The 143,177-nt window shown below is 38.7% G+C and overlaps 1 protein-coding gene across 3 annotated transcripts; it reads right to left on the bottom strand.

The window, feature by feature from the left end:
• Positions 1 to 31,749: 31,749 nt before the first annotated feature.
• Positions 31,750 to 132,665, bottom strand: PRKG2 (protein kinase cGMP-dependent 2). Of its 3 annotated transcripts, XM_039220856.1 has the most exons (19): positions 132,622 to 132,665; positions 122,026 to 122,499; positions 100,920 to 101,086; positions 96,101 to 96,214; positions 94,377 to 94,482; positions 91,432 to 91,495; positions 83,045 to 83,122; positions 81,436 to 81,530; positions 77,429 to 77,497; positions 72,443 to 72,541; positions 70,893 to 71,046; positions 68,809 to 68,945; positions 66,346 to 66,435; positions 63,923 to 64,064; positions 47,108 to 47,271; positions 43,283 to 43,405; positions 42,273 to 42,335; positions 34,826 to 34,892; positions 31,750 to 32,005 (listed from the first exon to the last, which is right to left on the bottom strand). In XM_039220856.1, the coding sequence occupies exons 2-19, from the start codon at positions 122,484 to 122,486 to the stop codon at positions 31,910 to 31,912; spliced, it is 2,289 nt and encodes a 762-aa protein (XP_039076787.1). In that variant the 5' UTR covers positions 122,487 to 122,499; positions 132,622 to 132,665; the 3' UTR covers positions 31,750 to 31,909. The 3 variants fall into 3 exon arrangements, with proteins under 3 accessions (XP_039076787.1, XP_039076788.1, XP_039076789.1); XM_039220857.1 differs by lacking the exons at positions 122,026 to 122,499; positions 132,622 to 132,665 and adding an exon at positions 115,740 to 115,792; XM_039220858.1 differs by lacking the exons at positions 70,893 to 71,046; positions 72,443 to 72,541; positions 77,429 to 77,497; ... (6 more) ...; positions 122,026 to 122,499; positions 132,622 to 132,665 and adding an exon at positions 69,970 to 69,988.
• Positions 132,666 to 143,177: the final 10,512 nt, after the last annotated feature.

Here is a 143,177-nt window from a genome sequence, read left to right as displayed (position 1 = left end):
CCCCACCCCCACTCCTAGATGTGACACACACACACACACACACACAGTCACTTAAAAATGAACTTTCTCTTGAACTCAAATGCAGGGGCTGCTGATGTCAATATAGTATTTTCAAAGTATCTTATTGTAAGCTGTGTAGATAATATATACAATTTACAAGATTTGGTGTTGTGGAATGTAAACTGGAAGGTGAGAGTCCCCAGATCTCAGGACTATAATAGTCCAGATACATTTTTACATCCACCTAGCTATATATTAACTGATGATCATTTATTCACTTAAGATGAGATTTTTTTTATCTTATTTCTGAAAAAAGCTCTTTTTGCCTGTTTAATATTTTTATAGACAATCTTATGTGCATAATACAATTATCAGCCTGCCAGAATTTTTTCTATGATTACATTATTCAGTTTAGTCTTTCTCCTTTCACTTTTCTTTGTGTTAACAGGTAACTAATATCTGGATATTGACTTCTTGTTGAATCAAGGTAGCTGTGCACACCTGACATGTAAGACTAGGTATAAATTTAAATAAGAAATCCGGGATAAATCTGACTTCTCTGTATGGCTTTTTTTCCCCTTGAGAATCGTATTTTAATGTAGTTTATAGGCGATTAAATGCCCTCCACTTTTCTAAAACCCAAGCCTTCCTTTTGGCTTTTCACACTAGTTTCTGTAAATGTCTTAGTCCAGAATTTAATGCTTGTACAGTTAATGGCAATTAAAATATATATATATATATATATGGGAAAACTTTAAAGATGCTTTTAATTTATTTAATGACTGTTGCCTTTCTATAATGGTAATGTTCATCCTTAAATGGTGAGAAAAAAGTTCTTTTTACTATAGTTATTACATACAAAATGAAATTTGGTTCTTTAGTCAAATCCACTAAGGAACATATTGCAGTGAAACTGTGCAGGGCACTTCACTACTGATGTATAAGCTTTGCTGAATTTGTATCATTTTCCTCCAGTAATGAAGAACTTTTCGTTATACAGTATGAAAATAAAAATTGCTTAATTGAATGCTTCCCCATTCTTTTCTACTATAATTGGAAAAGACTGCATTTGTAAAACTTTTTCAACTGTGCTGCATTTGAAAAGAGGTTACAAAGGCCGGGCACGAAATTAAATATTTACAATCAGTGCCATGAATGGAGTGTCATAACCCATGATCAACAAAGCATGATTACAGTGTGGAACAACACAGAAACACACCTGGAAGGGGAAAACCCATCTTCCAACCTAGAGTAACTCAATTTGAATTCTTTGGTGTTTGGTTTTGTATTACTTGTTTAACCCCAAAGTCCCCATTTCCTCATTGGAGATATTTTTTTTCTGGGTGCCTCACCCCCTATTATTTCATCACTTAGTATCACCATGTTCTAGGTACATTTTAGGATGATAAGTATTTAAATTAATTAATCTGATCATCGAGCTATATTGCATTATTTTTGTTTATGCCCTACCTTTGTCTTTAAGAAAAAGAATGACCTGAGGTCAAGAAGTAAAATATATTTTCATATGTTTCACTCAATGTATATCAGATTTATTCAGACTGTGATGTTTAACTCAACTCTGTAGCATTTTGGAATTACAAGGCACTTTAGGGATCATGTTGAGCAATTTCTTAACCTATCTGTGCCCCATTTAACTTATCTATGGGTGACCCTGGTGGCTCAGTCAGTTAAGCCACCTTCAGTTAATCCAACTTCTGGTTAGGTCATGATCTCACGGTTTGTGTACTTGAGCCCCATGTTGGGCTGTCTGCTGTCAGTGCAGAGCTTGGTTCAGATCCTCTGCAGCCCAGTCTCTGCCCCAACCCCCCAAGGCTCATGCTCTCTCTCTTTCTCTCTTTCTTTTTCTCTCTCTCTCTCTCTCTCTCAAAAATAAATAAACTTTTAAAATGGGGCAATAAGCTTCCTGCCTCATAGGGTCGTTACAAGGTACAATAAAATATGATGTGTAAGTTACTTTGCCAAGTGCCTGAAATAGAATAAAGACTTAGTTACTATCAATTATTACTATTATTATTATCATCTAATCGAGTCTTCCTGTTTCCCAAATAGGCAAATATAGATATGCTCTAGTTTTTACCTATTTGGATGTCTACTGATTATGCCCTCCTCTAAAAACTGCCTCCCATCAACGGGGATGGGTTCCTTGACACATCACAAACACAGGCATTGGACAAAAGCTGGACCAATGTTGGTAAAGCTGGGAGGATATTTAGTAGCAAAGCAGCTGAAGAAGATTGTAACTCTTTTGCACCAGCATGAGAAAAAGTATACAACCCAGTGTTCAGAGAAAGAAAGAATTGGGCACAGATTAAGCATGGAGCTTCACAGAGTAAGGAGAGTAGCTGCCTTATTTCCTGAAGATATTATAGCTTCTGTTCTTATCTCTTATAAACTGTACTTCCTGTCCTTGGATTACATGAGATATCCCTACAAGCTCCATAAAACACTCATTCTTCTGAAGCAGAGCTGAGCCAGGGTCTTAAATTGCAATCAGAAAGAATTGTAAAGACAATATACTGAACTGTTTGAGAATGCCCAGGGCCATAAGACAAACTCCTGGGAAAACTGGTATTTAGAGTCCTTTGTAACATTATGGAGAGAATGTGGTCTTTGAGATCAAACTGTCTTCTGGTGTAATCCGGGCGCTGTTAGTTATTACCAGGGTGACAAATGCCTTTGAACAGTATTGACTGGGTCATCATACCATCAGGATGGTCAGTTCTGTGAGTCAGAGAGACTTCCAAAAAGTTGCTATTGTAAGAGGTTGACTCAATATTTATGCCAGAGGATTGCCTTGAAATACCTCGTACGATTGGTCTTTGTAGCTATTAGAAGATGCGGTGGCGATTGAGGTAGAGAATAAGAACTTTGAGCACAAATCCACATCATCCTAAAAATTATTTAGTATTACCAAGGATTAGCTCGCATTGCACAAAACTCTGTCAAAGTTGGTGGAGATGTGCTTGATGATATAGAGCATCAATATCTAAATTGTACACAGTCTCAGAACTGGAGATTGGCTATATGTAACTATTACCAAGTGAATATCGACCAATAAAACCAGGACATACAATAAGAAAAAGCACAATGCTACAGGGTCACACACTTACATCCACAACAGACAAAATTAAGAATTCATGAATCTTTTTTCTTCATGCTCTTTTGTATACACACACACACACACACACACACACACACACACACACACACACAAATAGATGTTCTCATAGAATGAGCCTTTAAATTTAATTTGGGTTCTAATATTTGTATTTTCCCAGTTGCATTTGCTGTAACCTTGGACTCTAGCCCTGGCAGTGCTAAGCTCTGGGATTGTGTGCTTTGCTGTGTGTCTTCACCTCCTGGTGGCCTCCGCTTTCTCTTAGGTGGTTCTTTAAATCACTTCTTGCTCTAATACACCAGATTCTAGGATCCAAATATCCTTACCTAATCACAACTCATAAGCATCTCAGTCCTGATCATGTCTTAGAAGAAAACAGCAACAAGAGCAACAATGAAAGGGGAGCTGAGGAAATAAGTCACCATCCCTCACCATGGAAGGAGGTCACAGATTCTCTCTCACTCTGTCATGTGATGGTGCCTGCCAGACGCTTGTACCTTTCATAACCATACATAAAGCATTCTCATTTTAACAGCATATCCTCATTTTAACAGCAAAAATAATTTTTAAACGCTGGAGTCATCTAAAAAACAAAGCAAACAAACACAGAAAAGGCAGAGTCAGACTTATGAATACAGAGAATAAACTGATGGTTGCCAGAAGGGAGGGGGGATGGACCAAATGAGTGAAGGGCAGTGGGAGACACAGGCTTCCAGTTATAGAATGAATAAGTCACAGGAAGGAAAGGTGCAGCACAGAGAATATAGTCAGTGGAGTTGTAATAGCATTGTGTGGTGACAGATGGCAGCCACACCGGTGGTGAGCATAGCATACATAATGTGTAGTCTCATCGAACCTTTATGATGTATACCCAAAAGCAGTGTGACATTGCGTGTCAACAGCACTCAAGTAAAACCAAAACACAAACAAAAACTAGATTTAGCTCACACTATATGTAAAGAGAATGGATCACAAGAGTTAGGAGCTCAGGCTTGGAGCCAGATTATTTGCATCAGAATCTCAACTCTGTCACTTACTAGCTGTGTGAACTTATCCAAGTTATAAAACCTCTCTATTCTCCTGTGACCCCATGTGTAAAATATGAATGAAACACAGAACCTATCTTGCAGAGTCAAAAGGATTACTTATTACATTTGAAACACTTATAAATATTCATAATGCAAAGTAAATGCTCTATAACATTAGCTTTTTGGTGTATTAAATGTACTTTATACATTTTCAGGAGTGAGTCCTCATTTGAACTGAGAAAGATGGTCTCAGGCATTATCCCCTGTTTATCCATCAAGAATAATTGATTTAACCAAGGTAAGAGCCGTGCTGGTGTCACAGCTGGGGTTCAAGCAGTACAAGTGAACTTGCTTGATGTCCTATTCTTTTCCACTTTCCTTCAGTTGCTCTTCCCAAAGAAAGTAAATATTCCCTGAGAGTTCTGAGAAATATTGAGGAAGTAGGCAAAGGTATCAGACAGGGAGCAAAATATAAGGTTTAATAAAGGCAATATTTGATTTGCATTTAGATCTGAGGCTGTTTGCCTCAGTTGAACTTCCTGCCCAATTGTAGGCCAGTCCCAGGGGGATGTGGTGACTGGTGAGCTAAGGTCCTGGAAGATGGAGCATGTGTGTTTTGAGTAGATAATTTTGAAAAAGGAAAAGTCAAATAGGGGCTGAACTGTTGCCATTTTTCTCCCCAGTTGCCGTATTTCCCATCATCAATTGGATAATTTGCCTGCCTTAAAAAGAAAGGCTGGAGACAGGAACCGAGAATATTGCTTCGATACTTTCCTAGAAGGGAGTACACAGGATTCTTGTTCCCTGTATGGGGAAACTGGAAGTCAGGTAGCACTAAAAGCTTCCTACTTTAACTCCTACAGTGCTATCATAATGGGAAACTATGCCCTTCCCTACATCCCTTTAAGTGCAAAGAGCCCAAAAGAACAAGACTATAACTTTGATTATAATCTTAAATCTTACCCCGGCCCCACTGAGAAATAGGGGCCAACTGATGGATGGCCAGCTTTCACTCATTCATGATTTGGATCAACTGCTTCCTTCCCATGGGGAAGAGCCCCCAGAGGAAGAAGGAGCGGGGCATGTCTTCTACCACTGTGCCCTCATAGCAAGCGGGATAGAAATGGAGCCCCATTATGGAAAGGTGAGGAATGGGGTAAAAGTGACTCCCTTAACATAAACTGTTATATGAACCATCTCCTATCACATTTTTAACTATAATGAGCATTTATCATATATCTAAAAGGAGCAAATATGGTATATTTGCTGATCATTTCAGTTAGCTATTGGGATGTGGTTTTGTAAGAATTCCTCTGTCCTATGTATTATTTCTGTTTCCTCCAGGACCATCAAAAGAGATGGAAGAAATAATCCAACTTTGGTCTGCCTTAAGTCCAAGGCTATAGTGGTCTGGGTACTTGAGCTGCAGCCTGTAGGAGAGAGAAGTCTATTCTGTGAAATGATGAGGGGCTGCTGTAATTAACAACATTAAAATATGAAGCACATTCCTCCCCCCACCTTAATGTTGTCCATTTTAGCTTGCAACAACTTGGTTTTCATTTTGTTCTCATTTCCTTCTGGGACACTGAAATGCTGCTCTGAGGGCAATAAGAAACCCAGTCCTAGAAGTTAAAATCCAAGAGTAGCAGGTGTTTTCCTCCCCCCACACTCCCTTCCAGCCCATACCCAATATCTCACACACATACTGGCTCCAGTGCAATGTCACTGAAGCGGGGAGCGAGGTATGGTTATGTTCCAACCCCTTGACTCAAAATATTAGCCAACTACATTTTCAGGCTCGAAACATGGGCAAACTGCCATCAGGTTACAGTCAAAACCAACCCCCACCTCATGAGGGCTCAGGCCAGATGTGAATGCAGCGGTCCAGAGGTGAGGCAATTATGTGCAAGAACCATGTGACAGAGCTTTTCTCAAAACGGAATTACTTAAGAGAAACATCTTGGTGTTTTTAGGACTTCAGCCCTGCTTTCTGGAGATTTTCCATCACTATAAACACTGATACACATGCTCATGAACATACATGGCCTTTAAAAATTGGGTCCAACATAGGTAATTTCATTAAATTATCTTGTTAGAAAATGGAGAAATTAATGACACAATATCAAAATTCTGCCAGTTGAGCCAGTCAGACGAACGCTGTGTGGAATCTGAAGTCTGCACTCTGGTGTCGGAAACATGAATCAGAAACCCCAGGGGTGCCTCGGTGGCTCAGTCGGTTAAGCATCCAACTTTGGCTGGGTTCTGATCTCACCGTTTGTGAGTTCTAGCCCCGCATTGGGCTCTGTGCTGACAGCTCAGAGCCTGGAGTCTGCTTCGGATTCTGTGTCTCCCTCTCTCTGCCCCTCTTCCTGCTCACACTTTGTGTATCTCTCTCAAACATGAGTAAACATTAAAAAAAATTTTTTTTAAAGAAATCCCAGAGCTGTTAGCAATGTTCGGATGATTTTATAATGCCAGAGTGGATGGCCTGCCTGCCTAGGGGAGCATCGCAAGAGATAACTGTCTCTTGGAGCTGTGCTCTCTACTGCCTTTAATTTGAAACTCACTTTATAATACTTCCAAGGGATAGCCACATGTTGCCAGGAGAAATTTCAGGTGTGATACATTGGCCTGAGAGCATTTTGAAGTTACAGTTACCTGTAATGTCATCAGCAGTTCCCATTTCCCCTAGCAGAGCATTTTAGAAGTCATATTAAAATCCTACCCATTCTGTCTAGTTAGGAAGCTGAGATCCCTAGCTCACTGTTAAGATGAGGTTTTTCTATCTAGTAGCAGGCAGACTCCTCTACTGAATTCTGCTTCGAATCATCTATGAGACATGTAAGAAAATGACCCAGTGAATTGAGAACAAGGGAGAAATCACATAAACATGAGTCTGCTGAGTTAAATTAAAATGTCATATTTTAAATTAAAAAGATCTCAGTGAATCTTAGACTTCACTATTATTCTTTCCCGGGTCTATTGCAGCTTTCAGGAATAAAGTCTGAATTTGTGAGAAGGTTGAATAGACTCTAGCTAGAGTGGTTATCAGGCACATACAGATGATGGAAAACACATCTGAATTAGGATACAAAAAAAAAATGAAATGATTAAATCTACACATTGAACATTTACTTACTGAAAAGGTCTTCTTTTAAGTTTATTGACTTCATGAAAAATGATAGAGCCAAATTCTGGATATTTACAACTGATGAAAAATAATTATCTTGATTGTAAAGCCACATAATCAAAAAAAAAAAAAAAAGATGAAAGGAAAGGAAAGAGAAAAGAAAATAAGAAAGATGTTTGTTTTGAACCCCTGGGAATCTGAAGACTGTTATCATGATTACCACTACAGACAAGAGGTCCTAGATGGTAACTTATTCATTAATCGACAGAAACACCAGTGGCTGCAAATGGAGGGAAACTAAATTCTTCAGTAGTTGGATGACAGGAAGCTTGAGTTTTAGTTTTGGCCAAGGCTTTAAAGGTCCGGTACCTGATAGCATTAAACCATTCAGAAAAAATCTCTCAGCAACAAAAGAGTTAAGAGAGCTTGAATCTAAAACTTCATGAATAGAGTTGCCATTAGCTTTATGTGGCTATTTAACTTTAAATTAATTAATATTGAATAAAAATAAAAATTCAGTTTCTCAGTCCAACATACCACATTTCAAGTGTTCAATAACCACAGATGCCCAGTGGCTATTTGACTGGACAAGGCAGATATAGGACATTTCCATCATCATAGAACCTTCTCCCAGACACTGCTGATCTAAAGGATAAACAGGAAGCAGTTTCAATGAGTTTTCAGGAAAATGTTGTCTGTTTTATGTCCCTTATCTGAACAAGATCAAAAAGGTAGCTGCTTGGCCAATATGTAGGCTCTGAAAATTGATAAAAGATGTGAGCGCCCTCATGACTAAGTAAAATTGAAAAGCTATTATAAAATGCAATTTATAATCCATACTTCTCTAAAATTATATGTTAATCACTCTCCGACCTACAAACTCCCTCAAGTCATTTGTCCTGGCATAAATTCTCACCTGCTATTTATAATACGGATGTTAATTACAATTCAAACCCAGCTGGGCTACCCTACCCGGCAGAACTCTCCTAACTTGCCTTTCTGTTGACTAAACAACATTAAATTTTTCCACAGTTATTCCTAACTCATTAAGTCCACTTTTGCATGAAATTGGTCTTTTGCCTTTTCTGAACATTTGGAATACATGCACGTAATAGATGCTGCTGCTGCTGCTGCTAGGTAGATAGATAAATGAAATTAAATACTGTTAAACCATTTTATCCTGTTTTTCATTAAGTTATTTCAATTCCTTTTTGACAATAACTCTGTTCAGTATGTTTTCTACAAGCAAATGACTTGACAAATGAAAGGCACTAATTAAAACCATGTAAATGTTCTAAAAAAAATTACAGTATTATTAAAATTATATGTTTGTATCTTATAAGAAGGTGACATGTTCCCCCAAATATATCACTGGTCCTCTTTTCTTTGAGATAGATTGCTATCAAAATAGGAAATAAACAGTTAAAAATAATTATGTCAGGAAGGCAGGCATTCTCAAGGCTATAAAAGAAAAGTTATGGGTATAAACTAGACAAAAGGCGTCAGTTTCAAAATCTCTTGTTGCTCTTCCATGTAATGTAGATTGTTTTTCCAGAGAGCCTCTATTCTAGAAGGGAAGACTTCGGTCTCTCTATAACCCAGACAGCATACTTGCTTCTTGTTTTCTGAGGCACTTGTTTTCTTCTAAAACCCTTTCTAAAAAGCATGTCTGAACTTTCCAGGGCACAAAAGTCTGCATCAAGAGACTGAAAGTGTTAATATTTCTGGACTGAGGATGAATGTGTGAAATACATCTTAGTTATGTTTTCAAAATGTGTACATAGCTCTAGGGTTTTTTTCTCAGCATCCCATCTCCAGAGATGAATGGATAAATGAAAATGAGTACTGAATTATTCATTCTTGCTTACAACCAGTTTTGAGTAAAAATTTAATAACTGAAGTAAGATTTTATAAATGGAAACTATGAGCAATGATTAAGTAATCAAGATGATAATATAATACCATGTGGATGTATAAAGTTTTAAGGTTCACAAGTCCTGATTGAGAAACTAGTAAGTAAGTGGACTTGCTAGTAAACAAAATAGACTTAGCAAATGAGAGACTTCTAAAGACCCGACAGTAAATAAGTCTAAGCACTTGCTTTGAAACTATTCCACGGCTCAGAATAAGTTCTTAAGATTCTTTGTCACAGTCTTTCATTGAACGAAGGAAGGGCTCTATTCTATTGCCTCATACGCATGGTGTGTAGAGAGAGATGTTTGTGGGTTCACACACACACACACACACACACACACACACACACACATTTACAGAAAATGTTTCTCTCAATATTCTCCCCCACCCAACAAATCTGCATTAAACTCTTTCCAGTCTCTCTGATGCACCTGCATTCTGATTTTCTGGCTAGGAAAGAGAGAGTGGAAACTTTTGGAAGCTATCAAACTCCTCTTAAATCAGCCAGGTAAATGAGTTACATATGGTTTTTAGCATCCATGGGAACTCCCAAATAATATGGTGAGGAATAATGCAATCCACAGTAATGCATGAAAACTTACCCACAGTTCATAGTTTATTCCAACATTATGAATCTTGTGGAAATATTTTGTGTACCATACAAGAACTTTCAGTATTTATTGGGTTTTATACATTGTATAGATTCATCCTCAATTCTCAATAATCCAGACCAAATAAACCTTCCTTGCTTACTAATTGTGAATAAGAATGTTAATACTTATTTTATAAACAAAAAATACTCTTTTATTTACAGACAATAGATATGTAGATAATAGAAACAAATTCATAAAATTCTAAGACCTTAAAGAAACCTTTGATATGAATGTTAATATTGGTAATAATATCTTTACTAAGCAATAGAAAATACTAATTTCTTCTTCACAACATCTAGCTTAATCTTGGGGTGCCTGGGTGGCTCAGTCGGTTAAAAGTCTGACTTTAGCTCAGGTCATGATCTCACAATTTGTGAGTTTGAGCCCTGTATGGGGCTTTCTGCTGTCAGCACAGAGCCCGCTTCAGATCCTCAGTCAGTCCCCCTCTTTGCCCCTCCCTCATGCACGCTTTGTCTTTCTCGCAAACATAAATGAACATTTTGAAAAATCTAGTTTAATCTTTACAGCAGTGGGAACTGAGAATTGGATAGGCTGAGTTAACGTTCAAACTCTATTTTCTGTATTTAAGGGTCTCTTGTGGTTTGCCTCCCTCCCTTTCTGTTTGCAACTATTTCCCCCTCTTTCCCTTTCCCCACAGTCTTATGTTAAGTTTCTCAAGTTCCACATAGGAGTGAAAACATATGATATCTGTGTTTCTCTGACAGACTTATTTCATTTAGCATAATACCCTCCAGTTCCGTCCACATTGCTGCAAATGGCATGATTTCATTCTTTGTCATTGCCAAGTACTATTCCATTGTATATATAAGCCATATCTTCTTTATCCATTCATCAGTTGATGGACATTTAGGCTCCTTCCAAAATTTGACTATTGTTGAATGGAGGGGGGGGGTTGGGGAGAGGGGGAATTGGGTGATGGGCACTGAGGAGGGCACTTGTTGGGATGAGAACTGAGTGTTGTATGTAATCAATGAATCACGGGAATCTACCTCCAAAACCAAGAGCACACAGTATATACTGTATTTTAGCTAACTCAACAATAAATTACATTTTAAAAAAATATTTGAACTCTAACAGTTAATAAAGGTAGAAAGATTCCATTTGAACTCTGATTCATCTGAATCCAGAGCTATTAGCATTGCCACTATGATTTACAGATTTATGCTATTAATATCAGTTACACCTAATACATTTTGGTGACAACTGCCATACCTGATGTCGCACTGTGACATATTTTTTTCTCACTGTGAGGGTTTCATTCCCATTCTGTAGATATTGGAAATGAGGCCCAAAATAGGAGAAATTTCCAAATATATAGGCAAATTACAGCGCTCTTTCCAATTTTTAATTTTCTGATTCTTTATTTCATGACTAATTATTACCATAATAATATGGTAATATAAGAGAGCGTGGTGTCCTCTTATAGAGCTGGGAATACAAGTATAAACAAGACAATCTTGCTGCTTGCTCTCAAAGGGCTCACAGTCTAATGGATTCAACAGGTGATTCAGCAGGTAAAGCAGGGACACAACAGAATGTCAAAGAATCCAAGTAGGGTCCTATCCTCCTCAGAAAGCCCCAATACATCAGAGGAGCAGCAGTCAGCCACCTTTATTCTTCACCCAACAGGTAGTAGAGATGATTGTTGCTGCCTCTGGCTGACCATTAAGGTGCAATTATCCAACTGCTAGGAAGCTGGGCTGACAGCCAGGAACCACCCGGATAGTGTAGGAGCTATTTCCTGGTATCTGAGACTAATAGTTCCAGGGCATCTGGTCATAAATTCAATCAACATTTATTGAGCATATACAATATGCTAGGCACTGGGGATGTGAAGTCACACAACACACCATGGGGACCCTGACATGCAAGCAAATAACAGTAATGCAATCTAAGTGCACCATAGATATGTGCTCAGGGCATCATCAGATTCTCCTGGCCCCCATCCCATAAGACACTCATTCACATTTATTGCTGATAATAATGCGCTAACCATCATGAATGTTGTACAGTTCGAGAGAATCAAATTAAGAACCAGAATGGCCATCTGTCTTAATTTGCCCAGGTCCACTCCCAGATCACATCTCGCATCAGCATCACTGAAGTACTCCCCCAGCCCCTTTCACTCTCAGAAATGACCTTGCTTATTCGATAAGACTGTATGGTCATCTAACTTATATCTAAGGGGGTTTAATATCTGCTTTACTTTAACGTACAGGAAGCGGCTTAATTTTCATTTCTAGAACCCTGGCTATGTGCCAAGCCTAGTGCTGGGTGCTATTGCCACCTCACTCTTCCCAAGAGTCAGATGTAATGGTATTATGCCTGCTCTAGATGTGGGAAAATTGAAGTTTTAGAGAGTTCAGTTATTTGCACAGGGATCCCAAACATATAAAATGGTAATGCTAGGAATCCAACTGTAGTACGTCTCGCTCCTTGCAGCAGCAGACGGAGTAAGTTTGACAACAATATTAAGGACCAGGAAAGACTGTCTTCAGAGAAGTTGTGGAAATCATACTACTCGATCAGGTCGGAGACAGAACCTGGACCTTAAGTACAGAGATAGGAGGCCTACGGAGGTCACTGAGCCCATGGAAAACCAGCATCCCTAGCCATCCCCAACTTCTCCTTGTCTAGGCTCAGCTGTCAATCACCATCTCTTGAGGTTGGACACCTGGATTCTGACCACAGCACATGCACCAGCGCATAGGCAGATGACTGCCCACAGGGGCTGTGTGTCCCAACCATGCAAGCTCTCTTTGTTGGTCTGCCTCCTTCAGAGACAGTCTTTGTGCCTTTTCAAGTTTCCCTTTTACCTCCTTCCATATGGAGACTTAATATAGTGCCTAAGGGATATGAGAAGAGAGAATTTTTCATCAGTGAAATGGAGCTTTATGGTCTGTGAAAGATACATCTCTTTTGTTAGTCCCTTTATTTACCTCTGCAGTACTATAAACCGAAGCAGGAAATTATACTTTCAGATTAGGAAACATCGTAGAAAGCACAGTTAGAGATTTTCATGGAAATTTGTCCCCGTTGCTCAGGCTTTATTCTCATCTTCAGTAAAAATTTCTTAATTGGTTTATCCGATAATAAAAGTAATCTATCATAATTGTGACTATAGAGAAAGGTATAAAAAGGAAGTGGAAAACATAATTTCACTATCAAGAGATAATCACTAGTAATGTTTTAATTTATATCTTTCTGGATATATCTCCATGCTAATTCATGTACATATGCAGTATTATTTATTATTTCAGTGCAGTATTTATTATTTCAATAAGATTGTGGCATACTGCACACATTTTTGTAAGCTATGTTCTCCTTAATATAAGTATTTTTTACAGTATAAATGTAGATTTATACAAATTTTCATTACAGTATAATAGTGTACTATGTGGCTATACCCCAATTATTTTTTATCACTCCTAAATAGCAAACTATTTAAGGGTAATTGGTTGGTATTTGCTGTGGGATTATTTTTTTGCTATTATAGAAAACCCTGTAATGAAGATTATTACAAATCCATTTCTGTGTAGTTGTCCATTCTTTTAGATACACTCCTAACAATTAAATCTTTTTATGTGGATTCACATTTCTAAGCTTTACTCAGATAGATCAATGATATGTATTTCCATCATCAGTGCATAAAAGCCTACTCTCCCCACAGCACATTCATTATTAGGGACTCTCAGCCATTTTAAACTTTGCTGCTCTAACAAGAAATTTTAATTTATTGGTATTAACAATTAGCTTTAGTTAATTGAATGATGAGCAATGCAAAATAATTTATTTATTTACTTTGAGAGTGAGAGACAGACAGCGCAAGCAGGGGAGGGGCAGAGAAAGAGGGAGACAGAAAATCCCATGCAGGCTCTGCACTGTTAGCACAGACTGATGCAGGGATCAGTCTCACAAACTGTGAGATCATGACCTGAGCTGAAACCAAGAGTCCAATGCCATTCCGGAGCCCCACTAATTTAATTATTTCAAAGGTAAACTAATCTATCTAATTGCTGGTAAATTTAAACATAATTTTCCTGGATGTTTTAAACACGTGTAGTTGTTTTTTGAGAGTGACCGGTCAATGTCGTTTGCTCATTTTGTCACTAAGGAGTTTGTTTTTTACGGTTTTTAATTTGTTAAACATGTTTGTTTATTTTTGAGACAGAGACAGAGTGCGAGTGGGGGAGGGGCAGAGAGAGAGGGAGACGCAGAATCTGAAGCAGGCTCCAGGCTCTGAGCTGTCAGCACAAAGCCCGATGCAGGGCTCAAGCCCATGAACTGTGAGATGGTGACCTGAGCCAAAGTCAAATGCTTAACCAACTGAGCCACCCAGGCGACCCAGGAGTTTGCTTTCTAAATGATTCATTTGTAAGAATTCTTTATACATGAGCAATATCAAATTTTTATCTACTGTGTATGTTCCAGATGTTTTTCCCAGGTGGTCATATGTCTTTTACTGATTGTGAAATTTTAAAATTGGCTTTTGCAAGTATGTATATATGTATATGTTTTATATGAAAGCTATATATGTGTATGTGTGTGTGTGTGTGTGTGTGTGTGTGTGTTTTATATGAAAGCACACAGACAGAATAGGTAATGGACATGGATATAGCCATGGACAGTCACAGACACAGGCATCATTCACATTCTCTGTCACACTCCTACCATCTATGAGGAGTTATCTGACCCTCACATTTCTGCATGGAACTCTCTTGTGTCTTCTGGTGTGGAATTTTGCATCTTCTACAATGTATTTTTGATGCATATGTTACACTTGTATCTATGTTCTTCAATGGTAAACTCCTTGAGACCCCAAAGCACCGGGCAGAGGACTGGCAGGTATTAAATCGATGAATGGAGGAAAGCTCTGCGTCTCCCCTTTCAGATACAAGGAAACTGTCCCACAGATGCACAGCTCCAGGGACCCACCCAAAAATCACATAGCAGAAACAATTCTCTGATACTCCACCCACTACTCTTTCTACCACCCTCCCTTATGTCACACGACAAGAAATGCATCTCACAAAACCATCAGAGTGAGCAAAACACTACCTGGCCCACTACAGGCTCCACCTATAAAAGGAAGTGTTAGAGTATCTGCTATCAGGACCTGGAGGCTCTGAGTTTTGCTGTTCTTTTTTTAGTCGTCTTAGACTCTCCGACAACAGCAGCAGTCAAATCTCATGAACAGCATCCATCTATCTGCTTTGGTTTAGTCTCTTTATGTAAGCAGCTAAATCCCAGTTTGTTACTCTGACCACTAGATGGAGTCCAGTTATTAGTCTGAAGACAGAGGATGCACGGGAAAGTGCATCCTAGCCTCCACGTGGACCCTGTGACCTTTGAGGTAAGCAGAACACGGCCCCGCCACTGTGCAGAAATGGCTCTTCGGTGGTCCTTGTTTCCAGTGGGGACAACTCTAGACAAGACTGGAGATCAAAGAAATTTGTCCGTCTCTTTTGTTGTGAACTAATTCTCCATTTGTGAGGCTCTTCAGTGAAAATTTGAAATTGCATTTTAGGTGATCCTGGACTCCCTTTTTCCTCTCCCCCCCTCTTATTCTCTCTCTCTCTCTTTCTTGCTCTCTCTCTTTATTATTTTTAAAGACAAAGAATATTCTCTGCATCTCTGTTCTCAGTCAGATAATTCTGCCCAAAGGAAACTGGGGGAAAAAATCAAGGAATAGGTTTTAACTCTTAATGTTATCTAAAAAATTCAATGCCAGATGGATTCAGAATGGAATTCTTCTTCATCTCCTGTTCAATTAAAGCCTTCTCAGGAAACAATATTCAGGGCCCTTTTGTCACATTTTTTATTTTTTCAGTCAGTTTTCATAGAGAACAGGGCAAAATTTGCAATTGCCATTCTTTGTTATGCTTTATGTTTTTAATACACAGTTTTCAGCAGTCACTTGCATTTCTCTGAGCCGTCAGATACAAACGCAAATGAGACACTGTTAAATGGAAGACAGAACAAGGAGTGGTGACTATAACCTGAGCACCCCCACTTTTTAACATTCAAGATCATTCGCTTCACTTGTACAAAACGAATCACCTCAGCTTCCCCAGGAGGCTTCCCATCAGTCAAGTTAACTTAATCCTCATCTAGAAACAGTGAAAATATCATCGCACAGATTTATACTAATCTGTCTAACTATTGCTCCCCTCTAAACAGCTCAAGTTCATACCAAATATGACAGCTCCCCTGCATCAACCCTTATATTATGAAGCTTGAGAATGATTGAGACATTTAAAGACAAACTTGGGAAAATAATCACTTCTTTAACTGGACAGCAAAGGAGTGCCTTATGCATGGCCTCCAAGACTAGGGAAAATTTCAGGTTAAAACAAAAGTCTCCTGGCATATTTTCAATACTTTAAAAAGTATGTAATATTGCCTGTCCCTGTAGATTTCTCTTTAATGTATACAGTTCTGGCTGAAAAATTACCTAACACATTTATTTTCTCTTTAGTTCCCTGATAAATAATAAGAGTCTTAGGCAAAATTGTACAAGGACAGGTTGGTGTGAAAGTCAGAATGTTGGATAACATTGAGAATTTCGTATAAAAATTTAAAGGTGACACTCCCTGAATTTTCTGCAAATTGTGGCATTTCTAGAGACCCTTTCTACATCTCATTGCATTCATAAAAATAGCGTTTTGTGCATCTATACAAGACTTGGTCGACTGTGCTCTTCTATTTAACATACTAATTTAAACATTCTTGGGTCTTTTTTAGGTTATAGCTTTGCTAAAAAAAAAAGCAATCAAATTCTTAAAAGGAATTATTTGGGAAGTGAACAGATTAAAGCTATACCCTAAATTCTTTGGTTCTTGTGTAAAAAAAACACTAAATCTATTCACTTGGAAATATTTAAAAGTAACAAACAACCAAAACAAATTCAAACTTAACTCCAAATGATGATATGGGTAGCATAGTGATAAAAGAGTATGTTGGAAAAACATATTGGATTAGAGAATGGAAGACGGAGGCTCTAATGAAGTCTTGCTACCATAGGAGAAGTTCTCTAATGATGCTGGGATCGGTTACCTCGTCTGGAACTCATACATTTATCTACAAAATTCTTCTTGAGAGTTCATATCTGCTCAGCACTGTTCTAGACACTGGGGATAGAGCAGTCTGTCTCTATCAAGGTTACATTGTACTAGAGGAAGTTAGAAAAATGGCAATGCATGTAAGGCAAATATATATAATATATATTATATTAGAGAGCAAGGAACTCTCTGGAATAAAGTAGCAAGGGGAAGAAGGATAAAGAAAACAAAGGCACTCGTAATTCTAAGCAGGGTCATCAAGAAAAATCACAGTGAGGAAGTGAGATTTGAGTTAACCAAAATCTAAAAAAGGTAAATGTATTAGGAAAAGGCAAGATGTATCAGAGGCAGGAGCCAGGGAAAAGACCTTAAGGTGGGAGTATAACCTCTGTACATGAGGAAGAGCAAGAAGGCCAATGTGGTTGGAAGAGAGCAAAAGAAATAAGTAGGGCAAGAAGTGAGGGAGTGGAGGTGGAGGTGAAGTGGGTTAGACTATGGGGAAGGAATAATGTTGGCTTTTTCTCTTAAAGAGATGGGAAGTTATCATAGAGATTTGTGGAGAGAAGTAATCTTTTTTAAAAAATTTTTTTAACATTTATTCATTTTTGAGAGACAAATTCAGAGCACAAGCAGGAGAGGGGGAGAGAGAGAGGGAGACACAGAATCTGAAGCAGGCTCCAAGCTCTGAGCTGTTAGCACAGAGCCCAACGCAGGGCTCGAGCTCATGAACTATGAGATCATGATCTGAGCTGAAGCCAGAGGCTTACCCGATTGAGCCACCCAGGTCCCCAAGAGAAGTAATCTTTCTTATATTTAACAGATAACTTGGGCTACTATATTGAGAATAGATGAATGGGGCCAGAAGTAGAAGCTGTGAGACTGGAGGCACGGATTTCAATAATCAACATAAAAGAAAATGGCGGCTTCATCTAAGAAGCAGCAGCGCGGGTCCCATCTACATTTCAAATCAAATTTAATAATTCAGATGAGAATGATTTGGAAGTTGTAAATTCTTCACAAATCTGAGATAACAGTAATGTTCTTATTTATAAAATTGTTTACTATTCTTTTGCATGTACTATTTCAGATCAACTTTAGAAACAGTTTTTGTTTCATTTGAAAGATACCTATCTTATTCTACAAAGAGATTTTTCCCAATTGGATCCTAAATTTTATCTTTTAAAACCTGCCTATCAATATGATTATATATTTTTCCATTAATCCACTTATCTTACAAATTCCATTAAAACATTTCCAAATAGTTAAGAGTTAAACTCAACCTGGTACATTGAATCTTGTAATACAGTTTGTGATTTGAATTATGATAACTTATTTAGGACTTTGCGTCCATTTTTACAAAGAAGATCAGTGCACGTTTTTGTTGTTATATACAAAAGAGTTGTATAGTTGGATATCATGGCTATAGAGAATGAATTCGGAAATTCTTTGTACAGAAAGAGTTCAATATCTTTGCAATTGTCTATTGAACACTATTAAATTATCTGAGATGATTGCCTTGTGGAGATAAGTGGTTACCATTTAATTTTGAACTATTCAAATATTCTACCTGTACAGAAATTGACTTTTCATAATTTACATGCACTTGGAAATTACCTTTGTAATTTATTTTCTCATTTATGTTAACCCAAATCTGTTGTTATTCCTGTTCTTAGTCCAGGCATCGTTATTTATGTTTTCTTTTTCCTCCTGGGTCAGTCTTACATATTTTTTTCTGTTATGATGATCTTTATATTATTGATTGATTGATTGATTTTTAATTATTTTTACTCCAACTCATGAACCAGGAGGTCACAACCTGAGCTGAAGTTGGAAGTCTAACTGACTGAGCCACTCATGTGCCCTGTTATGATGATATTTTTTTAATGTTTTTTTTTTTCTTTTCTGAGAGAGAGACAGCGTGAGCAAGTGAGGGTCAGAGAGAGAGGGACACACAGAATCTGAAACAGACTCAAGGCTCTAAGCTGGCTGTCAGCACAGAGCCTGACGCAGGGTTCAAACCCACAAACTGGAAGATCATGACCCGAGCCGAAGTCGGATGCTCAACCGACTGAGCCAGCCAGGTGCCTCGATATTTTTAACAAAATTAACTTTTGCCTGTGATGAAGATAAGGGTTTTTTTTCCCCCCTTGTGTTAAGTAATGCTTTAATCAATAAAATAGTTTCTTGTAATCTGTAGGATTTATTTTTTTTCTTTTTCTAGCATCATGAGGTGAATATGGAGTTCATTTATTTTTTAATTCTTACAGTGTTTTAATAAGTCCATGTAAGAATAATCATTTTTCTCTGGGTGCTAGTTAACTATATCCCACAGGTGTTTGAAATGTATTGCTCATGCTCTTATTAATTTCTACCATGAAACCTTATACATTTTTAAATGTTTATTTATTTATTTATTTTGAGAGAGAGTGAGCATGAGCAGGGGAGGGGGGAGAGAGAGAGAGAGAGAGAGAGAGAGAGAGAGAGAATCCCAAGCAGGCTCCATGCAGCCAGCAGAGAGCCCAATGTGGGGCTCCAATTCATGAACTACGAGATCATGACCTGAGCTGAAATCAAGAGTCAGATGCTTAACTGACTAAGCCACCCAGGTGCTCCCATGAAATCTTATAAAGTCACTCTTAAAACTATAGAGTCATTCTGAAAAAAAAAAAATCTTCCTTCTGAATAGTTGTTTGGGGGTTACTCTACGATTGGTTCTAGTTTTATTGCATTATGTGCTTAATTTTTTTTCTAATCTACTTTCGAACACAATAAGTACCTCTTCGATGACTCTCAAAACCCTTTATCTAAAATTCAATTTAACATAAAAGTTAGTTTTAATTTGGATGAAGCACATTTAAGCAAGATGAAATTAGACAAATTCAGACAAAACAAAAACACAAATGGTAAACAATAGAAATCTAGGCCAGAGACAAGAGGAACAATCCCAAGGAACTCAAATAATCTGGCAAGAGATGGGGTTAACCTGAACAGAGATGGAGATGCATGAGGACACATTCCGTTTTGAACGGAGTTTGTGGCTCCTAGAAAATGTAGGTGAGTACCATCGGAGCCTACTGGTCAGGAGCTCAGCAGGAAGGTCTGGTCTGAAGGTAGGGACTTGCAGTCACAGTGACACAGGTGATGTGTAACACCAAGTAAGAGGCAAAGTCATCTGTAAGAAGTGATGGGCCAAAGGAATTGAGTGCTCAAGGTTTGATTGTATACAGCACCTGTGAAGAATGATGGGAGATAGAATACTGGAGTCCTGAACGGAGTATGAAATTGGAAGTGCTAAACTGATAGTTGAATCTTTATACAAGCTAGTTGGCCTCTATAGCCATGGAGGCTGAGTGTAATAGCTCTTTGTCCCTTCCATAGGGAAATGACAAGAGAAGCAAGATTTGGAAGATGAGAGATCAAGACTAGTGTTTTAGACAAGTTTAGCAGAAAGTATCAAAGCTTCTGATAGAGTAGAAGTTGAACATATGAATGCCCAGAGTTTGATTAAAGAGTTGTAGGAGCAGGTCGCTTTAATTCAGGTAGGAAAAAAAAGATAAATAGAATATGGCAAGTGGAAGTGGAAGAGGAAAGTGTGAGACACGACCCAATATCTAGCAAGCATATTTGAATTTACTCTACTGGATGAATGCTGCCCTCAGTGCCTAAACTAATTTTAGGGGGAGATTACACACTCCAAAATTTTTGGCATCTCTCCCCATCCCCAGTCTACAGGAAAATAAACTTCTTCTCTTAATAGCAGTACATTATTTTGAACCAAAATACTATTGCTCGTCATTCCTTCTGGTCTGTATTTTCAGACTTGGCTTGTGTGGATTTCCTATTTGTTTCCATACATCCTGATATCCAATTTGTTTCCAAATATCCTTACGTTTCCCTTTTCATCTAGAGAGAATTTGGAGGAAAGGATGAACATGATTCTGTAAGCAACTTCCCTGAATAGTCAGCAATCTTCCGAATATATATTTACTATCATGAAAATAATTGTGTGCATTTATTTTCATATTTGCACACCATGACTGCAAGGAATAGAAGCAAAAAAAAAGTATCAATAAGTCCTAAGTGGAAATAGAAGATTAATTGTACAGCCCCATCGTGTTGGGGATACCCAGAAGTGAACTTGAGTTTGAAAACAGTGCAGAAAGGTTTGAAAAATGTATTGTAGACTCTTGTAGAAGAAAGATGTGATGTAACTAGCAACTGCAGATGATTATTAGAGTAGCTGCATAGAGGAGCTGGCATCCCCAGCTCTGCTTTGTTACAAGAAAGACTACAAAGGCAGCAAAAGTTGAACTTGATATGAAGAGAGATAAAAAAAAAAAAAAAAAACTAAATTTAAACATCCCTGCCCTGGTCACACTCCACCATCTAAAACCATAATGATACTATTTGTACACGATATATTTTAAGTGACTTTTACTGACACCCTATTGGTATAGTGTATGCTTACGAATATTTTTGGCCACAGGTGTCATATCTGATTCAAGTTAATGAATGAAAGGCCAGGTCTTTTGTTTTAACTAGTTTTGCACCAAGAAAATAGACCACACAACAAGGAGGATTTAAAATGTATTTTTCCAGTGAATGGTCCTAATGTCAGAGAATACGGTAATGAAGATACCCATTCTTACCCTCAACTATGAATATAACGTACACAGTAGGTCATTTAAAAATGTACATTGAATAAATGTTTGAAGTGTGTTAGTGTCTTTTCTCTCCAGGGAAAAGTTTCCTCATGTATATAATAGTAGAAACCATAACTTCATAAAGCCCAGGCATAAACTTCAAGTGAGATAACATACATCAAGTAGTTAGCACACCACCTTTCACGTAAGTGATTAAGATTTAATCCTTTCTTTCTGCCTTGAACAGTGTGGTCACTGATGTGTAGCAACCCTACCTAAAAACAATTGAGACCACAGTCTGCAAACTGTTCTTAGAAGAAAGGATATTTTTTGAAATTACATTCTATATCTAGGCACATATAAACCTACATGTACCTATACATATATGCACACATACATATACCTGTATACATATATTTACTCACCTAGAACCTTGAAAACCCCAAGAATCATCCTTCCTTGCTTCCTCTCTTGCTCTTATGCCTCACATCCAATCCTATCACCTCTCTCCAGACATACTCCGACCCTTTGCTCCTTGTACTTGACCCAGGTGACAATCTGGTCCAAGCTAACTTCCATTAGTTTTCCCTTGAATTAAATAATTCAGCCGCCTGCTCACTGGTCTGCCTCTTTCCTTTATTCCCCAGTCTACGCTCCATCAGGCCACAGCTACCATAGTGATCTTTTGAAAACATAAATCAGATCAAGTCTGAAACCCTGCTCCAAAAGAAAAAAAAATCAAATGGCTTCATATTTCATTTGGGATAAAAACCCAACTCTTTACTGTGGCCTATGAGGTTCTCACAGTATGGTCTTGCCTACCTCCCTGAGCACTCACTAAACTGGAAACTTACAAGATTTCTTTCTTTTCTCAACCATGCCTAATTCATTAATACCCCATGGCTTTTGCATTTGATTTTTCTGCCCGGAACACTTTTTCCTAGACTGTCTCAAGGCGGTTTCTTTTCACCATTCAAGTCTCAGCTCAAATGTCACCTACCCAGGGAAGCATTTCCTTACCACTTACTCAAAGCCGCAAAGCCGTTCTCACCTCTTCTCAGCCCTACTCTGTCAAATTAGCCCGTTTAATTATATTAATAGAGTTTATCACTGTCATGAAAGTCTCCTGTTTATTTTCGCAAAGGGAAAATAATTCTCCTTTTAAGTTATTAACGTGATACTGCTTTTGCCTTTCTGAGAATAACTCTCGGCCTTTTTCTGGAATCATGCACCTGCTGATTAGAATTAATGCCAGGTAGGGTTGCACTGAGAAAGTCTTAGGTAACATTAGCTTTTGAAATTCAAAAGCCACACTTTGGTCCTGAAAATGGATTATCTAAATTCTTCTATCTCTTTTAGCTTATAAAAGACCAGGTTTTTGTGGAAGAGATCAGAGAATTTTATGTATATAAGAGAAGTCCAGACAGAAGAGAAAGACTAAGAAGCCTGCCCTTTTCTATTCCCTGGGGACTGAGAAGAGAAAGCCGTTCCGTCCCACACTTGGGTCTCATCACAAGCTAAACACAGATGATAACCTTGGGGGATACAGCACAGTCCATAGTATGAGGCCCAGAACTATAGTTATCCTGAGATCCTATGCCTTCTGCAAGGGTCCCGTGTAAAAACAGGACCTGTAACTCTGAAGGTCTGGCCAGGAAAGCTTATCAGAGGGAATTACCCTAGTAAGAAGGTGGCTTTATAGTGAGTTCTGTAAAGCAGATCTTAGCTAGACATGGAAGGGATCATGGTCCAATCCCAAAAGCCTCTAGTCCTAGCAGTAACCAAGAGGAACCTGAGACCTCGAGGAAGAACTTAGGGCCTGTCTCAGCCCTAAGAGAGGACAGATGATAAGCTTCCTCTGCCTTAAACTTCAGCCCCAAACAACAAACAAACAACAACCAAGTAGTTATCTGGCCCTAGAGCTTTGATTCATCCTTCATTTTGGTTGGGGATAAAATGAGGAGAGAGGCTAAATGAGAGTCTGAGCATTTTAGTCTAAGAGAGACTGAGAATTTTATAGAGCAATGGTTCTCATAATTGGTGGTTGGTTTATCAGAACCATCTGAGGAGCTACTGAAACCCATAGGAGCCCAGGCTTCTGGAAGTGGAATGGAGCTTAGGCCTTGGTACTTGTATCATTTCCTATCACAATCTGATACCCACCACAATTTTAGAACCACTATCCTGGAGGGTCTGTTCACATTATTCCTTTGGATTCACTTTAAACTAGATGAGACTTTTAAAACGTCCCTCTTACTAACCAGTAGATGGGATCTCAAAGGAGATGAGATCAGCTACAGATACATTTTTTAGAAATTTACACTTTATCTATGCATATCCAAACTTTATGTTGAGCTCAATTATGTAAAGCACTCCATTTGTTTAATAATTTACCGCTACCCTCTTGTCATTAGAATACATGCTTCATGATGGACGCGATCCTGTCTATGTTGTTTATTGCTGAACACCAGTGTCTGGCAGAAGGTAGTCAGTCAAATATTTGCTGAGAATCAATCAGTTGATAAATTAACTGATTCATGCATAGGCATTTAACAGAGAGAATTTGGTGTCAGGAGACTGTCTATGGACAAGGGAGAAAGTAGAGAAACAAGGCAAAACTAAGTAGTAAAACCTTCATTTGTGAGTATAACTTGTTCTGGAAACATGCTTGTAATCCAAAGCACTCATATATCAAAGTGAATTTCAGGAACCATTGGCCCGGTTGTGACCATGTGACATTTGGCATCAAGTTCTACTCGTATTGCAAGCCACGATTCATTTGTCATGTTAAAATGTATTAGAAATGTTTGCTCATCTTGAGGAACACTTGCAGAACAAGTTACTCGCAATCCAAGGTTTTACTGTATTTTTAAAAATACAGCTGAAAACATTGAACGAAGTAAATTACCTGCCCTTATCAATCGGAAGGCTTGCTTTGCATCCTGACCTGTGGAAATACATCAGAATTGAGAGGTAAGGAACAAAGAGAGTCTGTAAAAATTTGACTCCGGTTTAAGTAAATAGGTGTTTCATGCTGGAGAGGCCTGACATGGGATGTCAGTCAGCTACCTGGAAAGTGATGTGATACAGTGAAATGTGTAGTTGGTATTCAGCAGTCCTTTTGTTTCAATGACCTTTCTTTTTTTTTTTAATTTTTTTTAATGTTTTATTTATTTCTAGGAAAGAGAGAGAGACAGCGTGAGCAGGGGAGGATCAGAGAGAGAGCGAGTCACAGACTCTGAAACAGGCTCCAGGCTCTGAGCTGGCTATCAGCACAGAGCCTGATGCGGGGCTCGAACCCACAAACCGCGAGATCATGACCTAAGCGAAAGTCAGACGCTTAACTGACTAAGCCACCCAGGCGCCCCATCAATGACCTTTCTGATATCTAGCTTATCTGATTCAAATTTATTTTTTAAAGTAAGTTTTGTTCCTTACTATAAAATATAAATCTAATGTATAACAGTTAGAAAATATAGAAGAAAAATATCCATGATCATACCACCCTAGAGATCATCACTGTTAACCTAATTATCTAGTAAGTAGACTTTATATTAGGACTGTGATTTTTGTCTCTGCTATATCCTCAGCATCTATGAATGTCTGGAACAGTACTCAATAAATATTTGCTGAACGAGTCAATTAAGATACATATGAAATATCTGTCTTCACAGTCACTATCCCTTAGAAAAAGGGAATCCACCTTACTCCCTTTGATCCTATGGGCCCTCAAAAAGAAAAATATACATTTATCCATTTTTATTAGTCTTTCTTTACTTTCTTTGGCCTTAACTCATGGATCGAATTTTTGAATATTTCTAGGCATACTTTAATTTTTTGACTTTCTTCCTAAATGTGAAACTGAGCACAGACTTTAAAAGAGACAGGCCAAGCAGAATACAGAAAAGGGCAGCTTTCCAGATCTTACATTTTATGATCCATTTAGCAATCTGAGCATCCTCCTGACTTTTAAATAGCAGGGTTGGAGAGTTGACTCATAGTCAGCTTGTCTTCTAGTGTGACACCTGGCTTTCTCCCTTCCCCCTTGAGAAAAGCCCCATTTGCTCTACGTGGTTTCCATGATTGACGCATTGCTGGTGTTTTTCCTCTATCACATCATATTTTCTTTTGCTGTTTTTTTTCTTCTTCTCAATGTATATCTACTTCCTCACTAAGGAGGTTTATATTTATCAAAACAAATTCATGTTACTTTTCATTATGCCATTTTTAATGTAGTCACCAACAATTAAAAAAAAATCTTGGTTTTAAATCTTCTGAATTGAAAATAGCTCTTCTTCAATTTAGAACTTCCCTATAAATCACCTGAGACAACTTGTTTTTGCTGGTTTCTGTACTTTGGTAACTGTTGGATAGAATGAGAGGAAGAAAATCTCATTACTTAAAAATTCAAGCTAAATATATCCTATAATAATAATTATGTGTGATATATTTTACTGGGTTTGAAAGTGAGTGACTTGGTACTGTGTCAAGATAGCTAAGCCAGAAAGAAAGTGTTTCCCAGGATTTCCCTCTCTGTATGGTTCTGAGTTAGGCTTTGCCACAGAAGAAATCTGCATAAGATCTGAAATGCAGAGGTGAGTAGCAGCCGTATTTATGCTCTGGAGGTCATGCAACAAGCCGCTTTGGCAGCTGCTGCTGATGTGCCTGTCACCTACTCCTGAAGGGCAGCAGCCAGTCTCTGGTTCCTCCAGCTCCAGCCAGATTGCGCCTGCGGCATCTGCAAATCCCAAGCCAGGTATATGCAAAGGCTGCAGCTTATCCTGCAGGTCACCCATGTGAGCAACCATGAAAGACAGACATGGGTTCCAGATTGTCCTCGTGAGTTCTGTTCTGTCATCACAAGTTGTAGTTTTTCCTCAGAGACCTCAGTGTGTCTTCTTATGTCCACGTAGTTCTTGTTTCCCCCACTTTAGGACCATTTTTCCTTCCCAATTTAGCAGTTTAAAGCAATAAACACTGGGGCCCCTGGGTGGCTCAGTAGGTTAAGAATCCAGCTATTGTTTTTTGTTTAGGTCATGATCTTACAGTTTGTGGGTTTGAGCCCTGAATTGGGCTCTGAGCTGACAGCATAGAGCTTGCTTGGGATTCTCTCTCTTTGCCCCTCCCCTCACTCATGTTTGCTCTTGCTATCTCTCTCTCTCTCAAAATAAGGAAATAGAATATTAATAACAACAACAACAACAACAACAACAGCAAACATTTCTTAACTCACAGTTTCTGTGAGTTAGGAATATGGGAGTTGTTTATCTGACTACTCTGACTCATGGACTCTCACTAGGCTACCCTCAAGATGTAGGCCAAGGTTGCATTCTCGTCTGGAAGAGAATGTGCTTCCAATTTCACTCTTGTGGTCTTTGGCAGGATTCAGTTCATCACAGGTTGTGGGGCTGAGGGCCTCATTTCCTCATAGGCTGTTGGCCACATGGGCCTTTCCATAAAGAAGCTCAAGTCATGGCAGCTGGTTTCTATTAGAGTGAGCAAATGGGAGAGCAAGAGGGGTGAACAACATAGAAGTAGAGTCACTTTGTAATCTAATTTTAGAAGTGACATGTCATTATTTTGATTATATTCTGTTTGTTAGAAGGAAGTCAGAAGGCTCAGTTAATACTCAAGAGGCAAGGACTATAAAAAGATATGAATGGCATAGTGGTGATCACTAAAAGCCATCTTTGAATTTATCTACCAGACCCTTTCAAACAGATCAAAAAGCCTTCTGAGTATATTAAGTATATGCTGTGCACACCCCCTTTTAAAAAAGAACTTTTGAGAATTATTTTCCCTGTAGTATCTTCACAAGAAAGATTTGTGAATATAGTCTTTGTCTAATGGAGTGAATCAAAGATTTATGCATAGGAAACTCACAAAGTTTTAAAAGGAAACATATCAGCTTGGAATAAAAAGACAGAGACAGACAAATTGAAAAAAAGAGTCATGTCTACCACCAAACAGTTGCAGGCAAGAAGCAAGCAATATTTTATACAAAGGAAGGATGACTCAAAAGGCAGAACCAGGAATCTATAAAATAAGGCCAAGAGCTATGGAGAAGAACTCACCAGGAGTATTGACTGAGCCCTAAGCAGAGAAAAGGTACTATGTGTCAGACCAGATTTGAGAATTTGATGGACCAGTAACTGCTTTGTGCCTCCCGTCTTCTCTTGAATGTAAGTATCTGTTGGGTTATCCCTTGATGGTCCTTGGCATTCAACGTTGGAAGTGTGCTGATAGATGGCTTGTTTACTTAGTTCACAGGCTTGTTGACCTAAGAGAATATATCCAAGGAATTACACCAGAGGAGGCTTATCCATACCGGAATGGATTTAGATGACAAGATCCTAGATCTTAAGCCTGAGCCCGATGCTGTAATGAAATTATGTTTTTAGGGAGGCTCTGGAGAGGAAATGTGTTTATTTTGTGTATATAATAATATAATTCAGGGGCGCCTGGCTAGCTCAGTCGGTTGGGCAGCCGACTTCGGCTCAGGTCATGATCTCACGGTCCATGGGTTCAAGCCCCACGTCAGGCTCTGTGCTGTCAGTTTGGAGCCTGGAGCCTGCTTCAGATTCTGTGATTCCTTCTCTCTCCGCCCCTACCCCGCTCAAGCTCTGTCTCTCTGTCTCAAAAATAAAATAAACAGTAAAAGTTTTAAAATATATATATAACTCAGCTGGGACCAGAAAGTGGATTGTGGCAAGTTTTAAAATTGCTTGGAAATTCTTTAAAACTCTCTTCATTAAGAAGTGGAGTCTATGTTCCCTCTCCTCAAATCTGAGTGGGCTCTGAGTGTTTCCACCAACAGAATATGTGACTCCAGGGATGGTTTGTAAAGAAATATAGAGCTTCGCCCTTGTTTCCTGAAATGCTTGCTCTTGAAACCCAAAGCTTCCATGAAAGGAGTGTGACTAGTTTAAGAACACCACAATGTGAGGAATCCAAGCTGTGGAAAGGTCATGTGTAGGTACTCTGGTCGGAAGTCCTAATCTTGAGTGTTCTCAGCCTGGGCTCCAGAGAGTGAGTGACAAGGCTTTGGTGATTCTAGCTTCCAGCTATTGAGTCACCCCAGTCTATGAGTCTTTCCACCTGATGTCTCAGATACTGTGGTGCAGAGATCAGTCATCTTCACCTTGTGTCTAAATTCCTGACCCACAGGATCTAAGGATAATAATAAGATGGTTGTTCTGAGCAACTACATTATAGTTATTTGTTATATAGTCATAGTAACTGGGACTAAGCTATGAAAAACCACAGCACTGAAATTGTGAATGAAATGCATATGGAAGCCAATGTCTAGCTTTGAGGGCAATCAACAATCAGTACGTTTATGATTACTTTAGAATCTTGTGTGAATGAGATAAAATATGCGAATACCCCTAGCACAATGCCTAGCAATAAAGAACAAGGGTTTATTATCATACCAAAAGAAATATATGTATACATTTATTTCCAAATGGTTATTATCAATGACCTACAAGTATTAATATTCTGGCCCAATGCTCCAAAGCCTTACATGTACATCTCTGAGTTACAGATGAATAAAGTTGTGGCTTGTTGTTCACACAAATCTGGGCAGAGCTAGAATTCAAACCCAGATCTTTTTAACTTCAAATCCCTTACTTTTCATCATTACATTCTTCTCCCTCCAGACATTTTCATATTTAGAGAAAAGATTCAGAAACCATTATGGAAAGTTCGCCCTACAGAGAAGAGGCTCAAGACTGAAAACTTAACTCTGCACTTGGAAAAGAGAGAACAAGAATGATTTAATGATTAGGAATACGATGGGTTCTGTATTTTCTAGGAATATATATATACTTAGAATATATTCTAAGAATATATGTATATATATATATACACACACATATATGTCCTTAATTCATAAAAATTAGAATCTAAAAATGTAAGTGAGCTGTTAATAAAGCACTTCATTATGGTGAGGATTAATTCTTCATCTTACGTACTATAGTACTATATTTTGATCAAACATCTTTACTTCATGATTTAAAAGAAAAAGATAAATATTGGACTTAATGGGGACAACTGTAGATACAGATATCAATGATACCTAGGTTCAAGACTAAATGGTTATTAAGTCCCCTTTCATTCTAACAGAGACAGTAACAGTAGCTCCCACTTATGCAGCATTGATTATTTCACAGATATCAGCAAAGGGCTCTTTGCGTGTCTTCCTTAATCCCTGAAACAGGCATCTAAAGTAGGTACCACTTTACTATTCCTTCTTCTACCGGTGAGAATGCTAGTGCTCTACTCAAAGAAGTGAACTCAGTTTCCCAAGGTCACTCAGCTAGGAAACAGTGGAATTGGGATTATATGATGGTTCATTTCTTCATCTTTATAAAGTACTCTAAAGGAAACAAAATAAAATCAAATGTGGACATTACATACTGATACGGCCAATCACAAGCAAAATAAAACTGTAGTACTCTAAGATGGTTTTTATTGTATATATGTAAGTCTTTTTTGAATTACAACTATTGATCTCCTTCGAGAATATTAATTATAACTGTATAATTCTAATGTCCATCCAATGCATAAATTTTCTACATTTATAGGTGGGTTGTTTAAAAATATATACATGAAAAAACATACAATGCTTACAAACCAAATGCAAATAAAAATCTTTTAAAAATCTTAGAAATTCATTAAGCTGGTTATGTTGATCCTATTAAAAATGGCTCGTCTATGTACAATACATAATCTTTAAAAATACTACTCCAGAAACAAAAATTCTTTGGTTCAGCAAAAAGATTCTCTAAATGTGGAAATTCAATTTGTTAAGGATGCACCTTCTTGGGTTGGGCCTCACTTAACTAGTTTGACTTTTCAGGAAGCATATAGCTGACTCTTTCTGAATGCTGAAAATATGGGTGGAGAGTGGGTAGAGGTTGCTTTTCCCATAGAACATTAGCATGTGAAAATATAACCAGCAGCTTGAATAATGCAGGAACTTAGATGTTATTTTTACTCTGCTAGATCAAGAAGATACAGAGAAAGTCTGCTTCCCATCCATTTGGTGAGATTTTGGTCGATACATAAAAACATTCTCCAGTAAACTTCTTAGGCACTGGCATCCAATGCCATTGAAACCAGTCTGTTCATCATCTGGAACGCTGTGAGGACACAGAAGGGCACATACTGGATGTCCCTTTTACTTAAGTCCTGTGACTTCCTGAGCCGCTTGCCTACCTTAAAGAGGTAATTATATAAACACGTCCATGACTCAAATCTCTTTAAAAACAGTTATTGATACAACAGTGATTACAGTGCATCGACATGAGCCAGTGGGACTTTCATTAAAAATTAACTGTGGTTATTCTATACTCTTGATTGATTAACAGCAACAATCACAGAACTGGCCAAAATATCTCAGGGTTTCAGAGTCAGCAACCTGACCTATTAGAAATTATTCTCTTCTATATTTAATGAGAAGGAAAAGCTTCCACGATTTTGCGCCTGCACGTTTTCTACTTTGATTGGGAAAATATTTAGCATATAAGACAAAACCTTTCCAAAGTCCCATCACTTGGTCATACATTATAACTCCCTTTAACAAGGCTTTTGAAAGGTCGCTGAGATGTCACAGCCGGTCACAGGAGAATGAAAAATATTTTTTGCTTTACTGTTTTCAAGTTCCCCAGTGGAATATAATTACTGGTTGGGTGAATTAACTCATTTATGTTAGGAAGTGGTACCACTGACTAATAGTTAAACTTGCCTTTCCCCAGACCAGCACCAGAAACACACTAACATGTTTTTAGGTGGAAATCAAGAGCTTGTATGAACTACAAAGATTTCTGCAAACCACGACTTTGAAATGCCGTAAGGCTTACATGGAGTTGTTGAGAGCAGGGGGGGTCTTCCAAAGCTCACCCCTGTTCTTCCTTCCATCTGCATGACCTAGTTGCTCAAAGACGAGACACTCTGTCACGCCTTATTAGGACGCAAAGAAGACAAGTACGATGGGATGGAGCAATAGACTGCAGAGAAAATGATGCCCCACCAGCAAAAATGGTTCTGACTGTGGAGAGGGGAAGAGGATAGCTTTCAACGATGGAGAAAAGTGAAGAATAGAATACGTGAATAATTCACAGCATCTAAATGAGACAATGTAATTCAGAACCACTTTCACAATCACATCTGCCACCCAGCTCATGGTCAGGGATTCCTCTTCCCTAATGGTCTTCCAACAAATATTATAATACTTCAAAGAGAGAAATGATCACTACTGGGTTATCGGTCCTTATAGTCTTTTGTATGCAGAGGCAGGAATCGTCTTTTCTTCAGTCAGAAGTCTTTATCCCAGCCTGACAGCTCATCTGGAGGCACACCCTTTTCAGGGGGATACTTGTCAAAATAGCTGTGGTCTGTGGGTCCACTCAGCTAAGAAGGAAGAATCAAACCATGGGTGAGGATAACGTTGACTGAGCAAGCTATTATATACAGATACTGCTTTTTATACTGAACACTGATTTTATACCATAACCACTGGTAAGTTACATGTGAGGAAAAGATGACCAATTATCATTTTTGAGCTTCAATGGATCTGGTCACTGCATTACATTCAACAGAAGCTTCCTGGCCTGAGGAGGCATCTCCAAAAGAAAGAGAGATAGTAGAGCGCCTGGGTGGCTCAGTCGGTTAAGGGTCCGACTTCAGCTCAGGCCATGATCTCGCGGTTCGTGAGTCTGAGCCCCATGTCAGGCTCTGTGCTGACAGCTTGGAGCCTGGAGCCTGCTTCGGATTCTGTGTCTCCCTCTCTCTCTCTCTGCCCCTCCCCCACTCACACTCTGTCTCTCTCAAAAATAAACATTAGAAATTTTTTAAAAAGAGTGATAGAAATTGTATCTTTTTTCAGATTGAAAAACATTTTAACAGCAAATATTTTAAAAACTCAAAATCTGCCACTTTTAAATCCTTTGTCCATTTTATAGAAGTTTCTCACTAACTGAATTTTTATATGGTTAATTGACCCATCTAAAGTTTCCAGAATGCCAAAGGGTCAACTTAAAATATTACTGACCCTGTTGAAAGTGTGAAATGATTCTGGAATGCAACTATTTTGCAAATCAGATTGTTTATAATTATTTGCTTTCAACCAAAATTTAAAATTCTCAGCTGATAGATCAGTAAAAATACTACTTATGAAAGGTCATACTGTGTTTTTTGGGGAGGTTTGGAGATCACTCATAAGGCATTCAAAGTGAAATTGCTATTATACAATGCTCCATTCCCACTTACTTATCTCTGTGAACACAACTCAGCATTTACAACCATATAATTTTATTTTTTTAAGATTTTTTAAGGTTTATTTTTGAGAGAGAGGGAGAGCGCGCACACAAGCAGGGAAGGGGCAGAAAGAGAGGGAGACACAGAATCTGAGGCAGACTCCAGGCTCTGAGCTGTCAGTGCAGAGCCCGTCGCGGGGCTCGAATCCATGAGCAGTGAGATCATGTCCTGAGCTGCAGTCGGACATTTAACGCACTGAGCCACCCAATATAATTTTAAAATGGAACAGAATTGATGTGAAGCCTGAACCCATTCCCATTCTTTTATTATTATTGTTATTGTTATTGTTGTTGCTGTTGTTGTTATTTTATTTCAGAGATAGAGAGCACGAGTGAGGAGAGGGGCAGAGAGAGAGGGAGAGAGAGAGAGAGAGAATCTTGAGCCCAGTGAGCCCAATCCAGCACTTGATTCCATGACTCTGGACCAAAATCAAGAGTTGGACACTCAACCCACTGAGCCACGTAGGCACCCCCTCATCCCATTCTTTTAACGGGTAACATTTCTCTCTTTTCAGGAAATATTTGTTAAATACTTATTTTAAAATTTTGTAACATATTTCTGTTGTTTGATGCTCATAGCTATAAAAATGTAATTATAACTGAATCCAGAAGAAATATTTATGTTGTCACAGGAATTTAAAAATTTAGACAACTACAGTTCAAAGGCATTTAAAGAATAATCAATTAAATATTGGCAAGTATAGGGAATACTTTTACATAAATTATTTTAGGGAAAATGGGATGGGAATATAAAAATATAAATTCAGGGAGAAAAAGGAATTGTATAATATTGATGTCTGTATTTTTTATTTTTTTAAGTTTATTTATTTATTCTGAGAGACAGAGATGGGGGTGGGGAGGGGCAGAGAAAGAGAAAATCTCAAGCAGGTTCTGAGCTGTCAGTGCAGAGCCTAAGGCGGGGCTCCATCTCATGATCCATGAGATCAAGACCTGAGCCAAAATCAAGAGTCAGATGTTTAACTGACTGAGCCACCCAGGCGTCCCACTGCCTGTATTTTTTAAATGGCTGATGGGCATCAAACCTCACTGGTATTTAGATTACATCGCATATATTTAAAGGAGGAATGTTTTACTTTAAAATGTCAATATTTACTATAAGCTAGAAATCACATTCTTCACAGCAATTTAAGCATGTGATGAAAACACTGAGATGTCAATCTAAAAATGTACAAGGGGAGACACAGACCTTTAAAATTCCAGTAACGAGAACATAGCATCGAATCTGTAGGGTGCTGATTATTCCTGAGTCATTCTTTCCCTGCAAGTTAGCAGATGATCTGCTTTATCTAGAGCTGGGCTGTCCAACCAGCAACAGGTGGTGATTGAGCATGTGAAAGGTGGCTAAACCAAAGTGAGATTGCTGTAAGTGTAAAATCCACTTGGGATTTCAAAAACAGTATGGAAAAGGAGGGCACTTGTTGGGATGAGCACTGGGTGTTACTTGACAATAAACTATGAAAAAAAAACCAGTATGGAAAAATAAATGTGACATCTCATTAACATTTTATGTGGATGATACATCAAAACACCAAGTTTTTGATACACTGTAATAATTAAAATTAATTTCATTTGTTTCATTTTCCTATGACTAAGTAGGAAAGTTTAATTAACATGTATGATTCATATTATATACTTCTAGAGCCGTTTGTCAGCCTGACCAACACTGACGACCTGGGGACTTAGATTTTTATGTAATTGGTTCCTGAGAATTGAGCTAACCGCCATCAAATAAGAAATACTATTTTGTCCCATAATCACAACTAATGTGACATTTTCACTGAATTTTAAAACCCGATTAAAAATCTAAAATGTGGCACACATGAAGACACCCTTATTCTGTTTATAAAAACAGAAACTAGAACAAATCAAGAAAGTAGTAGAGTAGATACCATACCTCTCTCTGTAAAGGTGATGGAAGGTTCCGCGCTTTCAGTCCCTCCCAATTAAAACCATTTAACCACCTGAGAAGTAAAAACAGTACAGAGGAAAATTACTCGCCTGATCAACTCTTAGCACATCAAGTTATCTGTCAGTCCATTCTGTTGCCCTCTCCCAGCCCACAACAGGGCAGCTGCAAGTGGGCGGGAAGAAAATGCATGTCCCCACTGGTCGTCTGCTCTCACATTAAATCTATGCCCACTAACCTCAAGGGGGCAGTTAATATTGCCCAGCAATTGTTCTAGATTTCCCTGTTGTCCCACTCATTGCCTCACTCCCTTAGCCTCCTAATTCATACTTGGTCCTCCCTCCTCAAACTTCCAGAAACCTTCCCCACCTCCAGCCTCACTCCCAAATGGTGACCTGGCTTCCTATTTCACTGAAAAAAGCTGAGCTGCCACAATTCTCCACCAGCATGTCTGCCTGCCTGTCTACATCAGTGTGCTTCCATTCCTCGTGCACTAGGGTCAACTAGGTAAGGTCAGCTCAGCTCCTGCACTGTGTACTTGACCCTGGACACATTTCTATTTCAGAGGCATCTTTCCGCCATTCTCCTCACTCTTGAATTTTTAATTTCAACCTGATAGATCACTCCCATCAGTGTGGGAGCATTTTATTTCTTCCAACCACAAACCACCCTGTTTTTTAAAAAAAAAGTTTATTTATTTATTTTGAGAGAGAGAGAGAGCACAGGAGGGGCAGAGAGAGAGAGAGAGAGAGAGAGAGAGAGAGAGAATCCCAAGCAGGCTCTGCTCTGTCAGCACAGAGCCCAATGGGGGGCTCAAACTCAGAAATCATGAAATCATGACGTGAGCCAATATCAAGAGTCAGACGCTTAACCAACTGAGCCACCCAGGCACCCCCAAAATACCCTCCCTCGACTTGAGTGCCATCCAACTTTCACTTTATTTTTCTCCTCCCACTGGAAGAAAGCTCCTTGGAAGAATTATCTAATCCCTCTACTTACCCATTTTCTCCTGACCACACTGCAATCAGCATTCATTCCCTCCTCCATTCCTGTGAATCTACTCAATTCTCAGTTTTCGTCTTACTTATTAACCTATGAGCATTTGCCATAGGTTTCTGAAATACTTTTTCACTTGGCTTCCAGGACATGTTATTCTCCTACCTTCTTGGGTGCTGTCCCTCCTTTCCCACTGCTATTTCCATAGGAAGTTGGTGTGCTCCACGGCTCAGTCCTTGAACCTTCTTTTTTCAACTACCCTCATTTCCTGAGTAATCTCATTCAGTCTTATGGCTTAGATAGCATTTACATAATGGTTACTATTTCTATTTCCAATCAAGAGCTCTCCATTGCTTCCCGGGCTAATAGCTACAGCTGCGATTCCTCATCTCCCAAGTGGGTGTCTAACCTGCATCTAGCGCATAATGGGCCCAGGCTGGAGCTCCAAATGTTCCCCCAAGGAGCTGGCCTCAACTCCTCCAGTTGCTCCAAACAAAGACTTTGGAGTTATCCTTTCTCTATCCATTCTCTACCACAGTCAGTACACAAATCTTGTCAGTGTTACCTTCAAAATATATCTGAATTCAGAATGTGAAAAGTTCTCATCACCTTCACTCACTCTACCAACATGGGCCAAGTCACTACAATTCCTTACCTGTGTTGTTGCAATAACTTCCTAAGAGTTCTTCCTGCTTTTATCCACGGGAAATAACTGAGCAGCAGGTGTGATCATTTAAAACATAAGTCAGATCATGTCAGACCTTTGTTCAACCCTCCTCTCCAATGCTTCCCATTTTGCTCAGTGTGAAAGGCCAAGCCTTTACTATAAACCCTAAGGCTTTGCACACCACCCTTTCCACCACCACCCGTCCTCCACCTCGCCACCTACTTTCCTTCCTCACTTCTCCCTCCCTCTCTTCTTCCTCGTTCTTCTAACAAACTAGAGATGCTTCCACTTTCAGACCTTTGCACTCAAAGCTAGATGGTTCTTTCCCCAGATTTGCATGTGGTTTGCTCCCTCAACAGCTTCAGGTCTTTTCTCAAAGATCCTTTTCTTAGTGAGGCCTTCTCTGGCCATCCAGTGGAACATTTCACTTCCATACCCACCCCACTTCCTATCCTCCCTCCCGCTTTAGTTTTCTGCTATCTGATGTGTCTGCCATATACTCTACTTAGTTATCCTGTTCATTCTGTCTTCTCCACTAGAATGCCAGCTTCCTGAGAGCAATAATTTTGGTCTGTTTCCTTTCCTTCCGTGTCCCTGACACTTGGAGCAAGACTTGTCACCAAACCAGGCTCAATGAATGTTTGTTGAATACCTGAATGACTCTGCAAGAGAACACACTTGCGCAGAACCTCTTCCTATCATGTCTTAGAACATCACGCCACCTTCGTGGTGTGCTCCCAGTGATTTGTATACAAAAAGCTCCAAGGTAAAAAGGTATTTTACAGTAATCTGTAATGAGGTTAAGCTGATAGCCAGATGAAGTTTTCTTTTCATTTACTGCTTCCACATCATTAATCTAAAAAAAAAAAAAATGATCTGGGGGCACCTGGGTGGCTCAGTTGGTTAAGTGTCCAACTTTGGCTCAGGTCATGATCTTATGGCTCATGAGTTAGAGCCCTGCATCAGGCTCTGTGCTGACAGTGCAGAGCCCACTTCAGATCTTCTGCCTCCCTCTCACTCTTCCCCTCCCCTGCTGGTGCTCTCTCCCTTTCTCCCAAAAGTAAATAAAAACATTAAAAAGAAGAAGCAGCAAAATAAATAAAATAGATGATCTGGCTTTTAGGACACACATCAAACTTGATGGGCTGGAAATGCAACAGTAGAAATAAGGAGGCCTTGCTTCTCTTGGATGTAAATAATGTATTCTGTCTCTCGGAATCTTATAAGGAACATTGAATAATACTGTTCTATACCTGCCGATCTTTTCTGTTGGATCAGTGAGGTCAAGTTAGCTGACGAGCAAAAGTCACAGAAAGTCAGTTTCGTCCCAGGCATCAAATAAAACACAAAGACTCTGCTTTTAGGATATTTATATTTGGTGGGAGGTTACAAACAAACAGAAAAAAAAAACAAGTAAACAATACTAATACTTAATTTCAGATACTAGTAAGGACTAGGAAGATAAAAGAGAATAACGTGGTGGCGGGTGACTGGGAGGGGAGGGGTTAGGGCTGGCTAGAATGAAGAGGGGGAGACTCATGAGAAGACCGTGGCAAGGACCTAAATGAAAGGAAATGATAGAAATGAGCTGAGGTGTGGTGAATGGAGAGGAAACTAGAAAAAAAAATTACATACCTGAGAACTGGCCAGGGGCCAGGCCACATAGGCCTTATAGAACTTAGTATGGAATCAGGATTTTATGCTAAGTGGGAAGCCATGAGAAAGGAAGGGGTGCCTGAGTGGTTCAGTCGGTTAAGTGTCTGACTCTTGATCTTGGCTCAAGTCATGATCACACGGTTCGTGAGTTCCAGCCCCGCATCAGGCTCCATGCACTGACAGTGCAGAGCCTGCTTGGGATTCTCTCTCTTCCTCTCTCTCTGCTCCTGATCCCCACTTGCTCTCTCTCTCTCAAAACAAATTAAAAAAAGAAAACAACAACTTAATAAATTAAAATAAAATGTCTTGAATCTAAGTAGGAAGAGGAAACAAGTCACTGTCAGGGACTTCACACTGTCAGTGCAAAGCCTGCTTGAGATTCTCTTGCTCCCTCCCTCTATGTCACTCTCCTGCTCGTGCCTTTATCTCAGAATAAGTAAGCTTAAAAAAGAAAGAAAGAAGAAAAAAGAAAGTTCGAAGGATGTGATGGAATCTAAGCACACTTTCAAAAGATAATTCTGGGTGCTATGTGGAGCATGACCACAGGGGGCGGTGATGAGGCAGGGCCTCGGCAGGGGTGTGAGGCAGAAGGCTGGGTGATCTGGGGAGGCTGTCACACTCTTGTCTGTGAGCCCCGCCAGATGTTATGCTGTTTCGTCTTTTTTTTTTTTTTTTTTTTTTTACTAGTTATTTATTTATTTTTGAGTGAGAGAGAATATGAACTGGGGAGGGGCAGAGAGAGAGGGAGACAGAGAATCCCAAGCCGACTTCACTGACAGCACAGAGCCTGACACGGGGCTGGAACTCACGAACCGTGAGATCATGACCTGAGCCAAGATCAAGAGTGGGATGCTTAACTGACTGAGCCAGCCAGCCGCCCCTATGCTCTTCCATCTTTTCTAATCTCTTCTCACCCCTGGCGTTGGTTTTTATTCAGTCTGACTGGCTTTCCCATTCCAAGCCCAAGTTTAGCAAGACAAAAAATACTGTAAACAGAGGGAAGGCTCTAGTACATTCCATTTCAGATGCCGTTCTTAACCGAAAGTGCCATTTTAGGGTAAGCTGTTGAGACACTATTCAAAGAGTGAAAGTCAGACAGCGACCCCAACTGTCTGGTTTTCTCTGTTCTTGCTACAAAACCACGGAAGTTCTCTTCTTGATCCGCCCATGAGCTCCTTTGCATAGACTGAGGCTCTGTTTTTAGGGATTTCTAGGTGTATAGTTAGGTGGATTCTTTTCTTTTGCCACCAAATATTGCCACAATCTAATGTATTTTATAGTGCTCTCTACCCAGAAGCTACCCCATAAACATTAATAAAAATCACTGCTGTTACTCTACCGAATCAAAGAGCCTATACATTTTTCGCTGAGTACTTGTTACAGTTTGACTTACGCCAATATTTACTTAGCATGAGTGGCCATTCACTTAACACTTGGCCTTTTGACACCAACCACATTTTAAGTAATGCAAGTGCTAGCATGCATGCACGTGTGAAAAATATTCACCAAAGAAATATTAGTGGCCATGGCACATAAATGGCCTCTTCATTTTTAGAAGACCCATAGAAGCTATTCTTGAAAGTAATTTTGGCAGCTAGAAATATTAAAGATAACATTAAGACACTTGAAATAAATTATTCCTCTGTCTAGCAGGAAAGGTTTAATTGCACCCTACAAATATGTTATCCCTCTTTTCAGATAGGTGTTGGGAGATGTGAGCGGTGCCTAGTTTATAAGTTAGCTCAGAAACAGGGGAGGGAGGCGTTCTAATTATTTTTAGTTCGGGTGATTTAACCCTGAATGGACAAACACAGCAATATGCCATGTTAAATCATATTGTTTTTAAATACAAACTTAAAATGAATGGTTCGCTAAGAAAAGAGCGTACGTTTTACTTTAGAGAAGAGTGGGAAAATCTGATGGCAAATTTCAGAAAGATACTCTTTTTAAGGCTAAGAATATACTGAGTACAGAAGTTAGAAGCTCTGGAGACGTATGGAAGGTTTTCGAACTCTCCTACTTGAAGGCAGGGAGAGATCTACTTTTCAGGTCCCCCCTGCCTCAGCTTTATATCTTAAGACGCACTATGAAAATCAGAGGAAATAATGTCTTTGAGCTCCCTGGGCTCACTGAAAGACACTGTGTAAATTCAGTACATCTCATTACTGAACTCTACGTCATGTGCTGCACTCTGACTACACCCTAACGTGGCACAGATGATCCTGCTTGTGAAGAAGAGTGGGTAAATTAATCCCCACAGGGAAGGAAATTCAAAATTCTTCATTACCGTGCTGACGTGAGAAAATCCTTCCGTATCAATTTGCATGCGCATCCAATCACAATTTGACAGCTACATTTAAATGAGCCTCAGATAAATAAGAAATAAAAGATAAAACCAGAGCCTGTTAACCCAAGCACCCCGGAGCAAAATGTGAAGATGCTTCTTTCACAAGAAAAAGGAGGAAAATGTATTGGAAGAATGACTTTAATTGACAGGACCCTTGTTGGCCCAATATGAATAGCGTGCTTATGTGTCATTTTATAATGAGAACAGAAATTGTGATAACAGCATGGAGAAAGAAAGATAAATTGGAATCTAAGACAAATAATGAGCTTGACACGGAGGGCGATCCAAAGGATGACAAAGAACAATAAAAAAATACCGAAAGCACTTTGATGTTTCTAAAATGTGCAGATGAGTCTCTATCACCCTCCCTCTCTCCTAACACACCCTAAGGCAAAGCCCAATATGAATTTACAATGTTGAATACATGGCTCTATTTCAAGTAAGTTCATGAATAGATAGAGCAGGGTTGGCAGCCTGGCAACTTTTTTTTTTTTTTTTTTTTGAAGCTGCACCACTACTGTGAAAGCAAAATGAATAGTGTTTCTATTCAGAAGCTTCTCTCCCTTTATTTCCACACTGTGTTATGTGCCTCTACTTCTTCAGTTAAAAAAAAAAAAAAATCTAGATAGGAATGAAATACTGAGAGGTGTTTTCATTTCTGAACAGAAAACACTTTAGTGGGTTCACATGTTTTCAATGATGAAATTCTTAAATTTAGTTTTTCTGTTATCAATGGTACTGTCAACAGGTAATATTTATTATCTGTGTATCATGAGCAAAATTAAAACATCTTGAAGACTGCAGGATTTAGCTAGGTATCAATTAAAAAAAAAATCTGGGGGCACCTGGGTGGCTCAATCAGTTGAGCATCTGACTCTTAATTTTAGTTCACGTCATGATCTCAGGGTCATGGAATCGAGCCCTGAATGGGGCCCCGTGCTAGGCATGGAGGCTGTTTAGAACTGTCTCTTTTCTCTCTCTCCCTCTGCCCTCTCCCCTGCTTGCATTCTCTCTCAAAAAAAAAAAAAAAACAAAAACCACTGAAAGGCTTTAACTCCACACATGCAACCAAATCAAAGAGGGTAACTCATGGAAGCTACCAATGGTTCTGAAGGCCAGCTTTAGAGATCCACAGAACTGAACAGATGCATATTAGATTATCGTATAAGGCTAAAACAATGTTTGAGGTTTTGTGGAAATCAATGTACTTTACCCCAAAAGTAAAATATGCTAGGCTTCAAAATTTGGAGAGCTAAGCAGAGGAAAATTATATTTGAAATAAATATATATTAGGTGCCTGGTTAGCGCAGTAGGTAGTGTGTCAGTCTCATAAAATAAATATATATTAGTAACTAAAACACTATTTAACAGTTGATTTCTCTTTGATATTGACAACAGTGACAATATTGTAATTTAATCACAAATCAAAAGTCAAAATTAAAACTTAATTCCTCTATAGAATCCAAGTTGATATTAAAAAAAATAAATAGTAGTGTATAAAAAGCTAAGTCGCTGTAACTTAATGATGTGATTTTGTCACTTGTTTTAGAACTTCACCCATTCTTCATGTGAATTTCCAGCAGTAAAGAAATCACTTTAAGACTGATTATTCTAACTGCACCTAGTAAAACATAAATTAAAAATAAAACCCAAAGGAAAAATGGAGCATCTGTAAAGGGACTCTTATGACGTACTGAGAGAAGCTTCAATTTTTTTTTTTCCTATAAATTTCATTTTTTTTTTTTCTGGGCAGAGAATTAGCTATGTACCTGTGTCTCTTAATGTCATTGATTCCATTCTTCAGATTTCCAAGTCTTTCCGTTGGATTTTGCCTAAGATAAAAAATTTAACAGGCAATTTATAGTAATTATGCCACAGTGAATTTTAAATTAAAATCTAACATTTTTTTTCTACATGTATTTATTCATTCATGATTCAACAATATCCACAGACCAGGCAGCTGAGCATATAGGAAGACGAAAGCCACCTGTCCCTCTCTGGCATGTGTATGTGTATATAGATATACGTACCCCGGAACTTTAAATGAGCTGTGAATAAATGCTTAAGAAAACAGGGGGATGCTATCCTACCAACTCTGCTAAAAAAACCAGGGAAGGGAAAGCTTTCGAGAATCATTTACATCTGAGCTGGAATCTCAGAAACATGCAGAAATTTCTCTAGGCAGCCCGCAGTTAGGTTTCATGTTCCAAATTTACCCAATGTTAATGATTTAAAAAAAAAAAGTTCAAATACGCCAAAAAATAAGGAAAGGAAACAGTGACAAAGTAAAGTTTAAGCACAAATTCCAGAAGTCTTCTGTTCTCCAATAAATAATTTTTAAGGATAAACAGAAATTTAGAATAATTTAAAGTAAGGCCAGAGGAGTACTGTGTTTTAAAGTAAAGGCTGAGAGGGATTTTAGTAACACTTTATCATCACCACTGATTTCCTCTTAAAATAACAAGGTGGTAAGTTGATGATCCTTTATTAAACTAAGGTTCATTTTGCCCTATAACAGATAAAGGTCATTCTCAAAGATAAGCTGAAAAATGTGGATCTCTTTTAAACTCTAAGTAGGTACTGTGATTCTGAAGCATGAAGTAAACTCAAATTCCCAGTTGACGACTACAAAACAGAAAATGACTTTCTTTAAATATAAGTTAACTACATAGAAAAGTACAAAAGGTAAACATACACCTAATTTTAAAATGCATGGAAACAGAAATGAGAACACTTCACACATTCCCCAGGAACTAGGGCTTTTAATTTTCATTCTCACCTGCAAAGCCTGCGAATCAAATCCTCAGGCCGTCTTGTTATCTTTCTTGGAAAATCCATTTTTTCAATTCCTTTGAGAATCAAATTGTAGGTCATCATTTGGTCAATCCCAGAAAAGGGGGGGCTGCAGAAAAGCCAAAATGGGACACTAGGACTGACGTCTCACATCCATTTACAACTGAGTTTTTTTTCTTTTCCTCCTTCCCACTCTCCCTCCTTCCTTCTCCTTTGACGATGTATTACAAGTATCTGGATATATGCTAGAAAGTAATTCCATTAGTTTCATATCACTTCACAGATTACACACATACACAACAGGTAATTTGTCAGGTGGTGATGATAATCAGTAGAAAGAAAAATAAAGGAGGAGACAAAGTGAGAGAGAGAGAGTTGTGGTTTTCTTAGACCTGGTAGATTGGAAAAGCCCCTTTTATGAGATGACAATTCAGTGGTGGTATCAGTGAAGAGAGGGAGGGAATGAGCCACACTTGTTATCTGCAGGCAAAACCCTCAAGACAACAAGTACAAAGGTCGTGAGTTAGGAACGGCCTGGGTTGTGGGAACAGTGAAGGCAGGATTGCTGGAAGCAGGATGGGAGTAGAAGAGATGAGGGTCATATCACGTGAAGCTAGTGGATGATGGTAAGGGCCAAGGGATACGTTCTGAGTCAGGTGATGGAGTTTACAGCAGTCAGAGTAAGCTTTTTATAAAAAATGTGTCAAAACTGACCCGCGACCATGCTAGTGGTGGGGGAAGGAAGGCCCGGTGGCCTGAAGTAGGATGGTAGAAGTGAAGGTGGTGAGATGTGGTTGCATTCTGGATCTATTTGGACTGTAAAGCCAACAAGCTTTGCTAATGGGATGAATGTGGTATGTGGGAGAAAAAAAAAGGATTCAAGAATGATGCTAGTGTTTTGACCTATGGAATGGAGCTAGCATTTACTAAGAGAAGAAAGGCTGGAAGGGGGGCTGAGGTGGGGGTGCTGGGGTACAGAGCAGGTTATGAAATACCCAAATAGAGTTGTGTTTTAAATGTTCAAATAGAGGGGCTAAGCTGGCAGGTAAATTTATGAGCCTGACATTCAGGAAACAGGTCAAAGCTGGAGGTCTGGTTCTGGGGCATCATCAGACAGTATTTACGGTTTGATGATATCAATCGAGGAGTGAGTAGCCAGAAAAGAGATCAAGGATGTAAAGTGGCCCAATGTTGAGAGGTCAGGAGGATAAGAAGGGCCCAGCAATGAAGACTGAGATAGAGGTACCAGTGTGGGAAAAGAAATGAGAGAAAGGGAGGTCTTAGAAGCCATGTGAAGAGTATTTCAAGGAAAGTGTTCTGACGGTAAGAAAGCATTGGGAATTGACCGCTGAATTTGGATAACATTTTAACTCATATGCTCTGCTTTTTAAAAAACACTTTATTCTACTGTGTTGTTTAATTTTTGAAAAGTGAAGATGGCTTTCATGAACTACCCTGCTTTATCTTGGCCATGCTAGGGACCTTTTGATACTGAGAGTTCCCACTGAACGGAAATAAGGTTGGCGAACCAAGTCTGCAACAGTCTATGTTGTGCTTATGTAACAAAAGGCATTGCTATATTTTCAATACCTACATATTTGCAACTATGTAATGCTTGTTGTATTTTGGCTTGTTTTAGTTCCTTTCTCATTTTCATTTACCTCCTGGTTCTAGAGTTCAGGTCATTTAAAATCAACATTTCTCTTGCCCTACCCTGAAAACCTTCATGAAAATAATTTCTCAACTTCTTGACAGCTCAAAGCCACTTTAGCAACTCCGCATTATCCGGGTTCCTCTCTTCCTTATTCTCTCCCTTATTTCCATACGCCTTGTAGCGATTTATTGCAGCTGACAAGAACTGAGGTGTATATTCTTTAGTTAAGCCTGCAGGAACCATATGTATCTCTTAGAAACGCAGTGGACAAACTTCCCAGGGGTAAGGAACAAATTCTTGAAACAGAACTCCTTGCGTCCCAAGAATTTAAGCAACTTTCTCTCTGAATGACATTCTGGACAATTTTCTCTTCTCTTCGTCAAAACCTTAAGCAATGAATACAGATAATATAAAATAATCTTTCATATCTGTTTGCTTAATGCATATAGACAGGGAAGTAGAATTTAGCCACGGGTAATCTAACATTGGAATCTGTAGGGTAAAAGTTCAAGATTTTGTGAAACCTTTTTTATTAATGTTTACTTATTTTTGAGAGAGAGGCAGACAGAGTGTGAGGGAGGGACAGGCAGAAGATATGGAGACACAGAATCTGAAGCAGGCGCCAGGCTCTGAGCTGTCAGTGCAGAGCCCAATGCAGAACTCAAATCCACGAACTGTGAGATCATGACCTAAGCTGAAGTAGGACGCTTAACCTACTGAGCCACCCAGGCACCCCTATGAATGTGTAGAGACTTGAATCCCACTCCATATGCAAATCCTCCCTGAATATAAGACTGAGAATATTTGTTCATGAAAGTTTACAGGGATGATCAAATCAGAAACAGAAGTAGAAAACTGAACTAAATCTTGTGTGTTAAGTCCATGCATTACATTAAAAATATATATGAGGGTGCCTGGGTGGCTCAGTCCATTAAATGTCTAACTTCAGGTCAGGTCAGGATCTCACCATTCGGTGGTGAGTTCGAGACCCGCATCAGGCTGCTTGCTGTCAGCACAGGCCCACTTCAGATCCTCTGCCCCCACCCTTCTCTCTGCCCCTTCCCCACCCCATGCATGTGCTTGTTCTTTCTCTCTCAAAAATAAATAGACATTTAAAAAAATAATAAAAACACATGCATGGGCATGTAATGGAAAGTGTGTCACATTAGAGTTAGAAGATCTGGGAGCAAACCCCTGATATTAAGCAGGCAGCTGTCTGTCCTGGCTTTCTAATCCATAAAATTTAAATCATAAAATAATCATAATAAAAATTTAAATTATAAAGTAATAAAAATTTAAATCATAAAATAATCATAATAAAAAATTAAATTATAAAGTAATAAAAATTCTTTCTTTAATTTCCACATAGATTTATCAAAGCAAAACTAGATAATACATATGGAAGTGCTTTGTAAACTGTAAAGTGTTTCACAACGTCAAGTAATATTACATAGAGCCTACTATGTGTGTGTGCACGTGTGGGTATAAATGCATGTGCACGTATGTGTATGCGTGCATGTGTGTTGAATATTTGGGGTCTTGGATTCATTAACATAGCCCTTTAATCTCTGCAGGAATGATAATTCAATTTTCACTGCTAAGCCCCCTGCTGTGTCTTCTGGTCTCTGTTCATTAGCACCTCTAGAAAGCAGATGACAAAGAGATTAAAATTTAAATCCAGCCATGTTCTTTTCTCTTAGCTTCTCTCATTAATGATTTATTGGGAATATGGAAGAACATGGCTAAATGTAGTTTCATTCTTTAATAGGTTTAATTGAAATATGATTACTATTTTCTCAATTACAAAAATATATATATAAGAGGAGATAATAAAAGCCCACAACTTCAACTCCTTTTCCTATTCTTAAAACAGGATTACCAAAATCTTCACCCCCTTGGCACGTTATCTATAATAAGAGGCCTTGCCATTTTAGGAAAACCATAGAAACTCCGTATTCCTTTCTCATACCTTCCTCAATGTGTTCTCCATGTTACAAACTAGGAAGCATGTTATATGTAAAATATACACATGGGAAAAGTCATCACATTGATGACTTTCAGAAATCAGAACTATTTCTAAAATGTTAAACTCTTAAATTATATATGTTTATCATTAGTAAATTATTTTGGCACTTCTGTGAACTTGAATGTACTTACTTGCCAGTTAGGAGCTCATACACTAGAATTCCCAGGGACCAAAAGTCCACACTGAAGTCATGTCCTTTGTTGAGAATGACTTCAGGAGCTACATACTCTGGAGTTCCACAGAATGTCCACGTTTTCTGTCCAGATCCTATTTTCTTAGCAAATCCAAAGTCAACCTGCAAAAGAATGCCAAGGATATTTTCAGAGACCATAAAACTCATGTTCTTCTTTAAGTCTCCCTCGGACTTCTATCTTCTGTCTATACCTCCATCCTCCCCTTCACACACACACACACACACCACATCACTGACACTCTCATGTCTTCTTTTGCAGGCCCAGGCATGAATCTAGTTACACTGGACAAAGTTCCATGCATATACCTCTATGCCCTACACCCCCAGAGGATAAAAGGAATGGCTGGCAAGGGCAGACCATTTCAACAAATGTGAAGCTCAGAGGAAGCAGACAAATAATTTTCCAATCAGTGGTTGTATTCATCGGGAAAAGGAGAGAAAGGGGAAGGGATTGGCCCTGCTGCACTTCAAGCTTCATCGTAAAAAGAAAAATAACAGCATAATTGAGAGTTTGGGAAAGGGATCATTTTTGGAAATTAAAAAAAGGAGTCTTAAAATTCCGCTCAATCTTTAAAAACCATTATGAACAACGTCTGTGCCCTTTACATTTTGGAATTCCAAAGAAAAGCTAGGATCATCTCATCTCAACTTTGGCCAACCTGTGTACCCTTTCAGTCCTCAGGGAGGTCAGTGGTGAATAACACCTGCATGAACTTACCTGTTCTGGAAAGACACAGTCAGCATCCACTGTCGGCCAGACTCTGTGCTAGGCTTAGAGACAGAGAGCTGACTAGGAGAAACTCGGAGTACTGGGAATATTTATACATATGTGATTGATATTACTTTATGTAATACATGATACAGTAGAAAATTGTGCAGAGGGACAAATACGTATACTTCTGGAACATTAGGGAGAAGGCTACTCGGGAAGATATCATTAGAAGGTTATATCTGAGCCTGGCCCTGACTGAGGATCAGAAACTCTCCTAGGGTAATGAATTGTTGCTACCCTCATCCGTCTTTTCAGAATAAGGCTCTCCACTGCTCTGAGACTCTATTCAACGAACTAACTCTGTGCACAGAATAGAGACAGGAAAGAAGGCCGGATCAACAGAAGGCTCTCTCACTGAATGGGGGCAGTGTACATGACTGAAATCCTGCCCTGCAAAACAAACAGTTGGTTTCTGTCCACAGGGGTTATTTAGCATGTATTTTCATCTCTAATACATACAGATATTATTTCAATAAAACCATCCTCCACCACCCTGAAGTAAACAGAGACACAAATTATTCCTGGGCCTCAACATGCACATTTTAATGTTTCATTATGCACAGACTATCTCAATATGGCAAGACTATTGGCTAAAAGAAAATAAGGTTAATATAACCAAAGAGGCCCTCACCTAAAAGAGTATGTCAATGACCTAGAAAATCCAGTCCTTGTTTATTTATTTGACTATTAATACTTAAAGTCTTTGTTTCATCTTGAATAAATCTCTTAGAAATTTCGCTTTTTACTCATGCTTTTTAGTACTTATCATACAACAGCAAGGATTTCCTTATTAGAAAAAGAGAATTTAAACAGCCTAATCTGAAGTGGACTTTTACTGTTTCCTTTTATCTATATAAAATGACTCATAAAGATTATATCTAAGGGATGATTGGGGATATTATGAAATTAAAATTTGTAACCAGCTGAGATTAGCTTATTTACTTATTCCTCAGAGGAAGAACCGATATGAAAATCTTAGCTAATTTTATAAAGACTGAAATTTAAGAGACAAGAAAGCAATGCTTATAATTGCATTTGTGTGCATGCACATATGGAAATATTACATTTTGATGTTTCATAATCACCTTTCAACTCATTTTTTTTTTCATGGTATTTAAGTTTTCCATTTCAAAATGACTGGAAATTCATTAGATGTTTAGGAAACTTTTCCAGCCCTGGAAATGGTGAATTTTCATTCGGATAGCTGGCTTTGCCTTTGTAATATCTGAATATTGGCCCACAGAGATGGCAATAATTATATTAAGATTTTAAGATTTATGAAATATTACCACTTTTCTCTTTTGATCTTATCAACTTTATTTTAATCTATTTGGTCAGAGGAAATTCACACTCAGACCCATTTGAAGTCACATGCCTATTAAAGAAGGCCCCAGATCTTCTGACATCAAATTCTGTGCATTCTCTACAGACATTCATACCACCTCTGTCTTGCACCACTCTGGACTCCACCAGGAAGGCTCAGTCTTTTCTAACACTATCTCTTCGAGGAACAGAAACCCAAGTTCCTTCCTTCATTCAGTCAATGCATATCTATTGAATACCAGTATGTACCAAGCACTGGGATACAAAGCCCATTCCTCCCAGAGATTATATTCAAAAGAAAGAGGAGAATATGCATAAAAACAGAAGATCATACATAATAATGCCAGATAGTGACATATCCTATGAAGAAACATCGGGTAGAGTTAGGTATGGAGATCAATAGGAGTTTTACTTCAAATAGCATGACTACAAAAAGGCTCTTTGAAGATGTAGCATTTGAGCAGATTTCAGCAGAAATCTGTGTGAAATTAGAAAAAGGGCTCTATAAAAAATCTAAGCCAGAGTAATTCTGACAGAGAAAGAACAGTGCAAAGGCCCCAGCATTTGGGAACATCCGTGGTAAGTTCAAGGATAAGCAGGTAGGCCAGTGTGGCTGGGTCAGGGTGTGAGGGGAAGAGAGAGACAGTGAATGAGGGCAGATTATGTATCTGTCTGATAAACCCCAGGCAGAGCTTCAGACTTTTTGTTTTTGTCTAAGAGACCTACTGGAGGATAAAGAAGGGTGATGCGGGTCCTACTGTCTTCAACAATCATTCTAGAAGGCAAGAAAATAGACCCCCACTTTTTAAAAGAGAAAATTCTAACAAAACTGGGCTTTCTAGAAGAATATCTAGAGAAACTACACAAAGGTTTTCTCTTGTCTCTACTAAATTTCTATTATTAAAAACAGCTTACATTATGCTGAGAATTTAAAAACATTAAGTCTCCAAAGATTTTAATGAACTAGAAGCCTTTAAGATGCTTCTAAACCTGTAGCAGTGATTGCATCATTCAGAAATAGAAAAATTAGCATTGTGGCTTGTCGGAGCCTGCGTCCAGTAAGTGTTAGCTTTTTTCCCAGAAGTTTCTTTCTGGGTCAGTAAATTTGTCAGATATTGGTTCTCTTGGTTACATAAAAAGTGGATACAAAATGACCAGTCTAATTACACCAAATGATTCATGGGGACATAACATTCCAAAAAAATATTTATGTGGAATTTTCAGGTCACTTACTTTGCCCAAGTCTAGACAAGGGTAAAATGGAATCTGTTTATCCTGCCTGCAATAACCAAAGACGATTTCACATCCTTATGATACTAACATCCATCCACTAAAACAGGCAACATTTGATGGCTTCCACTGTATGGAAGTGGGAGGGAGGGAGGCAGTGGATGGCTTCCACTGTATGGAGGTGGGGATGAGGGAGGCTAGGGTATGGGATGGATGAGTCTTTCATGGCAATGGTCCATTTCTATGGGGGTGTGGTGACTCACCTGAAATACTTAGAGCATTTACTAGGAAGTGGGCAAGATCAAGAGGAGCCCTGCGTGGATGAGCACAAACTGAAAAAAAAATTTTTTTGAGGCTCATCTTATACGCCACCACCTCTTTGAAGCTTTCCTTGCGTTTACAGAACTAATTATTTTCTCCTATGAAGCTCTTTAATATTGTTAATATTCCACAGTTACATCCCTTATGCAGCATCATCTAGTTGTGTGTGAATAAATCTAGCTCCTTGAGGAGAAGCATTATATCCTATTCATTTTGTAGCCCCTACAGCATTTGTAACACAGCAGATGTTCAACACCTGTTTGGTGAAAAAAGCTGCATGAAGAGATAACTGTTAACATCGGTTTCAATAAGATATGTAAATGTATATGCATATGTATATGTATGATCTTTACAACAGCTTTAGGAGCTAGTGACTATTACCCCAATGTTAGAGATGAAAAAATTAAAGTGTTAGAAGGTCACAGATACTTGAGGTGAGACTTGAACCAGGTTCCAAAGGGAATTTTCCAGTTAACATAAATTGATGAGAAAGTAGACAATATTTAAGGGCAAAGAAGCAGCATATATTAAGCACATTCGTGGGGAAAAGCTGAGTTGTTACTTAATAAATACAGCTAATAATGGTCTGGGAAAAGGAATCTAGCTGAACCTGATGACTCCTTTTATTTTTCAAGTTAGGAAAAACTCAATACCTGTAAAATATGTAACAAACATGCAGGTTATAAAGCATGGGCATAAAGGCACCCCTGTGCCCACCACTAGGTTAACAAAGCAGATGCTCAGCATCCCTCCTCATCAGGGAAATACAAATCAAAACCACACTGAGATACCACCTCACGCCAGTCAGAGTGGCTAAAATGAGCACATCAGAGAACTCTAGATGCTGGCGAGGATGTGGAGAAACGGGCACCCTCCTACACTGTTGGTGGGAATGTAAACTGGTACAGCCTCTCTGGAAAACAGTGTGGAGGTTCCTCAGGAAACTAACAATAGAACTCCACTATGACCCAGCAATAGCACTGCTAGGAATTTACCCAAGGGATACAGAAATGCTGAGGCATAGGAGCACATGGACCCCAATGTTCATAGCAGCACTCTCCACAATAGCTAAAACATGGAAAGAGCCTAAGTGTCCATCAACAGATGAATGGATCAAGAAGATGTGGTTTATCTATACCATGGAATACTACATGGCAATGAGAAACAATGAAATCTGGCCATGTGTAGCAACATGGATGGACCTTGAGGGTGTTATGCTGAGCGAAATAAGTCAGGCAGAGAAGGACAAATATCATATGTTTGCACGTATAGGAGGATTAGGAGGAACTTGACGGAGGAACAAGGGGGAGAAGAAGGGCGGAAATGGTGGGGGAAAGGGAGAGAGGCAAACCATGAGAGACTCTTGAATGCTGACAAAAACTGAGGACTGATGGATATTGGGGGGAGGAGGGATGGGCATGGAGGAGGGCACTTGTGAGGATGAGCACTGAGTGTTATGTGGAAACTAATTTGACAATAAACTATTTGTAAAACAACAACAACAACAACAACAAAGCAGAGCCAATGCAGAAGCCCTGTGTGCTCCCCCGACGGTGTCCTGCGTGTTCCCAAGAGGTCACCACTATCTTGACGTTTGTGTTTGTCAGAGACTCGTATTCATTCCTAATTTTGCCACATAGTAAAAATCCTTAAGTAAAATAAATTCATCTTTAAAATATTTAGATAAATCTTTTATTTATTTTGCACAAATTGCCCATTTTCATTTAAAATTATGCTTGTGAATTTAATTGATACTGGAGTACATTTATTTTCACTGCTGTATCATACACCACTGAATTAACATGCAGTGATTTTGTTGTCTATTACACTGTTAATGGGCATTTGTCTTATATCTAATTGTGTGCTATTATAGAAACGCTTCTAATACCATCATCTTCCATGTTACCTAGCAGATGCAGATGACAAATGGGAGATATGACAAGATCAAAGATGCGGTGTCTTCAATCTTACTACATATTGTCAAATTACTTTCCTTAGGGATCCTACCATCTTACCATTCCCTTCACTAACAGCATGTACAGCATTCCTGGTCCTCACCGTCCTTGCCATCCTTTAGTGATATCGACTTTAATTTTTGCCATTTTTAAGCATCAAATCACTGTGGTTTCAATTTACATTGCCCCCACATTAATAATTAGTTTGAACTATAACATTATAATTAGTTCTGATATCTGAGAGAGTTTTTATTTGTCTTATTTGTCTTCAGAAATGTACTGGCTATTCTTGGCCCTTGGTTATTCTATATAAATGTTAGAATCAGTTTGCCAAACTTCATGGGACGCTTTGCTGGAATTCCACTGGAAGGGTATCTAATTTCTAGATCACTTTGGAGACTATTCATCTCTTTGTGATGCTGAGTCTTGCTATTTTTAAACCTAGTATCTCTTTCTGAATTACAGTAATTAATGCTATAGCTACTGTAGCAAACATATCTAAAAAGTACAAAAGCTTAAAGCTCTACATTAATTTACTCCTCTTTTCATAATGAGTTTTCTTGAGCAGTAGGGGGATCTCCAAGCAGTGGGACAGGGACACAGGCTCTTACCATGTTATGGCTCTGCCCACTTCAAATCTCAGTATTTGTTGGCTGCAAGTCATAAAGACTGCAACAAGATGATGTGTAGGGATCGCTATCAGCCGGGGTCTGATAATGGTACATAGCATGTCAGTTCACACTTCACTAGATGGAAATGTGCCCCAGGGCCAGACTTGGCCACAAGGAAGGATGGGGCATCTTGTCTAGCTTTGTGCCCAGAAGAAAGGGAATGAGCCTATTAATTCACAAATTTGAATGTCTTTCTATAAATTCATCTAAGTTTCTCAATAAAGATCTTACACATTTTTGTTAGACTTAGCCCTAGACTTATATTTTCATTTCTATTATGTATATATATGTATACAAATATATATATTTGTATGCTTTTTAAAAATCGTATTTTTAAATACCTTTCTTCAACTATGATAAATATGACTTTATCAATTAAAAACTATAATTTATCAATTAAAAATACACTTAGTTCTTATGTTACTAATCTTATATCAGCATCATACTAAACTCTTAATTTTAAGGATTTATTGTTACATTCTGGATTTCTACATAATCCTATCACATAAGAAAATGGGCTTTGTTGTTTATGTCTCAATCTTTCCATTTTATTTATATCTCCCTGCCTTGAGTTAGAACCTCCAGCAAAATATAGAAGTGCTTATTTCACTGACTTTTAAAAGCATACTTCTGGTGTTTCACCATTATGTACAGTGTTTGCTCCAAATTTTTGTCACATATCTTTCATTGGGTTAATACAATTTATTTCTATTCCTAGTGGCTAAGATTTTATCATAGGTGAATGTAGAAACATACCAAAATTTTCTCTGCATCTATTGAGGTGATTATACCACCGTTTTTCTTTTTTAATCTATTAAAATGGTGATTTGGTTTAACAGAATTTAAAAAAAATTTTAATGTTTTCTTGTTTTTGAGAGATGGCGGGGCAGGGAAGGGGCAGAGAGAGAGGGAGAGACAAAATCCAAAGCACCAAGCTCTGAGCTGTCAGCACAGACCCCAATGCAGGACTCGAACTCACGAACCATGAGATCATGACCTGAGCCAGAGTTGGATACTTAACCAACTGAGCCACCAAGTGCCCCTTTGGTAAAATTTTTAAATGTTAAACTATGCTTGAATTCCTGAGATATATCCAATTTCTTTATGATGTCTTGTTATAGTTTGTATGCAGTTTGTTAATATTTTACTTATGATTTTTACACTAAATTTATGAGCTAGAAGCCTAGATGGGACATTAATTTGCCTTCCCTATGAGCTTCCTTTGGAGAACCAAGTTTACACTAGCCTCACAGAATAAGACAGAAATTATCTCTTACTGATTTCTGAAAGAATTCACATATGATCAGAATTATAAGTCCTTGAATGAATTCTCTGCATGTGGAGTGCTATAAACTGAATGTCTGGGTCTCTAAAAAACTCCTATGTAGAAGCTCTAATCCCCAGTATAATGATATTTGGAGGTGGGGCTTTTGGGAGGTAATTACGGGACAAATTAAACCAGTCATTATGAATGGGATTAGTGCCCTAATGAAAACAGACATAAGAAAGATGGTCTCTCTCTCTGCCATGTGAGGACACAGTGAGAAGACAGCCATCTGCAAGCCAGAAAGAACTCTCACCAGAACCCAACTATTCACACATATACCGCATTTACATAAATAAGTACATACTTCATATATAGTAGTAAAGTTGCCCAAATACTTTCTAAATCACATAAATCTGTGCTTTAACTGAAATTATGTTCATTCCTACTGGTATTTTTCTTTACCTCTTCTGTTTTCTTTTGATCAATACTTCCAGTTTGTTAATTTTATTAGTCTTTTCAAAACATCATCCTTGGTTCTGTATCCCTTTTATTTCATATTTTATTAATTCATATGCTTAACTTTATTTTTTTCCTTTTTTCCTTTGGCTTTTTTTTTTTTTTTTTNTTTTTTCCTTTGGCTTTTTTTTTTTTTTTTTTGGTTTTTCTCATTTCCATCTTCTTAAGTTGAATGCTGAGCTCATTAATTTTTAGCCTTTCTTGTTTCCTAGTTGGAACATTTAAGACTATAAATATAACTCTATCATTTTAGTTGCAACCCACATGCGTTGATATGTAGTATCTATTGTGCAACTCTGTTTTATAATATTCATTAAAATGTCATCTTCACTGATCCTTGAGTTGTTTTGAAATATCCTTAAAATTTCAGTGAGATGAATTATGATTTTTTTTGGTGGTTTCTTCCTGGTTTTTGTTTGTTTTTAATTTCTACCTTAAATACATTGACATGAGTGAACAAACACCTTTATGCTCCTATTTTGGGATCTTTCATTCATTCCTATATGCCAAGCAATGTGCTAAGTCTGGCAGTCGGCACCAGAGCACAAGTTTCTGTCCTCATGGGCTCTTAGCATAGAGGGGAAGATAGGTCATAAAGAAGGCAATAATATCAACATGTAATATGCTCTACATTGTATTTTTCTATATAATACTCACTAGAAGATTAAGTGGCTCTATTACCACATGAGAAGTATTACCGACATGAGTTAACAGCACAATCATATATAACATTTATTGATGAGTGATGAGTTAATAACATGAGTTAATAACACGACTTAATAACATGACCATATAGAATGTTTAAGGATTACTACCAAGTTTTCTCCTGAGCAAACCCAAGAAGGATGACTGCCACATTCATTCCGCTTGGGCTGAGAACAAGGTAGGTTTTTCTTTAAATTCTTGATTCATTCACAATAACCAGAAAAAAGACCCTTAACCATATTGCCTTCATCAGCTTTCCTTGGCCTTGAAAGTAGAGAAAGATTCAGGAAATTATTGGATGGATGGGTCAGAGATGGTGATGTGAGAGTCTTCATGTTCTTTCAGTAATATCTGCTAATCCATAATCTCCTCTCAGTGTTTTTACTGAGAGGCAGCTTGGGGACCAGGTAGGATTCATTTGGGAACAAATCTGGCTGGCAATCTCAGGTGGAAGCCCGTCTCTTCTTCTTGAAGAAGAGTAGAATGAAGTCTTCATCCCTCACATCCTACAAATTCATCCTCTGCAGTCAATCACAGAAAGGCACATCTCTACATCCTCTAGAGAGACTTCCGAAACCCAGACCTTTCTCTTACCTGGGTCTTTTTTTCCAGGCTTTCACTGGTTGTGCTTTGCTGGAAAAAAATAAGAGACCATTCTTTCCTTGCTGTCCTTAGCCAGCTGATCCCTTACAGATATTGCCAAGAAATGATGTAGGAAGATGAAAAACACCATTTAGAATGAGCCCAAGGTCAGCCTTACAATGAGTATTTGATGTCCAAGGCTAGACTGCCTAGTATCCATCACCGAGATGTGCATTCTTGCTGTGCTGTCACCAGGCACGTCAACCACCCCCACCTCTACTGCAATCCCCTCAGGAACCCTCAGTGAAACAGCTCAGCTGGGCTGCCAGCTGACAACCTAATTTCTATTTTTCATATTTGCTCAAACTTGCTGAATGGCCTAGTGCATAATCAAATTTCGTTAATTCATATTCTTCAACTCTTGGGAACAATATCCTATAAGCCTCTTATATCAAGTTTATTAATTGTGCTGTGCACATCTTCTAAAGCTTTAATGATTTTTGGTCTGAATGTTCCATCAGTTTCTGAGAGGTATATTAAAATTTCCTACAGTTGTTCAATTCTGTTTATCAGTTCTTTCAAATTCTGTTTATTTTTGAAGCATTTTAGTGGGCAAATAAAAGATCAAGATTTTCATATCATCTTGGCAAAATGAACCTTTTGCCATCAAAGGGTAACTCTTTTTATCTCTAGGACTACTTCTTTCCTAATAGTGAAACCTGCATTTAAATTTGTTGACTATTTTCCAGACATAATTTCTCTATCCTTTTAACTTCCAGCTTTCTATATCCTCATTTTTCAGGTCTGTCTCCTGTAAACATCATGGAACGGATTTTTATTTTTTAAATCTATTTGACAATCTTTATTTTTTATCTGGAGAGCTGGCTACACATATTAGATTTCTTTCTACTCTCAGTTTTTGTGCTTTCTCTTGGATTATTTCCTGGGTTTCCTGTTTCTCTCTTACTGCCTTCTTTTAAAATGACTGACATTTTCTCCTACTTTAATTCCAATTACACCTACACTCAGTTTTCATGCTGCTGTTGTTCAGTTATTTAGCATTTCCTCATTTTCAATAGTTTATAGCAGAATGAGAAGTATTACTCTACACCATAATTTTAAAAGATTTAACATATTTACCATCTTTCTAAGGTGACATCTCAGACCCTTTAACAGGGATCACTTTTCATTTCCCTTAATCACATCCTTTGTATGAAGATGGTAAACACCCTTCATCTTTGATTGAAAATGCCCTTATTTCACCCTTTTGAAAGATAGTTTCCCTGGACTTACAATTCGAGTTTATCAGTTATTTTCTGTCAGAAGTTTGAATACTATTCCACTATGTCCTGGATTCTCTTGTTGTCATTGTCAACAGAAACCCTAATTTTTACTACTTTATATGTAAACTGTCTTTTCTGATAGCTTTTAATACTTTCTCTTTGTTTTTGTTGTCCCCTCCCACAATAAATCTCACAGTTAATGAGGGCTGGCCCAGTGGGACCAACAGAATATAGTGGAAGTGCCAAGATGCGATTCTGAGAGTAAGTCTTAAAAAGCATGGTCGCTTTTCCTTGGATGACTCATTCTGAAGGAAGCCAGCTGCCATACCATGAAGACAGCCAACCTATAAAGAAGCCCCACTGGCCCCAACTAACAGCCAGCCTCAATTTCCCAGCCATATTTCCCAGCCATATGAGTCAGTCACCTTGGATTTGGATGCCCTGGTCAAGCTCTACACAAGCTTCCAGCTGACTGAAGCCCCAGCCACCATTTGACTGAAAACTCATGAGACCTCAGGTCAGAACCACCCACCTGAACCACTCTCCAAATTCTGACCCATACAACCTATGAGAGATGATAAATGATTCTTGTGATTTTAAGCCATCACATTTTGGAGTGTTTTGTTACACAAAGATAGGAGCTACAGCAAATACAATTTGTCCCAAATGGGATTTGTTGGGGTGCCTTTACCCGATGATTACTGTTTTTTATAATTTCTGACAAGTTCTCAGCCATTGTTTCTTTAAATACTGCTTTCCCTCACTTTCTATATTTATCTTGGACTCCAGTTTAAAATTTTAAGAACTTCTCATTGTGTTCTCTTATTTTTCATCTTTTTTGTGTCTCTATGTCACATTCTGTGTAAATTATTTAAATTTATCTTTCAGTGAACTCGTTTTCTCTTTATTTGTTAATCATCTGATATTAACCTGTTACATTTTTCAAATTAATGTATAATTTACAAACAATAATATGCATAGATTTTTGGCATAAGTTCATTGAATTTTGATGTATATTACACATGTTACCACAACTACCATACAGTCAAGATATAGACATCCATTAGGTCAGAAAGATGCCCCTTTCCAGCCAAATGCCTCTCCCAGAAGCAACCATTGTATTTATTTCTACCATCTATTCTAGAATATCAATAAATGTAATCATACAGAAGATATTCTTTTGTATCTGACTTCCTTAGGTCAACATAGTTTTTAAAATTCATTCACAATGTTGCTTACTGTAATTCATTCCTTTATATTGCTGAGCCGCAGTCCATTGCTGAATGGTTTATACATTTAATTGGTTACAGACACTTTGGCTGTTTCTGACTTGGGGACTCCTAGAAACAAAGCTGTTAGCAACATTCTTGCCCAAGATTTTTGAAGACTTGATTTTAGTTTTCTTAGATAAATACCAAGGAGTGAAGGCTCTACCCAGAAGTCAAATTTTTTGTCAGAGATAAGGTGTATGTTTGACTCTGTATAAAACTGACAAATTATTATTCAGTTTACAATTCTTTCTCCACTAGAAATTTGAGAGAAAGTTCTCACCAACACTTGTGTCAATCTTTTAAATTATAGTCATTTTAGCACATATGAAATGGTTCTTCTTTTTGGTTTTAATTTGCATTTCCATGTCTTCTGACGTAATTTTTCAAGATCTTCGACCTTTTTTTTTTTTTAAATTAGGTTGTCTCAGGGCACCTGGGTGGCTTGGTCGGTTATGCAATGGACTCTTGATTTCAGCTCAGGTCATAGATCTCACAGTTTGTGAGTTCAAGCCCCATTTCAGGCTCTGTGCTGATGGTGTAGAGCCTTCTTGGGATTCTCTCCTCTCTCTCTCTCTCTCTCTCTCTCTCTCTCTCTCTCTTCCTCTCTCTCTCTCTCAAAAATAAGTAAACATGTTTTAAATTGGGTTGTCTTTTTATTTCTTAGCTATAGGATTTATTTATGCATTTCCCAATATAATCAAGTCCTCTGTCATATAAATATGTATTGCATATATTTTCTTGCAGTGTACGTCATGCCTACTCATTTTTTAGTGTCTTTTAATTATGAGAAGATTTTAATTTTGATGAAATCCAATTATTAGACTGCATGTTTGTGTCTCCCCAAAATGTGCATTTTGAAACCCTAATCTCCAATATGGTGGTATTTGGAGGTAAGGCCTTTAGGAGGTAATCAAGTCATGAGGGTCAAACCTTCATGATGCAATTAGGGCCCTTATAAGAAGAGAGCCACCCACCCCTGTGACCTGTTTGTGTGCGTCTCCCCCTCTCTCTTTCTCTCTTTCATTGAAGGAATGAGAAGTCAGCTTTCTATCAGTCTAGAAGGGGTCCCTGACCAGTCAGATATCAAATCTGCCAGCACTTTGATCTTGGACTTCCCAACCTTTAAAACTATGAGAAATAAATGCCTGTTATTTAAGTCATCCAGTCTATGAATTTTTATTATAGCAGCCTGAAATTTTTAAGACTATTATTATTTGTAGTCTAAGAAACCTGTGTCACCCCATGTTGTGAAGATATTATTGTATGCTTACTTTTGGATGCTTTATAGGTCTCTGATCTATTTTGAATTAATTTTTCTACATTGTGTGAAGTGGAAGTCAGGTTCATTTTTATTTTGCACATATCCAGTTGTTTCAGCATTGTCTGTTGAGAAGCCTGGCTTTTCCCTTTTTGCTAAAAATCAGCTGACTATATATGTTTATTTCTGGGCTTTATTCTGTTAGATGAGGCTATCTGTCTATCTTATATTATGACACTGCCTTGATTACTGTAGCTTTATAGTATCAGATATTATAAATTCTTCAATTTTGTTCTTTTTTCAAAGTGGTTATTAATTTTTCTAAACTCTGTGTTTCTATGTAAAGTTTAAAGTAAATACCTCAGTTTCTAAAAACACACCGACTCCAATTTATATTACAATGGCTTTGAATTTGTAATCAATTTGGAGAGAATGGACATCTTTTTAAATATTGAATTATCCAATATATGAACATAGTATACCTTACCATTTAGTTATATTTTTTCTCTCAGCAATAGTTAGTAGTTTTCAATGTGGAGGTCTTACACGTTTTTATACGTTAAATGTATTCAATTTTATAATTTTTATGTTATTATAAGTTGTATTTGTATTTCATTTAAAAATTTTGAAGTTAGTATATTAGAGTTTTTATTTATATAATTGACTTAATATATTGACTTAATTGACTTAAATTTTATTTATCTATTGACTTTGTACTGGTAATCATGCTTAATATTTCTAGTACTTTTTTGGTAGATTCTTTAGGCTTTTCCACATAAAATCATGTTGTCTGAAAATAAAGATGGGCAATTTCTTCCTTACTCATCTTTGGCCTTTCATTTCTTTTTCTTGGTTTATGACATTTACTAAGACCTCTGTTATAATGTTGTAAAAAAGTGTAAGAGAAATATTCTTACCTTGTTCATAATCTAATGGAAAACTGTTCACTATTTCACTGTTAGGAATGATGCTAACTAAAGGTTCATCTCTCATGCCTTATACAAGGAAGTGTGTCTTGAAATGAACAGCTATAAACAGGTGTAGCAAAGTGGATTTTTTCAGCCAGCATAGCTCCCTTTTTTCAAGGTCTGAATGTTTGCTTTTTGTTGCTGTCCTCCACACATTTTTACACATATATTATAATTAATCTCAGCAAGAAAATCAGTCCAATGCAAGCAACTCCACCATTAATGAAACTTCCCTGAATATGTAATTTTAATTATTATATTCTTAAATCCATAATAGTTTATTAGTTTTTTTATAAACCTGTTAGATTTATTTCTCTGCTCCTTACTCACTTGCCATTCTCTCTCTCATGTTTTAAAAGGCATTAGATGCATTAATTTTAAATTCTGTGTCTGATTACTCCAATATACAAGGCACTTATATGTCTGTCAAAGAATGCTCATGGTACTTTTTTCCCTCATATATATTTTTTGTTTTATGTATTTATTTATTTTTTAATGTGAGCTCATGTTCTCTGGGACTTTATCTCTGGGAATTCTTTGTATCCTGAGTTAAGATTCCATTCATCTGGAAAGAATGTCCACAGATTCTTAAAAAGCTACCAACATGAATCCATTTTCAAATTCTTGCACAGATTTTTCCATCTTTGAATACTGAGCACCCAACCTCCATTAAGATGAGCCTATAGCCAAGAATTCTTAAAGGGGACTCTTCTGTTCCTCTATCAAATGCTCAATAATGAGAAAAACAAGTTTTCCTGCATGTACTCTGTCTTTATAAATTAAATCTTTAGTTTTCTTGTTTTCGATTTTTCTGAGAGTGTAATCTGTGTGATTCCTGGCTCTTACAAATGTTCTCTGATTCAACTTCCCACACTGCCCAAGTCCAAAACCTGGCCTGCCGTTCTCGAAAACTGCAGTTACTGAAGTCAAATCTCTAGGTCATCTCGGACTGCTGGGGGCCCACAAGACAGCAGCTTCCTTGTTTGTGTTCTATGCTATACTCCTGCTCAAGCTTGGTTCCCACCTCAGGGGAACCCAGTGCTGTCTTATGAAGTCAGCCATGCACGTAGTACTGCTTTTCATGTTTTATCCACTATTTTGAGACATTTGGTAGTAAGAGAATTTCAGTACATCCAGTTTGATATATAGCCAGAAATGAAAATATTGAAAATTTAATCACTAAAGGCTTTAGTTATCATTCTTCATTTTACTAGTTGGCAAATGAGTTAACTAGATGGATAATGGTTAACAGAAGAAATATTTATTGACCTCCATGTCTGTGAATAACTAATATGCTACCCAATTTAAAAAAAAAAAAACAGCTATGAAAAAAAAAAGGAATGAATCAAATGGATAGTCTGCACAATTCATGATGGCTTTAGTTCTAGAATATTCCAAAAGGTATCCCTAAATAGCTGTAAGAGGTATAGCCAATGAAGGAATTGTGAGGAAAGAGGAGTGATTGAGGCCTGTGTTAGTACCTCACCAGTTCTCAAAGCTGTCTTTCACAGATAAAATAAAGCTTGAGTGGATCAAAACGTTTCTTGGAAATTTACCAGATTTCACATGAAAGGACTTATTTTACTCCTTTACTATGGAGAGAAATCACTTAGTAATTACACCTAATAAATTTAATTCCTAAGGCTAAACAGGAATAGGCTAAATCACATTACTCTATGTAACACGTGGGTGATAAAACCTATCTCATCAATTGTTAAATATATTAATGGCAAAATGTTTAGCACAGTTCATTAAACATAACATACTAAATTGCTTATAAAATGGTAGCTACTGTTTCGATATATAAAAGTTCTGATGTGAGAAACTTCTAATACCTTTGTAAATGTTACATTCAGAGATGGTTTCATGTTCCCGACAAACTGACAAAATAAACTCAGGAAAACTCAGCCTGGGCTCCCCATCCTGACCGGGTCCCCTCCTGAGGTCTGCAGTGCCTTGGTTTCTCCTCACTTAGGACTGCCCAGTTCTCTTACAGTTTCCACCGAAAGCAGCTTATGTGATTGGTAGCATTTTTTTTTTTTTTTTTGTAGTATGACCTGCCAGGGGATTCATGTTAGTTAGACATTAGAAAATTATAAAGATGGATATCAAGGAAAGTCTCTGTTCCTAAGGAGCCTAGAGTCTAGTGTCATGATTTTCAGCCCTGGTTGTACTTTAGAATCACCTAGAAAGATTAAAAAAAAAAGGCTCACCAACATTCATATGTGTATCTTTTCTCCCTATACAGATAGTGGCTATCTTGGGACAGAAGAAAAAGACAATCATTCTCTTGCTTTATTCCTTATAGCCAGTCCTTATATGTAGCAGGAATGTATTAAAACCTACTTAAATTTATTAAACAAAAATATGAACAAAATCCAACTCACAGGCATTCTATTAAGTGAATCCTTAGTAACAATCACAAATAACGGTTGAAGTATTAAGTTCCTAAGCCAAAAAGAATGTGCTCGTAACACCTCTCCCTGTGTTAACTGTGCCAATGTCACAGGGCACATCCCCCAAGGTAAAAATAACCGGCGTATCCAAGTCAAAAGAAATTTGCAATTACGACACAACTTTGTGTTTAGAAAATATCTCTTACTAGGCTGTAAGTTACAGAATTTGTCTTACCAATTTGAGATAACCCTCAGCATCTAGAATTAAGTTTTCTGGTTTCAGGTCTCTGTAGATAATACCTAGTCGGTGCAGGTAATCAAATGCCTCTGTCACACAAGCCACGCAGAACTTGGAGGTGGGTTCATCAAAGCTGCCTCTGTAACGACATCATTTTCCTTCTTAATACTCGAGACACACATATTTATTGTCTATTCTACATGTCAATTGTTGCTTTGGTAAATGTATACAATATAAATGTTTTGTAGAGCATCAACACTAAACAGCATTTTGTACTGCCAGTGAATGAGGCTAAAGAAATTTAGGGGGATCCTCAGTGTAAGTGAGAAGTAGTACTTTGTTAAAATGAAAATGTCTGCAACCAAACAACCATTTCTGGTAATCATATATGAATATAAATAATAAAAACATAAGGAAAATTAGCCTTTTTTAGACATTTATGGCAAACTCTGGAGAAAATGCAACCTACTTTAATGGGCAGCTTAAAGTAGACTTCTGTAATTTATTGCTTGACTTAAAAATGACTCAAGTGATCATTTTCATTTCCTATTGGTATAGCATGTAACAATAACCCATGTAGAAATGGGGCCATAACTCTTTCCTGTTTCGTGTACCTCAGTGATATTAGAGTTGCCCCATGTCAGCACTGTATGTGGGTTTACACACTGAGTTATTAAAATGTGGCAGTGATTTGCCGCAGGCAGTAAAAGAAGGGTGTGGCTTTGGAATAAGAGAAACTGGCTTTGACTCCAGCTTCCGCCATCACCGTGTCCACCGGCAATTTGTGTGACTGTTCTAGCCTCAGATCCCGATCTGTCAAATGGGTTTACTATTCACTCAACAAGGTCTGTTTTGAGAATCAGACACAATGCCTAACAGATAGCAGCCACCGTCATTTCTAAACAGATTGGCTGTGGAAGCAGAAATGGAGGATGCAAATGCTTTTGTAGGTATCATGCACAAGTCTTCGCATGCTTCTGGGTTCCATCCAAAAATACTTTCCTAACAGAAACACATCTATCTCTTCTCAGATACTCAAAGGTCTCCTATTACCTAGGTCTATAATGCTCTACCACGAATGCACATTGGGATTGCCTGAGAAGCAGTTAGAAATCATTTCCTGGACCCCATCCAAAATGAAGCAAATCATAACGTCTGGCAATAAGGCCCAGCATTTTGACTTTGTAAAGCTCTCCACCTGATTGTAAGAAGAATCCAGGGTTGAGACCCACCGGCCCAGGCAATACTGTCCAAATGTGTGGCCTGGCATTAACCTCCACAACCTCATGCAAACTGCTTTCCCGTCCCCTGTGCTGGCCTCGCCTCCTACTCCAATTCTGCTGTGAATTATCCACAAAGAGACATAATTCTATTTCAACCTTCCTATCGTACCTTACATTGGTTTACCTTCCCCACTACCTTTCCAGATTTCGTTCATCTTTAGAATTTAGTTCCAGTCTTTCCTCTGTCATCACATTTTTATCTTTCTTCTCTGAGCTTATAATCTACACCACTCATATGGCATTTAATTACAAACTGCCAATTTCTCTGTAATATTTAGTTTACACATTAAATAATAAAATGTTTTGGGGCACTTGGGTGGCTCAGTCAGTTAAGCATCAGACTTTCAATCTCGGCTCAGGTCCTGATCTTGCATTTCAAGAGATGGAGGCCCACGTCGGGCTCAGTGCAGAACCTGCTTGGGATTTTCTCTCTCCCTCTCTCTCTGCCCTTCTCCCACTTGTGCATTTACATGTGCTCGCTCGCTCGCTCTCTCTTTCTCTCAAAATTAATAAACTTAAAAAAATAGTGGAATGTTGTAAAACTGCATGTTATATTATCTCTCCAAATAAAATCTAAACCTTATCAGAGGAAATGTTTATACTTTTTACCCTTTTGGTTACAGAAGTTTACATTGTCTAGAAAACATCCACACTGTCCACGATGAAGCCTTGCCCCGTTGGCAGTGCTCAACAAATATCTGTGGTTTCGATTATGTAGGAGTCACCCCTTTCGTAAAACTGAACCTTCACAGAGGTCTCATTCTGCTTTTCAGTGGGGGCTTCACACTCCCCACCACCTTTCTTCATGTCTCCGGGAGAGATTCGGAATCAATAACGTTTTGGTTTATAGCTACTCTGCCTCACACTAACCATGTGATCATGGAGAGCTCACACTCTGTGGAAGCCTGGGATTCTTTGATCCCTAATCTGGAAATGACAGTGACTGCCTTATAGGCTGTCTATTGCACAATTATAATGTCAGCCATGAAAATATCCTTATTTCTATTTTATCAAGTCATAATATTTTCTGAGAACGATTTTGTAATGACTTTATATCTCTTTAAATGAACATGAATAAGCCATCCCTTAGGTCAGATGTGAGAACACAGGTTACTGTTTATAATCCTTTTCCATTACCTGTCCCTTAATATACTCCACAGCTCCCCTCCTAAGCAGGCCTCCAGAAGCATGTACACATACTTATTGTCCTTGAAAGTGCGATACAATCTGTGAAGACACATAAAAACATGGTTATCATTAAAAATCTAGTTTGGAACGTTTTGTATACTTACTTAAGAACATCACCAATAACATTTGGGACACTGGTGCTCATCTCATTCCAACAATCCTACAGCCTCATGGGACTTCTTCCCAAATCCTCCTTGATCTTCTTCCCTGTCTTGTTTTGCACATGTTAACCCCTTTCTTTCGACTGCCCTTCTTCACATAGTTTTATTGGATTATATATTAAATAAGATATAATTAACTTATAATCAAATGAATATATATATATATATTCATCGGACTTTTATGATATGAGGTAAATGTAATGGTTGTCCTCAAGAGCAATAAGAAAACTGGGTCGCATAGCTAATAAATGGCAGATGAGGGATTCACACCGAGGCATCTTGCATCCAGGGCCCACACAGAACCACTTTATTAGACTGCCTCTGCCGTCTACACATGATCTGGGCAGTCGGTTTTCACCTACTACTGAAATATGGTATCCCGCCCAGGATCCATGCGGGGTCCACACAGACTGACCTTCTTTGTCTCAGTTTCACTGCAATAGTGCTATCCCTTCCTCAAGACCAAGCGCATCATTTCACCTCCCAAATACAGCCTTTCTTTCCTCCAGAAGCCCAGAGACCTCTGCATGTGTCTCCTTTACGAGCTGCCTTCATGCCCATGTCTTATGTCTCTTATGTCCTCTGGTTGGTCTCAAACACTAAACTGTGTGACAGAAACCTATAAGCAGTAAGGTTAGTGGGAAGTGTACTTGGAAACAACATCCATTGGGGACGAGTAAGACACACTGGGGCAGCAGGAGAGCTGGGCTATTCTAGTTTCTAGTTTCAACAAAAGCCTCAGCCTCAAAGAGTTCTGTCATTATTGGATGCAGGATGTACTTGGAGACAGAGTGCGGTCTTGGGCAAGGTGGTTTTCTCTACCTTAGAACAATGGCCAGGAAAGGACTGAGCTAGAATTCTCCGTTGGCAACACTCCCAGAAGGTGAAGGAATGACAGCCCTAATCTTGATGTGGGTCCTGGGTGGGGTACCATATTTCAACAGTAGGTGAAAGCAGAGCGCCCAGATCATGTGCAGACAACAGAGGCAGTCTAATAAAGTGGTTCGGTGTGGGCTCTGGATGCAAGATGCCTCGGTGTGAATCCCTGATTGGCCATTTATTAGCTATGCGACCCAGTTTTCTTATTCCTCTTGAGGACAACCATTACATTTACCTCACATCATAAAGGTCAGATGAATATATACATTCATTTGATTATAAATTAAATGAAATATTATTTAACATATGCTATATATCTGCATACATAAATAAAATAAAAATAAAAAATATTTTAAATATATATTACACATATTTTATATATATATAAAACATATACAGTTTGCTAAGAAGAGTGGAACATGTTAATTTCTCAATAAATGTCATTAATATTTATTATTATATTATTATTGCCTTATTATATGCCAGGCATTCTGCAAAGAGCTGGAAATGAGAAAAGGAATAAAATCCAATCCATGCCCTAAAGCTGCTCATGATAGTTTATTAGTGAATTATTGATGAAAGGGGGAGTGCATTCTGGGAACATAGTTAACTTAAAAAATAATTGGATGACTCTATTGCCAGCATCTCCTGGGTTCAAACTCTTTAATCTTGAAAAAAAATGGGGGTGAGGATATGGGTAGGCAGGAAGATTTTCCCAAGACATTTGATCAGAAAACATAAATTCCGTTCATTATAGGGGCCCTTTACATCACCCAGGAATCACTAAAGCTACACTCTGAGGCCAGAACCTGTAAGAAAATATGTCTTGAGTGGCCTACACCACTAACTCATGAATCACAAGTAAAGAGAGCTGTGGCCTAGAATAACATGTCTCTCCCCAAACTCTGGGCATAACTACAGAAAGAACAGTGACTATTAGGAGATGGATCTTTCCGCATCTAGGCACTGCTAGGACCACGCTCCATAGCTCCTTGGCAGCCTGCATGTGCCCAAATGCCACTCCTTGCAGAAATTCAACAGCAGTTTGTCCCCTGAGGGTTTCAAATGAATTCTTTGCTTCCTAAATTCTGCACTAGGTATGCAGAATAAATAATCAGTTCAAATTATTCCACAATAATTTTATATTTACACACACACACACACACACACACACACACACACTTTCCTGAGATTTACTCAAGAATAAAATATATCTAAACTTTTGACTCCAAACCTCAAAGCTCTAACGTTTTATGTGTTGTGGCTGTGACAGGGATGGAGAATTCAGAGTGGGTTTTTTTTTCTTCCTCTTCTGTTCTCTTGCATGAAAACATTCAAAAGAGCCTACCTACAGTCCTAAATTCTCACTTACTTCACAATGAAGGGAGAACACAACTCCTCTAGAATTCTCTTTTCTGAATAAACGTGCTCCTGTTGCTTAGTGTCAACGATGTGCTTCTTCCTTATACACTTCATAGCAAAAGCCACATTCTCATTCTTCACTTTAACCTATGTAAGAAGAGAAAGATCCCTCAAAACTAACTTAGTAGGAAATATTTGTAACATCTATATAAAACATGGTAACCAGTGAGAGTTAAAATTCTTTCATATTTAAATAGAATGTGACCCTTCAACTACTCATCCCTCGGGAACTAAGTTTTATTTTAGTCAGGTATACACCCTTCCCTTTCATTGTAATTACATTGTAATTTCCAAAAGAGATTACATATCTGGAACATGGTCCTAAAATCTTTGCATTAACACAAGAAAAAAAAAACTCTACTTAGATTTAAGGTTTAGAAATCTATTCACTTTTGAGTGTGTGACCTAAAAAAACGTTGACCAGAACTGCCAAAAATTGTTCTTTCTTAAGATCCACTTCTTCCATTTTTAAAACAAAACATATTAAATCAAAACCCGTATCTGTGCTATCCAATACGACAGCAAGTAGTCACATGAGGTTATTTAATGTAAAATAATTAAAATTAAAAATTTAGTTCCTTAGTTGCACTAGCCACATTTCAAAGGCTTGCCAGCCACAACCAGCAAGTAACTACCCTCCGGATGGCAGGGGGATAGAACATTTCCATCAGTGCAGAAAGTTCTTTTGGTGTATGCGCTTTAGATGGACAAACAAAATTTTCCCTTGAAAGGAAATAAGAAAAATTAATATAGATGTTTATCCAGATAGGCTTAAAATTCCATAAGCAGACTATATTTGACAAGTAATGAAACTGCACAGAAATGGCTGCACTCCATACTTGGCTCACATTTGCCGCTAGTGCTGCTTAGGACTATTAAACCAGTGGTGGAATTATTGTTTCAATTACTATCATCTCACTACGTTAAAAAAAATATATAGATCTCAGCATTGTTAATTCAATTCCTTTGCCAGGATCTTTGGTGAAAAACACCACTGCAGATGGATATTGCCCTTGTCTCTCCATATGGCATTAAAAAAAAAAAATGACAAATGCTCATTGGCTTATTAAGAAATTGTTTCTTTCCCCCTCACCCATCAGAGAGGAAGTACCGACTGGGTGTGAGGTGCTCTATCCAGGTCTCCTGGCAGCATTTCAGATCTGCTCATGTCTAGGGCCATCCAGCAGATGAAGGTGTCAGCCTGGTATCCGGAGGTTAATGTACAGTGAATCGTGACAAATCTGCTGGGCAAAGAAGGGCTTGGTAATTGCCAAGGGTTCAGAGCCATCTGTACCCAGTAAGGTCACAGACCTCCATTCTACAGTTTCCTCAGAGCACTTGATCTGACAGTACCACTCTGTTACTCCTTGGAAGCGAGTTATAAAGCTCAGAGAGGTGGTGATGTGGAAAATACAGCCCAGATCAGGCCATAAGTCCCCAGCTGTCCTGATCAACACTGCAGAAGGATGCACTTTAAATATTCCTTTATATTCATCTTCTTTTCTTCTTTTCTGATGGAATATCTTGAGCAACCCCAAAACAGGATGATGAAAGCCAAGTATAGACATGGCAGTGGAGTTGTGTAAACTATAATATTAAAGATTTTATTTCTACAGCATTTCCCCTGGACACATTCTTCTTTTCTTTAGTATATAGTTAATGTGTCATAAGTGTGTGTGTGTATACATTTTGCTGTTAGAAAATACATTCTTGAAAATACATTCTTAGTGTTTTATAGCCTCTGGGAATACTTACTTGGTACATTCTCCAAAAATTATAATCAAGAAAAAAAAATCACAAAAGGATTTGATGCAAGAAGCTTGAAATAAGAGCTATATTATTATTACAAGTTACTTATTAGCACAGACATGCTACTATACAACACACAGAGTGAAAAATTACTTTCTCAATTTCAGCTCAAAGCAACATTTAAGATAGTGACAACAATTCATATATTCCTCCAAGATATTCTGGAATATAAAACAAAAAAAGTCAAAAAGCTTCTCTCAGATGCTTGAAACGTAAACCCCTTACAAGCTCAACTCTTCCGAACCCACCAACGCCCAGTGTTGCGATAATCTCAAGGTTCTGGAATGGGGATGATGAGGAAAATCTGGCCACCTTCTCCTTCAGCTGAATCATCTCCAGAGAGAGTGCTTTGGACAGCTTCCAGTTAGACATGGATCTCCTGCACAAGAAAAGTGAAACTTTGCATAGGCTCCCTTAGCAGGCCAGGGTCAGGCCACATCTAAATCCCACTCTTAACAACAGTATCATTTCTGCCAGTAATTACTGCCCATGGTTGCTACCAAGGCTGGCTCAACTTCTATAGGATCGGATTCAGTTATGTCTGTAGAGAAAAACAATAGACTATACAAACAAAACACACACACAGACACACACACACACACATTAATAGACAAATGTCAAACTAAATCAATGAGAGGTAAAAAGAGTTGAATTGCATAGTAATTTAAAGTATATCTCAATAAATCTGTTGGGTTTTTTTTTTGTTGTTGAAGAGTCAATGAGAGGAAATAAAACCAATGAGCCATCCCTTTGCTACACATACAGGAGAATGCCACACTGAGAATCTTTGCTGGGTTTTGCTATTTTTGTCAGGTTTCTAAGTGTTCCATGGCTGAACCAGAATAACTGCTTAGTGAAAGCTGAAAAATACATTCTCTACTTTATAGCTAAGTATCATTATTTGGAAATACTCATTTTTCTCTTTTAAGGTTTACTGCTCTGGGTTATATATTCATAAATTGTTCTTATTACAAAAGGCCTTTGCCATGAAAACTGCAAATATATTCCTTGCCAGAAAAAGAAAACAAAATGAAAACAAAAACAAACAAATAAAAACACTCAAAAGCAAAAAACTTCTGAGGTTCTGACTGAATGCTCCAATGTACTTTAAATGTCAGTTGTCTAGAACTTTTGACTCCAGCTTCATTAGTACTACCTGGTAAATATGTGCTTACGTATTTACTCTGTAAAATGTAAAGGATTTTCAAATAATTCTAATTTTACAAAGTAGTTTTTCTATTAAGCACAAAATTCTTCATCAATATTACCATGTTATTATTGTTATTATTACCCAACGTCTTCCTACACACACACACACACACACACACACACACACACACACCCTTGAGCAATAACTCCCTTATATTTTGAAATAATTCTGACCCTACTCCAGCTGTCTACCTGAAATCAGAATGCATGGCTTACTCTAGTCCGTTGGCACTCTTGTTCAATTTCCGTTTCCATTTCTGAATTAATCTCCTTTTGAGCTAAGTCATCAGACATAGAATCCCTTTCCCAAGGCCACCTATCAGGAAATGTCTCCCTGACATTATTACTCATCACCCAAAAAAAGAAGCTGACTACTTACAGACTAAAATAATATCCATACTAGTGGTAAGTGGCATCCTCTTTGGAGAAGATCAATTTAAAAGACTTCCCCCCAAATTTTCTAGTGACAGCACACAGAAAGTTAGCACATGGTGAATCATATTCCTGTGCTCTTTCATCTACTGCTGGAAGTCCTATGCGGCTTAGGAAAACATTCATCCACTTACTTTGCATGTCTTTTCTCATCATCACGGTTTAGGTTTGCCACATACCCTTCGAGGTATTTTTGGAGTTCTTCAAAAGTCCCGACTGTTTGGTTGAATGTCCTAAGTGAATAAAATAAATTTCTCAGGCTCATAAAAGACCATTTGTATGGTTATTCATGGCTTTGTAAATGGTTTTTCAATAATTTATGTTACATTAAAGTTGCCATAAAATGTAGACTAGCCATTAGAAGTTATAGAATTAATCCTGTGAGTTTATGAAAACAAAGCAAAGAGAAAACATTTCTGTAGTTTTCTGTCTTGTGGTTCAGGTTTACCAGAATTTTTTTTTTTTTTTTTCAGAAGACAGGGGACAGGAAATAGTCTACATAATGTGTTTACTGAATCAACAGGTTACATGGATGGCAGATTTTCTTAACTTCACTTCCTCAAATGAGGCTATTTATTTTAAAAATCAAGGATAAAATTTATCTTTTCTTTCCCTCCATAATGCTCCTCATTTCGCATTCCTTCATAATCAAATCTAAATGTTTTACATTATCTTAGTAGTTTTCTGAGGCTCAGCCAGTATCTTCCCTTGGCCTCTTGCCCCACAGATCAGACTTCATCTACTTTCCCCACCCCCGCTACAGTGTCTGTGGAAACTCATACCAAGCACTGCCCATGAGAAATAAAGAATCCCCTTCCTCACCAGTGAAATATATTTTCTCGATTATCTTTTCAATGCTTCCCCACCCTACACTTGACAATCTATCTTGATTTGTGGTTTTTTAAGGTAGTTCTCTTCTCTACTGCAAGTACTATCCTTCTAGAAACTATGCTTTAATCTTCTTGGTAAATCTTAAGCACCTGGGCATAGAAGAATGAAAGGAATGAAAATTTACCTCAAAACACCTAAAACTAATAAACCAGAGACATCTCATTACTGTACTGTTGTCATTTATTGCCTTCCTAGCCCTGATGAGCTCTCCCCACATTGAATTCACCCTAATCTACATTCACATTATTAAGCATATCTTATATACTGTGCTGGGTCTTTTCCAATTTTCTCTTCAGATCTACTCTCCACTCTTTTCTATTCTGCTCTATGGACTGGTAGAATAGTGAGAAACAAAAAGCATTGCCAAGAAATTTCAAATATCCAGTGGTTGAAATGATCAAGTAAAAAGGAAATACTTCTTGTACTTTGTTTTTCTTTAAAAAAAATTGTTTTTAATGTTTATTTATTCTGGAGAGAGACAGAGACAGAGACAGAGACAGAGCATGAGTGGGGAAGGGGCAGAGAGAGGGAGATGCAGAATCTGAAACAGGCTCCAGGCTCTAAGCTGTCAGCACAGAGCCTGATGTGGGGCTCGAGTTCATGAAGCACGAGATCACAACCTGAGCCAAAGTCAGACACTTAACTGATTGAGCCACCCAGGCGCCCCACTTTGTTTTGTTTTTATTTATTCTATATATCACCCTTATTTTGCTTACTGTTAAACTAATTAAAGTATTGTAAACAAATCTCATGTTTTAAATGTAGGTGATACTGGTGTCACAGGATCCTAGAAATTCTCCACATCCCAGAGCTAAAGTAAATGTAAACAGCTACAACATTCTAGCTGTGACAAAGAGCCTGTAATCATTTTGATGGTACAGACGGCACATTCTGACATAATCAGCTCCTTTGAGATCTGTCTCAACAACCAAACAATGATGGAGATGTCACAAATCACACTTTCCATGTATTTAGAGATACTGCCATTTCGCACACTTCATTAGACCTAAAAATAGGAAAACTTGAACTCTCCTTGCAATGTATTCATTCTAAGCATTTTTTTGAAAGAATGCATTAGGAAAGAAGAAATAAAGAGCCAAAGGTTTTCAGTCGCTATATTTCATTGCAAGGATGGTGCCCTTTATTCAGCCAACATGTGGAGCACTTCCCGTCTGCCAAGGACGATGTCATTTGCTGGCACTGCAACAGCAGTGAACAAGTCAGTGTTTCTGGACTCATGAAGCTTACAGAAGAGTGGGAAGACAGATGTTACATAAAGCAATGAGATACAATGAGAATAATGATGTAAGTGTAGATAAGGTACTGTGGGAGAATTATCATGGCATCTTAACCTAGTCTATTAGTCATGGCTACGAGGATCCTATCATTTTTCCATCCAAACTGAGTACTTTTCAGAGTGAAAGGTGGTGCCAATAACAAAGATGCTGAGCCAACCAGAACTGTTCAGGAAATCCAGGATCTAGGTCAACCTAGTTACATCTGATATTCAGCCTTTCTCATCCATAGAAGAAATTCATATAACTATTTTCTAATTTTTTCAAATGTTTACTCATTTTTGAGAGGGAGAGAAATGGAGTGTGAGCAAGGGAGGGGCAGAGACAGAGGGAGACACAGAACCCGAAGCAGCCTCCAGGCTCTGGGCTGTCAGTACAGAGCCCGACGTGGAGCTTGAACTCACAAACTGTGAGAACGTGACCTGAGCTGAAGTCAGAAGCTTAACCAACTGAGCCACCCAGACGCCCCAATTCATGTAACTTTTTAAGTCTCTTCGAGCTTAACACAATACTTTGTATACTAAAGAATCTTACACATGTAAATTGAACATTTTAAAATTATAATCTTCCGAATAATATGTTAACTCTATAAAATGACTGCAACCCTTTCAGGGATTATGAATATATGAGGCATTGTATAAATATTTGCTTGTGTGATTACAATGCAGAAAAAGGAAAGGAATTCTTCCTCTCTCTCATATTTTTAGTCCTAGCATTTCAGAGCAACTTACAAGATTCTACCACACAGTCAATGCTATTCAGTGCATGCATATATTTTTAATGAACTCCTATTCGAAACAATGCATTATCAGGACAATACTGTACCAATGCATTTTCCATTTGTGAGCTGGCATCCAAAGATTACTTTTGTCTGAACCTATTCTGCACTTTCTAGCCCTCTGCCTTCATTTTTAAGTCATGCTTCTCCTGGAGTGACTTCTGCATTTCCTATTTGCCTGAAGAATTCCTATTAATTTTTAAGCCCCATGTCCACACTTAACAAAATAAAGCCTTGCCCACTTTATTACATTAGGATTGATCCTCTTTCTGAAGACATGCCACGGGAGCCAAAGGCCACAGTGGGCAGAACTCTGCAAGAAAGATGCTCAGGACACCCGGGCAGGACCTCCTGCTGCATCACAGGACGGCATCGCTGCGGCAACCCTTTACTGATCTGGGACTTCTTTTCTTATCCATAAGACAGAGATTAAAGTAATTCAAAGTGATATTAAGGAGTATTGTTCTATGTGTGGTGATGGATGTTAACTAGACTTATTGTGGTGGTCATTTTGCAATATATACATATATCGAATCACTATGTTGTAAACCCAAAAATAATTTCATGTTGTGTCGATTATGCCTCGGTTGAAAATAATAAATAAAAAAGGATTATTGCTAAATTTTTAGGTATGTTAACCTTATTGTGGTCATGCCTTTAAATGACATTTACCCTCCAGAAATTCTACTAAAATTTATAGATGAAATCATTTTATGTTCGCAATTTGTTCGAAAAGAGCATGGAGAAGGCAGAGAGGGGGTGGCGAAGGGATCTGGATAAGACATTAATTGATAATTTCTGGACTTACATTATGGGATTCATAATATCATCCTGTCTGCTTTTTAATGTGTGAAATTCTCCACAATGAAAATATATTTTTGGGGGGCACTTGGGTGGCTCAGTCGGCTGAGCGTCCGACTTCAGCTCAGGTCATGATCTCACAGTGTGTGAGTTCGAGCCCCACATCAGGCTCGCTGCTGGCAGCCTGTCAGTGGAGAGCCCGCTTCCGATGCTCTGTCCCCCTCTCTCTGCCCCTCCCCCACGTGCACTCTTTCAAAACTAAATAAATATATTAAATATATATATATATTATATATATATATATTTTAAAGTTCTAAAGTTCTGGGGCACCTGGGTGTCTGAGTTGGTTAAGCATCCACTTCAGCTCAGGTCATTGTCTCATGGTTCGTGAGTTCGAGCCCTGCATCAGGCTCTTGGCTGTCAGTGCAGGGCCCGCTTAGGATCCTCCAACCTCCCTCTCTCTCTGCCCCTCTCCTGCTCATGCTTGCTCCCTCTCTCTCAAAAATAAACATTTTTAAAAATGTTCTAAAGTTTATTCCAGCTCTAAATCTCTGGTTCTATGTTCAATGAATGTTAATCTCAATTAGTAATCAACTACATACTTACTCTCTTGTTATTCTTCATTTTACTATTTTTTGCTAATATTTCATGAGTATACCCTATTTCTTTCAATTCACTGTGAGTTTTCTTAGACAATGGCCTAGCTTTGGTATATCTAAATTCCCTTTTCTGATATCTAGCTAATCGATCAATATTCAACTGATTAGTGAGAGATCCAAAGGGCCGGGTTCAAATATGATCTGAAGTGAGTGAAGGACACAAGGACTTTTTCCTGAAAATTAACCTGAGACATTTAGAGATTAATATTAACACACATCACTTGCAAGTTACTACAAATGTTAAATTAAACCTTCTCTGGAAATATATATATATATATAGCTAATAATGAGTATTTTATAACATATCTGATACAGAGGTTTTGTTCAAAAAAAATTTTGACTGTTTACAGCATTTTAGAAATAAATTATATTGTGTGGGGGGAATCCATAAGAGTACTAATAAGCTTATTTCTCTGGAAGATGCAGAATTTATATCGGTCTATTGCTGATATTTATGTACAAACTTTGCACACAAAATATTTAGCCTGCCAGCATCTGCCACTGCCACAGACACATTCAGATTAGAAGGCCCAGTTCCTCCCCATGAATTTTAATAGAATGTATTTGCAGCTGACAATTGGCCAGCATTTCTAAGTGGTGATGAATGAGAAGACAGATGGGCCTTCGGAGTAACAGAAGGCCAAGTCTTCAAAGGGGGCAATAGCCTGCCTTCTCCGACAGGATCCGCATACTCACTCTCGATCTATAACTAGGCATGCGACATCATTTTCCTCGGCAATGATGTTAGCTGATCTGACATCCTCGCTGCAGACAAAAACAGGAAAGTCAATTTTCTACAGTTAGAAATTACACATCCATTTTTATTAGAGGACCTGCTGCTTTTTTTATGAAATGCCATCACTTAAACCTTCCAAAGACTGCTTTTTTTAAAAATCATAACATATTCTACCCGTTTCCAAAAAAGCATTTGAAATGTGTCCCAATAAAGGTTATCTCAATAAGGAATTCAGAGAGGACGGTAAATTACACTGGGAATAGAGAGGAATTACAACTGCGTAAGGAATCTCATTCTGTGCTTTGTGTCAGCAAAATAAAAGAACTCTCCCCTGATCAAATGGGAATTGTTAATTAATAAGCAGCCCAAACTGAAATTAACAAATCAAACACATTTATTGGGAAAAACATTCAAGTAATTAACATATAATAAAAAGCCAATCAAGAATAAAACCCAGGGATAACTGGTGGCTCAGTCAGTTGAGTCTCCAACTCTTGATTTCGGCTCAGGTCATGATCTCAGGGCTCATGATTTCCAGCCCCACATCAGAAGCCTCGATGGGAGCCTGCTTGAGAGTCTCACTCTCTGCCCCTCCCCCAGATCACTCACTCTTTGTCACCCTCTCTCAAAACAAATAAAACAAAAGAATAAAACCTAAAGAAACTGGTGTTAGTGCCATATCACTCAATGATTAAATAAACACTAAAATACTTGAATTGCATAAAGCCTAAGATGTACATTTTTCCCTAGAATCTCTGAAATCAGTGTGTGTCCTACAATTGACGATGAGTCATAATATAATCAATAGCATTGTCTCTCTTTCTCAGAGGCACATTATATAATGGTGACTTTCAAAACTGATACCCTAGATTCAATGAATTATGGCATATGATCTAATGATGGCAAATTTAATTACCTAATGAATATCAACAGACCAAGCATTATGTAAAGTATTTCTTTAGAGACCTTTATTTATATGTTTCCTGCCTCTATTCGTTACAAACTAAAGACCCCGAAAAACGGTACACCCATATGGTACCCAGTGCTGTGAGACTCATTTAAGGTAACTGAGAGGAACAAGCATATTGATCCTGCACTAAGTGACCTGGTCAAAAACGGCAAACACAAAGTATATATCTAGTTCCTTCACCTTTCTTCAGTAATGGGACAGGAAAACTTTGGTGGGCCATCTCTCATTCCAAAGAAGTCCCCTATCCACATAGTTGACATCGAGAATCCTTCTGACATAACACACAGCTCCTTCCAAGTATACCGGGTCCTTGCCAGAAAACATCAGCAAAAACACTGCAGGCTGATGAGCTTTTGAGTTGGGAGCTGGGCAGTCTCTACTCAACTTGCATGTGTGTTGACATCTATAGCTATATGTAGATATAGATATGCATATACTTATACATATGATCTTGGATATGAGCCAATTTGATTTGTGAGCTCAAAAAAATGAATGATGTGGCCATTGTTTCACTTGTCACTGTCAAGACTGACTAGGAATATTCTCTGCAAACACTTTATAAATATTAGGTGTTTATAAAACACGTTTCTTTCATAATAACTGTGTAAGTGCCATGGATTTATTTTTGCACATAAAATGCTGAAAGAACTCCTGGGACTATTTAATGTCAAGTCATAGAAAGATACAGAATATATGGAATATCGAGTCACAGTTAGTGGCCCTAAAAAGTGATAGCATAAAAATGCACAAAAATGTAAAAGTATTTGTATACAATGCTCCTTTTCATCGATTTTAGATTTATGCTTTCAAATGCCTGGGGAGCTGGGTATCTACACTGAATATAAATTCCTATGTTTCTCAATGGAAAACACTGTAATTGGCTAGCCGTGACATACAGAGTAAATTATTTCAGATCCAGCAAAATCAGACAATATATTTCCTTTCAAGAGCTATTTTGACTATATAGTACATTTATACAGTTCGCTGCACTTTCAAACTTTAGTTATTTTGCTTGAAGGTATGAAGCAAGAAATCTAGTAATGTTAAAAACAAATACACTGAAGGTTTGAATAACAAAATTACATAATTATATTACATGAATGTATTCATATTCAGTCACAAACAAAAAAATAAAAAAGGACAATTTCCCTGTTATTGAAACAAGTTAATTACTAGCTAGAATTACTAGAAAATGAGAAAGAAAAATTAAACTTGCCTTTAAATTCCATTTTTAAATTGTTTAAAAAATAGCCATAATTTAACTTGCTAAGTTTAAGTAGTTTTCCTTTAAAAAAAAAAGAGCTTAAAATTTTTAAATAATCAAATTTGTTTTCCAGTAATTTATAAACACATTTTCTTTGCTCTGTACTTAATGTTATCATGACATACAAATCAGCAGAACTAGGGCTTCATGACAAAAGCTAAAAAGGAAAAAATGACCTTGGACAGTTTCTTAACTTCTTTGCATTTAATTTTTCTGAACTGTAAATGAGGATAATTATTGTGTCTAACATAGTGATTTTTATAAAGTTAAAGTAATAGCTTAACTAATTTCAAGTATTCATTTAAAAACATATGTAACTCCAAAAAAAGTATTGCTCAAAACTCTAATTTGGGGCGCCTGGGTGGCTCAGTCAGCTGAACGTCCGACTTCGGCTCAGTTCATGATCTCACGGTTCGTGGGTTCGAGTCCCGCGTTGGGCTCTGTGCTGACAGCTCAGAGCCTGGAGCCTGCTTCAGATTCTGTGTCTCCCTCTCTCTCTGACCCTCCCCTGCTTCATGCTGTCTCTCTCTCTCAGAAATAAATAAAACATTAAAAAAAATTAAAAAAAAAAACAAAACTCTAATTTGATCTTTTATAAAGTTATTTACATTTTTTAAAATGCAGTTTTTTGTTTTTGTTTTGTTTTGTTTTTAGGCTTGAGGTTTTAGGCTTGAAGTTGTTTTCTGAAGTTGTTTAGGCTTTAGTGTCTCCTGAGACATTTGATTGATCTTTATGAATATTTCTTCCATAAGTTAGATCAACAGTAGATAAACTCATACTTCAAAAGACCCAAGGTTCTGGTAGAAGTTTCCTATACACTATTTTGAGTTGTTTCTAAACTTTGCAACATGAGCTGATAAGAATCCTTAAGAAAATATTACTTTTAGCATAATGATTTAAAAGCACACAAAACATGGGAAGTTATTATTGGATAATTTTTTTAAGAAGGGGAAATGGCAATATTTCAAACCTTGGAAATATAAAAACTCATTCTTAAAGAAAATATCTTTAATCTCTTTCTCTGACTATATATATTTTTTTTAATGTTTATTTTTGAGAGAGAGAGAGAAAGAGTGTGAGCAGGGTAAGGGCACCGAGAGACAGAGACACAGAATCTGAAGCAGGCTGTCAGCACAGACCCCAATGCGGGGCTCAAACTCACAAACCATGAGATCATGACCTAAGCCTAAGTCAGATGCTTAACCCACTGAGCCACCCAGGCACCCCTCTCTGACTCTCTTTTAAACTAAAGATTCTAACAGGACACCAATTTTATTTTGACTAGCAAATTTAAGCATTTCCCATTTCTTTTTTTTTAATTTTTTAATGTTTATTTATTTTTGAGAGAGAGAAAGACAGACCACAAGCTGGGGTGGGACAGAAAGAGAGGGAGACACAGAATTCCGAAGCAGGCTCCAGGCTTCGAGCCGTCAGCACAGAGTCTGACGCGGGGCTCAAACTCATGAACCGTGAGATCATGACCTGAGCTGAAGTTGGATGATTAACCGACTGAGCCACCCAGGTGTTCCTCCCATTTCTTTTCTGTGCAATTAGTGTACTTATTTCCTGCATGACAATGAATTTTTTTAGAGTTCAGTTTAAAATTTTTTCTTAATTCCTGGATATTTGCTGACATTAATTTGGTAGCTCAATTTGACAACTCTAAATGAGTAGTTGCACATACAAAATAACCAAGGAATTATTTAAGTATGGTATAGACTTCATGGGCTCACCTGATAAGAGCTTTTTCTCCAAAGTATTCTCCTTTCTGCAGTGTCTTTATCAGTTGTGGTTGATCATGGCCCTCTGTGCTCTGGGTGACTTTTACCTAAATGATGTTAAACAATTAAGAAGAGAGAGAAAGAGAAGGAGGAAAAAATGAGAATCTGAACACATATTCATTCAACCAGACCCTCTAGTATATAAACTTGACTGAAAGAAGGAAATAGAAGAGCCTTTGCTTTCACTTTGTGGTAGTTAGGACAATCTAACTACAGTCAATTCATTCGGAGGGACTGAGAAATCCTGTGATTTAACATGACCAAATGACTCCCAATTTGTAAGAGGAAGGTTTGAAGGTTCTCCATTCAAATCCCACCTCCCAAAGTTAAAAAATTTTATGTGAATCCAGCGATTCCTTCCTAGGGATATTCAAAGCAAATACTAATGTTCTTGTGGGAACTTCTATTACTGCAAAAAGCCAGAGAGTTGACCAATTAATCAAGAATAAGGGTAAGTGTCAGGAGTTCTGAATCGGGTATCCATGACTGTTGAATCCTCTGTTTTACCCTCTAAACCTGGATGAAAAACGTGGGTATGGAGAAGGGCCATAACTTCATGGGTGTCTCAGTGTGACCCACAGCCCAGGAAGGTTTAAGAAGTCTCACAGCAGAACCAAACAAAAACTTCAATATTCCTTGTTTATGGCTAGACTTACACCAATTCAACATGATAACAAGGCTTGCTTAGTGTTGATTAGAAATTCTGAAAACACGGAGTCCAGGTAGGAGAGAAATGATAAAAAAAAAAAGTGTTTCTGAGGTTTGAAACTATTTTGTTACTTTTTTTTCCTTCATTGGGGGCCCATTTCAAGGTTCGACAACAAACCAGTTTACAAAGGGCAATGGCTGAATCTCTGATGATAAACCCTTCCATGGAAGAGAGAATATTTGTAAAAACTGGACAGGTTATGGATGTAGGTGCTCAAGATTTCACTCTTTCTTTCAATATTTCACAAAGGCCTTTTATCTCTGAACAACACTGTAAAGAGTCAACACAGGAACAATTGGCAACATGTTATCCACTCACAATTTAAGTAAAGAAAAAGATCTACTGCATATAAGAGCATAAAACTTCCATCAGCATCCAAACCAACTTGAGCTATGGTATATGAAGTGAAGTTCTGAGTCCCATCTTTCTACAGCTTTATGCCCACCCACTGCTGTCCTCAACTGCTGAGTTCATTCTCCTCCACCGGCTGCTTGTCACACCTGCTGGATGGAAAAAATTTACAGCCCTGTTCCTGGACCATTGGTGTGATTGAGAATCAGGGATAAAAGGGATCGTAGAAAGAATCTAGTCATTTTATACACAATGAAAAGAGATTCAAAGAAAGTCAAGAGACCCGCCTAAGGTCACTAAGAAGTTACTGTCTCAGCCAGAACCCATGACAGCTCTCCTGTGCCCCCAAACCCAATGCTAAGACCAAACCCCAAGAAATTCTTCTGAGCAGAGGCGCCTTTACCTGTTCAATGCAGAGACCTTCCAGTGCTGCGGTGCAGAGCAAACTAATGTGAAAAGACTTCACGTTTTACTTTTAAGTAAGCTTTAATTCGTATTTACCTTTCCTTTTGCTAAAATGAAGAATGTACTTCCTTCCTCGCCCTCTCTAATAATATAATCTCCTTTGTCATAGTATTCCTATTGGGATGAGAGAAAAAGAAAAGGTTAAATTCAGTGGAGACATCCTGATGAAGGCATAAATGTAACAGAACTCTTTGTGCCTCTGAAATGAGCATCCCACGCCTGTTGCTTTTATTTGTTGTTTATTGTCACTGTAGTCTTCTTAAGCATCACAGTCATAAACAGTAGAAAATAAAGAGGCTTTTGCTTTATTACCTGTATTTCTGTTTGTCTTTCACAGAAAAAAAAATCACCTGGAAGACTGATTTTCAGGCACGGAGACTAAAGAACATGCAGAGAAACGAGAAAAGCAATAATCCCTGACATACATGTGGGCTTTCATGGAAAGAATCAAAATACAAACTGTTCAGTGATCTGTAACAGCCTGAAACCAGGCCTCAAGTTTAGAAAAAGAATATCTAAGAAACTGAAAATATTATCCCCAGCAAACATTAGGAATATCAGCCTCAACTTCTAATTCCTTGAAGGGCAAAGGCTGGGAAAATTTGCAGACACCAGAAGTAGCTCTTTCATACGGATTCTTTTCAAAGATGTATCATCATAAAAGATCGACCTTAGAATTTTTCACATGTAAATTCTCTTCTTCAAGGTAGGTTTGTCCTCATGAAATCTCAAATTGTCACATATTTCTTTGGTTCCCTCATATATGTGTATGTGAGTAATCAGAGAATACTTGGGCAGAGAAAAGCCATTCATCCATATGTCAGCCCGACAGAGCAATTCAGTCTCTCAGAAAATAAAAGATGGATTAGACTGTCCACCTCTACTCCACTTAAACATTGTCTCAAAGTCATAGAACCAAAATGGAGCTCTTAATTATTTCTACAAGCAAAAATGGGCTTTTCATTTACTTAAAAAGGCATAATTAACAATGCCATAGCTCTCTCTTATTTTCCTTTTAGATTTGAAAGCAAAATCCAGACAAAGCTACTTTTATGTCTGCTGTATTTCAATATCTATTTTGGTCATTGACTCGTAAAACCTACTTACATTTTTTAAATAAATGTCACTCCTAATATGACTAAACCTACCTTTTATTTACATAGCACGACATACATTTTACAAGATATTTCAACATATGGAATGAAGCATAATATCTTAGGGAAAAAGGTACTTTGAAACCAAACAGGTCTAGATTCAAATCCCAGTTCTGTTTTGAATTTCAAATAAGAACACTTACCTTTAAAGATTTAGAGAAGCATATTAGTTTTCTATTGCCGCTGTTACAAATAACCACACATTTCTTAGTGGCTTAAAAAACCACTCATTGTTATCTCACGGTTTCTGTGGGTAAAGGAGCCCAGGCACAGCATGACTCACCTGGATTTTTCTGTCAAGGGTCTCTCAAGACTGAACTCAAATTGTCAGGCTGTGTTCCTTTCTGGAAGCTCTGAGGGAAAATCCCCTTTCAAGCTTAATCAGGTTGTTGGCAGAACTCAGTTTTTTGAGGTTATAAGATAAGTTCTCACTTCCATGCTGGCTCTTAGCCTCTTAGTTCCTAGAGATCTCTGTTAGGTCCATGCACAGAGCCCCCTGGGTTTCATAACCAGCAATGGCTCATCAAATTCTTCTCAGACTCGAAATCTCTCTTCCACTTAGGCTGCATCTCTCTCACTCCAGCCAGAGACAATTCTCTGCTTTTAAGGGCTCATGTAATTATATTCTTCCCATCTAGATAATCCAGAATAATCTCCTTATTTTAAGGTCCTGAACCTTAATTACATCTGCCCAGTCACTTTTTCCAGGTAACATAACACATTCACAGGTTCCAGAGATTGAGCTCTGGGAGATTTGGGGGAGGGAGAGTCCATTCTGCCTACAAAAATAAGCCAATTAAACACAATGTTTTGGTGCATTAAAAGCACCTGAAACATAGTAAAACTAACTGCCATGTTGAGGAGGAGGATGATAACAGTTTGCTTAGCTGTAACTTAAACTTTCTGAACCTCAGTTTACTTTGCTATAAATTTAAAACCATATGACCCACCACACCTAACTTTGAGATCGTGTTCCTAAGCACCTGATAGCATATTTTGTCCATACTAGGCACCTGGTGACTGTGAGTCTCTGTGAAAGAGCCTGTGAGCCCATCATCAAAGCCTTCCACACTACACATGGCTGACCAGGTAAAATGCCTCCCTGTTAGCTGTGGCTATGTGATTCACTTCGAGCTAAGAGAACCTGCACAGAAGTGATGTGTGCCACATCTGTGCCAGGTCAGTGAGCCATATCAGGCAGGTGTCTTCACAGAGAGATCTTGGGAGAGGCTCATGGAGCCCTCGGCTTGAGTTCTGAACAGCTCTGTGCAGCCAACTGGGACTATCCTCCCTGGATGGTAATGTGAGCAAGAGACAAAGCTCTACTTTATTTGGAAAATGGTATTTTGAGTGTTTTGCATCACAGTTTGCTTACTCCAACTCTTTATTCTTTCTCAGTTTAGCTTTATCACACACGTTCACCACCTACAAGCTCAGTTTTGCCGTTGAAAAGCCCATAGGCCTTGGTGTCTGAGTGAGAAGAGAGACCACCACGCCACTGCAGGTCAGCATCTCCCTTATGCAGCTAATGTTCAGGCCTCTTCCCTAGGAAGGCTGGTGTCCTGTCAGATGTCTGTTTCAGAGAGTCTGCTCTATAGTCTCTCCTATTCCCATCCGAAGCTCAGTCCCCACTACCCACATGGAACAGAAGGAACATGGAGAATTTCTTTATTTTCTTTTTCTTTTTCTTTTTTTTTTTTAATATTTTATTTATTTCTAGGAGAGAGAGAGAGACAGCGTGAGTAGGGGAGGGTCAGAGAGAGAGTGTGATTCATATTCTGAAACAGGCTCCAGGCTCTGAGCTGGCAGTCAGCACAGAGCCCAACGCGGGGCTCGAACCCACGAACCGCGAGATCATGACCTAAGCGAAAGTCGGACGCTTAACCGACTAAGCCACCCAGGCGCCCCATATTTTCTTTTTATTTTTCAATTGTTTATTTATTTTTGAGAAAGAGAGACAGAGTGCAAGCGGAGGAGGGGCAGAGACAGAGGGAGACAGAACCGGAAGCAGTCTCCAGACTCTGAGCTAGCTGTCAGCACAGAGCCCTACGGGGGGCTCGAACTCATGAGCCGTGAGATCATGACCTGAGTCCAAGTCAGAGGCTTAACTGACTTAGCTACCCAGGAGCCACAAGAACATAGAGAATTTCTAAAGTGCTGTTAGGCTGTTCTTCAGTTATTATTATTTTTTAATCTTTATTTTTTTAATGTTTTTATTTATTTCTGAGAGAGAGAGAGAAAGAGAGACAGCATGAACAGGGGAGGGTCAGAGAGAGAGTGAGACACAGAATCTGAAGCAGGCTCCAGGCTCTGAGCTAGCTGTCAGCACAGAGCCTGACATGGGGCTTGAACCCACGAACCATGAGATCATGACCTGAGCCAAAGTTGGATGCTTAACTGACTGAGCCACCCAGGCACCCCTGTTCTTCAGTTATTATAAAGCGTTTGGTGTGTGCAGATGTGTGGCTTTAATTCCTGTCAGAGAAGCTAAGGGGAAGCTTAAAAGGGATCACTGAGAAAGAGCTTTACTGTTTCTTAAGGGGCAAACTTCCTAGCGGTATTTTTCCTTGGGAAGATTCTTTGTCACCCAAAACCATGGGAGGAAGATAAATAATACCTCCCAGTGTGTTGACAGTAACTTCATAGATCAGAAAAGGCTGTGGATGTAGGTCAGACCAAAAATACATAGTGGTAAGCATTGGCTCTGATGCTAGACTGGCCAGTGTTTGTCCACTGGGGAGTGCAGGCAGTCTAGCCAGGGTGGTCACCAAGACCAAAAAGAGAAATGCAAACAGTGTGGTTACTGTCCTGTGGTTACACTGCAAAGGGGTCCCTCATAGGACCAAGAAGCCATAGATCCTATCTGGTGGAACAGCAATGATTTTCAAGCATTTTTGACCATGACCTACAGTAGGAAATACATTTTATCTGCACACCCAAATACACGTATGGGAGTATGCACACGTATAGACATTTATATAAAATCAAAACATTCAAATAATACTAATACGTACTACTCTGATAGTTTTTAAAAAAAGTTCCCACAAATTAATTTCATGATCTACTAATGAGTTGTGACCCAGAGTCGGAAAAAGATGTTTAATTTTTTTAATGTTTATTTATTTATTTTTGAGAGAGAGAAAGCATGAGCGGGAAAGGGGTAGAGGGAGAGGGAAAGGGAGAGAGAGAGAGAGAGAGAGGGAATATCCCAAGCAAGTTCCTTTTTGTCAGCACAGAGCCAGGCTTGGGCCCGATCCCACAAACCGTAAGATCATGCATGACCTGAGCTGAAATCAAGAGTCAGAGCCTTAACCGACTAAGCCATCCAGGAACCCCTGAAAAAGATGTTTCTTAAAAAAGATGGAAACCCCTAAGAGTAGTTACGGAGTGTACAGCAAGAGGGAAAAATAAGGAAGTCAATACCAGGGCAGACTAAGAGGTAAAGGTCAGAATAAAACTAAAGAAAAAGCAATAGTTAATGATGCAAAGAGGTTTTCACTGTAAAGAAAATGCTCATTCTGTGATATCTAGAAAATGGTAGAACTTGAATGCCTATAAATACTATCTAGAAAACCAGAAGAAAAACCAAAGGTGAAGGAGAACAAAGACCGAAAAGCAAGCCTAAGGCTTCCTTAGAGTCTTTAGTGTGTGGCAAGAAATCTTCATTACAAAGAAGTATTGATGATCCACAATCAGAAGTATCTCCCTCTCCCTCTCTCTCTCTCTCTCTCTCTCTCTCTCTCTCTCTCTCTCTCTCTCTCTCTCTCTCTCTCTCTCTCTCACACACACACACACACACACACATTCCCTGCATCATATGACTATGAACACATGTTGGTTGTTTAAAAAACTGTATAGTTATTTGGGTTGTTACCGATATTTTCTTTTGTTTGCTCAAGTATGACAGATAAAACATCTTAGAAATTTTAAAGCAAATACACCTGGATCAGGTGGACCCTCATCAACCACTCATGCAAAATTTAGTAGCTGACTGCTGATTTCCAAGGAACTAGAGCCTACAAAATGAAAATGAACAGAACTTCCTCTAACTTGGGTGAGCCAACTGTTTAGCCAATCTGTAACTGAAATATTCAAAGAGCCCATAGAGAAATGGTCTATTTGCCCTTATTTTGTAGATGAGAAAACCCTTATGCTTATCATAATTAATTGATAGCGATTAGTGAAAGAAGCTTGACCATAAACATTAATCTCCAGACTTTGGACTACTGAACTTTCTTTTGTACCTAACTGCCCCACCTCTAGCCAACTGGTCCATAAACAGGCAAAATCCACAATTATCTCAAGTTTCTTTATGACTCCAGATGTAATCATTAAAATGAGAAAACCTCTGGTTTTGTAGGTATTAACAGGAACTATAAGAAAGAAAACTAGATTTTTTTAAATTACAAAAAACGGAAAATTCCTGAATGAAGAAGACAGACTATGGGCAAGGCTCTAAATATACATATTCTAGTCATAACTTTAAACTAGTGGTTCTCAAACTTTAAGAAGCATAAGAATTACAGACGTATTCAGTGTGCATTTCTGGGCCAATATCCCAGAGTTTCTGATTCAGTAAGTGCGGGATGGTACCTAGAAATATGCCTCTGAAGCAGCGCCACAGGTGATGTGAGTAAGGAAAGGCAACAACATTCCATACAACCCCACCCCTACCCCGCTTCTATGACACCCCCAGTTTCATGAAAGATGGTACGTCAGAGGCACAGTACAGAGGGTCACTGAGTCACATACCAAAGCTCTGCAACAAAGGGTGAGGTGATATTTCAATCAACCACAGACAAATCCCATGCTTCCTGTGTGTGTGAACAGAGACTCGGACTACTTTTGCGCTCCATACTGCATAACTGGCAGGTGCAGAATTCACATTATCATTTTCATTACCATTAACACTTGTATTGCATTCAGAATCTGTATCATGCTTTATGATGTTCATTAGTTAACTCTCGAATATGTTGGTACTATTTTCCCATCAGAACACAAGAGGAGGCTTCAAGGGGATGTCTGCCGTGAGAATTGAAAGGACTGGGTGATTTAAGCTAAAGCAAGAAATGTAATTGGAGCACTGAACAATTGGAACCATTGGTCTAGATGTTCAATGGTCAAAGTCTTAACAAACACTTCAGGTCAACTGCTTGGTAGTGGGAAATTCCGATACCCCTTTCCTGCCCCCACATAAAAATTAAAAACCTTACAAATCAATCCCTAAACAGCAGGCCAGATTCAGCCTGTTTTTCTCAAAGATCACGGAGCCAGTTTGCAGGACAGCTGGTCTTGGAACTCAGCAGGCGCTCCGGTATAACTCCAATGCATTAGTGATTAGCTGTTGTCAGGACCCTGTTGATGGGTCATTAGTCCAAGCTCTGCTGGTAAATTATGTGCTTTTTCTTAGTGTTAAATAGATCCCATTACTCCCTTGCTAATCACTTTTGCATTTGAGAATTTTCACACGCTATAGAGACACATTTGTTTGCCAGGGACGCATAAAGAGCCCTTTATAAACCGTGCTGCTGTCTGCAAATGTGGAGATATAATAAAGCCTTTCCAGGGTGCTTTAAAAGATGAGAACTTTCAAACTCAAATTGTATGTTAATTAATACTGGACTTGTGCCCCATCTATATATTCTGTAGCTATTGCCTGTGGCTGCTATAAATATGTCTAATTTACCATTTATTTTTAATGATACTAAATTTTAATATTTGCTGTCAGCATGGAATTCCCCTCTGGTGAATCTACTCTATTAGTATTATATTAAAAACAGATTTTCTCCGTTAACAACAAAAGAAAATATATAGGGCTTCTCCAGCTTTACAAAAACACATACACCCTCCCAGAAATTAGGATGAATTATTAATTTGTAACATCTGTGATTGGGTAATGTTACATTGGGAAAATCCCAAGAGATCCAGGGAAAGCAGTCCTCCTGAAATGACTTCATTTCTGAACACTCTGGGGACACAAGGCCAGGCACTGTGTCATCATGGCCTGTCCTTGATAAACTGCTGGACAGCTTCCATGAATTGTAAATGGAAACATTACTGGTGTCACTTACACTTAAGGATAAAATGGTCAGTGCTCCCTTCTCAACAGATATTAGTTTGCATTGCATATTGTGATTGACAGAGGCATGAATCTGTCAACAATCAGTCTTGCAGGGATTTTTATATCTCCCACTGAGAACAGATTTACAAAAGCTTCAAGTCAACATGTGACTTCTTTACTATTCCTCACCACCTTCAAATTCCATAAAAGCCATTTTGGTTTCAATGAAATTGACCCTCCTCGCACCAAAAATCAGAGACAAATTACTTGCTTCGAATTTTAATCTCTGAAATCTGAAGAGGTTTTCATATAATGCATATCATTAGAATCCAAGGTACGTGTTATAAAAGCTTTATTCACAAAAAGACTTGGCTAGTCTTGGACTAGAACCAACCAGCTAGGTGATGCCTCTTCTGGGTTTTTGAACACATTCCAATATGCTGTTCTCCCCTAGATGTTAAAATAGGTAAAGTGCTTCTTAAATGCAGGGGGTTGTAAAATGTCTTTTCATGGTGTAGAGTTTTCAAGTATGGACTTGTTTCATACCCTGCTTCAGAAGACTGTCCCGGAAAGCTCCAACATATCCTTCTCTACACCATAACCTAATGAAACATCATTGACTCCTTTATAACAGAAAAACTCTATATGGGAGTGTGATATTAACTGCAGAAAATCAAATGCCTCTTGGGTAAGTCAGATTAGTTTCATAAAATATACTAAAAAGGTTAGAGTATGTAAATCAACTGTCACTTTACACATGCAAATCCAATTTCCTTTTATACATTTCAGAAAAGTGGCCTAAATGCATCCCAGCCCCTTAATTTCCTGTGAGTTGATCTAAAGTTTTACACAATAGAAAAAGGCTCCTGGTCTCTGGAGACAGGCGACCTACTGACCTACGATCTTTTCCTTTTTATTCATTTACAGTGCTAATAATAACTAGATTATAAAGTCTTTTAATAAGGGGCGCCTGGGTGGCTCAGTTGGTTGAGCATCCAACTTGACCTCATGGTTCATGAGTTCAAGCCCTGGGTGGGACTCTGTGCTGACAGCTCAGAGCCTGGAACCTGCTTCAGACTCTGTGTTTCCCTCTCTCTCTGCCCCTCCCCCACTCATGCTCTGCCCCTCTCTCTCAAAAATAAACATTAAGAAAAAAATTTTAATAAAGTCTTTTAATAAAATGTACTTTTTCCTTTAAAATTTCTTACCACTTCCAAGCAGTCAATGATCTTGGTTAATTTATCTTCAGGTAAATTCTTCAGCAAGGATACACTTCAAAATTAAAAAGAAACCTTTAATTATCTTCCTGAATTAAATATGCACTTCTGTGTAGTTCAAAAAAAAACTTTACCTGATCTAAAAAAATGTAAGGCACTTTAACTTTTTTCAGAATAAACCTCCAAAATATATCACACATAAATAACTGAATTTCAAATACACTGAAATTATATAACCACATGTAATCACAGATATTTATCATAGGCAAATAAATAAAGACAGTACGATACTATAAGGGAAAAAAATGAAATTTTGTCTGTTTGGGGAAAAAAACCACTTTATATTTGTTGTTGGTTTCCAGAGTGAATTACATCCAGAAAAGCATTTCTTGGCATATCTCAGTACCTCTTTTATTAGCATGAGTGAGGAGCTCTGCTTTCTGAGGAGGATCTGATTTTCATCTAAATCTTTGTAATTAAGTAAAGGCTGAATCCAGGGGGAATGTAGGAATTAGCATGGAAATGATCTTGATTATTAATCATACGGTACCAACTTTTAAAATTAATAGTAGCCAGGGGCATGTAATAGGAACATTTTTACAGATAGTAATAATATACAGAAATGAAATAGAATACTGGAACTTATTATGTGGGGAAAAACATCAGAAATTTCACTCAGTGTGATTAACCAATCAAATGATTAAATTGTTCCTTTAAAGAAATGTCTCCTCTACTTTACCCATTTTAACTCAGGACTGTTGACATAATTTCTATAAGATAAAGACTTGTTTCCTACCATATAAAACTTGATGCCCCTAAAGAAAAAAATGATTCTACTCCAAAAATATATAATTGGATCTAATTTAAAAAAAATAACTCTAGTTGATCCTTGCCCATGTGCACAAGACACTTGGCTAAGAATGTATCAGAATCGTTTGTAATTGCAGACACCCCTCAATTGGAGAACAGATAAATACACTGTAGTAGAGTCAGATAACCAAACTCTACAATAGGAGAAATGACTGCACTAACCAGATGGATGAAATAGGAAAAAAAAATAGAAAAAATGACTGAATATGTACCCCAATGTTCATAGCAGTACTCTCAACAATACCCAAATCATGGAAAGAGCCTAAGTGTCCATCAACTGACAAATGGATCAGACGATGTGGTTCATCTATACAATGGAATACTACATGGCAATGAGAAGGAATGAAATCTGGCCATTTGTAGCACATGGATGGAACTTGAGGGTGTTATGCTGGCCGAAATAAGTCAGGCAGAGAAGGACAGATACCATTTGTTTGCACATATAGGTGGATTAGGAGGAACTTAACGGAGGACCATGGGGGAGAAAAAGGGGGAAAATAGTGGGGGAGAGGGAGGGAGGCAAACCATGAGAGACTCTTGAATGCTGAGAATAAACTGAGGGCTGATGGGAGTGAGGAGAGGGGAAGGAGGTGATGGGCACGGAAGAGGGCACTTGTTGGGATGAGCACTGGGTGTTATATGGAAACCAACTTGACAATATAAGAAAAAAAAAGTTGAGTTGTAAAAATAAAACCATTTTTTTTTAAGTTCAAAAATAGGTTAATTGAATCAAGCTAGAGACAAAAGCAATAAAGACTACCAAGGATTGACTTCCAAGCTTCAGAATACAGACCACTCCATGGAGACATGGAGACGCACGTAGGAGGCTGGGGAATGAATGGGGAGCACATTCAGAGGCAACCCACAGGGACTGGTTGAGTTATTATCCCGTTTGGCCTTTGCATGAGTGTCGTTCATGAGCTTTAAATGCTGACCTGTGTTGCTCAGTTGTTGGCTGTTTAGATAACCTACACTCAGGTAGAGCTCCAACATGATAGCTGAGGCACTGGTTGGCATATGGGTAAGGCACTTACTCATCATTATTGCAGCTCTCTGCCAGGAGTCCTTATTATCTCTGGGGAGGGCAAATCAGCAAGATTCTATAGGAGAACCCTTAACACCTGCAATGTTCTACTGATGATTAACCAGGCATTCAATCAATACTTATTGAGTTCTCACTATATACTAGGCTAGTTATGCAAAGTAAAATCACTATAATTAAAAAGAGCTTAGAATTTATTTTTTAGAAATTGCAGGATATTTTATTATTACCACTTAGCACAGGTAACATTTCATTACAGTATGTACTGAAGTTTTAGAGATTGTCAAACCCCCTCACCCACCAAAAAAAACAAAAAACAAAAAACAGAAATAGTTTAAATAAAGAATGTATATTCTCAAAAAAAAAAATCTTTGTATATGGGTAACTGGCTTTTTCAGTTAGATAGATATTTGTTTCTTTCTAAACTGATGCATCCGAGTTGTTGAGGGTACAGAAAAGTTCACAGAATATGTACCAAGGATCTATGTCATCATGACACACATAGTAACATTTCTGGCAAGTTAATTTGCTACAAATAATAGTAATTTGGAAGATGGTGTGGTTATATAAATGAGAAAAAGAATGACTCAAGTAAAGCCATTGAAGACAGTAATATAAATTACTTTTAGTATTAGTCTAAGCAAAGCATTATTAGAAAGATGATCTTTTGCTATCCACTTCCAGATTGTAAGATGTCTTTCAAAGTCAACTGAGCAACCCCGGTGAATATCTTAGGACTTTTTACACATTTTTTATACTATATACCAGGACTCCACTAATACAAAAGCACAATTAGTGAAAGATAGTAAATAAATCAGTGTGCAACACTAGTTGGAATTAAATATAATGTTTTTATATATATAGTGGCCTTTACGGTGAGGGAATACTTTTGTTCCTCTGGTTTAGTCATGTGGGAAATGCTTAAATGAGAAAAGTTCTAGTAAAGTAATATTGTGTTAAAGACAAAATATCCACAATATAACTACACCATCTTCTACTCTTTCCAACAATGTGTTATTCTTACCTTCTGAGGAAGTTTCTGTACTGTTCATCTCTAGCTTGAGCTGTCCTTCTCATTATATTCTGGAATACCTCTCGATCTAGTGCCCAAGTTTTAACATTGGTAATAGCTTTAGAAAAATCAAGAAAATAATAAAATATTGTTTAGCCCCACATTAAGAAAACATTCCAAAATGTTAATTGATAAATTTTTCATGTATTCTCATCAAATGATATTTCTTGGAAATTGCATTATTCAACATGCAAATGAAAGGAAATAGCGATATAAATAGTGGGTAATTTTATAAAATCATCTTTGGCTTTGAAACGAACCATGATTTGGAAGTGAGTAGCAAAAGATTTCCTTTCTAATTATGTTTTGCTTAGGATGATATCAAAATTAGTTTGCAATTCCTAATTACATACTACATCATCAGGATGTATTTCAGATTTGTGCTGTGATATAAGAGAAAACGAGGCAGCCTGTAGCTAATCCAGAAAGTAAAGAATTCACAAGCAGATAATTGAAAGTTAAAGATCTGAGTGTATGAGTATGTTTTTATGTCTTTTTATGCTGTTCAGACATTGTAGCTAATGAGAGCCAATATATTTTTAAGGATCTCTATGGTTACTTTTGTATAAAGTGCATACAAATCATTTTCATGGAAATTATGCAAGACAGTGTTTGAGACTCTTTTATAGGAAAGACGTGGAAAAGCAAGAATAAAATCTAACAAGGAAGAAGAACAGAAGTAACAGCTCTAAAAAATCTAGATGAAATTACAATTGTAATTTTTTTAAAAAAAGAAGTAATGAGAGCCTATAAAATAAATCAAAATCCAAAGCTTTGGTTTACTAAACTTGGGAGTGAATTAGATTTATCTTGACAGTCTTATTAAAAATACAGATCTTTATGGGGCACATGGGTGTCTCAATAGATTAAGCATCCAACTTTGGCTCAGGTGAAGATCTCACGGTTCACAGGTTCAAGTCCCACATCGGGCTCTGTGCTGACAGCTCGCAGTCTTGAGCCTGTTTCAGATTTTTGTACCCCTCTCTCTGTCCCACCCCTCCTAAAAAATAAATAAGTATTTAAAAAGTAAAAAAAATCAGATCCCTAGGCTCCATTGCCAGAGATTTTGATTTGTGTTTGGAGTGAAGCCCCAGAATCTGCATTTTTAAAATCAAAACTACAGCAATTCTGTGACACTTAACCCAGTCCTAAACACTGAGAAACACATCTAAGTACTTCTGCACAAGATTATTATGAATAAAATCCATAAAAACAGGAACCCTTAAACTAATCCCAGAAGTCACTCATGAAAACTCTTGTTAATTACTTCACCTCCTTTTGGATATTTATATATTTTCATTGGTTTCATTAATTTTTCTGGTTTATAATATGATAGGAACATCACGGAGAATGAAAAGCAAACATTCTGGATGAACCAAAGGCAAGTGTTTACAGAGAAGAAAAATGAAGTGGCAATTATAGCAAACATTGGAATAATTCAATAATATAAAGCCATTTTCATATTTCATATGCAGGCACCCGATAGAAAAGTTCTCTTAAATTTGAATTATTTAGACAAGTGCTTCAATATAAATCCTTTTATAAGCATAGCATTTCTATTAACAAAAGCACACAGGGCACAATGGGAGACAGAAATACTCAGCATTCAACAGTGACTTAAATTGTCATAAACATTGTGTAACAATTCAAAAATAGAGCATTTCATCCTCTGTTACCTTTCACAGAGGCAGTTCTTGTACAGTTGTATAAAATGGCTAGTTCCCCAAATGTGGTCCACATAGGGATGGATGATAGCAATTTCTCCCCTTGGAACACCTCTAGTCGACCCTCTGTCAAGCAGAATTTAGGAAAAACACAAATAATCCAAATAAATTATAAAAGTAAGACAATCAGCAAGTACACAAAGCATACAGGCAATATCTCTTAGGATTCTCCTTATAATATAGTGATTGACAGAATAGACTGAAAGCAGCTCTCCCCTTTACTCACTATTAGCTGATCACATTGAAAGAAACGGTTACCTACTCTGCCTGGGGTCCTTTGTCGGTAATGGGGATAATAATAATAATAATAATATTTACCTTGGACAGTTGTCGTGAGCATTAAATAAGTTAACATAGGCAGGAAACTTAGAACAATGGCTAACATGTGGAAAATGCTATGTTAGTGTTAGCTAATATTGTCATTGCTACAAAGTTCTTTCCTGCAAGCAGTGGATGGCAAGTGTTATATTTAAAATTCATTCAACCCCATGAAAATGTAGCACATAAAACTATTTCTCTTGTCCAAGGAACACAAGAATTACTGTATATCTTGAAAACACACTAGCTGTCCACACAAAGGGACAGACTAACTTGTTAACTAGAAATGCACTGACAGCCTGGTTCTGCCCAATCGTTGGCTGTGTAACCTTGCGTAAGTCACTTCACCATACATGCATGGTTGTCTAGCCCCTCAATCACTGAAATGAAGTAATAAATGACAGTTGCTAAGAAAGTGCATGCAAAAAACAAAATCAAGAGAATGAGAAGACAAGCCACAGGCTATGAGAAAATATTTTTGCAAAAAGACACATCTGATCAAAAATGTTCTGCAAAATATATAAAGACTTCTAACAACTCGACAACAAGAAAACAATCTGATTAAAAAGTGGGCCAAAGAGACTAACAGAGGCTCACCAAAGAAGATAGACAGATGGTAAATAAGCATATGAAATGATGCCTCACACCATACATCATCAGAGAAATGCATATGAAAACAACAAGAAAATACTACTACATGCCTTGTAGAATGGCAAAAAATCTGGAACACTGACAGTCTCCAGTGTTAGTGAACATGTGGAGCCAGGGGAACTCTCCTGCATTGCCAGTGGGAATGCAACATGGGACAGTCACTTTGGAAAAGTTTGGCACTTTCTTACAACATTAAACATACTCTTACCATATAGTGCAGCGATTGCCCCCTTAGCATTTTACCCAAACGAGTTCAAAACTCTGATCCACACAAAAACCTGCACACAGATATTTGTAGCAGCTTTATTTATGACTGCCAAAACTTAGAAATGACCAAGTTGTCCTCAATGGATGAACAGAGAAACTGTGGTACATCCAGCCAATGGAATATTATTGAGTTCTTAAAAAGAAATGAGCCATTGGGGCATTCACTTTCGAATGTCCCCTCTTTGTAAAGAGATCGAGGGCTTTGCTACTATTCTTCCTTTCTAATCTTGTATTCTAATAAACTTTGCCTGCTGCTTAAAAAAAAAAAAAAAAAAAAAGAACTATCAAACCACAAAAAGACAAGGAGGGGCCTTAAGTGCATATTACTCAGTGAAAGAATTCCATTTAAAAAGGCGACATTACATACTCTATAATGCCAGCAATATGACACTCTGGAAAAGGGGAAACTATGGAGAAAATGAAAAGATCAGTAGTGGGGTGCCTGGGTGGCTCAGTCAGTTGGGCATCTGACTTCAGCTCAGGTCATGATCTCACGGTTTGTGGGTTTGAGCCCCACGTCGGGCTCTGTGCTGACAGCTGGCTCAGAGCCTGGAGCCTGCTTTGGATTCTGTGTCTCTCTCTCTCTTTCTGACCCTCCCCTGATCACGCTGTCTCTCTCTCAGAAATAAATAAAACATTAAAAAAAAAAAAAAAAGATCAGTAGTTGCCAGGGACAGGGTTGGGGTAGATGAACGGGCAGAGCACAGAGAAGTTTTAGGATGTTGAAAACACTCTGCATGATATTATGATGACGGATAAATGTCATTATACATTTGTCTAAACCCATAGAAGGTACAAAAGCAAGGGTTAACCCTATGGTAAACTTTGATGACACATCAGTATAGGTTCTGCCTTGATTAAAAGAAAGAAAAAAAAAAAAGCACCATTCTGGTGAGAGTTGATAATGGTGGAGGCCATGGTTGTGTGGGGAGAAGAGTTATATGGAAAAATTTCTAGATCTCCCTCCAAATTTTGTTGCATACCTAAAACTGCAACTAGAAAACTAGAAAAAATAAAGAAAAAAAACTAGAAAAAATAAAGTCTTATAAACATGAGAAAGAAGAGTGCATGACACTAATTTTTATCAAGGCAAGAGCTGGGGAAAGGGAGTGGCAGTATTTCAGGCAACCTCCTCACAATTCTCTGGCCCCAGTGATTCTCTTCTCCTCTTCCTTTGAATGAGTGTAAATAAAACCTTACCTAACAAAAAGTTACATGCAAAAAAGACTTACATTCTTAGAGGGGGGAAAATGGTGGGTTATTCTCTTTCCCTTGAAGAGTTCATCTTTCCTTCTCCTCATTTACCACTAAGCAGCTCTGGGTCATCTCTGCCCAGTCACTCATTCACCAAATCTGATTTGAGTACCTATGTCGTAGCAGGAAGTAGTACAACTGCCAGAGAGACAGTGGACGAGACACAAAAGATACTTATTCTGGGGGCGCCTGGGTGGCTCAGTAGGTTAAGTGGCCAACTTCGGCTCAGGTCGTGATCTTGTGGTTCCTGGGTTGGAGCCCCCTGTTGGGCTCTGTGCTAACAGCTTAGAGCCTGGAATCTGCTTCAGATTCTGTTTCCCCTCGCTCTCTGCCCCTCCCCCACATCACTCTGACTCTGTCTCCCAAAAAATGAATAAAAACATTAAAAACATTTTTTAGTTACTTATTCTGATCAAACTTATACTGTAGTAAGAAAAAAAGCTCCATTTTGGCTCCAAATCCTACAGATACAATATAAAATTTAATAATTTCTCATTACAACTAAATTCCATTACAACTAAATTGAAGCCACTTACTGGTGCTGTCAAGTTTATATCATGGATCTTAATGCATTTCAAGTATTTTTTCTATTTGAGTATGACCCATGGGCCTTGGGAAATACTGAAGAATTATATGGAACACCAAAGTTTAGGTTAAATATGCTTTTATTATTTGTTATTCATGCTGTATATTATAAAGGGGAAATTTTTAATTAACTAATTTGCTCAGTTAAACCAGGCAAGTCAGTCCTTAGATAACGCCATAATTAATTCAAATAAGAAACTGTCTAATTTTCATTTCCATGTGTGCTGTACCCCTGATCTCAATGACTGTATTGATACTGGCTTCTGTTCTAACTCTCCTCTTCCTAGTCTTTCACTGGAGTTACTAGCAAGAAACAGAATGGGCTGACATGAGTTTCCCATCTTTTCCTAGCAGCTTCCATAAAAATTTGCTGAGTTAATAATTTATCTTTTCATGACAGAATGTCTGGTGTTGCTGAAGTAGAAGTGAAATGGCCAAGAGAAAAGTTGAAAGAAGGGGAAATTTCTCTGGGTCATCTCTCCCTAAAAACTTGAAGGTCGGCTAAATTCAGATCATAGAATTAAAATAATCCTTGGGTGAATAATTACTTGAGAACGACTGTAAATATAATCTACAGAGATGTTTACGGCAAATAAACACCAATATTTATGAAACTAGCATGTCTAAAGAATCAGAGCATATGAAAATAATCTTTTATACAGTAGAACAATACATGTTTATTAATTTGGTTGGATAGGCAACTTCCTCACTACACCTAAGGCCGCCAAGGAGACAAGAAGCATGAAAGCATTCGAAGATTGCCAGGAACTATAGTATAAAATAAAAGGCCAAAGATGTCTCAGTTTACCACTCCATCTGAGGAAGCCACTTTAAATTTCCCCTGAAACTCAAAAAGTTGGGACAATTCAGAAGTTGAGAAGGTGTTCAATAAATATACACTCTGTTCAGATAACTTCTTGTCTCTATGTCTAAAATCATTTTTTGAGTACCACTATAGGTATGCATTTGATATGCATTTAAGAAATCCTTTGCCTATCTGATTATTAAAATCTACCCAGCATATAAACATGTTCCTGTAATTGTATATGGATAAAACCATTCAAATGGTTCTAAACACACCCGTTTTAATCTTAAGGCATTCCATTTGATGCACATGTTGGTTACATGTACCGAAGTGATCTTCTGAAAGCATTCGTATATAACCAAAATATTTTACAGAACCACAAAAACAATTGTTTTCTTTATCCTGCTACAACATCCTAAAAATGTCAACATAAGCAGCAGTATTTTAAATAGAAACACCTTTTTGCAGTTGCTGGATAAAGTGCATTGTGATTAAAAGTACGGACTCAAGTCAGATTGTCTAAATTTGCATTCTACCTCCACCACTTAAGAGCTTTGTGGCCTTGCATAAAGTACGTAACTTTTCTGTGGCAAAATCCACATGAGTCATATGGCGATAACAGCACTTACCTAACAGAGTTGGTGAGAAGATGAAATGAGATCTCAATATTAAGTGCTCAATAGGCTGCTTCACATATAAAATGCACTCAGTAAATATTATCACCGTTATGATTAGATCAACAATGTTACTATTTCATGAGCTCGTTCTGTTATGGTTTTGTACAGAGCAACTGGTTTTGCATTTTTATAAATGTTTGCAAAAAAATCATAAAACAATAGGCAAAATATTTGTTATGTAAGAACTGGAACTGGAAAAACCTGTGAAACCCACCTGCTAGCACAAAGATGTGGTTTCCTGGTTCTCCTTGCTTAATAATATAACTCCCTTGCTGGTAGTTTCTACCATACATGCATTCCACCATGTCTTTGATCTGCTGAGGATCCAATCTCTTCAGAAACTGATTCCTATTGAGGGCATCTGTAATGAGCTTCTTCTCGCTGGTGCAATGGAAAAGGGAGATTACGTTACAATTAATGAAAACCAAGTTTTGCTGTTTAGATTTACTTCAGATTCCTGACATTACTACCTACATACTTACAGCTTTTCCAGCAAGGAAAACTTCTTCTAGCTCCATCAACACCTGAGCCGTATAACTGCCCTATTTTACATATACAACCTTTGGAAATATTTTTGAATAGTTTTCCGTATGGTATTACATCATTTCACTATCACTGGCTGCCATCATCACAAATGTAGCATCTCTCAAGATCCCTAGATTAATGTCAACCACATGATACATGATTTTGTTTTCAGATGAAAAGAAAATCTGGTTGGTTGGTAGGTGTATTTAAGAGGTTACAACACAGTACCCATTTTATTTTCACTTATTCATGTATATTTGCACGCATAGTGCTTATAGTACTAGTCATTCTATACCTTTTTTAATCTTTACCACCATCCTGTGAAATAATCACTGTTCTTACTCTATGGATAAGTAGACTAAAAAGCAAGCAACTTATTCCCTCTAGGATTTAAATCCAAGTCTGTGAGTCTGAGGTCTATATGGCTTCCATTCCATCTCCTGCCTCTTCTGAGCTAAGGAAGTCGGCTCCCTTGGGACTCACTAGGTTTGATCAGACATAGAAGGTGATGGTAGTAGTCAGAGTTTTCCTAGACTTTGACTCTTGGAATATCTAGACTAGACAGAACATGTATTTCCAATCTCATAACCTGTTCATTCCTCAAATCCAAGACCCTCTTGTTGATAATCATAGAATACTCTGTTTTCTTTTGGAAGAGAAGTAGCTTAAAATAATTGCCCAATCTTAATTACCATAAATTTCAAATGTTTTAATTAACATACTTTATATGCAGCTGTTATAGAATTATTGAGCTGGCAGAAAAGCAGCTTTGTGGGCTAAGTCAGACTCTTTGCACAACATACTTGCTTTCAGTCAAACTCAGCATGATTTTTTTAATGTAGCTTTTTTTTTTTAATTTTTGAGAGAGAGTGTGAGCAATCACGAGCAGGGGAAATGCAGAGAGATGGAGAGAGAGAGAGTCTCAAGCAGGCCTCTTGCTGTCACCTCGGAGCCTGATGCAGGGCTCGATCTCACAAACTGCAAGATCATGACCTGAGCTGACATCAAGAGTTGGCCACGTACCTAAGCTACCCAGGTGCCCCAAACTCAGCATGATTTTTAAAAACAGGGTTTTTCCCCTGTATCTCCCATTCAAACTCTTCCCTTCATTAGCTTCACTGTTTCAAAATGTGCTGTTTTTCTACACATAAAGTTCTGAAACATAAAATAGACATCAAGTAAAATTTCACGGTTTTGGAGACTTCCTTCAAAACCCCATCCATCAGATCATTAGGCTATAGTAAGAAACAATGAGGAAACCCCTTCTGCCCTATAGTGGCTCCACTATCCTCAGAGCCAAACTCTTTGAGTACCTTGAGAACTTACTTCTTCCTGCAACTAATTTATCAAATCTTGTCATTTCTCTTGACAAAACAGCACTGTTATCCATTTTAGTTTCCATTCTCAAGGATGTCGCCACAGTCCAAGAAGAAAAATTTTAAGTTGGGAAGACTTTATTAGCTTCTTTTTTAACATTTCAGTTTCTAGCCTCTTTCCCTCATATTCTATTCTATAGTGAATTATCAGATTAATCTTGCTAAAACACAAACTTCATCCTGATCTCATTTTTCTCTCCCCTGCTAAAGCCAAAAAATCACTCATTTAGTATATACTGAGAAAATACTTTTGCTACATATTCTCAGAGCAAGCAGTAGAACTGTGAACAATACCAGGAAAGCCCCAGCTTTCACGGGCCTTTCACGATCTCATAACATTCCAGCCAGTGTTTCACCAATGCCCACATATCCTAATTTCCCAAAATATGTTCCAGGAAGGGCTCTTCCTTTATAAGCAAGAGTGTGCTGAGTTTGAACAATTTTGGAAATTTACAATGCATATTTTCAGAGTTCAAAGAAATCTTTCAGTAAACAAATCTGCTAAACCAATGTTTCCCAAACCTCAAGGTCTTTTATATTTACTTCTTCTTTTGGCTTAACTTCTAAGAACATTCCATGGAAGTAGTCTGAAAACCCTTTTGCCCATAGAAGAAAATCAACACCCACAATCTAGTATTCACCATTTCCCACCACATGGCTGTACTCCATCTAGTACTTACTTCATAAAACAAACCCTTTGCTATAGACAGGCTGGTATCTTCATTGTCTTCTAAGCCTGCCAGCTTTCTCTTTAGGCTTAGCCTCTGTTTCATCCTCCAACTTAACTTACTTTCTTCTCTCCTCAACTAGCCCAAACCTTATAATTATCCCTTGTGATCTAGGTAAGGATGCTGTAGCTCACACAATCTTCCAACTCTACTCTAAACTCTTAGAGTATTGTATTCATATCTACTAAATTCAACAAATGTTATCAAACATTTACTTAGGATATAAAAATTAATTACACGTGGTCCATGGACTCAAATTCTTTAAACTTAATTTACTGTATAACCATATTATAATATTGTATTATTAGAAAAGAGTTCTCTCTATGACTTTTTCTCCAAACCAGGTTATAAATTTTTGAAGGACTGGGTCTTCTCTTGAATTGTCTGTTTAAGAGGCAGCATATAGCAGTGACTAAGAGTATGAACTTTGCTGTTCCTTCTACAGCTATCATAGGCAAGCTATTACCAGAACTCTCCCTGCTTGACAAAACAACTACAAAAGCTAATTATATTAATATATTTGCAAATCTGTTTGAAAGCACTGGAGACCTATCAACATAACAGCTTGAAAAGCCATGATCCACAAGAGAATATGGGGGCTCTTGGGTGGCTCAGTCAGTTGGGCATCTGACTTCAGCTCAGGTCATGATGTTGATGGTTCACAGGTTCAAGCCCCATATGGGGCTCCGTGATGACAGCTCAGAGACTGCAGCCTGCTTCAGATTCTGTTTACCTTTCTCTCTGCCTCTCCCCCACTCTCTCTCTCTCTTTCTCTCTCTGAAATGAATAAACATTAAAAACAAAAAGAGACTATGAGCTTGACATTCACATCTGCTTTTCTCTTCAAGGCATTTGCTGATTTGTAGTCAGCACTGAGCAGATTTTTGGCAGTCTCAAAGGATTGGGGAGACCAGAGTTAATGTTCAAGGCACACCATGAAGGAAGAATCCTGGTAAACATCTAAGATTTCATATGAGAAAACTGCAGGGTTGTAACCTATGAGTAACATCAGCCCAAAAGAGGCAAGCTCTGGAAAAGACTGAAAACCAACTTCAAAATGACAAATTCCTATTTTGGTTAAAATGATTTGCCCCTAGCCTAACTGCTGGTCAGAAGCAAAGGAAAGTGTTTTCTGTAGGATGTTCGCAAAATCTAGAGACTCAGATTTTCTCTAGAATTTTTCCCTAAAGAGTATCTGTCAAAATAAATCAAAAGTTACCAGGCATATGAGGGGAAAAGAGCAAATGACTGAAGACCAAGAGAAAAAACACAATAGAAACAGACATAACAAACCAAGATATTGTAGGTGTCAGACAGGCTTTAATATAATTGTAATTAATTATTTTTTAAAAATTCAACAACAAAATGGAGACTATCAATGGAGAACACAAATCTTTTTTTTTTTTTTATTTCAAATGGACATACATTATCTGAAGCTTGGAATTCGATAGACTTAAAATCCAACAAGACACAACTGAAAAGGATTAGAAACTGAATATTATAAGTTGATAGAATATATCTACATAGGCAATTAGAGAGAATATAGGATGGAAAATAATGCAATAAGAACAAAAACAGTACAAAACATAGGAGACATATGAGTCATCATAGAGAAACTGGACATAGGTGTACTCTGGGTCCCTGAAGAAAAGGGAAGAATTGGACTGAAGTAATATATATAAAGGAATCATATTTAAGAATCTTCTTAAATCCGTGAAAAGGTATCAAATCACAGACAAAATACACATGAACTCCAAACAAAACATACCTTTTAAAAAATCATACCTAGGATCATCATAGTCAAACTGCTGAAAACCAAATAAAAAGAGAAAAATCTACAATGCAGTTAGAGAAGGGATACATTGTCTCAAATAACCAACAATATAACTGACTTACTCCTCAACTGAAATAATGAGAGCCAGATATTTGGAATATCTCCAAAAAGCTTTAAAATGCCTATTTCTAGTATCTTTACCCAGTGAAAATTGCCTTTAAAAATAAAAGCAAAATGAATACATTTTAAAATGTCATTCCATCGGCAACGGACTCATAATAGTGGAGCGCTCCACACAAACAGAAAATGATCCCAGATGGAAAGTAATAGATGTTAGAAGGAAGAAAGAGCAATGGAAAAAGTAATAATGTGGATAATTAAGAAAGCTTGTCTTTATAGCGGTGCCTGAGTGGCTCAGTCAGTTAAGAAAGCTTGTCTTTATAGAAAAGTAATAGCATAATAGCAATACTGTGTTTAAGTGTTTATCATGTATGATAAACACAATATTTGAGAACCACAGCCAAGTTGTGAGGGGGGAAGGATGGCCATAAACATAATTTAAGGTATAGGAAGTGATACAAGTACTAATCTACATTAGAAATTTAATAAATTAAGGAAGGATGTTATAATTTAGGGTAACCTCTATAAGATCAGCCAAATAATGTTTCATTAGAAAACTAACAGAAAAGAAAATGGAGTAATAATATATTTAATTTGGGGACCCTGGATGGTTCAGTCAGACTCTTCATTTAGCTCAGATCATGAGTAGTGGGATTGAGCCCTGCATAGGTGCTTAAGAGTCTATCTCAATCTCTCCCTCTCTCTCTCTCTCTGCCCCTCTCCTCTACTTGTTCTCTCTCTCTCTCAAAATAATTAATATATTTAATTAAAAAAGAAGCCAAAGAAGCATAACATATAAGAAACAAACAGAATATGTTAGAGTTAAATGCAAACACTTGTATTTACATTAAAGATAAAAAACACTAGGGGCTCCTGGGTGGCTCAGTCAGTTAAGCGTCCAACTTCGGCTCAGGTCATGATCTAATGGTTCATGGGTTTGAGCCCGGTGTTGGGCTCTGTGCTGACAACTAGCTCAGAGCCTGGAGCCTGTTTCAGATTCTGTGTCTCCCTCTCTCTCTGACTCTCCCCTGCTCATGCTGTCTCTCTCTCAGAAATAAATATAACATTAAAAATAAATAAATAGATAGATAGATAGATAAATGTGTATGTAATTAATAGTCTCAAAATATAACAAACAAAATTGACAAAAATTTAAAAGAAGAAATAAATGAATCCACAATTGTTTTAGGAGATTTTAACACATTCCTCTAAGTAGTCAATGGAACAAGTTGACAAAAATTAGTTAGAACATAGTTCTAAACAATTGACTATCAAACTTAATTTCTTGACCTCCTTGATATTTCAAAAGACTGCATTCAACAAATTCAGAACACACATTATTTTAAACCTTCATCAATATTGACCATATGGTGGGCCATAAAGCAAGTCTCAACAATACAAAATATGTTCTTTGAATACAGTAGAATTAAGCCAGAAATCAATAACAAAGCATAATAAAAAAAATTCAAATGCTTGAGAATTGAGCAAGACATTTTTTGAGCAATATATTTCTAAACAGCCCATTGATCAGCAACTAAATCAAAAGGAAAATCAGATAATATTTGAAATAAATGATGAATATGTGACATGCCAAAAATTGTGAGATGCACATAAATCATGCTAACAGAGAAACTTACAGTATGAATGAGATACATTAGAAAAGATGAAAGATAAAATTGAATAACTTAGGTGTCCATCTCAAAGCGCTGGACAAAGCGCAACGTGAGCTCAATAAAGGGAGAAGGAAATAAGCAACAAAATGGAAGCAGAAAATAGTAAAACAGAAAAAAAGTACAATGAAGAGAACAAACACATATAATGTATATGTGTTGATAATTATTAATATATAATAATAATTACCAATATTAAAAATAAGGGAGACTTCACTACAGATATTATAGATATGAAAAAATGAATGGATAGTATAACCAACTCTTGAAAATTTAGACGAAATGAAAAACTTCCTAGAAAAATACAATAAACCATACCTGACTCAAGAAGAAGTAAAAATTAGCAATTAAAAAAAAATATATAAAGACTATCTCACAAAAGGAATTCTAGACCCAGGTGACACTACTGCTAAGTTTTCCAGACACTTAAGGAAAAATAACATTAATCTTATATCATCTTTCCCAGAAAATAAAAAAGATTAATTTTTCCTAACTTACTTATGACAATAGCCTGAGAACAAAATCCACATCACAAGAAAGAAAAATTAAAGGCTAATATCCCTAATGGCAATAAGTGCAAAGTAAGAAAAAAAACAAACAAGATGTAAAGTTAAGTATTCCAAATCACACAGAAAGTAATTAATGTAATTAACCACACAAAAAGAATAAAGGATAAAAAAATTGCAAATTATTATTGGATGCAGAAAAAGTATTTGATAATATTAAACACCTCTATATGATTTCTAAATTTTATTTTATTTTTTTAAGTTTTATTTATTTAAGTAATCTCTACACCCCATGTGGAGTTCAAATTCATGACCCCACGATCAAGCATCACACACTCCTCTGACTGACCCAGCCAGGCCACCCAATTTCTAAATTTTTAAAAAGCTCTTTGCAAATTAGGAATAGATTGGAATGGAATTTCCTTAATCTGATAAAACATTATCTGCAAAATAAAACAAAAACAGAAATCATTATATCACATGGTAAAATACTGAAAGTTTTCCTCTAGATATCAGAAATAGGGTGTTTCAATTTGACCCTGAACCAGAAGTCTGAGCAAATTTAATAAGGTGAGGGGAAAAAATAAATACAAAATGAAAAAAAAGGAAAAAATATAAGAGATGTAAACATGGGAAAAGAAATAAAACTGCCATTCCTTCTAAAGACACGTTGTCTAAGTGAGAGATTCAAAAGGATGTACAAGTATCAAAATTAAGAAGTGATTTCAATAATCCCACTGGATACAAGGTCTCCAAACAAATGCAGTTACGTTTCTATATCCCAGGGTCAAATAATTAAAAATGAAAATTTAGAAATTACGTCATTTTAACAAAATTTAAAAAATCAACTCTACAGGGTTGCATCTAACAAAACTGTGCGAGACCTCCACAGAGAGAAGTACAAAATATTAAGAGAAATGAAAAGAAACAAATGGAAGCATATATCATAGTTGTGTATGAGAAGACTCAAATTTTTAATGATATTCTACTCAAATTGATCAAGTTCAATTAAATCCCAACTGAAATTCTGAAAAAATTTTATGAAAATTACAAGCTGATTCTAAAACTCTTAGCCATAAAAAGGCCCAAGAATAGCCATCACAACACTGAAGGACAACAACAAAGTTGGAAGATTTAAAGTAATGGGTACCAAGTATGGTACCAATTTACCATAAATCAAAATTATTAAGAGAATATAGTCTTGGCACAAGAAAGAACAAAAAAGACCTTTGGAACAGAGAAGAAAGTGTACAAACTACCTACACATACACAGATACTTAAGACAACAGTTATACCACAGAGCTATGGGGAAATAACAGACATCAATGGAAAATACATACTTCTAAAAGGGCTCATCCTTTTTTGTCTTTGTTTTTTAAGTTTATTTATTTTGGGAAAGAGAGAAAGCACAAGTTGGGGAGGGTCCGAGACAGAGAAGAGAGAGAATCCCAAGCGGACTTAACACTGTCAGGCTGATGTGGGGCTCGAATTCATGAACCATGAGATCATGACCTGAACCGAAGTTGGATGCTCAACTGACTGTGCCACCCAGGCTCCCCTCCCTTGTTAATTATCAAGGAAAAAATAACCAAAATCATAACAAGATATCACAACATACCCACCAAAATGGCTAAAATGAAAAAGACTGACAATGCCAAATGCCACTGAGGATACCGAACAACTTAATACTCATACGTTACTAGTGGGAGTATATATTTGTTCAACCACTTTGGAAAACTGCTTGGCAATCTATACTAAATGTGAACTTAGATAACATGTACTACCCAAAAATTCCACTCTTAGATACATACCCATCATAAATCATATATATATATGACATAATGTGTGTATATATATATAGATGAATATATACACAGAGACATGCAAAAATGTTTATGGCAGCCATACTCGAAATTGCTAAATACCAAAATCATCCAAATGCCCAATAATAGCAGAATTGATAAATTGTGGTATAACCACTGAATAAGTATTATAGCAACAATAAATAATGAATTATTACTACATACAATAACATAAATGAATCTAGCTATATAAACCAAACAAGCTTGACTCTATAGAGTACTCTTTAAATCCATTAAAATAAAAGTCAAAAATAGGCAAAAAGTAACCTATAATAATACTTGCACAGACAATGGCTGCGTTTGAGGTAGATAATGGGTATAGATTAGAAGGGAGAAAGAGGGGCCATGGTGCTGGGAATGTTCTATTACCTGATCTGTTGGTTACATGAGCTTGTTCACTTCATGCTTTGTGTACTTTACTGAAAAGTTAATTTTAAAAAACAAAAGAATTTCTGGGGTTTATTTTTGAGAGAGACAGAGACAGCATGAGCAGGGAGGGGCAGAGAGAGACAGGGAGAAAAAGAATCCCAAGCAGGCTCCACACTGTCAGCACAGAGCCCAATGCAGGGCTCAAAGCCATGAAACCATGAGATCATGGCCTGAGCTGAAACCAAGAGTCAGACACCTAACTGACTGAGCCACCCATAGACCCCTTAAAAAATAAAATATTAAAAAAATATATGGCTTTGGAGTCAGAGAATCCTAGGTTCCAATCTCAGCTCTGCCACATCCTAGCTGTGTAACCTTGGACAAGTCACTGAACCCTTCCAAATTTTAGACTTGTTTTCTGTGAATAGAGTATAGTAGTCAGATCTACTTCTTAGGAATATTATGCACACTAAGATAGGCTGCCAATAAACACGTTAAAAATGGCAGTAGTAGAAGCTGGTAATGGCAGTACTCATAGCATGTTTTGGGGAAGCAAGAGCAGAATGGGAAAAGAAACCAGGGAGAAACAAAGAGGCACTGAGCAGACGCTCAGCTCAGTTCAAAGTTCCCCCAGCAGGGCTGGGTCTCCAGCTCATGCCCATTGGCGGCAGCATCAGTGATCCTCCCGTAATCCTTTTACATCTTCTACTTTCATAATCGACATTCTTGGAAGCAATAAATTTCTGTTCTCTAAGTTGCTTCGGGAAGTTTAATCTGTCAAAGTCCACTAACAGTTCTTGTTACTCAGGGTGCTCCATCTTGTTTCTCTGGTCCTGACTATTAGAGGCATCTGTTCCCACTGTTTGCTTTTGCTGGGTCATAGCATATAACCCTGCAGCCTTCTTTGTATAAGGCTCAGGGCAAAGCAGGGGCCAGTGGCCTCTGCCTTCTGTTATCTCTCAAGAACTTCTTGTGAGCACAGAAGTTGAGGCTATCTAACCCATGCGGTGATTCATAGCGCAATTATATATACAAATAGAAAGCATACTGTAAAGTATACTCATCAAGGGCACAAGATCTGAAGCTGTAATGTCAGGGTTTGATTCCTAATTCTGTCCCTTATGAACTGTGGAACCCTGGGCAAGTCACTTAATCTCCAGTTTTCTCAGCTGTAAAATGTCAATAAACACAGTCCACAGGGCATAGGATTTCCATGACAATTTAATGAGTTCACAATGTAAACCTCTAAGAACAGCGCCCTGCACGTAAAATATATTACCTAAGGGATAGCTATTATTCTTATAAGTCAGCAAGTTACCAGCAACATAAACACCTTGAAAAGTCAAAACAGCCCTAAAAACTATACTTAAGACTACCTTTATTTATTTATTAATGGAGGCCCTACACAGTGTCGGTCAAACTCCTGGCAGTCCTCCTGTTCAGCCTCCCCATGCTCAGAGCACCCTTGGCCCACTGAACTACTCACAGGTCCCCAAATGTGCCACACCACCTTGTCTCCCTGCCAGCCATTCCTGTCTCAAAATCCATCTCGGGATCCTCTTTTCCATAGAGCTTTCCCTGATCCCACCAGGCACAGCATACTCCCTCGTTCCTCTGTATACCCACCTCTTAGAATATGAACCACACGAGACTGCAGTCCATTTTAGCTTCCCCAAAGAGACTGTGACCTCCAATGGTGTGACAATGCTTTCTTCATCGTCTTCTTACCTAAAGCCTACAAGGGCACCTGGCACACAGCACAAACCCAACAAGATTAAGAAAGCTAAAGCACATTCAAGTTCTTTCTCCTTGGGTGGGTGGCTCAGTCGACTAAGCATCTGACTTTGGCTCAGGTCATGGTCTCAAGGTTTCTGAGTTCAAGCCCCACATCAGGCTCTGAGCTGCCAGTGCAGAGCCTGCTTCAGATTCTCTGTCTCCCTCTCTCTCTCTGCCCCTCCCCTGCTTGTTCATGCTCTCTTGCGCTCTCTCTCTCTGGCTCGCTCTCTCTCTCTCTCAAAAATAAATAAACATTTAAAAATTTTCTTTCTCCTAGTTCAAAAACTTTGGGTACAGAGATAAGGATGGAGACAAGAAATGTCAGTTGCTTGGTAAACAAGACACAGATAATAAGCATACAAGCATTTCTTTATTTCCTTCTTCCAAACATCTTTTGAGTGATAAACCAACAAGAAAAAAATGAGTGCACAAGTTTATAATTTGAGAAACGAGCATGAGAAAGATGAGGTCATTCCATGTATAATCAGAAAATAAGCATGACTCTCTAGTCAACTTTCTTACCCTATTGCCCATGTAATTAAATACGGTTGTAATTTAATCATGTTTACTGTTACTTCATGCTCACAACAAAGATTTCTCTCTCCTTTCTTAAATGTGTGCAGATGATCCTATTCCCAGGAGCATCAAAGAACAGAGTTTAATAACGAAATGTTGAAAACAACCAAAATTTAGAAGGAAGTTAATCTGACACATTCAATGATATGCATAATCATCATTGTGCTGCATGGTAATTAGGTAGAAGCGATAAATAGTTCCCTTAAAAGTCTGTAATGAATATTGCTCTTACATTGTCAAACTGAACATTTCAGGAGTCAGCTGCAGGGAAGCCTATTCCTATAACAAATACTGGCTCCCAATCGTCACTGCACACAACAATCATCAGGAGAGATTTTATAAATCCTGATGCCCAGGGCGCTCACCTCAAACCAATTTAATAGGACTCCCTGGTGGCTGAACCTCAAGCATCAGTATTTTTTTAACATTCCCCAGGTGATCACAATGTGCACTTAAGGGTAAGAATAACAGCTGTAAACAAGAAAACGCAAGGGAGCTTGAAATTGTCCTTTCCCTCGATTCCCACTGCACTGGGAACAAGCCTCCACTGAAGGCTCATTGAGCAATCAAACAATTACTATCAAGTAATTAACAATGATTGATTGACTGATTAACAATAATCAATTAATGTTTGTCCCCGGACTTTTCCATATCTTATTCTCCGCTGCAATATTACAAATAAATACAAAAATGAGGAAATCATTACTCCCCTTTCCCTTCTCCCTGGAAACCATATTGAACCTGAAACATGGCCAAGCCAGCCCAGTGGGGCAATACTGTCAAGTCAGCCCCAAGATTCTGGACTTCATTTTTAATTGCAGCAAAATATATGTTATACAAACTGTACCATTTTAACCATTTTTAAGGGTATAACACAGTGGCATTAAGTATATTCCCATTGTTCTGCAATTATCATCACCATTCATCTCCAGAACTTTTTTGTCTTCCCAAACTGAAACTCTGTACCCATTCAACAATAACTCCAATTCTCTGTTCTTCCCAGCTCCTGGAAGCCTCCAACACTGCTTTATGTCTCTACAAATTTGACCACTCTAGGTATGCCATATAAGTGGATTAATACAGTATTTGTCATTTTGGGTCTGACTTACTCACTTGGCATAATGTCTTCAAGGTTCATTCATGTTGTACCATGAAAAAGGAAGGAATTTTTTTATCCATTCATCCATCAGTGAACATTTGGGTTGTCTCCACATTTCGGCTACTATAAACAGCTCACAACATGCTGCTAGGAACACACGTGTACAAGACTCTGGATTTTTTTATACCTGGCTTTACATACCCAGCATGGCCAACATTCTTACCCAGGGAATCTCACACCAAGAAAACGCAAGGGCCTAGTGTAGTGTGCAGAATTCTAAGATGGCCCCATGGTCTTCATCCCCTGGTGTCAAGCCTTGTATAATCCCCAGCCCTTGAGTGTGACAGAACCTGTGATTTGCTCCTGGCCAACAGAATATGGCAACAGTGATGGGAAGCGTCGGCCCATGTGTGTAACATATGATTTCATCTTGGTCATCTGTAAAGAGATTCTCCAACTGTCCCTGAAGAAATGACCTGCCATGCTGTGAACAGGCCTGGGGAAAAGAATATGGCTGGGACCTCTGGGTAGGCACTAGGAGCTGAGAGCAGCCTCTGCTGACAGCCAGCAAGACAATGGGGACCTCACTCCTACAACCACATGGAACTGAATTCTGCCACAGTCACGGGAACTTGGAGGAGGACTTCTGCTAGAAAGCTCTCAAAAGGAGCTTTTGAGACAGACAGCTCCCTCTTTGACTACAGTCTTATGAAACCCTGAGTAGATGACCTAATTGCTGTGCCTAACCTCCTGACCCACGAAACTCTGAGACACAAATATGTGTTGTTTAAGCTACTAGGTTTGTAAGTAGAAAACTAATACGCCTTGGTTTCTCTGAGTTTCTATTACCTATTCACTTTTTACCTCCCTTTTCCTCACCCTATCTGGAAAGAAGGGACTAGAAGCTACAGATCTTTCTTTACTTCCGATTTCCCAGAGCCTGATCTATAAACCCCAAAAAGATGATCAAAACTGCTGCTTGAAATGTACCAATTAAAATTAATTTGACATGACAAACATATACTCCTGGAAGGACTGAGTGGAACTGAGAGTTCCTGATCACTCACATTTTACTATGAATTATATGCAAGATATCCTCTGTCCATTCCTGGCTATAGGTCCCAAAGGAAAACAAAATAAAAACAAACAAACAAACCTGTCAAACAAGACTGCACTAAAATATCTACAACTAACAAATAATTCAAAGGAGAGTCAACAAGGAGAGGAGGAGACAAATCATTTTAAAATGAGATTTTAAGAAAAGGAAACAGTTTTAACCAAAGGATAAATACAAGAAATGTATCTTTCATAGAGAAGGGACTTCCAAAAAGAGTCTAAAAACTGAAATGCTTTATCCTTGGCTTCACATATTTTCCCTTTCTTGATAATTCTATTGCAGTTTAAACCCTAGAAAAGTCAGGTGACGAGAGCAGAGCTGCTCATGCTTCCCGAAAGAAAAGGGAGGCTCCCCTCGAAGCTGACTCATTAGGAGGCAAAGGTCAATGGCAATGCTTCCCTCTGATTCAACAAGCACTGAGGGAAAAAAAAAATCACTTTTCTTGACTATACTATTTCTACTATAATCTTCCTGTGAATCTAGCAAAGAAATGGGTAGTGTCCAGAAAGGCATGCAATGTCTGTAAGAAGAAACTGGGTCAGAAAAGAGCAGCCCATTTCAGAAGACACTTAGAAGATGTAAATGAGGGGCACTGGAGGCTCCTGCTCAGGTTTTCAAGACAGTGGTTCAAGACGAGCACTGCTAAATTCATCTGGAGGAGCTTATGTGGAGCCAAGCAGACCCACAAACTACTATAAATATTGTATAAACTAATATGATAGCAAGCAAAATAAAATAAGTATAGGTTTCAGAGTGGCTCTGATTGAGTAGCAGATGTCCTGACATCGAGATGAGGCTACACAGCTTTACACTACTAATGGTGACCATGGGCTACTTACGTATGCCTGCTAAGCCTCAGACGATGATTCTTAGGTGGCAGGTTTCCTGTGAAAATAGATGAGGTTAACTCTAACCTCGGTCATAGGGCAGTGTGTCTGGCCTGTGACAGCTACTTGAAATTGGTAGTGGTGGCCACAGACTACTCTCACACTGAGAATGGAGGACAATTAGGAGGGAACAAAAAAAAGGATACATGAGGGGCACCGGGGTGGCCCAGTCGGTTAAGCATCTGACTTCAGCTCAGGTCATGATCTTGTGGTTTGTGGGTTCGAGCCCCGCATCAGGCTCTGTGCTGACAGCTCAGAGCCTGGAGCCTGCTTTGGATTCTGTGTCTCCCTTTCTCTCTGCCCATCATCCCCTGCTCATGCTCTCTCTCTCTCAAAAATGAATGAGCATTAAAAAGAATTTATAAAAGTATATGTGAAAGAAATGGGGGAGAGGAGACAGAAAGACATACAGAAAAAGGAAGCAAAAGAGGAAGAAGAACAAAATTAAAGAATGAGCTTCACTGATTAAGAAATTCAATATTCAATAAATATTTGTTGAATTGAATGTGTTAACCCGAAGGACTAAGGGAAGTCTTGGACAGTACACAGCTGCTAGCCAAGGCTACTGGTCTTTGGGTGGTATATCTACTAAGACTATCAGGCAACAGACCATGAGATGAGGGGTGGCTTGGAGTCAGCTGGCACTTACACGAGCGCTTGGACTCTTGACTGTTCGCAACAATGAGACCTCGAGCGTCCTGTGTGTTCTGAGGCTTAATGAAACATTTTTCCTAACACCTGGCAACTGGCAGACTGGCAGATTTGAGGATCAAACGAGAAGTACCCAAGACGGGCTATGAACCAAGCAGATCATCTCAGAAGCTGCAAGAGAGTCTGAGTGTGGGTGCACAGTGAGAAGGAGCCCAGGGCCTTTGGCTCCTAGACAGAAAGAAGGAAAGTCAGAAGTAGGAAGTGAGAGGGATTGGGGCCAGGACTCAGAAAGTCTGCCCAAATCTACTTAGCTTCACCTAATTCTAGGCAAGTTCCTCAACTTGCCTGCGCTCCTTACCTCTCCTCTTTTTTTTTTTTCAGCACCACCATCCCCCACTTTCCCTTCACACACACCCTCAAGGGGAGCCATTCACACTGCAGGCTGCACTTTCTGTACAAGCCACGCACACCATGGTAGAGAACACACACTGGGCAACAGGCAGACACAGACTTAAAACCTGGTTCAAGGAACTACCAACACCGGGACCTTGAGCAAATGGTTGAATGACTCTGAACTTTCATTTCATCTTCTTTGGTGCAATGGGAAAGCAACACTCCCCTGATTAGGCAAGTGTCCGGCTTCCATGAGATAACATCAAGAACACAACAGACATCCAGTTCACTAGCAATGGTTTTCTTACCTCATCCTTGACTGGGGTGTCTAAATGCACACCATTGTTGTAGAACAGAACCTCCGTTCTCAAACATTCTGACAACTTTCATCAGACACGTCACCCCACTGCCTTCACCCACATATCAGATCACCACATAATTGGACTTTTCTCTTCTTTCTTTCCTTACATAGGGAGTTTCATTTTCTGCTTTTCAGAAGACTTGAGTTAAGGCAATAGTATTTATAAACATACACACAATTTTTTTAACTATCCAACTGATTATTAAAAGTCTGTATATATGTCCTTTAAAATCTTAAGGGGCACCTGGGTGGCTCAGTCGGTTGAGTGTCCAGCTTCAGCTCAGTCATGATCTCACAGTTTGTGGGTTTGAGCCCCACGTCGGGCTCTCTGCTGACAGCTCAGAGCCTAGAGCCTGTTTCAGATTCTGTCTCCCTCTCTCTCTGACCCTCCCCTGCTCACGCTGTCTCTCTCTCTCAGAAATAAATAAAACATTAAAAAAATTAATAAAATCTTTAATAATCTATTGGTGTGAAACCCAGACCGGAACCTCTCAAAAAGCATCTAAATCGCTATTTCGTGGAAGTTAAAAAAAAAAGTTTCTTTCTCTCCCACAGACAGGAAGATTTTCCTCTACTGCAAACTGAGAAGAGGGCAGCACTTTCTGGAAGCATAATTTTCAGGGAGAAATAACAACAGCCAGAAGCTGTTTGTAATCATACCAAAAAAAAAAAAAAAAAGCATTAGAAGAGCATCTATTTCTAATTATATATTTACCTCTTCATAAGGCTTCCAACTAAAATGTAATTCTCATCTTGGAAAAGTGGTAGAGAGGAGTCGTTGGAACAGACTTGAGACAGCAGATGTTCTGGTTTTGAATCCTCGTTCTGATATTAAAAGCTGTGTAATCTTGGGCAAGTAATTGAACTTTGCATGTCTCAAGTTTCCTCATATATAGAACAGGGGTGAAAATAATCCTATCTATCATATAGGTTTGTGGTGAGAATTAAATAATCCAGTATTTGTGAAGCATTCAGAATGGTGCCTGGCACACAATTACTGATATAGAAATATAGAAATTATTACTAATCTTAGTTATTCCATACAAACACACCTGTCCAATAAAGGAGCTACATTTCCATAATGCACATTCAAGTGCTCGCCTTGCTTCACAAAGGAAACACAAATAACAACCATACTCTTCCTCTACCCCTTGATGTAGATCTTATTTAAATGGATGACTCACGAGCATTTTCCACTTTTACCTATTCTGCTCCTGGGGTGGGAGTGACAAAAGAAACTAATTGTCCTTCCTAAAACTACAGTCAACATCTGAAGTCAGACGGCAAGTCTTTGTTTTATCTTTCCTTTTCAGGGAAGAACAATAGTTTCAAATGATAGTTTTTGCGTTCCTAGCGAAAGGCAGTCATACTAGCAACTTGCCAGATGTCTCTGATTAATTTGCCTGTGTTCCACCAGACATTCAGCATGAGCTTGTAATTTTGCTCTGCCAATGCTGAAGTTTGCTAAACAATGTCTACATAAACGGAAAATTTAATTTCGGTGAAAAGCCTGACCTCTTAATACATAGTTGTCTTGGTACTCAAGACAGGTCAGACATGGACAGAGATGCTCTCTGGACTCTTCCTCACCCTCCTTGGCCAGTGATATTCAGTTCTCAGCCTTGGGAAGCACCATACTCATTTGGGAACCCATTCATATCCCTTATGGATATCACAGTCTGTGCTATCAGGTGGATCAATCCCATTCCCTATATCCTTTCCACACAGGCTCTAGCTCTGAGGATCCAGCCCTTGGTGAACACTGATGCAATAGATAAGTGCTGCTCAACTCTGCTTGGAAGAAGCCAGGAAGCACCACTATTCTTCCCACCAATCCATAGGGCATATCAAAATAAATCAGACTGGTACCCAAACTGGCCTGACTTGAGGCCTTTGAGTTTTGTGGGGAGTTCTAAGAACACTAGGATTGTAAGGTTAAAAAACTGGTTTCAAGGTCAAGAATCTTGGATTCTAATCTTAGCACTGTCACTTACCGTGGCATATTTGGCAACTCCCCAGCACCTGTTTCCCCCCTTCTCCAGGAAAAGGGGTAGTGTGAAACAATCTCTAAGGCTCTTCTAGCTCTAAATTGTCTGCTGGTTACCATAATAAATTTAAATCAGAGATCGGAGCATTTGACATACTGGAGTGCTCTGACTCATCATGATTTATGACACCTCGGTAAGGCTGAATATCTGTAATAAAAACAATCTACGTGCCCACATAGTTGCATGCCTCAGACAATCAAACATGGTCAGTGGGTACAAAGCCAAGTCACTACAAACGACAATGATATGCTGCTGGTTCAGTGCAGTTTAAGAGTGACCGCCCCCCCCCCATTGTGTCCACCTCAACCTGACAGGTACATTCTCATTTTCTCTGGCTTTTGCCCTAAAACTGAACACAGGTCCTATGTTGTCTTTATAGTATTCCCAAAGTTCTCTAGGTCATAACTCCCATCTCAGAAGATAGCAGCTCCAGTCAAAAATGCATATCCACTTCCAAAGAAGATATGCGAATGGCCATCAAACACAAGCAGAGATGCTCAACATCACTAATCACCAGAGAAATGTAAATCAAAACCACAATGAGATATCACCTCATACCTGCTAAAATGGCTGGTATCAAAAAGACAAGAAATAACAAGTGTTGGTAAGGATGTAGAGAAAAGGGAACCCCCAGGCACTGTTCGTGGGAATGTAAACTGGTACAACCACTATGGAAAACAGTATGGAGGTTCCACAGACAATTAGAAATAGCATACAATCAAGTGTCACACTACTGGGTATTGACCAAAAATGAAAATACTAATTTGAAAATATATACACACCATTATGTTTACTGCAGCATTATTCATAATAGCCAATATTGAAAGCAAACTGAGTGTCCATCAATAGATGAATAAATAAAGAAGGGGTGTGTGTGTGTGTGTGTGCATGTGCGCGTGTGCGTGTGCACAGTGGAATATTAATCTCATAAAAAAGAATGAGATTTTGTCATTTGTGACAACATAGGTGGAAACTAGAGGGGATGGTGATAAGTGAAATAAGTCAACAGAAAGACAAATACTAAATAATTTCAGTTATACGTAGAATCTAAAATACAAAGCAGAACAAACAAACTGAAACAGGCCCTAAATATAAAGAACAAACTGGTAGTTGCCAGAAACGAGGGAACTGGGGGACAGGTGAAGGAGAGTGGGAGGTATAGGCTTCCAGTCATAGAACGCGTAAGTCGCAGGAATGAAAGGTGCAGCACAGAGAATATAGTCAATGGCATTGTAATAGCATTGTGTGGTGATAGATGGCAGCTACACTTGTGGTGAGCATGGCACTACTTATAGAACCTGAGGCACAAACCAATCAATGAAAAAAAGTGATTCCTAAATTCTAATTAATTTTTCAATTTAGAAGCACAAGGCTCTATGAAAGTATATGTGGAATATTAGGGCAGAAATGATCTAGTTTGGTCTCTTCAGGACTTAATCATTAAAAAACCATTAGCCTCTTTCTTCATCATGACCTCAATGTAGACTTTAATCCATCTGGCTCCCTTTTATGATGAGGGGAATCATTACTAATGCTTATTCAAGAGCTCTAATGTCTTCCCTCCTGTCTCCCTCTCACTATAGATAGGTGGTTTGGCCCAGAAATTGTACCTAACTACTGACTTTCTTTTCCTGGTTATAATAGAACCAAAAAAGAAATACAAAGAAACACACTCATCTTGGATTGTTGAGATAAACAACTAGGAGAATGGTTTCTATCTCAAGATGGGCAACTCTTTGGGACAAAACAAATGAACAAAATTTTTGCTCAAGAGAAATCTGGTGGAACATGTAGGGAGAGGGTCAAAGCAGATGATTTACTATCAAATTCTTTCATGCTTCTTTCAGATATACAAGAACATTTCTATTTGAATGATTTTTGTGGATAAATAATATATTGTGCTTAAATATATATAGCAATATAATACAATATAATACATAATATTTAATATTATCTATATACGCATATATCTCTGTTATATCAAAAAAAAACACTAGACGATATCCAATTTTTGAAGCACAAGTCTGTAACATTTATAATTTCTGAATCCACAAATAAATGTTATTTTTGCAAAGGCATTAGATAAGACCTTTCTAAACCAACTAATAATAAAACTCTTGGCTTATAACAAACTCTTCTGAACTCTAACATTCATCAGATTTCTTTCAGCCACAGAGTATTATGATTAATAATCCAGCATGACTTGTTTCCTTAGCAAATATTTATTGATCACTCACTATGTGATTGTCAACAAATTGATGTATTAAACCTCCCTTTGTAATTCTGTTGTCGAAATTAATCATATATTTGTTTAAGTCAGATGTTTTACATTGATTTATATGACTCATGTTTATGAATAAGTTAAAATTTGTTTTAAATTCACAAATCTTGCATTTTCTAAGAGAAACCCAGGCTCAGCCAAGACATTATCAAGGCACCAGGTCTAATTTTAATGAACAAATATTCATTCATTTAAAAATAATGCAGAAATGAGACCCTAACTTGGGATAGTTCCAGTCCATCTTTCCTGTTTAGGAAATTCAACCTTCAGTTAGAAAAGAAATGTACATACACACACACACACACACACACACACACTCACACACAAAGACATGTATGAACACATACGTTCAAGAATGCTGTCATAAACTTTTAATGAATCTTGTAAAAAGTCTTTATTTTCAAACTTAATTCTAACTTTTCATTGTTCCCTCTGCCTGAAATGCCCTTTCCACCTCATCTATGCTTCTTTCCCTCCTTCGGGGCCCAGATAAAAGTCACCTTCTCAGCCAGGCCTTCATGAGAAGACCAATTCTGTTGCCTCCCATCTTTCTCTCCCTCTAATCGCAGACACCCCTACTGTACTGTTGGTCTCCAGCATATCGTGTATCCCAATTATACACATCTCCCTGCTTTTGTGTATACTGTCAATCTCCCCACGAGAAGGCCTCTGTGCCTATAACTCACTAATACACACTTAGCATCTAACACAGCGTCTGGCAGGTGGTAGTACACAGCTTAACCTGTGGGATGAATGAATGGACTCCTCCTCCATGGAGGATCCAACTTATTCCTTTACCATGATGCTTGTCAACTAAGTGCTAGCGAGCAGTTTCTGCTATACGTATTCATAATTCACTGTGATCTGTGTATCCCTTTAAATCCCCTCTTATAGAGAGAGAGGAGGGCAGACATCCTAAGACTACCTCTTCCCTCCCCTACGGTTTTCGAGATCATGGAAATGACTTTCGCAAACCCAGCTCCTCAGTTATACACATCACACACCAAAGTCTGGCTAACGCGCAATTCCTGATTTAAAGAAAAGTTTTGCTTTTCCAAAACAAACCAAGTTTAGAAGTCCCTCTATCCCCAAATCTGAAAGGGTTATTATCTTTTTTCCACTGAGGTGGCCTAAAAAATATCACCCACGTCTTTCATAATCTTAAAGCTACTGGAGTCAAAAAGGTGTGGGAACTTCTTACCTGGAGTCTTTTCTGACTCTTGCTTTCTCGAAAGAAAATTCAGGGGGTTTATTGAGGTCATAGGTTCGGGTGGTAGGCTCAGCAGACACCCCCGCTTTTGCTCCCCTCCTGCTATGGAGGGAGACCAATCCCGAGGCCTTCCGGTGGACCTCAAGAGGCACTTTATCTGGAGAGGCCTGAAGCGGGCTTCCTCCCTGCATGTGCACCACATCCTGAAGCTTGTTCAGCTGGATGCACTTGCTCTGGAGCTCCTCTGTGAGCTCAGCAATGGCCACGGTCTGCTTTGACAGCTGTTCCCGCAGCTCCTTCAAATGGTATTCCCGCTCCTGGATCTCAGCATCCTTCCTCCTCAGCTCCCTCTCCAGCTCTGTCACCTTGCTCCGCAGCGCATGGGTGGTGAGGTTCCCAGAGTGGCCATCTGGATGCTTAGAATGTTTGGGTTTCACCGAACCATTTCCCATTTTGCTCAAGGACCTGAGAGAGGACAGAGAACCGGCAATTACCTCGTGGAGCTTCACCACCCAACAGCCCCCACCACTCCCCGTTCCTATCTGGTTCACAAATAGAAACACAATGGTCATCATTATTTGATAAGCAATAAATTCCCTCTGCATCCAGAAGCAAAGCTATTGACTGCTTTCCCTTATGTCTCCATGAGTTGGCCTTGGATTCTTTCTTCCCTGGCCCTTTGACGGAACAGGAGTCACTCCTAAGCATTTTGCACAAGTGGCCTGAGTTACCCGCTGTTCTCTCTGGTCGTTCTCCCTGCACAGCTGTCTGAAGCACCACAACAGGGCTGCAATTTGGATGTCAGCATGGCAAAGGTGCAACACAAATGAGCAGCCACAGAAGCAGAGGCTTGGAAATGTTACCACTTTCCCAGCGCTCTGTGCAGCTACAGCGAGCAACTATGCCCTGAGCTGGAAAGCAGCACATCTGCCTTCCTCCGGAGAAGGAGACTAAGTGATATTGCTCTATTATTTGCTTCTGTTGTATGGACCTACTATGTTTTGTATTTTGGATAGTGCTCACTGTTAAAAAGTTCTGGGTAGCAGTTACTAGAAAGTAACACAGAGAGAGGTGTGTGGATTCACTGACATCTTTTACTTTTTATCTTAAAGCCAAGGTTGTCCAAAATATGAGGAAGTATGGTGCAAAGTTCCATTCTTTTCCTATTAAGAATGTGCTCTGTATGGGGCGCCTGGGTGGCTTAGTCGGTTAAGCGTCTGACTTTCGCTTGGGTCATGATCTCGCGGTTCGTGGGTTCGAGCCCCGCGTCGGGCTCTGTGCTGACTGCCAGCTCAGAGCCTGGAGCCTGTTTCACTCTGTGACTCCCTCTCTCTCTGATCCTCCCCTGCTCACGCTGTCTCTCTCTCTCTCCTAGAAATAAATAAAACATTAAAAAAAAAAAAAAGAATGTGCTCTGTGAAGGCCCCAAAGTGGTCACTAATCCAGCAAACCTCAGGATGTGACACACAAATAAGGATCATTAGGGTGATTTAGATGATTCAGATTTTTTTTAGTTCAAAACTATGTGGTTATTTTAACATTCATTAGAAATGTAAATAATTGGCCCCACAAAGTTGCAATTTCATTGATATTATTGCTGAAGTGAAAGATAAATTAGGTATTTAGGCTTACTGAGTCAATTCAATGAAAATTTCTTAAAAATCATCTGCACGGTGGTTCAGTCAGTTAAGCGTCCGACTTTGACTCAGGTCATGCATGATCTCACAGTTCATGGGTTCGAGCCCAGAGTGGGGCTCTGTGCTGACAGCTCAGAGCCTGGAGCCTACTTCGGATCCTGTGTCTCCCTCTCTCTGCCCCTCCCCCATTCACACTCTGTCTATCTGTCTGTCTCTCTCTCTCTCTCTCAAAATTAAATAAACATTTTAAAAGTTCTAAAATAAATAAATAAATAATGAAAATAAAAATCATCTGCAGATAATAAGCAAACATGAGCAAGACCACAAAAGAGAACTTGAAACAGTGAGTTTGGAAAATATTGCTTTGATTAGTTATCATAAGGTTCTTTTTAGGTGGCTACCTATTTAAACTTCATACTTGTGCATGTGCAATTTTTGACAGCCACAACTCAAGGAGCATTATAACACTTGTAAATTAAGCTTAAATTACCTCTCATTATATAATACCCAAAGAGCTAGACAAAACTTTATAGTTATATAAGCCACACATTCTTGCCCCTCTCTCCCTCCAAATTTCAAACTCAAGGAGAAATGAAATGCTTAGACCAATGTTAGCTCTCCCGGAACAGTTGTGATCTCTACAACAATAAAGGCATACATGGAAAGATGTAAAATAGCTCTAAGCCTCAAACAGATGCAACCATATAGCCAATGCATATAGCCTAAGATGGATGTTACAAACAGAAAATAAATGCACTTGTAAAAGTAATTTTGCAATACCCAGATATTCCTCATAGAATTCAGGTTCAAAGTAGTCATTAATAAACATTAGCCTCTGGAGAACTGCCTTACTATATTGCAGAGATTTGGCAGGTTTAACCTTTAACTTTCTCTTGACTTGGCAACATTTACTATTCTTATATATTAAGAATATATATATATATATATATATATATATATATATATAAAGGTTGAGATTAGAATTCAAATTAGTGGCCCTGGACACTCTTATATCCCAAATAAGCAATTCAGAAGATGTTAGATTGGGACCTAGGAATAAACTTGAATGAGATTCTGAGTGACAGTCATGAGATGGGTGCCCCCAGAGGTATCTTAAATTAATGTGTGCACAAGGTTTTAACACGCAGCAGTGAGCCATCTTCTAGGCATGTTTTTTAGGTCCGTGGACAAGCATTCCTAACCAAGGCAGGATGGAGGGAGGGAAATAGAGGAAAAGGAACTGCCTTATAAAGAAAAGTGAGCATAAAAACCTTCAAATGTAATATTAAACTAACTGAATCTTTTTTTTAATGTTTATTTATTTTTGGGTGGGAAGGGCAGAGAAAGAGGGAGACAAAACCTGAAACAGGCTCCAGGCTTCAAGCCGTCAGCACAGGGCCCCACGTTGGGCTCAAACCCATGAACCATGAGATCATGACTTGAGCCAAAGACTGATGCTTAACCGATTGAGCCACCCAGGCACCCCAAACTAACTGAATCTTTATTCACAGGACAATTGTTTCCTAAGACCAAACTGTCATGTACTGTATCAGGTGCATAAATCCATGAATTTGCCATAAATTTGACAGAGAAAACAGGGCTAGCATTCTAAACGTGAAAAGGTTTTAGAATCATTTTTGTTGTATGTATGGTATTCAAAATATTCTGTCCTGATCCAGTAATTTTACAAACCTGAAACACAATTAGGCATGTGTTAAATTCTCCCCAAACACTAACTATTCTCCGGTTTTAACGAAAACAGTTTAGAAGCTGTGTAAATCTTTCAAGCTATTTAGAATTCCAAAGAGGGGTGAAATGAGAGTACCTGGCTCATCTTTCAAGTAACCAATTTAAGATATGTAAGTAAGTTCCGGAATAGCTCAATACTCAGTCTGATTGCTTACTTAGTTCACTCATTTAAATGATCTTGTCCCTCAAGCCAAGGTTTCAAGTGTTTGGTTTCACAAAACCTAATTAGACTCATTCTGTTTCCTATATTCGTCACTAAGATAGATAATCTATTTCTCAAAAATGTATGGCTAGCCACAAGGAGAATGTATTACTGGCAACAGAGGCTGTTGCTCCATCGATCCAGCAACTATAGGTTAATAGAGTCATTCGTAGAATCAGGGGGCAAGACATGATGTAATAAATGAGCTTGGAGATGAAGATCAGAATTTAACTTAAGCAATGGAGTCAGTCCAGCCAGGGTAGGAAAACAACTGGCCCTTTCCCGGCTGCGTAGCCTTCTACAAATGACTTAGAATCCTTGGTTTTCTAATATAGAAAGCCAAAGGATTATTATGAAGATTGTGTTTGGAAGGTATCCTGTACAATATTTGGCACACTGCAGGCAGCGGGTAGCTCTCACAGTGTGTGGCTGGAGACAAGGCACGGAGCGTCTTGATGCAAGGAAACTTCCAGAAGAAATCATTGCTGGGTGGGACAAAGTCTGGCGTGCTGGATGCCTTCCAGACAAGAAGTCTTTAAAGATGCCAATTACTCCGTGGGGTTAGGGGACCCTTAACTTGGCCTGGTTTATCTCTTCCTTTAAGAAAAGAAGTCATTCTGGAATATCTTAGGGAAATCTTCCCTGATAAGGGAAGCTCCACCAAAACATGGAGACCAGAAAGCATCATAAATGACCCAGCCCTGGTGCCAGGACTGCAACAATTCCCCAAGCTTCGGAATTCCCTCTTGGTGCCCCAACCTGTTTGCACATATTGCACTGTAACCCTGAAACTAAAGGAGCCCGCCGAAGTGGTTTTGAAGACACTAAAGAAACACGACTCACTGTGAATGCAGTATTCTTCTGTATCCAGAAACAGGCAGGAGGAATAGAATGCGTTGTGGCATTTGGCAAGAAGAGAGGAAAACTACATAAAATTTTAAATTATTATTGCATTAATGTGACAGCTACGTAGGAAATGTCACACACAAGAAGTAACTGGAAAAGACACAGAAAAAGCAAAACTGTGAAGGCTCTTGCAGGTGGATTAACACCTGGCAGCCAGCGTGGGAGGAATTAGGCTTTGTTGTCTGTTTTTTCTCCAGCTCTACAGTAGTTTGAAACCAAAATCTTGGCTCTGACTAGATAATATCTATTCTCTCTCTCCCCCATCTGGAGTCTGATATAAATACATATATCTGTAAATATGGGAGATGGTATAGTGCTGGCTATAGTTATACAGCCAGAGTCTTAATCTGAGCCCTTTTGCTTAGTATATATATGCCCTTGGGCATGACTTGGGGCTCGAGTGTCAATAATAGAAGACACAGACAGACCCATGGAGGTATAGGCAGGTAAAATAACTATACACATCATTTAGAGTTATTAGAGGGTCAAATGAGATAAACCATCTTAAACATTATTATTAATACTTGTTAACATTATGTACCCAACAAAATAACTCATCTTAGTAGAAAAACGTATTGATCAAAAAGTATGTACTAAATAAACACAATATTATAGGAGAACGAAGTCAGTGGTGATACTCCCAGACTTCAAGACTTACTGTAAAAAAAAAAAAAAAAAAAAAAGAGAGAGAAAGGAAGGAAGGAAGAAAGGCATACTATAAAGCTTGCAGTAATCAAGACAGTGTGATATCGGTAACAGAATAGACCAATAGGTTAATGGTATATAATAGAGCTCAGAAACAGACTCGGAAAAATATTGTCAACTGACCTTTGACAAAGGAACAGAAGCAGTTCAATGGGGAAAGGTGGGTTTTTTTAACAAATTGGACAACAATCCACACACATGCAGACACATTAATCTAGACAAGGATCTTCTATCTTTCACAAAAATTATCCTCAAATATTTCAAAGACCTACATGTAACACACAAAACTATAAAACTGCTAGTAGACAATATAGGCAAAAAATCTAAGTGAGCTTGGGCTTGGTGATGACATTTTAGATGAAACACCAAAAGCACAATCCATGAAAGGAAAAAAAAAATTATAAGTGAGCTCTGCAAAGACACTGTTGAGAGGAAGCAATGACAAGCCAGAGACTAGAAGGAAGTAGTTGCAAAGCACATAGCCAATAAAGAACTAGGATCCAAAATATGCAAAGAACTCTTAACACACAACAATAAGAAAACTAACAATCTTGTTGAAAAATGGGCAAAAACATAAACAGGTACCTCACCACAGAAGATGCACATAGAAAATAAGCATATGAAAAGATGCTCCACATTATATGTCATTAGAGAATCTCAAATTAAACCAACAGTGAGATACCACCATACACTTATCAGAATGACCAAATCCAGGCCCTGATAACACCAAATGCTGGAAAGGACATGGAGCAGCAAGGATTCTCATTCATTGCTAATAAGAATGTGAAATCATACAGTCACTCTAGAAGATGATTTTGAAGTTTCTTATAAAGCTAAATAATGAGATAATCCAGCAGTCATGCTCCCTGGTGTTAATTCAACTGATATGAAAATGTATGTCCACACCAAAACCTACACATAGATGTTTATAGGAACATTACTCATAACTGCCACAACCTGCAAGCAATCAAGACGTCATTCAGTGGACAGACGGATAAACAAACCATGGTATATCTAGACAATGAAATATTATTCAGGGATGGAAAGTAGTAACTACCAAGCCATGAAAAGACATGAAGGAACTTTCAGTACATATTGCTAAGTGAAATTAGTCAGTCTGAAAAATCCACATACTGCATGATTCCAACTATATGACATTCTGGAAAAGACAAAACGTAAAGACTGTAAAAAGATCAGTGGTTGTAAGGACTTGGCGAGAGAGAGGGAGGAATGAATATGTGGAGGATGGGGGACTCCTAGGGTAGTGAAACTACTCCAGGTGATGCTGTAATGGTGGATATATGTCTTATACATTCATCCAATGCCATAGAATGTACAACACAAAGAATGAACCCTATCATAAACTAGGTACTTCAGCTAATAATCATGTATGAATACTGGTTCATCAATTATAATAAATGTACTATATTAATGCAAGATGTTAAGAATAAAGAATGGGGGGTTCAGGGCAATAATATGGAAACTCTGTACTTTTCTTTTTTCCTTTTTAATTTTTTATTTTTCTTGGAGAGAGAGAGAGAGACAAAGAGAGAGAGAGAGAATGTGAGCAGGGGAGGGTCAGAGAGAGAGGGAGACACAGAATCTGAAGCAGACTTGAGGTTCTGAGCTAGCTGTCAGCACAGAGCCCGAAGCAGGACTCGAACCCATGAATCAGGAGATCATGACCTGAGCTGAAGTCGGACACTTAACTGACAGAGCCACCTAATTTTTTTATAAGCCTAAAACTGCTCTAAAACTAAAGTCTACTAATTAAAAAAAAAATGTACTGAAGAGTGAGTGCAAAAAGGCTGATCTTTTTGCATATCCAGGAAATAGTTGAAATGCATGATGGGAGAAAGAGGGTCATGAGAAATGAAAAATCCAATGCGGGGATAAGATGCTGAGGAACTTCGCATGCCATGTGATGGTATCTGGATTTTAGTGGAGGTCAAGTTTTTTCAAGTTATGTGGTCAGATCTGTCCTTGAGAGAAATAATTTTCTTGGCCATACATATGGAATGGAGTGAAAAGGGCATAGAGGAAGGGAAATATTAAGAGGTTATTGCACTAACCCAAGTATGAGGTGCTCAGGACAGGATAAGGCCAAAGCCCCAACCCTATTCTAGTGTCTTGAACTTCTTGAACTCAAGATAGTAATGGATCATCTCCATGGTAGCCAGAAGAGGAAAACATGATCATCAGAGATTTGGTAAAAGCTGTGGCTATAGGTAACGCTGCAATTTCCTTCCCTTCAACAAATCATGAAACATAGAATAGATTCTTTTTTATGATAAGGGTACTTTACCCTGAAATCAGATGAGTAAAGTACACAGGTGTTCATAGATCATCTTCTAAGTTTATAGGAAACTGATGCATTTGGTGTTATCCTTAACTTTGTTTCACCAAAGTTCCTTTAGAAAATAGTTGACCATCACTAAATATGTAAATCCCTGCTTCTTCTCCCTGAAGCAAAACACACAGAGCTGCCCTTGTGAGAACAGCTCAATTCCCTATCAATGCCACAATTAAAAGCATCTGGCCCATCTGACCTCATGACTGATGACCTGGGGCTCAGTTTTTAATCTACTGGGATTTTTCTCTATCCACAGTGTATGAGTTTGGAGAGCAATCTTCTCTTGTCAGGAAGTCATATGAGTTACAGTTTCAGCTACTCCTGAGGTTGAATCTCTTTGAAGTGCCTCTCCACCCAACAGAATGTTCATAGTGATTTCTACAAATGCCACATATCCTATATGTTCACTGCCAAATGTGGTGGCGTTCCATTCAGCTATTTTTGGGTGCTAGAGTATCAAACAGACAGGCCATGACAGAGAAATGTAATTCTATAGGGGTAGGTCAGGAGAATATAACTGATGGAATTGCAGTGGTGATAAGAAGAAAAATAAAGATTTGGAAATTTCCATTGTGGCAACTGGGTAAGAGGTGATGTCATTAACCAAAATGAGGAGCAGACTGGAAGGCTAAGACAGAGAGTTTGATTTTGGACAAAGTCCGTTTGAAGGACCCGTGGAAACTTTAGTGTGGAGGAGTTCGGTAGGCAGTTAAGATATGAGGGACTAGAAATTCAGAAGGGGGGAGCTGAAAATATGTAGCCATCTTTGATACCTAAGTAGAGGCTGAAGCTGAAGTAGTGAATGAAAGGGTCTAGGAGACTGGCCATGAGGAGAGGAAAAGTGCCTAGGCCTATCTGATATTTGAAAGGAAAACTAGAAACATGGTAAGAAGAAGCTATTGCTTTGGCAAAAGTGGGAAAGGGTATGAAGGAATTCATGGTAAAATATGACAAAGGTGGGAGGGATCCTAGAGGGGTTGAATCCCTCAATGTGGTGATTAAATGGGTGCACACAGAAGGAGGTAAAAAAAAAAAAAAAAACAACCAACATTTTGATCTCAGAAAGCTTGGAGGAAGGTAGTACTATTTACTCATTCATTCATTCAAAGATGAAAAGAGCACCATCTACGGGTTGAGTACCGTGACACTGACTTCAGTCACAGGAATGAGTGCGCTTTATGAGACAGTAATCAGGCTGAATTTATATATGCTGAGTGTGAGGTTCCTGAACGTCATGAAGGTAGAAATGCGTAGCAGGGACTAGCAAAAAAGGAAGCTCAAGGCAAGAGACTGCTTCACAGAGGTGAGAAGTTGAAGTCCTATTAGCAGATGAGATCACTAAGGGAGAAATGAAAGGAATGTCTCTGCTATGATATAAAAATATATCTAGATAATACCTGTGGGTATTATTTATAGAAGTGGAGGAGGAGGAGAAGCAAATAAGAAAGACAGGGAAGGAATGGTTGTATAAATAAGAGATCGAGGAGAAGTATCAGAGAGGCCATGAAGATAAGACTTTCAAGAGGGGAGCAGGCTGCTCTTCACATCCCACAGATACATCAAAGCAAATTATATCAGAGGAAAAAGCACTGGATTTAGCCTTTCACACAAGAGTTGGGATAGAAATCTGATTACAGAGGACCATGGGAAAACTGATGTTGAGAGTAGGGATTTCAAGATGGTATCATGGTTCATGAAATGGGTTTTTAGAACACTGGGCACTGGAGAGTTTTTGTAAGCCTAGAATAATGAAGCAATGAAGCTAGAGAAAATGAAAACACAGAAGAGGGAATAATTGATAGGAAAACGGCCTAGAGGAAGCAAGACAATATGGGATGAAAAGATTTGGGCAACATCCAAGCAACATATGCCTTCACCGTGTGGTGAATTAGCCTCACTGGTAAGGATTCTGTAAGGATTCCAGAGGACTGGAGTTAAAGATTTCACATGTAAAAGAGAGATCTCTGCGCATCATCATTTCGTGTCGTTTATTCTCAGTTACACAATGTTTCAGTGTAGAGGATGGCCTCTAATTCTCCAAAGAGAAGTCTCCACCATATTAGCTCATACTCTTGTGACGTACTAAACAGGAGTGCTGGCAACAGATACTGTATTCTCTGTGGGATGACCACCTTGTCCAGGAGTTAAATAGAAACTTGCAAAAAAAAAAAAAAAAAAAAGAGAGAGAGAGAGAGAGACTATCATTTGTAAGGAATTGTGTGTAGAGGAGGTGTGGGGGCAGGGGCAGCTGTATGTTGCTCTCTTCCTTTATAATAAAAAAAGGCCCCCAGGAACTTTGAGAACAAGGTGAAGATCAGGACACCCAGGTTTCCATCAGACCTTTCTACCTGTTCATTCTGTCTGAGTCGTTTCTGTTGTCTGTCCTCATTTGTGGCCTCAACTGCCATGCATTCGCACCCTAGTGCGTCTCCAACTTGAACCCACTGCTTTCTCTCTCATCCCCTAAGTGGCTGATGTATTGTTTTTGGTTTTGTCTGCTCTTGTCTCTTCGTCACTGGGAAATACAGAGCAAGCAATGTGAAAGCGCCGCTCGGTGCTGGGAGTGCCACAGAACACCCACACAAGTTTACAAGGACTCATGAAGTCCTTGCCCGAGTACTTGTCTCCTAGCAGCTACCCAGGGCTAGGCGAAGCTTGGAGCGCACGCCCTGACAGCAGCGCCAAGCCCCCAGCCCGGAGCGACAGTCTCCACCGCGGTTCTGCTCCGGGCTCAAGGCGTGACAGCCCTGAGGAATCCCCACTGGGGCTGAGCTGTCCCCTCCCGCCCCCAGCCAAGCTTCTTAAAAATCAAGTAGCCTTCCCTCGCCTCCAGGAGCTCACGGAAGGCTGCCACACCAAGCAAACGCAACGAGTGCACACGTCCACACACAAACAGCACATGCACGAGACCGGCGGGGTGTGGAACGGAGGCGCACGGCTCGCAGGGCACGCACAGCAGGCACACGCGCGCACCCCGACCCCGTCCCCCGCCGGCGCTGCCCGGGGCGCCCGAGCCTTCCTCCCGCGAACCTCACCAGACAGCCGGGTAACTTTCCAGGTGCGCAGCTTGTCACCTTGGCGCCGCCGCCCCTGCGTCTCCGCGTCGTCTCCCGCGCCGCCCTCGCCAGCCGCCTGCGGCGCCCGAGCCGAGCGCTGGGCAGCTCAGCGAGCCCGGGCCGTGCGCAAGGCGCGCAGCGCGGGCCCGGGGCTGCCTCTGCCGCCGCGCGGGCTACGTGGGATCCGCGGGCGCGGGCGAGCGCGCTGCGGGCAGGAGCTGCGGCGGCTTGGGTGCTGCCGCCTGCCTCCTCCGCGGGGGCCGGTGCAGAGCAGACGCGCGAGGAGGGAGGGAGGAAAGGAGGGAGGAGAGCAGGAAAAGGAGGGGGGAGGGTCAGCCGGGGCTACTGCGCGCAAGGGCAGGGAGCCGGCTTCCCAAAAGGTGGGGTCACTGGCGCGCGCACCCACACCGGCCTGAACCTTTACTCCCGAGACAGGCTAGCGGCGATTGCCGCAGTCTGCACTTTATACCCCATACCCTCCAGAGTGAGGCAACTTAAGTAGGGAGATAACATCGTGGTTGTAAAGCTTTTTTTTTTTTTTTTTTTTTATGTTGTTATTATTATTTCTATTTCAAGTGTGTGGGACTAGGCGAGAGGAAAGTTCAGGGACGTGTTCATCTTTTCCTTCCCCTCCCTTTCCCTACACCCCTGGGTCTCTTTTCACTGCAAGCTGGTTCCCACCTCGCCTTCACTCCCAGAGCGCAAACAGGCGCACGCATCCTGGACGTGTGCTCTCCGGGGTCACACCAATGCCCTTCTAGAAGACACGTGACCCCGGAGCAGCTTGGAGATGCGCTCTTTCCGGACTCTGGAGCCATAACTTACACCTAGTTTGCCTTTCGCATGATGGGGGTGGGGGGGTGGGGGGGTGGTTAGAACCGAGTTTTAAGGGACAGAGATTATACCTTCAGAATCTGTAGGTCCTTTAGCAGGGAGCTTTCTTGATCACCCAGGCTGGTATTGCTCTCCCAGTCGCCTTTTGATTACATGTGGGTTTTTTTGTTTTTTGGGGTTTTTTCCCCCCTGAGGCTTGCCTTATGATTTTCTAAATATATACATACCCCCACCGCATTATTTGCTGTGCTCTGGAGTTGTGAGATCTTCGTGTGGCTTTCCCCTTTCCTCCTGCCCCCAGAGGAATTTCACTGGCCAATCCGCCGTGGACAAGGGCAGTTTCTGTGTTGAGGAATGCGAAGTACAGTGAGGTTTTATTCTTCACTGTGCCTCTAGAGAATGTCAGAACCCAACTCTCTTGGGTTTTAAACCACATGGTGGCTGTGGGACTCCTGTAACACTGGCCTGCGCTAGTACATATATAAACTTATATAGAAATGGGCCCCACGTAAAATATGTTGAACGGGACCATTAAATTTCAGAGGAGGAAGAACGGAGTCCCGTTTGTTTTTGTACTAACTGAAAAAAAAAAATAAGCAAAATACAAAGTACTTTTTCATTAACACATACCAGAGTCTTTCTATTTTATGCAGACCTTCAAAATAGCCCAAAGAGAGGGATGGTCTGGGGAAGAACTCTACAGGAAAAGGAAAAATAATTAAGTCTTTGTGAAGTCACTGTAATCATGAACTTCTATGTCATCAGAATGGATTTTTATGAACTGTTTAACAACAAAAAGAGGACAGTTGGATTTTCAAAGTCCTTCCATTTCATTTAGTCCATTTTGGGGGAAATAGTGATTACTAATTAATGGGTCCACATTTTTAATGACATAGAATAAAAATATCAGAGTACAGCATGCATAATAAGAGTAAATACGCTCCGTAGATCTTTCGTTTCAGTTAAATATATGTATATTTGGCCAACCATGTAGTATGTATTTTCTTACTATTCCTTGGGGCAAAAGCGTGAAAACCACTGATGTACTTTCCTGCTCTGGGGGTCACCCAGCTAGTCTGAGCTGATCCCAGGATGGTGAGGAGGAGGAGGAGGAGAAAAGTGACTGTGTTTGAGCCTTTATCCATTCTTTCAACAAAAGTGCTTAAGCAGGTCCCATGCCTCAAGCCAGATGCTAAAATTTGGGAATTCAATGGTGAACAAAATCAACACATGATCTTGGTAAGTTAGATTCCACAGTCCAGCAGGGGAAATAGGTATCAAATCAATAAGCACAAAAGCAACATATATGTAGAAAGCGCTATGAAAGGAAATGATATGAGAGCAAAAAATATGGGGTTATAATTCAGATGCAGAAGCCTACAATTAATAATTAGCTGAGTTTAAAATGTCTTAAATAATAAGGAAATTTACTGTTTCATGTGGCTGAAGGTTGTTCAGTCTCAGCAGTTGAAGGAAACCTCAACTGTTTTGAGGTTAAGAGACTCTGGCTGGTAAATTCAGCACCTCAGTGATGTCAGAGTAGATTTGGACTGTTTCTGATATGCCCCCTGCCATCTGCAGGATGCCAGCCTTTTACCTGGGTGGCCCCCTGCCGCCCCGCCATGGTCCCAGGATGGCTGGAACAGCCCCTGTTCTGAAAGGTAATCCTGACAATCCCCAATAGTAGCAAAGTCTATCTCTTTTCAAGAGTAGGCAAATCTTTCTTAGAACCTCCAAGCAGACTTCCTCTCACTTATCATTAGTCCAAACTGAGTCACGTGCCCACACCTAAATTCTGGGCATGGAGGGAGGATTACCAAAATTGGCTTGGGTTCTTCGGAATCTGCCCTTGAACTTTTCAGAATTGTATTCTTTGAGGAGCTGATACCCAAACAAAAAGGAGAAAGTGGCAATGGATATTGGGTAGGCAATCTAGAGTCTGCTATCAGGGAGGGCTCATTGATGACTCCTCTGAAAAAAGCTTTTAAACTGAAGATGAGTAGGAGTCAGCAAGGGGTGAGGCGGAAGAGCCTTCAGGCAGAGGGAACTGTGAGTGTGGTCTGATACCACATGTGAAAGGCATACATGCAATTTCCCATTTCCTATGTCAATTCAAAGAGGTATGCCAACCTCAGGAAGCAAGCTCAAATGGTTAAACAACTGGATCAAGTTCACAGAACTAGCAAACTGCAGAGCTGATCTACCTAATTCCAGAGCCTAAAATCTTGACTTCTGCCTCTATTGAAAGAGTAAGAAGACAAAATCCCCTTGCCTTCCTGGTCATTGACTGAGGAACACGCCATCCCTAGGCCACCTCCACAAGGTTTCTCTGGTCCTGCTGGTGGTGCAGAACTTGGATTCATGAATAAACCCTCTCGCATTGGGTATGCCTCTGTTCCACTGGGAGTCATGTTCTCTGCCAAACACTGTTGCCGGAGCACTAGGGTTATCATGGTGTCGAAGCTCAGAGGTAGCCTATGGAGATATAGGGGGTAAAATACATGTCTTTGTGTTACATGCAGTTCGGGGAAGTTTCAAGCAGCCTTGAATTTACAAAATCTCTCAATTTTTCCCACTTTCTCTTTCTCACGGGGATCTGTATCCGAGGAGACGGAGATTCTTCCATGCTGAAACCAGACTCCCAAACCCCTGCTTGACTAAGTTCTGGTTCAGATTCATCCAGCCCGAATCCTATTGTCTTGGGATAAATTGCCTCGTGAGAGGCTCCACAGTTGCCTTGCACGCGGACTTCTGTCGGTCCACCCCATCAGATCAGCCTCGTGGTCTCTACATAGAAGTCCCAGCTCAGAGCGTCCCCAGGCTCAAGCTGAGCTCTTTTATGAGGCACCAGGAGATCTCTTGAGGATGTGAGAGGGTCAAAACCACGCTCCAGTTTCTCACCATCTCTTTGGTTTTACTCCCTTCCCTCCTTTCCTCTTCCATGTGTCTTCTGTCTTGTTTATCTTGCTGCACTGACGCCACAGGCATCCATTCCCATTGCTAAGGCTAGAACCTTAGGTCACTGTGCCCTTCTTCCATCTTAGCTTTGCCAAACCCTGACCCAGGAAAACACTACTGTTTGCCTATGGTGTGCCTGCTGTCGGGTGCCAGCATCACTCGATATGGTCATGAAACGGGGCCAACTGATTCCACCACAGTTTTTTGGTCTCCAACCTCCCTGCAGCCAGCAATCACTTTATTCGCCTCAAAACCACTCTTTTCTTCCATGACGTCTCACTCATTCTGCAGGATAGTGGCTCTCTCCTCTAGGATCCCACAGCAGAGTGCTGCAACAAGTCACAAATGCTTGTTAACTGTCTCTCTCCTACTGGACCTCAAAGTGTGGACTTTGTTGTATCAATTCTTACATTTTCCGTACATACGTAGCCCAAATCTTTTTAATATGTAGAAAAGAATCAAAAATTCCACTTTTCAATGTACTTCCTCTATTTTAACAATAAATACATATACATGTAAATTTATATATATAAGGAATCAAAAATTCCACTTTGCAATGTATTACTTGTATTTTAGAAATACATAAATTTATATGTATGTAAATTTATATATGTGTAAATTTATGTTATACATATATATACATATACACTTTTTTATTGTTTACAAAGACACTAGACACTCAAAAGAGAGAACCCTGTAGTCAGTGTCTCTGTTTCCTCTGTGGAAACACATCACTAGCATCACACAATCTTCCAGGCCCAGCTCTGGGAGCACAACCCTCCATTCCACCCTTGTCTCTTCAGGGGTACAATGGCCTCTCATTTCCCAAATCTCTCCTGGCTGGTTCCTGCTGGAGAGGAGAATGAACCCCATGGACATTAACCCAGAGTACATTTGAGTGGTTTTCCGGTCCCTTTAGGAAACAGCCAGAACCTACATGTGACCACCATTCTGAACTGACCAGTCACCTGTCCATGATCTCCTTGAAAGTCTTCCCTCCTCTATCCTACTTCTACTCACTCTACATTTTCCCAGGATCTTGTCCTCCCTGCCTTCCTCCCTCTCTCCCTCCCTCCCACCTCTCTCTCTCTCTCCCCAAAGCTTCACTCATTACTTCTAGGTACATGCCTTCAGAAGTCCTATAGGACTGCACTTTATCTAAGCCTTTTTATGCTATTTGCACTTTCTACATTATATTGTTGTTATCTGTCTATATTTCTTATCACCGTTGCTGGATTGTAAATAGCTGGAGGAGATGGTTCATTTGATTTATCTTTACTGTGTCTCCCACAGCACCCACAACAGACCCAAATCCTCAGGATAGAGTGAGCTATGACTTATTCCCCAAGAGAACTGTACTTAGGTTTCCAAAGTTCTATAGAAAGAATTTGAAATATGTTTTTGATTTTCCCTCTGGAATAAAAACAATAGTTTGGAATAATGACACAACTAATTTACAGATTAATAATCTGCTTAATTAATAATCAGATAATAGTAAGGTTTACTATAAAAGACTAACATATAAATACATTCTATTTTAGTTTTATCTACATATACCTAATTTCAGTCCATAGTATGTTGACTTTCCTAAATAGTGATTTTTTTTTCTGGGTATGGGGGTTCATTCAATAATACAATCAATGTATATAAATGATGTGCTATTCCAAAGTCAACATAGACCATCCATTCAATGCTTTGACCTCAGAACTTCTTAGTCCTCATATCCAATATCCTTCATCTCCATTCAACTTCGGGCGTCCGTTACCGTAGTCACGCCTCTAAAATCACTGATTCAGGGACTCCTGGGTGGCCCAGTCAGTTAATCATTTGACTTTGGCTCAGGTCATGATCTCTCGGTGAGTTTGAGCCTCATGTTGGGCTCTGTGCTGACAGCTCGGAGCCTGGAGCCTGCTTTAGATTCTGTGTCTCCCTCTCTCTCTACCCCTTCCCCACTTGTTCTCTCTCTCCCTCTCTCTCTCTCAAAATAATAAATGTTAAAAAATAAATTTAAATAAATAAATAAAATCACTGATTCAGATAGTATATGTGCACCCCAGATCAGATCAGCCCTCCCTTCCCCCAAGGCTTCAGCTCTTTGCCTCGCTTCTCAGACACAACGGTCATAGTGGTGCCTCGTGCTGTTCTCATCATTGTATAGGCTAGACTAACACTGCCACTGGTCACACATCCTCTAAAGTGAGGAACAGACCAGCAAAGTCTCCATAACACCCACTGTGGAGGTAGTCTCAGCTATTCCAACTCCCAGGATTGACCTGTCTGGAACCATAGCTCCAGCTTCCCTAGCTGCTACCTAGAGGGAACCTAAAGCATATCCTAGAGACACACTAGAATTGATCCCCTCTGGAGTCAACTCTGATCATTGAGAGACAAGAGCCAAGAAGAAGCCAGCAGATAATTACTTGCCCTTTCTGCCCACCAAGGAGCTGTTCAAAGATGTAATGGTTCTGTATTCTGGCTACTCTAGTGTGACTCAGCAAACAGATTTGTTTTCTAGAGACTCTGTGAACAAAGGGGTAGCATACCCCCTTGAATCTGCTTTTTCTCCTTCTCTCCTCATTTCCCTTTTCCCTTACTCCTGCTTCCTTAGGATAGCACCCCCTAAGGAAGAGTTAGCATGTGAGCTTTGCCTCAGGCTCTGTTTTCTAGAGAACCCAGGCTAAGGTAAGATGGTACACTCTATGACTACGGCCTTCCATCCTTCAAGTTTATTTGCTCAATTACTTTCTTTTCGTGTGTTTTTGACTTTAAAGTGACCTCTAATTCCTTGACTTTCTATTTCCTTTCTGTCTGTCCTTGCCCAGCTGCTTTCTCAGTTTATAGGCAGTGCTAAATACTGAATATATACTAAGTAGTACTGCATTTCAAATTATATCATAAAGTTACAGTCATTTAAACAATATAGTAATGACACAAAAACAGATACATAGATCAAAAGAACAAATAGAGATTCCAGAAATAAACCCATGCTTATGAGGTGAATTAATTTACGGCAAAGGAGCTGAGAAAGGATAATAGGGAAAGGATAGTCTCTTCAGTAAATGCTGCTGAGAAAACTGGACAGCTCCATGCAAAAGGATGAAATCCAAATGCTATTTTATGCCATACACAAAAATTAACTCGAAATGGATTAAAGGCTTGAACATAAGTCTTTAACATAAGAAAATTCCCAGAAAAAAACATAGGCAATAAGCTCCTTGACATAGGTCTTAGCAATGGTTTTTTAATCTGACACCAAGAACAAAACAACAAAAGCAAAAATAAACAAGTGGGCTACATCATATTAAAAAGCTACTGCACAGCAAAAGAACACCATCAACAAAATAAAAAGAAGGCTTACCTAATGGGAAATACTTATAAATCATATATCTGGTAAGGGGCTAATATCCAAAATATATATAGAACTCATGCAACTCAAAAGCAAAAAACCAGTCTCATTAAAAAATGGGCCAAAAATCTGAATAGACGTTTTCCCAAAGAACACATACAGATAGCTCCAACAGGTACATAAAAAAGGTGCTTCACATCATTAATCATCAGAGAAAGGCAAACCAAAACCAAACTAAAATAACACCTTACACACGTTAGAATGCCTGTTATCAACCAAAAAAGAAATAACAAATGTTGGCGAGGATATGAAAAAAAGAGTATTCTTGTGCACTGTTGATGGGAAGGTAAATTGGTGGGCCACTGTGGAACACAGTATGAAGGTTCCTTAAAAGATTAAAAACAGAATTACAATATGATCCAACAATTTCACTTTGAGGAATTTATCCAAAAAAAAAAAAAAAGAAAACACTAACGTGAAAAGATAACCACGCCCCTGCCATGTTCACTGCAGCATTATGTACAGTAACCAAGCTACAGAAACAACCTAAGTATCCATAGATGGGTAAATGGATGAGGAGACTTTGGTGTATGTACACACACACGCACACACACACACACACACACACACACACACACAGTGGAATATTATTCAGTCATAAAAAGGAAGGAATCTTGCTTTTGCAATAACAATAATGGACCTCAAGGACATTATGCTGACTGAAATAAGTCAGACAGAGAAAGACATTTAAAGAGATAGTATGTGATGACCCTTTTGTGTGGAATCTAAAAAAAAAAACCCAAACAAACAAAAAAACAAAGAAGAAAGAGAAAAGAAAACTCATAGATAAAGAGAATAGATTGGTGGTTTCCAGAGGTGACAGGGTAGGGTAGGGTCTGGGAGAAATAAAATTTTAAACAAATGCAATCTAACTGTATTTTTTTAACCCAGCATGTATGTGTGTATCTATATATTTTTAAAAAGTGTTCAATGCATTATTTCACACCCTTGGTACCTTTCCCAACATTGTATCTTGCAAAAACTGGACAAAATTTCCATCTTAGAAGAAACTCCCTTCTGACCTTCTCTTCCTTGTTCTTAAAGAGTGAGTACTAATGGAGCAGGGAAAATATAGGCCCTGCTCTCATGGAATTTAAATTCTGGGTCCATGGTAGGAGATTAAGTTGGCAGAGCCATTCTAGAGATGTCTTGCACAATTTACTCTAATTAAGAATATGTATAGCTCAGTAACAATTCCATTTCTGAGTATGCTATTTATTCCAGAGAAATTCTGACACAGGCCCATATAGGGTCATGTTCAAGGATATTTACTGAAGCTTCTTTTGTGTTGTCATATATGGTTAGGAGCTAGAGGATAGGTAGGTGTCCATCTCTGGGAAGATTAATATGTTAAGTTATTTGGTGAATATGTACCCAACTACTACACTTAAAAACAACAGATTTGATATTGACAAAGCAAAACAATATACCTTAAAGATATAGTGTCTAGTAAAAAAAAATGGAAGAAATATAATGAGATGCACATATATAACAATACCCTTTGCATAAATTTAAATTATGCATAAAATACAATAATGCACATTTTGCAAAAATACATACAAATAAAAAGATATAAAATTAGTGCATTGGAATATTTGCCTCCATGGGAAAAGGAGAATGGGAGTGGAGTATTTGAATAAAGGAAATAGTAAGGGGAAAAAGGAATAACTCGAAAATAAACGAACAAATTTGAGAGACATTTTTCACCATTAACAAGTATAATAATGACTATAAGACAGGGGCACCTGGGTGGCTTAGTCGGTTAAGCGTCCGACTTTCACTTAGGTCATGATTTCGCTGTTCGTGGGTTCGAGCCCCGCGTCGGGCTCTGTGCTGACTGCCAGCTCAGAGCTTGGAGCCTGTTTCAGAGTCTGTGACTCCCTCTCTCTCTGACCCTACCCTGCTCACGCTGTCTCTCTCTCTCTCTCTCTCTCTCTCTCTCTCTCTCTCTCTCCTAGAAATAAATAAAACATTAAAAAAAATTTTTTTAAATAATGACTATAAGACAGAGTGGTGGAGTTTGGACATGTAGGGCAACTTCTGAGACTTGGGCAAAGAAGACCTCTCTGAACAGGAAGCATTTGAAGGAAACCTAAATGCTGAAGCAAAACCCACCACAGAAAAATCTAAGGGAAGGACACAACGGGAAGAGAGAATCACAAGTGCAATGGCCAGGAGGCTGGAAGGAACTCGGTGAGTTTTAGGGGCAGAGGAAGGCCATTGTGGCTGGAACATGTGAGCATGGATAAACTTGACACCAGATAGGTCAGTGAGGACGAACTTGGGCTCAGATTACACAGGGCTCCATAGGCAAAATGAAGAGTTGAGTTGTATGCCATTATACATTCTTGATACAGATCTCATCTGGGTTACTAAATACTCCCTGATTATGCTGCTCAATTTACCTGGTGAGCCTTCTTTCCACTATATTAAAAATAGCATATCTTTTCCTCTTTCTTTAAGCCCTTATCTCACCACCCTTATCGGTGGTAGTTGGCCTTACTGACTCTTCAGAGAGAAAACAGTAATGAAGGTGGCTATGGAATGACTTGTGTCCACCTTTTGCAAATTCATACCCTGAAGCTCTAACTCCTGGTACCTCAGAAAATGACCTTGTTTGCATATAGGGTTATTGCAGGTGTAATTAAGAGGAGGCCAACAGTGTGGGCCCTAATTCAATATGACTGACATCTTTTTCAAAAGGGGGAATTTGGACGTAAAGATGAAAACACATAGAGGAGATGGGATGGAAAGTGACGCAGTAAGATGGCCATCTACAAAGTCAGAGGCCTGGGACAGACACTTCCCTCATACCCCTGGAAGGAAGCAAGCCAGCTAACGCCTCAAGTTTGGATTTCCAGCCTCCAGAACTCTGAGACAGTAAAACTCCTTGGTAAGCCTCCGAGTGTATGGTACAGTGTCACAACAGCTTTAGAAAATGAACATACTAATAACAATAGCTACATGTGTTGAGCTCATAGAGTGCACGTGAGCCCTGCTCTGGACATGCATTCATGCATTTTTTCTCCTTAACCCTATGAGATAATATTATTATTATCACTATTATTTTTTTTTTATTTTAAACACAGAAACTAGAGCACAGAGAGTGTAGGTACAACTCATCTGTAAGGAGCTACTTCAGTATCCCCTAACCAAATCTGGAAAGTCATTCATAGCAAGAACTGACTTTTCATCTCTCACTTCCCCTTAGGATGCTATGTCCCTCATCCTATCTCTCCATGATTCTGTCTACACTCTCTGTCCCTCCCCCTGCCCCATTTTGCTCCTTAAGCTCCTGATTCTATTTCTGAATCTTTCATCCTCCTGCTCCTACTGA

This window comes from Hyaena hyaena, unplaced genomic scaffold (genome assembly GCF_003009895.1).
Source record: "Hyaena hyaena isolate Hyena2069 unplaced genomic scaffold, ASM300989v1 scaffold_915, whole genome shotgun sequence".
Lineage (NCBI taxonomy): Eukaryota > Metazoa > Chordata > Mammalia > Carnivora > Hyaenidae > Hyaena > Hyaena hyaena.
This window is presented reverse-complemented; position numbering and strand designations above follow the sequence as displayed.

Coding starts and splice junctions, on each gene's coding strand:
- PRKG2 (XM_039220856.1), bottom strand. CDS start 122,486: ATGGGAAATGGTTCGGTGAAACCCAAACATTCTAAGCATCCAGATGGC. Junction 96,215..100,919: donor CCACATCTTTGTGCTAGCAG/GTGGGTTTCACA, acceptor TCTGCTTGACAG/AGGGTCGACTAGAGGTGTTC. Junction 66,436..68,808: donor TGTTCTCCCTTCATTGTGAA/GTAAGTGAGAAT, acceptor GTGTCTTCACAG/ATTGTATCGCACTTTCAAGG.